This window comes from Leucopleurus acutus (genome assembly GCF_964270905.1).
Source record: "Leucopleurus acutus genome assembly, chromosome: 3".
NCBI classification, from domain to species: domain Eukaryota; kingdom Metazoa; phylum Chordata; class Mammalia; order Artiodactyla; family Delphinidae; genus Leucopleurus; species Leucopleurus acutus.
In genome coordinates, this window is record NC_139145.1 from 2,053,768 (window position 1) to 2,181,484 (window position 127,717).

The following is a 127,717-nucleotide window of genomic DNA, read 5'->3' on the forward strand; positions in this document are numbered from 1 at the left end:
GGGGCCCTGCCAAGGCCACACAGCCCAGTGGCCTCAGACTCTGCTCTAGGAGGGGCGGGGGCGTCCGTGGAGCTTCTCAAGTCTTCGCGGCCCTGAGCTCCTGGGCCAGCCTCTCCCGCCTCCCCCACAAGGCTCTTGATGGCTGGGGGCTCAGGGCTGGGGCACCCAGCAAGGCCATGGCCAGTGGCTTCTGGGAGGGGGTGAGCCAGAGCTAAGAGGTGGGGAGACATGTGACTGCAGCAGAGCCCAGAGACAGAGATGGAGAGAGAGGGGTGGAGAGAGACAGCGAGATAGGGAGAGACAGAGGGTCACAGAGACAGAGGGACAGGGAGACAAAGGGACAGGGAGAGACAGAGGGATGTAGAGAGATGGAGGGCTATAAAAGGGCACACGGCGGGCCCCTGGGGGAGCCCTGTGCTGGGGTGTGCAGGGAAGACTCTGGGAGGACATGGGTGGATCCCTCCTCCCCAGCCCTCCCGTTGCCCAGCCCCCAGGCAGCCCCTCCCATGGTCCCCTCTGGGCCTTCACGGTGCATCTATTAAGCTCCCGTTGTGTGTAGGGCCCTTCTGGCTGGCTGGTCTGGGATCGCCTGTGGGCGTGCTCCCCTCCCGGGACCTCCCTCTACTCAGACCCCCCCTCCAACGGCCAGGCCCCTTCCCTGTGTGCCGTCCCTGGTGAAGCTCTCAAGGTCACACTGTGTGGTTTGGGCCCAAACCTGGCTGGTCCCCACTTTTGTCTAAACTGCCTCCCTGGCTCTGGGCCTCAGTTTCCCCACATTCAGAACCTCAGAAATACACGATCAAGCCCCTTTCCTCAGAGATCACCCGAGGGTCAGGCAGAGATGGATCTGGGTTTAGAACTCATCTTCTGGGCTCTGCAATAAAGCCCCACCACCTCCCTGACCCTGTTTCCTCCTTTGTAGATCAGATGGGTCATATTTCCTGCCTCACAGGGCTGTTGAGGGGACGAAGGCGGTAGCTGGAGCATACAGTCTGCACTCAATAGATGTTGGGAATGATTGGATGATAGAGGTTTGCGGGATGATGAGGCTGGGAGGGTAAGCAAGAGGCGACATCCAGCCTAAGCCTTTTGGATTTAATTTACTGCTATTACCATTACTGCTAAGCACTATTGTTTAGCCAATCGACAAACGTTCACTGTGGGAGCATTTGGAAGTGGGCCTCAGGGAGCCTCCGGGGTGAGCGTGGGTGGACGTAGGAATCAGCTCTCGCTGCGTATCCTGGCAGGTGTGCTCACGTGAGGGCCGGCAGGGTCCCGCATGCGCACACAGTAGGTGGTCAAGGAAGTCCGCATGTGCTCTGGCGTGCCCCTCCCACCCACTCCCCAACCTACAGAGGAGTGTATGAGCCAGGCAGGTCCTGCGCGCTGCCTGCGCGGCCCGGTCCACGCACGTGGGCAGGCCTCGGGTGAGTGTAGCTTTCTCCCCAAGCTTCAGAAGTTGGTGGTGGAGGGGGCGCCCCAGCCCCGCACAGGCGCGGAGGCCCGTTAGTCCTCCCCACGCTGTCCTCCCCACTGGCCGCCTCCTCCGCCCACAGTGGGGGGTAAGTCTGCTTTCAGTCCTGCCCACCACGCTCAAGCACTAACCAGAGGCCCTTGCAGGTGCAACACGGGGTAGGGTTGATGGAAGGGCTTGTCCCCCAAACCGGTCCCTTCCCGACCCTTTCCAAGTGACCCGCCAGGGAGGCGCCCCAGGAATGAGCCGCGGGCTGCGCGTTCTGGCTCAGCCCCTCGGGCTTGCGAGAGCTCAGGCCTCGGTTTCTCCGTCTGTAAAATGCGATCATGGGCTCCCCCAACCCACACCAATTGTTGCAGTGATGCGAGAGGACGCGTGTAAAGCCTTCGCAGGACAGCGGGACAGCACAAGCCGCAGTTATTTATTATTGATGGTAATAATACCAATTGATTATGTTTTTCTATATAGTGACTGTTGGATTCACGCTCCCCGCACATGAGGCGCTCAATATATGTGGCTGGACAACGGCACACCCCTCTGTGCGCCCCAGTTTCCAAACATACAAGATGGGGGCACCGGTCATCCACCCCTTCGTCCCTCCCGGGAACACAGGGCCTCCCGCACCCGGGAAGCCCCCAGCGTCCGGGCCCGAGACCCAGCCCCAGTGCCCTTCGGGGAGCCGTTTACAAGAAGCCTGCAGTCCCAGGGCGGCCCCTGCCAGGCGGCTGTTCCCAGCCCATATAATCTAATCGTGTTTCCAAGGTTGCGATCGATAACCCGAGGCCGCGCCAAAACGAGGCTCTTAAAGGGCCAGCGGCCCCGCCCGGCAGGCGGGGAGGGGGTCCCCAGCTGCCCCCCCCCCCCGTACCTGCGGTACCTGCCGCAGGGTGGGAAGGCCCTGGGTAAAGAAAGGCTTTTGCGTCAGCACAGCGCGTTGCGGGCCCCCACCCCCAGGCTGTGTGGTCCTGGGCCAGCAGCCTGACCTCTCTGAGCTGGAGGTGCATCCTCTGGAAAAGGGGGCCCGGGAGGCCCACTGCAAACTGCCTCCACATCTGCACCTCCCCGATGGGGAAAGTGAGGCTGAGGTATCTTCTGTGCTCTGCTGCGCCCCCAGCCACAGTGTCCCCACTCAGCCCCCCCAAGATCCCCCGAGGCTCCCTTGGCCCTGCCTCCCGTCCCCTCGGGCCAGGGCTACCTGTCTCAGGATCTATACAAACGCACTTAGCAATCAATGTCCTCACAGGCCAGGCTCATCGACCTGCCACCGGGCCCCCTGTGGCCCCAACCCCTCTGCCCTGCTCTGCGGAGCTGTGCCCCCCACAGCTGAAGAAGGGAGACAGCCAATTCCTCCTGGTGTGTTTGGGGACCTTCCCCTGCCCGGAAAGGGAAAAACCTAAAGGCCCCTGGGGGTAAACTCTTCAGAAGCAGTGATGGAAGAATATTCTAGAAGCAGTGATGGTGGAATAGTCTAGCAGCGGTGACAGTGGAATCTTCTAGAAGTGGTGATGGGGAATATTCTAGAAGCAGTAATGGTGGCCTGCAGTAGCAGTAATGGAATATTCTAGAAGCAGTGTGGTGGAATAATCTAGAAGCGCTGACAGTGGAATCTTCCAGAAGCGGTGATGGCAGCCGGCTCAGGAGCTGGAATGTGGACTTGCCTGGAGTGCTGTGGACACAGCCCTGGTTTCCAGGGCCAGCTCTGACCAGTGCCCGGCCAGGCGGCCTTGTTGTCAGCCGTAAATTGGGCTGTGGAGCGGGTCACATGTCGTGAGTGCTCGGAAGAACAGGCCTGGACCTGACTTGGAGTCACTGTGTGCCCAGGGCTTGCTTGATCTCTGACCCTGCTGACCCTACCCCCAGGAACCCTCTCTCCCCCTCCACACCTTGCCACCCCCACCCTGGCTGAGGGACCCCCGTCCTAACCCTGCAGCATCCCCCCACCCCACGCTCCAGGCCTGACCCCACTTCCTGGTCACTGTCCAGGTCCAGGGTCGGGGCTGCCGGGGTGAGAGGAGACTGATGGAGCCCCTGACCCTATGGCCACCGTTGCCAAGGAGATGCCCCCTGGGGACTGGGCGGGGGTGGCCAGGCCGGGGGTGACAGAGGGACAGAGAGAGGGAGGAGAGGGAGGTAGGGATAGAGGGAGGGGATGGACAGACAGAGGGAAGGACAGAGGCACGGAGGGAGGGGCGCACATCAGAGCCTCCTGGGCAGCATGTCAGCTCTACCAACAGCTGCGGGGTGGCCCGGGAACCGGCATTCGCCCTCCCTGTAGTCCACCTTTGATGCACCACTGATGGCCTTCTGTGTGCACACTGGGCTTGGACCACCCGGGGTCAGCCTGCCTCCATGGTGGCCTCTCATCCGTGCACGCCCAAGAGACCAGGCGAGGCATCCTAGAAGAGGGGCCAATGGCACAGGGCCCCACAGGATGAATAGGAGTTTGAGGGGTGGAGAGGGAACAGTAAGGAAGAGTGGTGTGAGTGGAGAGGAAGGGGTGGGAGGCTGGGGTATCAGGCAGGCTCCCTGATGGTGGCACTTCTCCGAGGCTGGCGGACTGTGGCTGGTTGTCAGAGCCGGGCATAGATTTCCCATAATCATGGGGACTGCTGGGCATGCCCTTCAGACAGTCGGGCCTCTGAGCTGTTTCTCAGGTAGGTGCCCATGGGGTGTTGGACATGAGGGGTGACTTCACAGAGCACAGGTCATCATGGGGGAGAGGCAACAGCCGACACCAAGACCTGGGCAACAAAGGAAAGAAATGGGGTGGGGGACCTTGTGGGGGCCAGTGCTGGCCAGAGGTGACGCCAAGCGGGGGACATGCCAGCAGAGTCCTGGGGAGGTCTGGGCCAAAAGCCACAGCAAAGGCTTAGATGTCAACTCGGCCAGAAGCTCCCTGTGCAGGAGCTGGGAGTTTGGAGCAGGTGACATGGAGCCTGTGGCCACCGATGGGAGGAGACTGAGGGTAGGCCATAGAGAGAGCAGGGAGGGAGCGGGATGGGCGTCAGGACCTCGGGGAGGACGAGGATGGCTTCACGGTAGTCAGGCAGCTGAATTGGTAGGAGGGGGTCCTGCTGGGACCAGGGTCTCCGAGGGGGGGGGCCGAGTGTGGGCTGTGGCTTTGAGTAAGCACAGGTGTGTACACAGATATACACATGAGCATGCCTGAGCACACGTTCATGTGCCCCATCACAGTGCACATGTGCGAACACGCAATAAACATGCCAGAATATGTGGACACGTGTTTGCCAGGACATGCGGATATGCCAGGCAGCACGTGGAGACTTACACGTGTGACCATGCCGGAGGGCAGACGGACAGATCAAGGCACAAAGGAAACGTGGACGTCTGGGAATGGCCAGCACGTGTGCACACGCATGAAAAAACATAAACACGCCTCACGGGTGCGAACACAAATGTGCGTGCATGTGCATGGACACGCCAGGGCACACGTACAGATGTGAACACAGCTGAGCACTCTATACCCAAACGAGCTGTTGCAGCCCATGTGGGCACCCACGTCAACGTAGACACGCCAGCGTGCAAGCAGGACCGAGCGCGTGAGCACAGCTGAGAGCTGCGTACACGCGAGCACAGCGTACTCGCACGTGCGAGGACCCGCCCGGGCATGCGTGGACTTACCTGCGCGAGTCGCAACGCCGCCAGCACTCAGAACCCACGGGCACAGGGCACGCTCGTGCGCAGATGGTGGCCGCTCACAGCAGGCGCCCCGCGGGTTTCTGGGCGGCGGGCGCCCCCTAGTGGAAAATGGCCGCGGCCCGGGCCCGGCAGCGCGTTTGTCCCGGGTAGCGCAGAGGAGGGTCCAGACCGGAAGACCCCAGACCCCAGCGCCACCGGGTCAGGCCGGGAGTCAGCGTGGGCGTAAAGTGGTCAGCTTAGGGTGAGAATGGGACGGGAAGGTTTGGAGAAGCAGGGCGGGAGGGGTCTGGACAGGGTCAGGACAGGGCAGCCGGGTCGGGCCCCCATTTCTTTTCTCACCATTGAAGCCTCTCCATCCCGCCCATTGGCGTCCGCGCGCCCGGGTCCGGGGAGTCTGGCCCGGCTCGGTATCCCCGCACCCTGGGGCTTCCCGGGGTCCCCCAGCGCGCGGTGGTCTCCATAGGGTGAGGGCTCCGATGCCGGAGGAAAACCGGCAGCCCCACCTCGGGGCGCCACCAGGTGGCAGCACGCGCCCAAGTGCTCACCTCGGGCCTGAACCCCAGGACCCCGAGTCCCCAGGGTCCAGCCCCCGCCCCCGCGGCCCCTGGGAGGGGAGAGGTCTTGGGAAGACCCTGTGTGACCCCGAGCACGCGGCCTTGTCGCTCTGTGCCTCGGTTTCCCAGCTTCGTGATGGGGACCTGGAGGTGACAGGGCTGGACACATGCGTGGGCAGGGTGGCTCAGAAGCCCGCTCAAGAGGTGACCTTGTAGGGAAAGGAGGAGCACACCCGGCGCGGGGAGGGAGGGGACTGCATGTGCTAAGAACCCGAGGTGGGCAAGTGGGAGCTGGAAGGCGTCCTGAGCCTGGGTTGAGGGAGCCTGGGGCCAACTGTGGGGCGCACCGCACCCACCACGGGGGCTGCAGGGAGTGGGGGTGGGGGCGGGGCTTCTGGCCTGAACGCAGGAAGTGGGGATGACTGCTGCATCCAGGGTCTATGAGAGAATCCGCAGGTTTTAAGGCAGTCTGATCCTAAATTCTCAACTTTCCCATTATGGGATGCTCAGGATGGAGCCGCCTGCAGAAAATTCCAGAATCCCCATTCCCGCCAGGGTTGATGCCGCAGTTTCAGGAGCAGAGACCCGGAGACACCTCGGGGACATGGTCCCTGTGACCCGAGGGTCAGGGATCCTGTCCCCAGAGACCCAGCCCGCCGCCCCCCCCCCACCCCCACCCCCCACCCCCGCCCAGTGAGGAATGCCCCTTCCTCACCCCTCAGCAGTTCCAGAGTTTCTGCACCTTTAACATAATGCGGCAAAATTAGCAGCTCTGCCTGCATTAATATGCAAAAATGCAAATCAGGGGGTGATTAAGCCACAGCCCCCAGAGGATATTTCTGCCTGGATGGATTCTATTGTCAGGGAGGTGCTGGCAGAGGTGGGGGGATGTGGCCGGGGTGGTAAGGGTCCTGGGGGGGAGGGTCACCCAGCTCCCTGCCTCTGCAGTGTCCTCCTTGCTGCTTGCACACCCTGGGGGGCCGGGGGGGTGGGTACGGACACAGTGGGCAGGGTCAGCCAGCTCAGCTTGCTGTGAGACCTGGGGGTGGGGACCCAGGAACTTGGCTGAGGGTGGCCCCAGGCCTCAGGGCTTTTGCATAGGCTGGGGCCCCCACCAGGATCGCTCCTGGCCTCTGTATCCTCTCCCCGGGGCCCTCTCGGGCCACCCAGCTCGGACCCCCGACAGGTTTAGATGCCTATAACGTGGCTCCTTGGTGACTGTTTCTTCCCAGGCTGGCTGTGACCCACCCCCACCCCCACCCCCGTGCCCTGGCCCAGAGAGGGTGCCCACAAACACTCTACAGGTGGGAGACTTTCTCGGGGTCCCCCAGCCCATGAGAGGTGTGTCCCAGGCTCCCCATCTGGGGAGGGATAGAGACCACAGTGAGGGTACAGAGGCCCGGGTGTCCTTCAGTTCATGGAGTCATGCAGGCGGGTCTAAGTGAAGGGGGGATTCTAATGCTCTGAAATGGGGCCAGCCCCGCCCCCAGCCCCGACGGAGGAGGCAGAGAGCGAGAGAGGGGAGACAGAGACAGAGACAAAGAAACAGAGACCCAGAGAGACAGAGGGGGACGGGCAGAGAGAGAGATAAAAAGAAACAGAGACCGAAAGAGAGAGAGAGAGAGACACAGTCCCCGTGCAGCCCCTCCCCGCAGAGCCCCAAGCTGGCGCAGGGCCAGCCACCAGCTGCTGCCTTCCCCTCCCCCCCTCCCGCCCTCCCTCCTGCACTCCGGGTGGGGGTTGGGCCCCAAGAGCCCCAGCTGCTGCTGCCACACAAGCAGGCCCGTTAGGCGCCCCACCAGCTGCCCCAGGACCCCGCAGCCCCCTGAGAGGGAGGAAATGCCTTTGCCTGTGCGGGGGCTTCTAAGTGCCTCTCTCTGCCTGACCTCAGGCCTCTCCCTCTGAGCCTTGGTTTTGTCACCTGTGAAATGGGGACCACCATCCTCCCCAGCCTCTCCACCCAGTGGGTGCCCACCGTGTGCCAGGCGCAGGCCTGGGGGCTGCCCTGCAGGAACTGGGATGGGGGCACTGGGCAAGCAAATCAGACAGTCCTGGGCATTGGTGGGGCGAGGGGCGAGGTGAAAAGCCAGCATAATAGGCTGGAGAGTGAGGGAGAGAGGTGCTCCCGGCCAAGGGCCCAGCCTTGCAAGGGCCCAGCCGTGCAAGGGCCCTGAGGTCAGAATGAGGCGTGGTGTCCAAGGAGCAGGGAAGAGGAAGCCAGTGTTGCTGCAGGGGCTGGAGGGAGGCCGGGTCAGAGGGCACAGTCGGTGCTTCTGCCCCCAGTTTGCTCCTTCTCCGGATCGCCCCCCACTGAGGCCTGCCGGGACCCCAGCCCTGGCTGGGAGGTGTCATTGTCCAGCCTGACACAGCCAGGCCCCAGCCAGGGAAGGAATTAGGAGCTGGTTGGTCTGGTGGGTGAATTTCTCGTTCTTCTCTGTGCCCATTCTGCAGACCTTATAAGTGAGGCACAGAGAAGTCATGGGCCGCCTGGGGCCAGCTGGCGGTGGGAGGAAGCCAAGGAGCAGTGAGGGGCCAGGCCCCACCCAGACAGCAGGGTGATGGGGAGGTCAAGCCAGAGAAACCAAGAGCTGGGTGGTTCCGAGGGTCTGAGGTAGGACCTCCACTCTCCAGGCTCCATGCAAAGGGGGAAACTGAGACAGGGACCTTCAGAGGGGATGCTCCGTCACCCCGCATTACCCAGTTCCTCTGGGCAGTGCTTGGGGCCGTCCCTGCCCTCGGGGAAGGGGGCCCTCCCTCCGCGCTCCCCTAGCACCTGCCCGGAGACCAGGCAGCCCAGCCTCTCCCCTGGTGGGTGGCGTGCTCACCAGTCCGCTTTACCTGGTGAGAACTTGGGCCCCGAGTAGGGAAGTACCCCACGCTGGACTCTCTCCTCAGTGCTCCCTGTACTTGGCGTAGTCTCAAGGTCGCCCTTTGTGGGGGGGCCTCCCTGGGGCACCTCCCTGGCTTTACCCCCCAAGGACCCCGGGGCAGCTGGAAGCCTGCTCCTTCCAGGGAATGCCCAATGAGCCTGGTCCCCGAGGGGGTCAGGGATCCCCCAAGTGGAAACCCACCCCACCCCATCCCATGGCTCTTCAGAGACCCAACTTCAGCCATGAGTTGAAAATGAAACTTTCTTTTAAGTTAAAAAATACCAGAACACACACACTCACACAGAAATACAATCCAACCTCTCAGCTCATCCCACCTCTTGAATATAAATATAAAGTAAGAACTGAAAGTTCCCCCTCCACCCCGCACCCAGAGGAACCGCGGAACCCTTGGGGCATTTCCTCCGCCTGTATTTCTTCAATACACACTTTTTTGCGTCGCAAAAACTTTACTCTCAAAATGGCACCATGGGTCTTGAACTTGTATTTTGTCTGAACAGTCCACCTCGGATGTCCTTCTGGCTCAGGACAGGTGTGCAAACTCCCTCTGCTGTCAGGCAGGATGGTTTTCCTTGTTCAGCCACATTGGAATTTTCTCACGCATCCCCGGTTGCCCGCACGGGTTGTTGGGTTGCTTCTGAGTGTTAGCTGCCACAAACCTTGTTCTAATGAACACCCTCATTTTTATTAGATTCCTGAGTGTTAGGGCTGGAATTGGAGGGAGTTCAAAGGGATTCAGAGCTTCTGGGTTTTTTTTTTTTTTTTTTTTTTTTTTTTTGCGGTACGCGGGCGGGTCTCTCACTGTTGTGGCCTCTCCCGTTGCGGAGCGCAGGCTCAGCGGCCATGGCTCACAGGCCCAGCCACTCCACGGCATGTGGGATCTTCCCGGACCGGGGCACGAACCCGCGTCCCCTGCATCGGCAGGCGGACTCTCAACCACTGCGCCACCAGGGAAGCCCAAAGTGGTTTCTTATTTGCGTATTTGTTTACACTTTTTTCAGTCATGAGTGACTAAGCTTCTTTTTCTCTGTCTCTCCAGTGGCCATTTGTGTGTCTTCATGTGTGAATGAATTGTTCCTTTCTTTGCACAGTTTTCAGTTTGGTTGTTTTCTTATTGATTTGTAGGAACTCTTTGTATACGAAGGACCCAAATCCTTATTCTCTTACCGTGTGGAAAATATTTTCTCCCCAGATGTCCCACCTCATCTAACCTCACCTGTCGGTTTGTTACAACTCAGAAGCATATTTATGGAGTCACATTTGAAGATGTTTGTCCCTTTATACCTCTGGCTTGTCTGCCTTTTCCACCCCCAAAGAAGGTAAGGAGGTGGGGGGAGATGGGAGGCCAGCCTTTTCAGAGTTTCCTCCAATCCTGGGAGCACAGGGAGCTCAGCTGAGTCAACAGATCTCACCCCACACACGCTCCCTGCTGGCTGCACAGGACAAGTAGGGGCCAGGTGGAAAGATTGCAGGAGATGCTGGGCAGAAAACCTGCATCATGTTGATGGGTGACCCCATTGACTTGCCCCTTGTAAGCACCTACCCAGGGACCCTGCCCTCGGATGGTCCTGAGCATGGAGCCCTGGATGGTCCTGAGCATGGAGCCCTGCTGAGTTCGCCGCCTGGTCAGGTGGCTTTGGTCATGTGGCTGCATTCCTCTGGGCTTCGGTTTTACCATGAACAACACGGGCGCCGTATGGTCACCGCCTCACAGGGCTGAGGTGAGATTCAGTGAGATGATACCTGCAGGGAAAGTGCCACTGAGCAGTTCCTGGGGCCCGGAGATGACCCCGTCCAGCCCTGCCCAGGGTCATACAGCCAAGACTCGGGGTGGGGTGGGGGTGGGACTTGAACTCAAACCTGTTGGGGAGCAGGGCTGAGGGGCTGGGAGGAGTCCTCACGCTCCGGGTCCTCCCCTGGACACCCACCTGTCTGGCCCCAAACCTGTCCCTAGGAACCAGGAGCCCTGCTGGACCTCGGCTGCCTCACTGCCACCCTCCAGGCCTCCACAGCACCTGGGATGCCCCATGCCTCGTGGCGTGACAGTGAGCAAGGAAGCTTGGGCCCCCACCCGGGGGCCCTTAATCTGGCGCGAGTGACGGGGTGACAGAAACGGCAAAAAGACGGATGAATGGTGACAGGAGTTATAAGACAGGCAGGGGGCCTGGCCTGCCCTGCGGGCTGGGAAGGCTTTCTGGAGGAGGTGGCACCCAAGCTGAGGGCCGAAGGATGAGGAGGAGAGAGCCAGGCACAGCGAGAGGAAGGGTGACCCGGGAGGAGGGCACAGCCAGGACAAAGGCCTGGAAACTCACGGGGGGCTGGGGAGGGGCAGGCAAGGGGTCCCAGCTCCAGACAGGGTGGCCGGGACCAGGGTCGGTGCCAGGGCTCTCCAGGGCCCTCAGTGCACACCAGGGAACAACTTTGATCCCCCAGGCCACACCCGGCCCTGGCCCCAGCTGTGCCCTCTTCCTGATCACCCTCCCTCAGCCTTTCAGTCTCAGCTCCTGTGTCCCCAAGGAAACCACGTTGCCCTCCTGGCTTTCCCCAGCACCCTTGAGTAAAACCCACACCCCTTAGTGTGGCAAGGTGCTGGCAGCCAGGATGTCCCCCTGTTCCTGGAAGGCACCAGGGAACAGGTGAAGGAGCTTGGGCGGACAGGTGAACCAGGTATAGGAGGCTGGCCTGCCTTAGGCAGGGGCCAGAGCCTTAGTTTGCCCATCTGAGCAATGGGTGGTTCCCACCGCATGAAGCTCAGGGGAGCTGCAGGGCACTGGGGAGAAGGGTGTCTCCCCAGTGTGCCCTGGGTAGCTAGGAGCACCCCCATGCCGCCGCAGGCAGAAGTCAGTGGGGACACCCTGTGGGTGGGGCCATGGGCAGCAGCAGGTCCCCTGCCCTGCCCCCCTCGCCCACCCCCACCCCCGCCCCAGAACTGGGCCGAACAATGCCTGGGGGCCAGTCCAGGGGGAGGCGCCCAGTGTTGACACAGGCCGCCCCGGAATGTGGTGGGACAGGCCCCCAGGGCCCCTGAGTCAGGAGCTGTGGGCACTGGGCCAGGAGGAGGAAGGGCAGCCCTCGACAGGTGGCACCAGCCCCCCGGGGCGGATGGGCACAGGGCAGGGGGAGGGGGCAGGTGGGGGGCCCGGGTGGGAGAGGCTCAGTGCGGTCGGGCTTGGGCCAGGGCCAGGGGCTCAGCTTGGTCTCAGGGTTTGATCCAGGGTAGGGGCTCAGAGCAGAATTGGGGCTCAGAGCAGAATTGGGGCGGCACTCATTCATTCATTCGTGCAGCCCCTCGTGGCCAAGCCCTGGCTCTGTCCCCTGGGGCTCTGTCCCCTGGGGCCTTGGCAGGGCTGGGACTGGGACGTGGGCTTCCTGTGCCCCATTCATCCCTGTCACTGGCCCTGAGATGGCCCTGCTCAGAGGAGGGCACCACTACTGAGGCAATGAGGTCCCAGGCCTCACACCCAGTGCCCATAGGTGGCTGCCTCCTCACCCCCACCCCAGGCAAGCCTTCTGTTACCCCTCAAACGTACCCCCAGCCCACCCAGCTCACCACCCCACGGCCAGCCCCTCTCTCCCCTAAAGATCATCCTTCCTCCTCCCCTTCGAACTTGCAGCCTCCAAATGGCACCACTGGGACCACTTCTCTCTCCTGCTCAGATCCCCACGAGGCTCCATAGTGACCCCACCATGGAGACCCAGTGCCCCTGACCTTCGCTCATCTTCCCTCCAATTGTCTGGGCTCCAGCCTCATGGCTTCCTGAAGTAACCTGTGCAGTGCCCCCACTCCCAGTGCTTCCTATTCTTCACCCACTGATATCATTCATCTTTCTGGCCACATCCAAGTGTCGCTGCCCCAGGGAACCCACTGCAGAGAAGGGCAAGTTTAGAGCCCCTCCTTGTGCCCCGGCAATGGGGAGGACGAGGCTGGGGCTCCAGGCACCCACCCCGCCCAGCCCTCCTGGCCCTCTGGCTCCCTAGGACAAGCTCAGGTGGAGGGACGGGGTCCCCTCCTTATGCCCACGGCTGTGAGCGCCAGGGAAGGCAGGCTTGGGAGTGGCCAGCAGTGGTGCTTCATCGTCCACTTTATGCCCGCCATGGCCAGCACCTCCTCCCTCCTCTGCAGAGGGTAAGAAGCCCGCCACCCTGTATCCAGCGAGAGCCCTTGGCCCCAGACCCGAGCAACAGGCCCTGCAGAGACCTCTCTCCCAGAATCCAGGGAGAATGAATGAATGAATGAATGAATGAGCCCCGATGATGTCTGGGGTGGGGGTCATGGTGAGCGTGGACAAATCGGGGCCAGGCCCCTCCACGGGGGTGGCTTACCAAGCCCCCAGCTCCAGAGGCAGTGCGGCCCCCTGCTTCCCTCGGGACCATGAACCTAGGTTTGTGTGTGGGGTCTGGCTTGACTGATAAGGGCCCCTCCCTTCCTCCCGGGCTTCAGAAAAGCAGGGAGGGGCTGGGTGGGGGTGGGAGAGTGTTGGGGGTGGGCTTGTTCACAGCCCAGGAGAAGGTGCCCACTCTGGAGACAAATGAGCACGATGTCAGCAGGGTGGCCCCCAAGTCCTAAGTCCAACTGCTTTCTCTCCGTGCTCAACCGTGACCTGCACAACTACTGTCTTCTGGAAGTTTCCACCACCATCCCCATGTTCTGTCCCCAGCTGCCCCACTCACTGGTGGGAATCTGTCCTTGGCATGAGTTTGCTCAACCAGGAATGGGGTCCTCCTCCTCCTCTGGGTCCCCAACCCCGGCAGCGCACAGTAGGTTTGGCTTGGGGGGAGGGAAGGCAGCCCCAGGTGGGGAGGCAGGTCCCTGGCTCCAGCCTGCCTGCCCGGCTGGCACCCAAAGGAGAACAAAGGCCGCAGTCAGGAGGGGGGGGGGGCGGGCTGTGGCTGGCCTCGAGGGGCCCCTGGCACCAGCTGCTGGCTGCCTGTCCCCATGCCAGGGCCCTGTAGGGCGCACCCGGGCCTCGGGGCTGGGCAGAGCTTGTGGCCGAGTGGGGCCCCCACGGGCTGCTCCTCCCGGTGACTCAGCCCCAAGCTGGGTCTCCCCAGGGAAGACAACGGTGGCCTGTGGGTGCCGCCGGGAGGGCCTTCTGGCAGGTGTGAGCACCAGGGTGGACTGGGTCCCAGGGAGGAGATTTCTAAACCTCATTTTCCTCATCTGTACAATGGGTTTAATCACTCAGGCGTGAGGACCTGACAGCCAAACATATGGATGGAAAGAGCACATTTGGGACTAAAGGGAGGAGCCTTTTTAAAAAATTAATTAATTTATTTATTTTTGGCTGTGCTAGGAATTTGTTGCTGCGCATGGGCTTTCTCTAATTGCAGTGAGCGGGGGCTACTCTTTGTTGCGGTGCACGGGCTCTAGGTGCGTGGGCTTCAGTAGTTGTGGCACGCGGGCTCAGTAGTTGCGGCTCTTGGGGTCTAGAGTGCAGGCTCGGTAGTTGTGGTGCACAGGCTTAGTTGCTCCGCGGTATGTGGGATCTTCCTGGCCCAGGGATCGAACCTGTGTCCCCTGCATTGGCAGGCGGATTCTTAACCACTGCACCACCAGGGAAGCCCTGGGGGGAGAAGCCCTGGGGGGGAAAGCCCTGGGGGGATGCCCTGGGGGGGAAGCCTTTGATGGCTCATCTTGCCTTGGAGGATGGGGACTGGACAGGTCACAGTCACCAATGTGCGCCAGTGTCCAGCACCAAGCTTGGCACACTATCTGTGCTCAGTATTTGCATGGCCCATGAATGGATCATTCCCCTGCTTCAGTGGGTGTGTCAACTCCAGGAACACTGGCCCCATGCAAGTTAGAACCTTAGCATTGTCGGGGGAGAGGGTGCTGGCCCGACCTGAGTGAGGCTGGGGTCCCGGAGGGGCCTCAGCCTCAGCCTGGTCCTTGAGAAACCCCTCAGGCTAGGAGGAAGCCAGAGCAGACCATGGACTTGTGCGGTCATGGTTGGTCCAGGGGAAGACTGTGGGCTGAGGGGACCCTCACTTCGGACACCTAGGTCTTACAGTGGGGAGAGGCCGCAGGATGAACACACATGTCCTCAGCACCTACTCTGTGCCCATCAGCACCTACTCTGTGCCCATCACCCTTCCATTCTCCTGATGGGGAAACTGAGGCCAAGAGAGTGGCAAGAACTTGGCCGAGGTCACAGTGATGCTGGGAGGGATGAGGGATTTGAACCCCGACCCCAAGACCCTCAGTCCTCTCCCCAGACCTGTGGCACATGGAGGCGCTCTGGCCCAGACGGGGTCAGGGTGAAGGTCAGCCCAGTTTGGACGTAGCAGGAAGAGGCTTTATTAGGAGCCCCATGAGCTCCCCACCTGCCCCTGGGGTCCTCTCCACACCCCTCCCCCCAGGACCCCCACTTTTCTTCCTTCCTTTCAGCCCTGCTCCCTGGACCGAGGGCTGCCCTGAACTGTGGGAACTCAGGGCTGCAGATGGGGTGGAAGAGCCTTCCAGGCAGAGGGCACAGCCAGGGCAATGGCCCAGAGATGAGAATGAGCATGGCAGGTTCTGGAATAGTGAGGAGGAGGAGGAGGCCGCTGAGGCCGGAGCCCAGTGGGCCAGGGGTACCCGTGGCCTCTTCCCAGCCTGGAAGGGAGTGTAGCTTTCTCTCTGAGGACACAGGGGGCCACGAAAGATTGTGTTATTTTAATTTATACTAATTATTATTTTTATTCTGTAGGATCTATGGTTCCCAAAAGCTGAAGAGCCCCTGGCTGTGTGTGTGGGGCCTTGGGATCTAAGTGGACTCTCAGACCACTGAGAGTCAGAAGCCCTGGTCCGGCCTTAGTACTGCCCAAACTCAGGTCCAAATCCCATTTTATGGATCAATAAACTGAGTCTCAGGCAGGCAAAGGCAACCAGCAAGTCAGAAGCACAGAGCGGGTTACACGTGGGGCTGTCTGACCCTAAAACAGAGCTGGCATCGGTGGCCTGGCAGGTAAGATTAGTCTGAATCGTTCCCGGGGGGTCTGAAACACTCGCCACACCCAGCACCGGGGTCCAGCATTAGGAACTCAGATACGACCGAGCCAAAACGGCCGTGCGGGCGGCCACGCAAACCTGAAAATAAAACTGCAAGCCCCACCCCCTACCGCTTCTCGCGGCCTCTAGCTCAGAGAGTCCTGCCTCTTCCTTCATTGGGACGAGCGAAGGGGGCGGGGTGGAGGCGGGGCCTAGTTACGAAAGGCCGAGGGCCCCGCCAATCAGGCTTTCGCACTCTCCGATTGGCCCCGGTCGCTCTGCCTTATCTTTCCATCTCACTGCCCTACCCGCTTGCGTCAGGCAGTGCACTGAGACCACGTGCGCCTCCGCGCTGGAAGATAGTCCCTGCCCTCGACCCCGGCCGTTGGCCGACGGAACCCCAGCGCGCCCGCTCCAGGCTCCTGACTCCGCGGGACCTCAGCCGCGTTCAGCGGAAGCGTGGGGCGGGCGGCGGCGGCCGGGCGAGCGGGCAACGGCGGAGGGATCCGCGGACGGCGGCGGGGCGGGGCGCGCGCGGGGCGGGGCCTGGCAGGAGCGGGAGGCGGGGCGCGGCGCGGGGTGGGGGGCGGAACATGTCTCCCGCCGCAGGAAGATGAGGCAGCGGCGGCGGCCGCGGGCGTAGCGGGCCGGACCGAGCCCAACGACGCGGCCGGCGGGCACCGCGGGCTCCTCGCACGCCGCCTCCGCCAGCGCCTTGGCCGCGTAGGGCCCGCGGGGCGGACACGCGGGGAGCCGGGCCACGCGCCGCCGCCCACGCGCGCCCTTCGGGGCCGCGACGCCCCTTTGTCCGGGGGGGCCGTTCATGCCGCCGCCCCCCGTGCGCTGCGGGCCGGGCCACGCCGAGCAGGTGAGCGCGCCGGGACCGTCCGCCGCTTGGTGTCCGGCGGGCCGGGCCTTCCCGCACGGCGGCGGGACGCGGGGACCCGGGGACGCGGGGCGGGGGCGGGCGGGGGGCGGGGGGCGGCGCGGCCGGAGTCATTGTTCTCCAACTTTGCGCGCTGGAGGGGGCCGGCGACGTGGAGTGCGCGCTCGTGCCCGCGCGCCCCCGCCGGCCGGCACTTCGGGAAAGTTTGCGGAGCCGGGCGGGGGCGCGGGGGGCGCCGCGGGGCCGCCCAACTTCGCGGCGGGGCAGCGGCGCGGAGGCCGCGAGCGCCCCTTCCCCCGGGGGCCCGGCCGGCGGCGGAGTTTGGAGGGGAGCGAGTGAGGGAGAGGGAGCGTCCTTTTGTCTGCGGGGAAGGTGCGCCGCGCGCCTGCGGGCTCGGGCCGGGGGCCCCATCTGTTCCGCGCTCCGCGGGCACGGGCGGCAGCTTCGGGGCGAGCAGCGCGGTGGCAGCCGCTGCGCCCCGAGCTTCAAAGGGTTCCCGGGCTGCGCCGCCCGCACCGGCTGCGGGGGGTGGGGTGGGGATTGGTTTCCCGGGCCTCCTCCCACCCCTCCCCCCCAAAGGAAGACGTTTCTGCTTCTCTGCTCCCAGGGTGGCTTCACACGTCCTTCGAGTCCCCTTCGAGCCCCCAAAAGTTCTCGTGACACCCCAGAAGTGTTTCAGCTCTTCTAGAGAAGCCTGTTTAGCCCCCCCAGATCTGCCTTAAAATCGGTTTCAGCCACCCCACAAAAAAGTGCGGTTTCGTACTCTTCAAAAAAAGTCAGTTTCACACGCTTTCCAAAAAAGAAAAAGCTTCGCGGGGGAGGGGGTGCGCTGGGGCATCCGTTTCACACTCGTCTCCAGTTGGCAAACAAAGCGGGGGTTTCTCCGCTTCTGAGGTCGGGTCTCCCTCGATCTCGGAACCCCCTTTCGCTCGCGACCCCCGCCCGCACCTGGGGCTCGGGGAAGAGAAGCTGGAGGGACTTCACTGTCTGACTGTGGGACGGAGACCCTGTCTTCCTGTCTTTTCAGGGTGTGGGATGGGGCCCGGCAGGTGGATCCCCCCCATGCTAGAATGGAGCCCCTAGGGACCATGCGGGGTGGGGGGAAACCCTGGTCTTGGGACCCCCCACCCCCGCAAGGGATGTTTTCAAAGTTGCTTAAGAATAATTCCCGGATACATCGTGACAATAAAACAATCTAGGGTGTTGTTTTTTTTTTTTTCCAGAATTTGGTTGTTTTTTATGGGGGGGGAGGAGGTTAAGTGTAGTGGGAAGCTTTGCGGGTAGGTCTCTGCGCGGGGCGTCCCCCCTATTTAGTTGTGGAGCAGGAAGGGAGTTTCGCCGTCTTGTGGATTTCTTTTGCTTTGAATTTGGGGGTGACCGGGCCTTCAACGTGCTCTGACAGCTGCTGGGGGGGTGTCACCAAATTTCCCTTGGGGCGGGGCCGGGTCGCCCCTCCCCCTTCCTGGGGTGGGGCCAGTGGAAAGCCTGAGGGTGGGTGGAAATGGGAGAGGTGGCGGGGAGAGGGGCGGGTTCTGGCTAAGCTGGGAAGGGACCACTCCACCCCGCATCCAGTTTAAAATTTGCAACTTGATTCCTTGGTGGTCGCAGAGGGAGTTCAGGGAATGTACTCTGCGCTCCCCCCACATTGTTCAAACTCCCTGAGGGCTCTGGGGAGGGGTCTCTAGGGGCCCCAGTCCCTGAATTCTGGCTGCCCCACCCCCATGTCTCAGAGTCTGGGAGGGACGCAGCCTTGGAAGACCCAGATCCAGAGCAGTTAGAGGGGCTCTTAAAGAGCTCTCCCCCATCTGCTCACCTCGGCCACTGTCACTCATAGCTCTTCTTTTCTCCACCCCTCACCTCTCCTTGCATCCGTTGCGGGCACCCTGCAGGGCTGTCTCTAGGCCTGAGGAGCCCACCCCCGGCCCCTGGCTCCCCGTTGCCGCTGGAGAATGAACCAGCCACAGAGGATGGCGCCCGTGGGCACGGACAAGGAGCTCAGTGATCTCCTAGACTTCAGCATGGTGAGCGGCCCTCTCCGTCCCCCCCCCCCCGTCGTCTCCCCCCTGCCCCCCGCATGCCCAGCTGTCCACACTCCTGCGCCCCCCAGACATTGGGAAAGAAGCTTGTGCCAAAAACACTGCCAGCATCTGGACCTCAAGCTCCTATGGGTTAAAGAGCCCCAGGTGGGGCTAGGGGAATTGGGGCGCCCTCGGATGGATGGGTTGACGCCCCCGCGGTGGGGTGCAGCTTTGGGGCCCTTGTCGGCTTCCAGAGGCACCCGTCGTCACCCAGCTGTTTGCCCAGGCACAGAGTGGGTCCAACCCACCACTTTGCAGTTGGGGAAACTGAGGTCCAGAGCAAGGGAGGGACTGCCCATGGCCTTTAGCTTTTCTCTGGGGAGGCTCGGCTGTGAGGCCCCAGCTTGGCTCTGGGCATGCAGTGACCTTGCCTTGTGACCTGTAAATCTGTGTGATCGGAGTTATTCATGCTCTCGTGGGTGCCAAAGATGGTGGGAGCCCATAGTCTAGGTGTCCTCTGTGGAGACCTTCTGTAAATGAGGAGAGGTCACAGGCAGTGGACGTGTGATTCCTCAGTTTATTGACACGAGAGCCAGTGCCGTGGGTCTGCGGGGTGGGGGGGCCAGGGGGATGTCCTCACACTTCCCAGGCGGTGTGCTCCATTTGACACAGCCCGTTCCCCAGCCAGGCCGATGGAGGTTCAGAGAGGGTACTGCCTTCCAGAGGTCACACAGCTCAGACGGGCCCAGGGAGGCTGGGAGCTGGACCGTCCCGTGGAGGGCTGGGGGCCTTGGTTTGCCTGTCTGTGCAGTGGGCCACCTGTGTCGGGGGGAGGGGGGTGGTCTGCGTTTCCTCACAAACCCAGGAGCTGTGTGTGGGCTCCCTAAATCCTGCCCCCACCCCTCCCCCAGCGAGCACTGTTTTGGTTTGAAATGGGTTCAGGGAGGGCGCTTTCGGTCTCAATTTAATTCTCTGCCGGTATGAGGCCCAGGCCACTGAGGTCTGTCGAAACAAGTCCCCCAACTGAAACGACATCATCCGCCCTGCGGAAAAACACAGCCCACGGGACGGAGCGGCCGCGGCTCCGGAAGGGCCATGCCGGTATTTTTAAGCCTCGTTTTATTTTTGCGTCCCAGCTGAGGAATCAGGGGTGCTGCTCAGTTGTTTTTTTGTTAAACTGACAAGTCACAGACCACTGGGCCAGAACAGACCGGCTTGGGGGTCAGGGGAGGGGGTGGTACAGGTTCTGATCTCGCCCCCCCACACCCACAGCCTCAACCACTTGCCCACCCCCCCCTGCTGTCCAGGGGGTCCAAACTCCCCCGCCCCCCAGCTCAGACCCATTTCACAGATGAGGAAGGTGAAGCTGAGCGTGCGAGGTGCCCAGTGTGTGTCCTCTGGGAAGACCCAGAACTGGATTTTTGTTCGACCTCCTTGTTCCCGTGAGGAGAGAGGCAGCCCCCCATCACAGGAGGCTCACACCCTTTTCTTCCCACCTGCCCCAGAGACACTGAGTTAATTTGTTTTTTTGAAACAAATTTTCGACTGAAAAGATTTTGAAGGGAAAGCGCTTCCTTGGGGTAGGTCCCTCTAAAGTCAACGAGGCAACTGCCAGTTCAGTGCCAGGAAAAGTGGCTCCTCCTAGCTGGTAAAACTGCACCTCTGCCCCAGCCCTGAGCTTCGCCTGCTAAGCTGGTGGCTCCGAGGGGGTGTGGGCCTCAGGTGGTCCCTGGGTCTGACGACAGCCGTGAAGGGCGAGGGGCCGGGGAGGGTGCTGTGGGCTTGCCTGGTGGCCCGACCATGCTCCTCTGAGCTTTGCACGTGCAGAGGCCCTTACGTGCCCACGATGCCCACGTGCGTTTGGGTTTCATAACAGCCCGCACGGTGCGAACGCTGCGTCCGTTTCACAGAAGGGAATACTGAGGCTCCGAGGGGGGTGTAGGGGCCTGGCTGGGCTGATCACAGACCTTCAGTGCCCGCAGGACACAGACCAGTTCCCTCCACCCACCCCACCCACCCCGCGGCAAGTGCCACGTCAGCGGCCCCTGGCACCCTGGAGGGCGAAACAGAAACAGAATTGAGCACCACCCCCCTCAGACTCCTGATCCCCAGGCCTGCCCCTCCCCCAGCGCAAGCCTCAGTGTCCCCAGCAGGAAAGGGGCCCGCCTTGAGGCCAAGGCCCTGGGTGCGGTGAGCACAGCCCTGCCCCCAGAGAGGACTACAGACCCCGTGAGAACCCGAGTCCTGGGTGTGCCTGGGTGCACACCTGCCCCGAGTCTGCACTCGCCCTGCCAGCTCAGCCTGTGGCCTCAGTTTCCCCTTCTGGAGAACAGGGTGTGGGGGCAGGACCCCCTTTCCTGGGTCACTCCCAGGGCTTGTGATGCTGCCCCAAGTCATGCCCACAGAACGCACACCCCCATGTCCTGCTTGTCAGCCGCTCCCCACAGAGCCTTAATGCTGATTGCGGCCACTCTAAATTGCTTGGTCCCCAAAAGAACCTCTGAAACTCAGGCCGTTGGGGCAGGGCAGGGTCATGGTTTGTTTCTTCTGCAGCACGAGGGTTTGTTGATGTTGGGTTTTCCCAGTTAATGCTGCTAAGCTGTTTAATCTTGAGGGACTTAACACTGGGTTTGGGTGAGCGAGTTGGGGGGGTCGTGGCCATGCACTCACACTTGGTGCCCGCCCACCCGGGAGAACTGCACTGTCGTTGGCCGGGAAGGGTGCAGCTCTGAGCCCGGAGCCCGGCTCGTGGGGCCCTCCCCACTCACCATCCCGGTGGTGGGGCCTGGCTGTCTTCCCTGCACTCCCACCGCTCGGGGTCAGGGGCTCGTGGGGAGGTGGATGCCGGGCTCCTAGGGTAAAGGTCGGGGTCCGCGGCTGGGACACGGGTGGGACAAGTGATCCATCTGGGAGTGTAAATGATTTCATTTTTTATAAAGCGAAAACTTTGGATCACTTTTAAGCAGATACATTGTATCAAATGCCTTCATGTTATTTCATTCCCGTAAAACAAATACAGAGGTAAACGGGAGTTTTCCCTGCTCCGGAGGGGCACCGGGGAGCCTCTTCCCACCAGGGCCCTCGGGGCACCTCGGGCCTCCTGGGGGACAGGACCCCGGCAGAGCTGTGGCCCTGGGCTGTGCACCCCCCACTCACCCCCTCTTTCTCCCCGCAGATGTTCCCCCTGCCGGTGGCCAATGGGAAGAGCCGGCCCACCTCCCTGGCCGGGGCCCAGTTTGGAAGCTCAGGTAGGACCCCGCTGGCTGCCTGGGGGCTTCTTGTTTCCTTGAGGAGATCACCGCGTGTGAAGGGTGGGCCCATGGAGGGTGAGGGGGGGCGACCGTGGGGTGGGGCTGGCTGCCGGGCGCAGCCTTGTGGACTAGGCACTAAGGGGAGAGGTGTTTGGGGGGCAGCGCTCAGGCCCGCCAGGTGGAGTGGGGGTGAGGGGCCCGGGGCGGAGGTCCAGGTGCCCATGTGGGCGTGCGGTGGGGGGATGGTGAGCCTAAGGGAACCCCAGGAGGCGGCTGCCGCTGTGCTTGTGTGACTTGCCTTGGGGCTAAGGGAGGGAGCCCCGTGGTCAGCATGGTGTCACCGTCCACCCTGCCCCGAGAGCCTGGCCCCTGGTCCGGGTGTGGGGGACTCTGTGACTCACGAGGGCCTGGGTGAGCTGGGCACTTGAGCCTCCAGGGTCTCCTTGGCCCCAGTGGGGTTCTGGGTGTCCAGTCCATCCCCAGGGAGGGAACCTGAGGCCCAGGAGGAGTGTGATATGGAACCCCAGCTTTCTCCAAATCTTGCTCTGCCCCTGGCTGTTTTCATTCAAGTATGTATTAGGTGCTGATCGTTGACGAGACCTGGCACTAGCGTGATCACCTGGCCTGGTTTGTTCGAGGTCTGGGGGGGGGTGTTCCTGGGATCTGGGACTTTGAACGTTCCAACTGGGGTCATCCCAGGCACACCTGGATGAGCTGGTCACCCTGCCTGGTACTGAGTGCAGAGGACATGGCCCAGGGAGGACAGATGGCATGGCCTCAAGGAGCATAGAGCAGGGGTCAGGTTGCAGAGTGGTGGGGAGGGCAGTAGGGGCTGTCTCCACAGAGGTGTTTGGATGTTTGAGCAGAGGCGTGGGGGCTCAAAGGCCCTGGGGCAGCACCATGCCTGGCGAGTTGGAGGAACAGTGAGGAGGCCTGTGTGGATGGAGCAGAGTGAGGGAGGGGGAGAGGGAGGAGGGGTGGGGAGAGGAGGTGGGAGGGCAGGCCGTGCAGGGCCTTGTGAACTCTGGCTTTTGAGAGGAGCCACGTGCATGGGGAGGAGCCCACTCTGGCTGTCGGGAGGATATGGGGGACCCCTTGGGCAGGCCAGAGCTCTGCACGGACTTCAGTATCTTTTTGGGGTCTTGGGATGGGGGCCGTGTCCCCCCACGTCTCTGGGGTCCAAGATGGAAGGGTCTGTCTTTTCCAGAGTCTATCAGGGTGTCTAGTGGGCTCTGGCTGGAGGAGGAGGGGGTTTCAAGGGTGGTTTGTACTCCCCCCACCCCCCCTGCAAAAGGAGGGACATCGTGTTGCTGACCCCACTGCCCCACGCTGGCCTTCCTGTCCGCCTGAGGAAGTGGCCTCAGGGCTGGCCAGAGTCCTCCCTGAAGTGTGGAAATCCCCACAGGCCACCCTGCCTCCCCATTCCCAAAACAGCCCTGGGGAGCTGGGGTGCTGCTGCTCCCCTGCCTCAGGCAGAGGGTCAGGCCCTGGCAGGCTTCCTGGAGGTGGTGGCACAGTCCCTCCCTCATCTTCCCCCAGGTCATCCCCCTGCTCTCTCCTGTTGCCCAGTGTCCACTTGGGGCCAGTAGCCCCCAAGGAAGGGGCCCCTCCAGGACACCCCATGCCTGGCCCAGCCTGAGTGGGACCCCTGTGAATTTTGCAGGTTGATTTTGTGTGGTTTCTGCAGCCGCAGCCCGCTCAAGGGCCCTGCCCTGGCCACTTCAGGTGGGGAGGGTCCAGCCTTGTCCCGCTGCACATCGGGCTGAGTTTTCTTCTTCCCCACGAGGGTTGTGGTGTGGTTGGTCCAGCCCAGGAGGTCTCCAGTTCTGGACACACAGCTGGGGACCCCTTTCCCCAATTCATTTGAGCAGTTAGTGCTGTCTGGGGTGGGGGAGGGGGCACAGGACCGGGAGCCCTAAGACCTGAGCTTAGAGGTTCCCTCCTTGCTGCCACTTCAGGCACAAGGCAGGCCGTGTCACCTGACACAGGTGGTGTGACTGCAAGCCTCAGTTTCCTAGTCTGTAAAATGGGAGTCTCCCCATCGGCAGAGGGTTCAGCGAGTCCTTGGGCGTGAAAGTGCCTTATAAACTGAGGCGTGGGGCGCATCTCGGTGTCTGCCTTGAGGGGGTGCAGGGGTTCGCAGCTCCAGACCCGGAGCCACAGGAACTGAGACTGGTCCCTTTGGGGGGCTCTCCCAGCTCTGAGCTCATTTCCCTACTCCCTCGTTGGTGGAGCTGGAGACTCCAGGGGAAGGTGGGGGGGTGTGGAAAGGTTGGTGGTCCAACAGCGGGATAGGGCTTGGGGAAGTCACCCCTTTCTGAGCCTCAGCTTTTTTCATCTGTAAGATGGGTCACCGCCCTGCAGACGGGCAGTGTCGCTTTAAGGGGACAAGAGTTTCTGAATGCTAGTAGGTCACGCTCAGCCACATTCTCCCCTTCACCCTCCTTGCACGTCTTGGCCTAGTGTCTCTCTACTTAGAATTCCTTTGAGTCAACTTGCTTCTTTTAGATTCACTTCGAAAGGGCACTTCATGTTAGGAGAGGAGCAGCCCAGGCCAGCGGGGCCAGGTCTCTGAGCAGGGGTCCCCGAAGGTCTCGGGGAGAGGAGCTGAGCGCGTGGGGTGTGCGGGCTGCTTGCGCCGTCCCTGAGGCCAGAGGATTTCTCCTCAGCATCTAGAGCAGAAGACTGCAGAACGGGGATAATTTTTCCACTCCCTCCCTTTTGGGAAACCCCAAGGCACAGATCTCTCAGTGGCAGCACGTCCTCTGCCGCAACCTACAGGGTCCGAGGCCCCACGAGATATGGGGAAACACCTGCTGACACCGGAGGAGACGACGTCTTCCCTGTTTTCCTGTCTCACAGCTTTCCTGGTCTGTGTGACTCTAAAGGTAACGTGCCCTTGGGTACAAACCTAACAGGTAGGCAAGGCGGCATCTACCCTGGTTCAGCACAGCTGTGCGGTTATGGCCTCAGAGTAAGTTCCCGGCTAGAACTGCCAGCCGTGGACTTGCTTCCACAGTAAGAATGTCTCTCTGGCGTCCCAGTGCTGGCTGTTTCCAACCTCCTCCAAATGTGCCGTTTCAGTGGGCATTTACATGTTAATCATGGGCGATTGTCTTTCCAAAAGCAGATTGGCCAGATGAGTTATTTTTTGATGAATTTCTGATCACTACCCCCTTTTTTTCTTGGATTTAGTGAACTTTTTATTTTGAAATAGTGATATATTCACAGGAAGTTGCAAAGAAATGTGCGGGGCGGCCCCACACGCCCCTCCCCAGCCTCCCCAGCTGTCAATCCTGCAAGTTCCTCACATGACACCAACTCGGGAGGCTGACCTTGGTACGATCTACAAGAGTTTATTTGGATACTGTAGTTTATTCACAAGATCTGCGTGCCCACGTTTGTGTGTGTGTAGTTCTGCTTGGTTTTATCCCGTGTGTAGTGCCATGAAGCCACCACCGTGGTCTGTTCAGAATTGTTCTATCGCCTCATGACCTCCCACCTGCTGTCACCCACCACCCACCACCCCTCACCCTGACGACCCCTGATTTACTCTTTTCCATCTTCCCAACTTTGTTGTGTCGAGAATGTTACATACAGGGAACCATACAGCATGGGACCTTCTGAGATTGGCTTTTTCTGCTGAGCACAGTTCCTTGGAAATCCCTCCAAGTTGTTGGCTGGATCAACAGCTTGTTCCTTTTTATTGGTATCTGGTGAACTTTTTAAAACAACAGCAACAGTAACACTTATCAACAGCAACTTAAGTCAACATTTGTTGAGCGCTGTATGCCAGGCACTGAGCCTGGATAGTTTATTCTGAGTCCTCACTCCTCACAGGTTGGTGAAATAAGGGCGATTGTCATCCCCATTTTACTTACGATGAAGCTGAAATTCAGAGTTTATTAACCATCTCAGCTAGCCAACCCAGTGTTGTTTCCCTGTAGTGTCTTGTACTGCTGCACTGTGCTGCACTTACTGATTTGTAAGAGCTTTTTATAGAGGAAGGATGTTAGTCTTTTGTGATCTGCAGCCTTTTCCGTAAGTTTTCACTTATAACCGTTGTTGATGATGGAGACTTTTAATTTTCCTCAGTGCTTTACAGGTTTCAGTTTTATGTTGTCAAGTCTTCCATGTTGTTCTAGCTTTGGTGCCATTTCTGCAAAATCCTTGAGAATTAGATGACACAGTCCATTCTGCATTGCAGATGTGACAGTCATGAATGTGCCTGTACCTCATTCCATCAAGTTGAGGAATATACGGGAAAAGATGCTGGAGGGCAGAAAAGCATGCCTTTGCAGTTCTTGGCAGAGCAAAAAAGTGAAAAATAAGTGGGAGGTAGAGAACCTCAACAGTGAAGTGATCAAGGTTGAGCTTATGCAGCAGTTCCTGGCCAAGGGCACGCATCCAGCTCACCCGTGGGAGTGCTCAGAACACACACCCCTGGGCCCTGGACCCAGAGACACTGATAAAAAGCCTGGGATGGGGCCTGTAAGAGCTTCCAGGCAATTCTGAGGGGCACCTCCAGTTAGAAGCCCTTACCTTTAAAGGCCATGCCTTGTAAAAGAGATCATACCGTTCTTATAAAAATTGGTCACATACTGTGCACAGAAAAAAACCTGTAACATAAAGAAAGTGACCAAAAAAAAAAAGTGACCAAAGTATAAGCCATATTCTTTGAGAACAATGTGGTAAAACTGGAAGTGAAAGACCAAAAAGCATAGAAATAAGTAAAAAGCTTAATGAACTGGAAATAACAAAATTCTTTTCTGTTTACCTCTTGGGTTAAAGAGGAAATTAAAACAGGCTAGACGGAAATCAGCAATAATCTAAACACACTGAAGCTACAAGGTGCAGCTAAAGCTGTATTTAGGGAAGAATCATAGCCTTTGACAGTCTTCAGATGCAATGAAAAGAAATGGAGTAAGCATTTAATTTAGGAAGTTCTAGGACAACAGAATAAACTCAAGAAAACCTTTCTTGGTGGTTCGAAATACCTTAAAGCATTTCCTAAATTGCCATTTACTCATGAATTTTTGTCTCATCTTTTTACCTTCCTGTTACTTTAGTACTACCTGGTGTCAGTTACCGTAGCTTTTTAGAATTATTACTAAATTTTTCTTTTTTCTTTTTTCTTTTTCTTTTCTTTTCTTTTCTTTGGCTGTGCGGGGTCTTAGTTGCAGCGTGTGGGATCTTCGTTGCCACATGTGGGATCTTTAGTTGTGGCGTGTGGGATCTTCATTTGTGGCATGTGGGGTCTTTAGTTGCAGCATGCAGAATCTTTAGTTGTGGCATGTGGGGTCTTTAGTTGTGGCATGTAGGATATAGTCCCCTCTCCAGGGATCAAACCCCAGGCCCCCTGAATTGGGAGTGTGGAGTCTTAGCCACTGGACCACCAGGGAAGTCCCCTAGTTACTTTAGCTTTGTGGTGTTTTTATAGTCTTCAATTGTTGTTTTTCAGGGTCCCCCACCCCCACCCCATATTCAGACATGCTGATTCTTCTTCATGATCTTTAGAATAACTGTTATGTCTCCTCCCACATCCCTCCAAAACAAACAAGCCTACCTGTTGGGATTTTGATGTTATGTTAAATTCATAGGTAAATTTCGGAAGAACTGTTTGTGTTTATAGTAGTGCATTTTCATATTTTAAGAACTTGGTGTTTTCTTCCGTAAGTTTTGACCCTTAATATTAAGTTTTTAAGATAAACTTTGAAAATGAAAGCATAAGGTACTTAGCCATTTTATAGTTTTCTTCCTTAATTTGCTTACATACTTTTGCAGTGAGGGTTGTTTCTAGGTGTTTTAGGATTTTCCATGCTGTGGTTTGGGGATCTTTTTTACCATATATTCTACCTGGTTGCCTCCTGACATCCCCTAATTATTTGCATTCTTCCCTTGGCTTGGTTTTCCAGGTAAATCATCCTCAGGTCTCTTCCATCCTGGTGCGGAGGCCATGTGCCTTTTCACATCAGCAAGTGTTCGTAGAACCACATTGGGTGTGTGCTGTTTGGCTTCTTGTCAGCAGGACCGGGCCTGATCCTGGCTGTTGATTCAAGATAGATCTCTCTGACTGTCTGTGTTTATCATGTTCAGGGCGTTTCCTTCTGGTCCTATGTGACCATCCACGCGAGTGATTGGCATCACGGTGGTGTGTTGGGTGCCTCAGGACAGCCCCTGGTTTCCTCCTTCCCCACGTCCTGACGCTGTCCATTAATGGTTTTTCTCACCCAGCTATTCCCTGAATTTTGGGTTTGGTCCATATCCTTGTTTAGCTGCCAGACCAGATCTGCCAGCATCCGTTTTGCATTTTGCCTGCGTTCCCATGTCGTGTGGCACTGAGGCTTCTTGTGGCTCCCTGCCATGTTTCTGCACCAGTTTCTCTGGAACAGTCTCCAGCAAGTGGGGCCCCCCATTCTCTGGGCACTGGGGAGCAGACTGCCACCCTGTTTGCATGTGACACTTTCCCCAACTGCTTTATTTCTGCTGCGGCGATTGGCCTGTTGCGATTTTGTCCACTCCTCTTGTAAATTCTAGCATTTTGTTAGGGGGGAAAGAAAATCATCCGTTTCAGGCACATTTAAAAATGGTTCATGTTGCATTCTTTAATAATATAGGAATCCGGGCTTCCCTGGTGGTGCAGTGGTTGAGAGTCTGCCTGCCGAGGCAGGGGACACGGGTTCGTGCCCCGGTCCGGGAAGATCCCACATGCCGCGGAGCGGCTGGGCCCGTGAGCCATGGCCGCTGAGCCTGCGTGTCCGGAGCCTATGAATCCATGTCTCAGTCCTGAATCTACTTATTCTTTTTGTTCCCTTGTCCTGGACCCAGCTGTCTCGTGTCTGTATTGACTTTTTTCCCAAGGAATCTGCTTCATTGACGAATCGATCTTTATCAATTAACTGCTTTTCTCTTCACTACTTCTATTTAATTTAGTTAATTTATCCTTTTTTTTGCTGTGCCATGTGGCTTGTGGTATCCTAGTTCTCCAACCAGGGATCGAACCCGGGCCCTGGCAGTGAAAGCGTGGAGTCCTAACCACTGGACCACCAGGGAATTCCCCACTACTTCTGTTTTAATTCCTCCTGTTTTTTTAGTTTTTCTTTTCTTTTTTCTCTTTTGACTTTTGAATAGAAGACCCATTTGTTTATCACTGTTCTCTTGCCCAGTAATCATGTTGAGGGTTATAGATTTCCCTCTGAGGACCACTTTGGCCATATCCTGTTGGTTTCAATAATGCGTATTTTCGTTATTTATTTTTTTATAGATTCTTGGTAATTTTTTTTTTTTTTTTTTTTTTTTTTGCGGTACGCGGGCCTCTCACTGCTGTGGCCTCTCCCGTTGCGGAGCACAGGCTTGGTATATCTATGTGCGTCGGATTGTCTTCCTGAGTCACTCGTTCCAGAACTGTTTTCTGTAGGTGCTGTGTTCTTAGCTCTCAAAACAATTGAGTCTGCATTTGTCTTATACTTTCCATGCTTTTATTTTAGGTTTTCCCGTCTTTATACTTTTTCCTTGCAGTCGTGCCTGGTGTCTTTTCTTGGGTTGGGTTTGGAAGGCTGTGCTGCTGGTGGTTCTAATGGTTTTAGGGAATGTGCTGAAGCCTCCCGAGTCTGGCTCCTTCCGCCTCAGAAGTGAAGTCACATCTTGTTGTCCTGCAGGAAAGCGTTCCTCCCCAACCCTCCTGTTTGGTATAAACACGTTGCCACTCTTTAGAAATGTTGTTTTTCTTTGTTCGCAATGTTTGTGTCCGGCTGAGAAACACGTGTCCTTACTGTGTTCATTCTGCCACTTACAAGGCTTCAGTCTCCTCATCTGGGAAGTGAGGTTGATGGCGGCCACTTAAGGGTTCAGTGGAATAAACCACAGGAAGTGCCTGAAGCAGCACGACACCTGCGGGCTCTGGTGCCCGTTCTTGGGATGGCGTCGAAATTCCACTTAGTTTAACTTAACGCGTGGCCCAGATGTGCTCAGCATCCCTGCACCATTGCAGGGTCTGTGCTGGGACTCCCCTCCCTTGGGGTTGTTCTCCAGGGAGGGGTGCGGCTCTGGATGTGCACCTGGCTCCTGCCTCTTGTGAGGGGCAGTGGGTTGGGGGTGGAATTCCTGGGCCCTCGCCTTCCTTCCCTCAGCTCCAGCCCCATGGGTGTGTCATTGTGCGCGCGCAGCCTCCAGGGAGCGTGCGCGGGTTTTTCTCTAACTCCAGGTTTGGGTGTTTTCCTGTTCCTCCCGGGATGCCGGCTCCGGTGTCTGGGCTCGTGTTAGGCCCTCGTGTCTGTTGTCTCAGAATTCCCCCTTCCCTGGTGTTTGGGGGCGTCTCCAGAACCCACCCTTCCGTTGGATCACCTCTTCTGCATTGTCACTTCTGCCTCGCCGCCTCTGACGCTCCTTTTTTTTTTTTTTTTTTGCAGTATGCAGGCCTCTCACTGCCGCGGCCTCTCCCGTCGCGGAGCACAGGCTCCGGACGTGCAGGCTCAGCGGCCATGGCTCATGGGCCCAGCCGCTCCGCGGCATGTGGGATCCTCCCGGACCGGGGCACGAACCCGCGTCCCCTGCATCGGCAGGCGGACTCTCAACCACTGCGCCACCAGGGAAGCCCCTGACGCTGCTTTTAAAATCTCTTCTGAATTGGCAGCAGAAACTTCTTAGTTTTTCCTGCTCTCCCTGAAGCCTTATCTTCCTTCTATTCTACGGCACCCACAAGCTCTGCAGTTGCCTTGAGGGCGCGTGGTGGTGGTCTTAGATATGCTTCTGGGATAAATCCTAAATCTGTGAATGTCCATCTTCTGTGTTCCGCGCTTGTTTCGCCCTGGGCCTGTTTCTTGCAGGGAGGTCCCAGCTGGGATTCTGAGCTCATACTTGGCTGAGCGGTGGGGTGGGCGAGATCCTCCCAACCTCGCCGTTGGACAGAGGGGTCCCCCTTGAGACTGAAGCAGGATGGGGTCTTTCTGCTGTTGCTTTGGTCACGAATCTGAAATTCACAGGAGGGAGGGGGCAGGGCAGTTTCTGCAGCTGGGGGACCCCGTTCCTCTGAATTACCACACATCTGTGGGCCCCCCACCTGAGGACCAGCTCTGCCCATTGGGGAAGCCTCTGGGGTTGGGGGGTTGCAGCTCCGGGGGTTCAGGAGAGGTTGGGTTGGACCCAAGCCCTGGTTTGGGGGACCATCTGCTCTTGGAAATGGTGGGCTGCGCCCTCCACTCACTTCCTCTCCAGCCTCAGATCCGCTTGCTTGGGCGCAGCTCCAGGTCCCCTGTCTCCCCACCCCCACTTTCAGGGGCAGGAACGGCAAGGGCTGTGAGCCGCTCCGGCACTTTTCCTCCAGCCACTTGGAACCTGCTCCCTCTGGCGGGAGCTCCCTGGCGCCCTGGAATTCCTAGCAACTTTTGAAACTCTGAAGGCCAGAGACAAGCGTAGCTGCTTGTGAACACGGAGGGGGCGTGAAAAAGGGGGCGCATATAAGGCATGAGAGGGTCTGGGGCATGTCGTGCATCTCCCCACAGCTTTCCTTCAAGTCTGAAGTGATGTAAGAGTTCAGAAGTTGCCCCAAACATCACAGGAAGAGAGGTGAGGACCCCACTGGCCCGTGCAGGGAGGCCCCGGCCCACTTGAGGAAGGACTTTCTCCTGACTCACACCTGTGTTGGGCTTGCCCCTCATGAGACCCCAGGTGCTGCTGAACAGGCCACCATCCCGTTTCTCGGGGATTTTAATTCTAAGGGGAAAAAGCCAGAGGGGGAGCTGACAGCCTTGGGGAGCTGATAGTGGCAGGAAGGAAACACTCACGTGAGGACCAGCAGACGGCTGCCCTCAGGTGCTGTTAATTTTCTCAGATGTGATCATGGTGCATGGTGGTTATTTTTATTGCTGTTGCTACTTTAGTCTTTACCTGGGGGGCCACACGTCCAGCACAGCAGCCGCTTAGCCACACAGGGTCATCTACTCGTGCGTTAATTAACATCTCGTCGAGTGGGGAGCTCTTTCCGCCAGTCCCGTGGTAGCTGCCTGTGACCGCAGGAGGATGGCACTGCCGGAGGACATTGTGATTGGTTAGATAGTTATCAGAGCAATGAAGAGGCCAAAAACAGATATTTGTCGAGGTTGTTTGGGGGCCAGCCCTGTTCAGGCAATGCTGGGGACAGGGGGCCAGCAAGGCAACCTCCCTGACAGGCGATGAAGGTGTGGGGACCACTGGGGCAGAGCTTGGGTCGGGGTTGGGGATCTGCTCACTTGTTGGGCAGGGAGGAGTGAGCTGGGGGCGAAGGGCAGTCAGGGAGGGGTCTAGTCTTTACCCTGAGAGCAGTGGGGAGCCATGGGAGAGTCTAGAGGGAGGGAGGAGAGGCAGGTTTTGCTTCCAGAAGCTCCCATCAGGCTGCTTGGCGTGGAGTGTGGGCAGGGAACCTGGGGTGGGGGGGACACTGCTGTACGGATGGGGCTTGACCCAGGGGACACAAGGCCGAGCCAGGCTCTGATCCGAGACCACGGGTAGGGGGCAGTGGAGTGAGGGAAGGGGAGAGCACGGCTCCTGGGATTTAGCCCGGGCACCGGGGTGGGGGTTGCTGACAGAGCTGGGGCTGCAGCACGAAGCCCCTGATGACCATGGCTACGTGACAGGTTTGTGGTGGGGACGGTGCAGGGCCATGCCTAGGCCCTGTGACCACGTCTTCTCGACACTCCAGGTGCTGAAGTCTGGTAGTCTGGCTACTTCATACGGAGGGACTTGCTCCTGGAATCTTCTCCGAGCCTGGGTCAGCAGACCTTCCCTGTGAAGGGCCAGACAGCTTCTATCGCAACTGATTTCTGCGTTGTAACCAACACCGCTGTATACAGGGAACAAACGTCCGTGGTCATGCGCCAATAAAACTTTACTGACAAAAGTAGGCAAGGGCCATACTTGGTCCAGTCACAGTTGGCACACCTGCCCTGGAGGAATCAGCCGGGACGGAGGCTCCTCAGAGGGGCCTGGCCCCCCATGTCATCCAGCCAAGGGGGTGTCCGGCTGGAGCCCGGGCTGGGCGCGTCCAGCTGTGCCACACTGGTCATCCTGGCGGCAGCCCTCACGGTGGGCAGTTCTGTCACCCAGGCTGTCTCGGATCAGATCTGAAACTCAGAGGGGCGGGTGGTGCCCTTGGGCACACCCAGCCCTCTGCTCCTCCATCTCCCACCTCTTCCTGGGGGCAGGGCTGGGTCTGAGCAGAGAGATGACCTTTCCGGGGGCTGCCCTGCCACCACTTCACCTCCAGCACTTCAAAAAGAAGAAATTATATTGCGACAGCAACGTTTCATTCTATTAGTACATTTTAATTAGAACGTGAATAAGAGATGTTATGAATATTCATGATTGGGTTATTTAAAATGCATAATTAACCAGTGGGGGGTTAATAACTATTAATGGTAGCGGTGGGGGAGGGCCCATCCCTCTTTCTGTCGTCTGGTCTCCAGCAGCGGGGAGGCTGGGGCTGGGTGAGGGGGGTTTTACCAGAAAGGGCAGAGCAGGGCCTGGTTGCCTCTACCTGAAGCTCGTGGGGCCCAAGTTGGAGGGGTCCCTGGGTGTCGGCCTCGGGAGCGCCCGTCACCCTGCCAGCCCTCGGTGGTGGGGTAGGGGGGTGGGAAGGCCTGGCTTTGGCCTTGGACCTGGCCTCCTGCTCTCTTGCTCAAGGGTCCTGGCGACTCTGGGGCCCGTGGTGGATGCCCATGGGGGTGGGGGACCCAGAGCGGAACGAGCTCGTGGGCGGGCACCGGAGAGCGAGGGGATGACAAGTAAGTGGCCGTGGAGGGAAACGGGGGCTCGGGTGCTGGGCCTTCTACCAGGGTCACCCCCCTTCACCAGCTGCTCTCGTCCCCAAAGCCCAAGTGGGGACTCAGGACCTTGGGGTGCAGACACCCCAAACATGGCAGCACGTTAGCTGGATTTGTGGAGACCATGGGAGCTCCGTCTGACCCCCTGCCCGCCAAGGCAGCCCCCAGCTCCGCATTGTAATCACATTGGAAATTTTTGATTAGAAAACAGAATCTGAGGTATATGAATATTTATCAGACTGGGAGATTAATATGCATAGTTATGCAAATCAGACAGCAATTAAACACCAACTCCCCAGGGGAATGATTAACTCAGAGGCACCAAAAGAGAAGGATGCAATTTGAAAGAAATTTCTGGTACAGATGCGCAGAGGAGGGCGGGGTGAAGGATTCCGGCTGGGGTGTTCGGGATGTCCACCATGTGGGGTCGAGGGTGGGGTGGGGCACGTCCCCTGGCACAGATGGCAGGGCTGGGCACGGCCTCTCTGGCTCAGCCTGGCCTGGGCAGCTTTGACTCAGACTCGTACGTGGACACCCCCAGCCCTGCAAAGTAGGGCGTGTTTGTGACCCCATCTGAAGAGCAGGGAAACTGAGGCACAGGTGGGAGGGGCCCGGGGACTGCTCCCGTTCTGCTTGTGCAGGCCCTGAGCCCCGTGGCCCTTGATGGACAGTGTTGGAGCCCACGCAACCGGGAAGGGTGCAGGCCTGTGTGCCTGCCTGCTGGGAAGATCCGGGTCCTGGGCTGGGCCCCTGGGCTAGTGTTCAGGGAGATAAGGGCCCTGCCCTGCCCTGCCCACCCTCCATCGAAGGTCCTTGTCCCCACGGTGGCTAACCCTGCCACACCTGGGCCTCCCGGGCCCCGCCTATCTTACCGGATTGGATTTCTCCTTCCCTGCCGCCAGCCTGTGCCTGGCGGGTAGTCCGCGGCAGCTGCCGCTGTTACTTCAACAAAGGGACAGCCCCGCCTCTCGAATTGCCAGAGATGGGAAGGGGGAGGCTCCCACTCTCGAGATGAGAGATATCCTTCATTCCCATTCCCTGACGCCTTCATGAGCCTGGGCCAGAGGGAGGGACTTGGGCCTGGGGAGGGAAGCCCAGAGTGCAAGTGAGGGCTCCGTCCAGGGTGGGCTGGGAGCTGCACGGGTGGGTAGAAGTGTGCCAGCAGCAATGGCAAGTTTGCCAGCAGCTGGTGGAATTGTTTCTTGGGCCGTGGACCCAGAGGTCTGCTTAGTGCCGGTGTGTCCGGGGTGCTTGCCGCTGGCAGTGGTGTCACCATGGGTAGTGCTAGGGTGGGTGCATCTGGACGGGCTCCAGCACCAGGCTGGGTCGGGAGGGGCCTGGGAAGCTTCCCAGGTCTAGTGAGGGCTCCCCGAGGCAATGCGGCTGGTGTGGAGCGGCCAGGGGCCGGGCCCCTAACCCTGCCTTCCTGCCCTACAGGTCTCGAGGACCGGCCCAGTTCGGGCTCGTGGGGCACCGGCGAGCAGAACAGTTCCTCCTTCGACCCCAGCCGGGTGAGGAGCCCCTGGAGGCCTGAGACCCTGGGGTGGGGGTGGGCGAGCGCGAGGAGAACCCCGGCCTGGCCTGCAGGTGCTTTGGGCTCTGTGGCGCGGTCACATCCTGACCCAGAGGCGTCCCTGAGCCTCCCTCATCCCTGCCCGTCCCCTCTGCAGACCTACGGTGATGGCGCCCACTTCAGTGAGTCCCACGGCACCCTCGCTTCGTCCACATTCCTGGGACCTGGGCTCGGAGGTGAGTGTCCACGTGGTCCCTGCCCCCACCCCCGTGCCCGCTCGGTCCTCGAGCACCGGGGCTTCCGGGATGGCCACCCAGAGCAGAGGACACAGGTGGGGACCAGCCAGGTGCCTGCCGGGAAGTGGACTCCGGAGTCCCGACAACCTGGGGAGGCCGAGTCTGAGGCTGGCCCCCTCGCCTGCTCTCCCCAGAGCACCGGCATCCTGACCGTGAGAATCAGCATCGGGACCTGAGTGAGGGTCCCCTCTCTAGCCCCAGTTTCCCGACCTGCGGGGATGGGGATTCTCAGAGCCTTCTGCGTAGCCAGTGGTAAGGACTCACCTGGCTCCCTAGGCCCGAAGGCCCACCCCCATCTCGCAGATGAGCAGACTGAGGCTCAGCGAGAAGGGACCGGCCTCGGACCCTCAGGCCCTGGTTGGGTGTCAGAGCGCTGGCCCTGCTGAGCCTGGGCCCTCCCTGTTCTGAGGGAGTGTCGGGGTGACTGCCAAGCTGGCATCTCTGGAGGTTGAAAGGGGCGGGGGGGTGAGTCAGCTCCCACCTCAGGGCCTGGGCTGCGCACTCCTGGTGCTCCTGAGACACGAGATCCTTGCACATGACAGCCAGGTGAGGTAGGCTCCTTTGGCACCGTCCCCAGCGGTTCCCAGGCCGAGGTGCATGGCGGCGGGGTTGGTGGCTGCTGGGGGAGGTGGGTGAACTCTCGTTGCTGGGCCCAACCAACCAGTGGGGCAGCCAAGGCCGGAGGGCCTGGGGTCCAGCCCTTGTGGACTGGCGCATGGAAGGAGCCAGACGGGTGAGCGTGGCCTGGGTGCAGTCCCAGGCAGGAAGGGGGAGCACAGTGTCCGGCACCCACTGTGTCTAGCGGGAGTCTGTGTGCATCTCCCAGACCGGGATGTGAGGGCTGGCCGGGTGGCCTCTGCACCTGCCACGACACCGGTTCCCCTCTGCTGTTCCTCCCTCCGGCTTCTTCCTGGCACGGGCAGTTCCCACGGCCGGGCCTGGTCAGCAGGGCCCAGAGCCCAGCTGTGCCACACACCCGCCACACGCCCCAGTGGCCGAGGAGCTCAGAGGGTGCAGCAGGGAGCCCAGGCCAGGCCCAGCGAGACAGTGGGGAGGTGGGCGCAGTTTCGGCCTCCCTGGGCCCTGGTTTTCTTGCCTGTGGACTGGGGCTGGCGATAGCCATGGTGGGGCAGCGGGCGGTGAGTGCCAGGCCCAGGGGGCGAGGGTCGCTCTGTTTCTGTGGGGCCCCCAACCTGGTCCAGCTCCTCGATGAGACCTGGTGGGTCTGCTCTTGGTGTCTGTCTTCCTTCCCCCTCTCATACTCTGATGCCCGGGCCCGGTGCATGGCTTGGGCACCCGCTGTGTACCCACATGGCTTGTGGATCTCGCAGGTCCCCTCCCAGAACCTCTGTTTTCTCTCCTTGCCTCCCTCAGCCTTCCTTTCAGGATGTCCCTGCTTGGTGCCTGCTGTACGCAGGGTCAAACCACAGCAGCCCCACCCTGCAGTGGGGAGCCCAGAGCCCTGGCTGGGCCGGCCAGCTTTGCTTCCCACGTCCACCCTGGGAAGGGAGGGAGGAGTGCACCCTCTGGACTGGGGGCGAGTCCCTCTGGCCTCCAGGCTGTGGTTTGTTCATCCCTAAATGGGCCCCGTGTCGCCTGCCCTGAGCTTGAGCTGGTGGGCGTGGCCTGTGGGGCATCTGCTGTGTTGGTAGGAGCGTGGTCCTTCTCCCTGTCCCCTAAACAGCATTTGCTCCAAGAGTCCACTTGAAATTGTCCTTTTAAAATCAAGGGGAGAGGGAATTTCCTGGTGGTCCAGTGGTTAGGACTCGGCACTTTCACAGCCGAGGGGCACAGGTTTGATCCCTGGTCGAGGAACTGAGGTCCCACAAGCTGCGCAGCGTAGCCAAAAAATGAGTAAAAATATTCAAAAAATAAATGGATAAAGGGGAGAATTCCCCCACACCCCCTGCCCAGTTTGAGAATAAACCAAGTTAGTCAAGCATTCTGATTTCTTGCTCACGGTAAGGCTGGTTAAGGTCCGCCCTCAGTCAGGACAGGTGCCCAGCTGAAGCCAGAAACAAACTGAAATTGTTCAGGTGCTGATGGATCCAGGGACCTGCTTCAGGTGAGGCTGGATCCAGGTGTTTGTGTAGCTGCAGGAGTCTGTTCATACCAGCTGCTCTCTCGGGCAGGCTGTCCCCCCACAGCTCGGTCTTGCCCACCCACACAGAGGAAGGGCTCCTTCGCACTGAGTGGCTTGAATCAGCATCCCCAGCGACGCCACATGCTTGTTCGTGAGCTGACCCTGTCCAGGAGCTGGGGAAGGAGCCCAGGGCCTGGGTGCTGAAACTTGCAAGATACCAGGGACCTCGACCTGTCCCCTGGGAACCCAGCACCCTGGGGAGTTGACACCTCATGACCTTGAACAGAGGAAACCAAAGCTCGAGAAGGGCAGGGGTGGGGAGCCGAGTCGGTGCTGTCCCGCTCTGGGGATGGGGCACGTGGGGGCCCTGGCGGGTTTGCAGAATCCTCTGCGGGTCATCTGGGGATAGCGTCTGGCTGGAGCCCCACTTGTCCCTCAGCCCCTCGCCACTTGATGGGGAGACCAGTGTCCCACCGCGGTTTTCAGTGTCGTGAACTTGTGGAGAGCCTGCTGTATGCGGGCATGTGCCGGCCGCTGGGTCAGCTCTGGGTGACCCTCCTTCCTCTTCCACAGGCAAGGGCGGCGAGCGGGGCGCGTACACCCCCTTTGGGAGAGACGCAGGGGTCGGCAGCCTGACTCAGGTGAGGCTGCGTCTGCAGGGTGGGCCGGGGAGGGCGTGGGTCCCGTCGGCCCCCAGTGGCCCTTGGAGCCTGGAGAGCCCCCGTCTCCAGACTAGGGGGCAGCGCAGGTGGTTAGGGATGGGAGGTTCCCAGTGGGGGCCACAGTCACCGCTTGACTTCTCACCCCACCTTGTATTCCCTAGTTTTAATTTGAAACGAATTCATCCCAAATTGCCTCCTGATCTGGGAAGGCTCAGCCAAGTGCTGGTCACTCTCCAGCAGCCGCTGAAACAGGCCCGGTCCCTGGGTCAGGCCGGGTGGGTTGTCGATGGGGAAAGGGGAGGCTGGGGTCCAGCCTGTGGGGCCCTGTGCACAGCTGAAGGGGTTCCAGGAGACACCTGCCCGCCTGCCTGCCCCCAAGTGGCAGACAGGGAAACCGAGGCCAGCCAGGCAGACGAGGCCTGACCCTCGCTCCGTGCTCCCAGCCTTGTGGTCCAACCTCGGCACAGTCCCCGGCCTGGGCGAGATTGTCACCCGTGGCCACCCCACTGGGATGCTGACGGGCCAGTTGCCTGGCACAGTGGTCCCTTGTGGCCTCCTGTTCTGCCCCACCTGGTCTCTCTCCCACCCCACGCCCGAGGGCTTTATTCTCTGCCTGCAGTCCTGGAACCTCAGGGTGCAGCTAGGCCCTGCTGCAGGCAGCACCGCCTGTGTGCACACTGGGCCTCAGCCAGGTCACAGCCACTGAGTGCCCGTGGGGCCCCAGGTCATCGGCCAGGGGCAGAACGTGCATGGCTCCATCTGTCCCCACGACACCCCTGAGCTGTCGAACGTCTGACATGCCCATTGCACAGACAGGAGAGCCAAGGCTGCAGCACTGCGCCTCGAACCCCAGTCATTGTTGCTTTCCTGGGAACAGAGTCTATTTCAAATGCATGTCTGCGAGATTAAACCGTTTACCTTAAAAAAAAAAAAGGGGGCAGGGGGATACGTACGAAGTAAAACACACAGATTCCCTTGACACCTGAAGCATAGTTGTGCCCGTTTAGCGCCCAGACAGCAACACATCTTCAGGCTTGACGGTGTTTCTCTCCTCGTCTTTTTCCTTCATGAAAATGAATCGGTGGTATCTTAGATAAGAGAAACGCCAGCGGTGTCAGCAGGGAGGGACCTATGCCCCACGTCACTGTCACCCCAGGACCCTGCCATTGGCCTGGGCCCTTGCTCTTGCCTTTGTTGTTTTAAACCAGAATGGCCTGGGGGCTGGGCAGGGGACCAGCTGCTAACCCTACCCCTCCCTCAGGCCAGCTTCCTGCCCAGCGAGCTGGCCCTCAGCAGCCCGGGGCCGCTGTCCCCCTCGGTCGTCAAAGGCGGGTCCCACTATTACTCCTACTCCGGTCACCCTCGGCGGAGAGCTGCGGATGGCGGCCTGGGTGAGTGGGGCGGTGGCGGGGACGGCGGTCCCTGTGGGTCCTGGCGGTCGCGTCCTGTGAGGTCGGGCAGTGCTGAATTGGCGCAGCGAGGGTTCCACAGCCCTTGGTCGCTTCCCCAGCCATACACACCCTGCGCACTGTGCGGTTCTGTCGAAAGACGCTTCGTTTAGCGAGGTTGCTTTGATTTAGTGATGCTAAAGTCACCCACCCAGAAGTACACAGGTGCCAACGCAGGCCCACAGCGAGTGGGACTGGGATCCCAGCTTCCCGTCCGGGCCGCACTGGAGCTGGAAGGCCAGCGGCACCTGGCAACCGTGGAGGCGCCCAAGCCAGGGTTGGGGCTTAGCAGTTTCGGCGAGGGGGAGCTTGCAGGTCCGGGACTCGGCGACCGGGCGACTGCCAGGAGCTGGGGCTCGCGGAGCAGGCACCGGCTCGCGTGTCCACGAACCCTGTGACCCGGCTCCCGGCACACACCCGCCCCCTGAGTTCGCCACGTGGGCCTGAGCCTGGTTTAAGTCATTCTCTTAGTAGGGGAGCTTGGGGGTCTCTTCTCCGAGCTGCAGGGTGGGACTGTCTCCCACCCCCTAGTGACAGGAGTGTCCAAGCGGGAAGGGCCCCAGTGGTGAGGGCGGGAACCTGGCCAGGGGTGCTCACTCCTCTTGTCCCAACAGACACGCAGCCCAAGAAAGTCCGGAAAGTGCCGCCGGGTCTCCCATCCTCGGTGAGTTGTGGGACGAACGGGCCCCACAGGCCGAGTGCCTCTCGTGACCCCCTCCTGAGGGTGGGCTGGCCCTGCGTGGGGTCTGACAAAAGCCCCATGGGCTCAGCTGGACTTCTTCCCTGAGGCCCCAGCCCTGAGGTAGTCGGGAAGTCCTTCCTTGGGTCTAGCCTGGGTCCCTCCTGCTTTAAGAGAAGGTGGTTTCCTCTGGCCGAGGCGCCTCAGAAAGGGTGTGAATGGGGTCCTGGAAGCGGGAGCGGGTGGGCATCCTGGCAGCCAGTTAGAGGGTTTCCCGCCCCATCCGCCCTGCTTGGAGCTGCCCTCTGTCCTCACCCCATGCCTGGTGGCTGGCGGGCTGCCAGGCCCAGCAGATGGTGCTGAGCCGTCAGCGGCTCCCAGCCCCGTGCTCCCGGGACTTAATCACGTTGGGAGAAAAGGCAATTTGCTGGACTCCCCGGCTCGGCCACCACCCTCTCTGCTTGCCTTCTGTGCTGAGCCCCGGAGGCTGATGTGGCCCGTACCAGGCCGTAGGCCCAGAGGCTGTTTTAAGACTCAGCTCGTGATGTCACGTCCTGGAACATGAGAGCTGAGAGGCCCCTGAGCCCACTTTGTCCTACCATCTCTCGGCCCTTGAACCCCGCTTTCTGCTCCAGTGCCGGGGCAGACGTGGCCAGTTGACCCCAGCACTTTCCTGCAGTGCCCAGCCGATCAGGGTCGGCGCTGATCCTTGAAAGCCTTTGCTGTCTTACTGCTCTGGGGCAGCTGGGGCAGAATATTCACCCAGGGCCCTGCCTCTGAGGCCCCCAGGTCTTGTGTGATCAGGGCTGGGGTTAAGGCAGGTTCCAGTGCTGGGGGCGGCACAGCTGGGCTCTGCTGGATCAATAGGAGTTTACTGGATTAAGGAGGGAAAAGGCAGTCTGGGCTGGGGGTCCAGTCTACAGAGGCCTCAGGCGCAAGGCTGGGACTGTGGGGAGGGCAGCAGGTGGGGGTGAAGGAGGAACAGCAGAGAGAGGTGGTAACGCGAGCAGAGCCTCAGACGCGGGGCTGAGGTGCGGTTTTAGAGGGAAGGTTTGGAGAAGCACAGGGAAGTGGGTGGTGGGGTGGACAGCCCTCCAGGTGGAGGGGGAGACCCAGCAGGGGGAGCTGCGAGGCAGGGGCTGGCCGGTCCCAACCCCGCCCGGCCCCTCCTGCCTCACCATGCCCGCTGGCCCAGCACAGGTGTACCCACCCAGCTCAGGTGATGATTACAGCAGGGACACCACCGCCTACCCACCCACCAAGACCCCCAGCGGCACCTACCCTGCCTCCTTCTACGTGGCAGGTACTTGAGGGCTCGCCTGGGTTGCCTGGGGCGGGGCCCGGGCTCCCTCTGCCCGCCCACCTCACCATTCCCCTCTCCGCAGACGGCAGCCTGCACCCCTCGGCCGAGCTCTGGAGCCCCCCAGGCCAGGTGGGCTTCGGGCCCATGCTGGGCGGGGGCTCATCCCCCCTGCCCCTCCCGGCAGGTGGCGGCAGCTCCGTGGGCGGCAGTGGCAGCGGTGGGTTTGGCGGCCTGCACCAGCACGAGCGCATGGTAGGCCCCGTGGGGTGGCCGTGGCCGGGGCGGGCGAGGTGGGTGGGCAGTGCCCCGTCTGACCCCTCCTACCCCGTCCCCTGCACACAGGGCTACCAGCTGCACGGAGCAGAGGTGAACGGCGGGCTCCCGGCTGTGTCCACCTTTTCCTCGGCCCCCACGGGCGCCTACAGCAGCGTCTCCAGCCACACACCCCCTGTCAGCGGTGCCGACAGCCTCCTGGGTACGGCCCCCTCACCCCACACCTCCGGTGGGCTCAGGATCCAGCCCTGGGTATCATCATTAACCGCATCCCCCTTGCCTGGCTCGGGCTCCTCGGGCCCCCTCAGACGTTTCAAAGTGGTTCCTCGATGAGTAGGTCCCACTGTTCATTTGGGGAAACTGAGGCGCAGTGAGGGGGCTGCTCACCCCGAGCCCCGCAGCCTGCCTGTCCCCAGAGCACTGTGGAGGTACGTGGTGAGGCGTCAGGAGACACCCGACTGAGACCGGGGCTGCCCAGGGCCAGGCTGCGGCATCCGTGCAGGCAGCTGCGTGCAGAAGGGAGCTCCCCGTCAGCCGGGGCAAGCAAGCCCAGCCCAGGTGCTGGGGCTGCTGCATCCCAGAGGCTGGGCCTCACCTCTCTCCACCCACAGGCTCCCGTGGAACCACGGCCGGCAGCTCTGGGGACGCCCTTGGGAAGGCGCTGGCCTCGGTGAGACTCGGCACGTGGTGGGTGGCTGGGTCGGTGACCCAGGAGGCTGACTCCTGACCAGCCACGTGGTGGCCCTTTCTCTCTCCCTGTCCCCGTCACAGATCTACTCCCCAGACCAGTCAAGCAATAACTTCTCATCCAGCCCCTCCACCCCCGTGGGCTCCCCACAGGGCCTAGCAGGTCTGTGCAGCATGCTGGGGGAAGGGACTGGGTCTGCTGACTAGCCCCAGGTGGGCGGGGAGCTGGACAGACCACATGCCTCAGAGCTCACGTTCCCTTGGCCGTCGAGGAGGGCTCCCTAGAGGATGGGGGGCTTCTAAGTCAATGCTCCTAGGTCACAGCAGAGGCAAAGGTCAGGAGGTGCGACGTGGCAGGCCATGCGTTGTGAGCGTGAGGGGCACGTGGGATCCAGCGGGGGGCGGGCCTGGGATGCCCAAGAAGCAGAGCAGCCGGCCCGAGGCTCCCGCCTGGACTCCAGGACATGGGCATGTTGGCATTAATTCACCCCAGAAGCTATTAGGCACCTACTGTATGCCCCATGTTTGGCTTTGCCAAGGGGGCCGGGTCCCCTGTCCCTAAGAGGTTGCACCCGGGGCTCAGCGAGGGGCCGTGGAGAAGTGAGGGCCACGGTCTCCAGAGGGCACACAGGCCTGCACGGTGCCTCTGGGGCTCCGGTGGGGCGGGACTGGGAGGGGCCGCCTGCCCCGTGGGTTTTGCAGTTGGAGAAACTGAGGCTCAAAGATGTGACCTGCCCACTGGGTTCACACCCCAGCCTGGCAGAGCTGTCGGGCCAGCTGGGCTGAGATTTAGACGTGGGTCCCTTAGACTGCTCTGTGGGCGTGGGAGCCCCTGTGTGGCCAGTCTGGGCATCACAGCCGCAGACTCCCAGCCCAGCCTTTCTCCTTCCCTGGGTCAGGCTGCACCGACCACCCCCCCCCCCCCCCCCACTCACGCGCATCTGCCCCCTTCCAGGGACGTCACAGTGGCCTCGAGCAGGAGCCCCCGGTGCCTTATCGCCCAGCTACGATGGGGGTCTCCACGGCCTGGTGAGTGTCCTGGGGGCTAGGGAGGGTGCACCCTCGTGGGAGCGCAGGGAGCAGAGGTGCTTGTGAACACACAGGGACACCCGTTTGGGGTGGGGGGTGGCATCGCATGTCTGCCATGGCCACAGAGCCACATCCTGTAAGAGGTCTCAGGTGTCGTGGAAACAGCAGAATGTGCGACAGGACAGGTGCCCCTCGACCAGGTTAAACTTCTCAGCTAATTTGTTGGGAATAGGGTCCAAAGCTGGTGGTGGGTGGCCAAAGCTGTGGCCGTAGCCTGTGGCTCGCGACGGGCAGCTATGCTGTTGGCAGCTGTATGGGGTCCCGGCGGCCCAGGCCCCTCACCCCTGTCCACCCCACAGCAGAGCAAGATGGAGGACCACCTGGACGAGGCCATCCACGTCCTCCGCAGCCACGCCGTGGGCACAGCGGGGGACGTGCACGGACTGCTGCCCGGCCACGGGCCGCTGGCCTCAGGCTTTGCTGGCGCTGTCATGCCACTGGGCGGGCGGCATGCTGGCCTGGTGAGTGCTGGGTGAGGGCAGGCCGGGGGGTCGGCTGGGGCCAGGCCAGCACTGATAACCCCCCTCGTCCACAGGTGGGAGGCAGCCACTCGGAGGACGGCCTCTCCAGCAGTGGCGGCCTCGTGCACAACCACGTGGCCCTCCCCGACCTCTCCCGGCCGCCTGACTCCTACAGCGGTAAGTCCCTGTTACGTCCCCTGTGCAGAGGTGGCTGCACCCCAGGGTGGCCCATGCCGTGGGCCCGCCAGTAGGTGTCACTCCTCCTTGGAGCCACATTCCTCCTCTGGAAAATGGGGACTGAGAGCCACCCGCCAACCTTCCCGGTGGCCTGTGGGCCCGGGACTGTCCACCCGCATCTCCAGTTGAGGAAACTGAGGTCCAGGGTAACTAACTGGGCACTGGTGCGGAGAGGGGGAGATGCCCCCTGCCACATCACCAAAGCCCTACATGGCTTGGTGCCAGGATCCCACAGGGGTTGGGAGGGGCCCTGCTGCTTCCGGGGTGGGTTGCTACCTCTCTCTCTGTTCACCCGGTCAATCGGGAGAGTCCCAAAAGGCATATGTTTAGTGTCCATCGTGTGTCTGACACTTTTCTCGGCACCAGGGAACAAAACAGATCAGGCAGAGAAAGGGGGTGACTTGTGCGGAAACTGGAAGGTGAAGGAAGCGTGTCAGGATGAGTGCTGGGGAGAGAGGTGTGTGTGTGTGTGTGTGGGTGCACGCGTGCAAAGGCCCTGGGGCAGAGCTGTGCCTTGTGTGTTGGAGGAACAGCAAGGAGGCCCGTGTGTCTGGAGCAGAGTGAGCGAGGGGGAGAGAGGGAGGAGGGCAGGGACGGGAAGGGACGGGGTAGGGGATGGGGCAGGTCGTGCAGGGCCTTCGGCTTTTACCCCAGGGAGGTGAGGGCCCTGGAGGGCTGTGGGTAGAAGAGGGGCAGGGCCTTGCTCAGGTGCTCATAGACGTCCTCTGGTGGCTGCTGCTGGAAGGAAAGACTGGGTGGGGGGGGCTTGGGTTGGAAGTGGGAAACAGGGCAGAGGGGGACTGCTGGTCCAGGAGGAATGGTGTGGGTGGATGCTGTGGACTGGCCTGTGAGGGGCCGAAGAGGGGGCAGTGGTGGGCGATTTCCAGGTGCTTTGAAGGATTTGCAGATGTGGAGGAGGAGGTACGGTTCCAGTCTGTAGGTGGGGTCTCGGGGTCCTTGGCACACAGTGGAGTTGATGGTGGGGAGCCTGGGCAGGTCCCAGGTGGGGCAGGTCTTAGGCGGGGCCAGGGTCCCGGGCAGATCGGGGGGGCGGGCACTGAGGGGCCTGGAGGAGGGTGCACTATGTTGGATGCTGAGTTGAGGGCCTCGTCAGGGCAAGTGGGGCGGCGTTGGTGGAGTTCTGGGTTGTTAACTGTCTGGGGAAGCAGAGAAATCAGCAGTAGCGAGAGGGGCAAAGTCACTTGGCACGAGGTTAGCCATAGAATGGGGTAACGGGCAGGCTTGCGCATGCCCACTGGGGTTTGGGGCCCTGGGTGTCACAGGGTCCCTTCCCAGGGTCGGTTAATGCTGATCCTGCAACAGCCGGTGAAACCCAGGCCTGGGGAGGATCCAGGACTCCACCCACCCTGCCCCCATCGACCTGGTGAAAAATGCGCTGTGCCACATGGTGCGCGCGCATTTGACCGCAAGGCCCCCCTGAACCCACCACACAACCCTCAGGCCTGCCTGAGGACCCTGCAGCCCCAGAACCAGCCTGACTCTTGACTGGGTGTCCAGATTTTGTCACTGCACACCTGGGTGGCGTCTGGGGACATCTTTGGCTGTTACAGGGGCAGGGATGACGCTCAGCCCCCACAGGGCCCAGGATGCCCCGGCCTGGTGGCAGCAGTTCTGAGGGAGCCCCCGAGCTGGTCTTTTAAGCGCTGCCCGCGTCGTGCGGTTCAGCTGCGGGAGAGCCCAGGCCAGTCCCGCGGCCACGTGGTGGTTTCAAGCAGCTGTGTGCCCTCGGCCGCGGGTCTCTTTATGTGGCCTGGGCCTGGGGTTTTGTGGGTCACTGTCCTACTGGGTGGCTTTCCCACCCGACTGCTTGCTCAGCTGCCATGCAAGGACCAGCCCTGGCCTCACGGGACACTAGGTCCCGCCCCAACCTGGGCCCACGCGTGGGCATTCTTCCGAACCTTCCGAGCGTGTCTCCTGGTGGCGGGTGTGATTCTGGGTTGGAGGGTTGCTGGGCACACACGTGCCCGCCTTTTCCAGATAAGGCGGAAAAAGTGTTTTCCAAAGCGGTCACACCCATAAGCGATACTCAGACCCGCAGCATTTCAGCATTTCCTGAAGCGATGACGCAGATTGCAGGCTCCCGGGGGCCCTCCCTGCTCCCCTCGGGCTTCTCCATCACGTCCGCACTGACTTGTAGCAGTTCTTTGGGATCGTGGGGACCTGCCCTTTGTTGGCTTGTACGTCACGGCGTCTTCTGTCCAGTGGCGCAGCCGCTTATTTTCTTGGTGATGAGAAGTTCTCAATTTTGATATATTCAAGTTTATCGATTTCTGTTTCTTTTGAGGACAGCTCCTTAGCGTTTTAGGAAACAGTTTTCCGCCCCTGAGTGGCCACGACATTTCGGCGCACTTTCTTCTGAAGGCCTTTCGGTCCGTGGGGTCTGGAACGGGTGCCCGCGTGTGGCGTGAGGCCGGTGTCCCGCTCTCGGTGGGCTTCTGGGTGGCTTGCCGTTGCGCACGGAGGCCCCTGACTCCGGCCCGTTGCAGATCTCGGGCGCGGCGCCGCCCCAGGGCCCGGTGACATCAAGCGGGAGGAGCAGGAGGACGGAGAGAACGTGGTGGCCGACACCGCCGAGGACGAGAAGAAGGACCTCAAGGCCCCGCGCACCAGGACCAGGTGCCGCCCCCCCCACCCCCACAGGCCGGCTGCGCACGCGCGCCCCGTTAGGGCGCCGGCTGCGCATGCGCACGGGGGCCTCTCAGGGCGCCCGTGCACACGCACGGGGCGCCAGCTCCCGAGGCCGCGGCAGGCCCTTGCCCGGCCCTGCCTCACTGTCTCCCTCTGGCCCCTGGCCCCGTAGCCCGGACGAGGACGAGGACGACCTTCTCCCCCCAGAGCAGAAGGCTGAGCGGGAGAAGGAGCGCCGGGTGGCCAATAACGCGCGGGAGCGGCTGCGGGTCCGAGACATCAATGAGGCTTTTAAGGAGCTGGGGCGCATGTGCCAGCTGCACCTCAACAGTGAGAAGCCCCAGACCAAACTGCTCATCCTGCACCAGGCCGTGTCGGTCATCCTGAACCTGGAGCAGCAGGTGCGAGGTCAGTGGGGGCGCCGCTCCCCTCCCCCACTGCTGCCCTCGCTCTCCCCTCCTCCCTTCCTGGAGCCCATCTCCCCTGCGTGACATCCCCCGCTGTGACCTTTCTCCCTTGCCCTGTGACCTTTTCCCTGCAGTGACATCACCCCTGCAGTGACTTCCTCCTGCTGACTTTCCGCCTCCTACAGTGACCAGTCCCCCTTCAGCGACCGTTTTCCATTTCCCTGCTGTGACTATCCCCCCAGTGACCATCCTCCTCTGCAGTGGCCGTTCCCTCCTCAGTGACCATCTCCCTCCTGACCGTGGGCCTTCTGCCTAGCCAGGCCCCATTGCTGTCTCCAGTGGGTTTTTTTGGCCGTGCTGCGTTGGCAGGCGGGATCCTAGTTCCCCAACCAGGGATTGAACCCGCACCCCCTGCAGTAGAAGCGGGGGAAGTGTTAACCACTGGATCGCCAGGGAAGTCCCATCCCATTGTCCCCTCAAGTGAGAGGAACAGACTCTCGACCCCTAGCCCTGTAGCCCTGGGCACTTTAGCACAGAACTGTCTCCTCAGACCCCAAAGACTCCACCTGCCCAGCCCTTCTTTCTGAGGAAGCCCAGAGTCTGGCTGGCAGGGACTCGTGTCCCCTGGCTCCCAGAGAATGTCACTGTCGCTCTAGCTCTGAGCAGACACTTCGTGGGGCGCCTGAGCCCATCGGTCCCCACTTGCAGGTGGGGTTCACCCCCCATCCCCAAGGCTGAGTGAGGGTCAGGGAGGCTGTGTGACTCTCTCCAGCTGATTCCTTAACGACCCCCACCCCACCCCCGCTGCCCCATTAACCCTTTCTCTCCTGCAGCGCTGTCGCTTGGACCGGAGCTAGGGCCCTGGCCTGCCGCCCACTGTCCCCTGAGCTCTGGGGTTTCCGCGTCCCCACGGCGGCATGGGCGTCACGCCGCGTCCGCCCGCCCGCCTCTCTGCTCTCTGCCCCCCGTGCTCCCCCACCCTGGCCGCCCACCTCCTCATTCCCACCGGCTGCCCTCCTTACCTCGCACTTGCGCCCGAGCGCTGAAACGGCAGGGCTGCGACCCGGGCCTTTCCTCCCCCACGGCCCCCATCGGGACTTGAGGGAAGAAAGGGGCCCCGAGGCCTGTCTGTCAGTTTGGTCTGCACGCTTGTCCTGAGCTCCGGCCGCCGCCGCCACCCGCGGGGGTCGCTCAGGCCCGAGGGCAGGGTGGGCGGGCAGGACGGGCTCCCAGGGAAACAGGCAGATGGAGAGGTTGTTCGTGCAGAGCCCCACGCTGCGCCCCTGGGGGGCCTGAGCTGGGGTGTGGACCCCGTGGTCAGCTCTCTGAGCCCCTGTTCCAGACTCATTGGGGGGACTCAACACTGTGCCCGCCACCCAGCGGTTAGAGCACAAGTGCCAGGCCTCAGGGTCCTCCAGGCAGGGCTCAGGGCGGCCACTCCAGGCCCAGCTCTCAGGCAGCCAGGGTCCAACGTGGGGCAGGTGCAGTCCTGTGGCGCCCAGGCATGAGGGGTCTCCAGGCTGTGAGCTGGTTTGCTTCTGTGGACTCAGTGTCCTGAGCTCTGGGAGTCCCAGGCCTAGCTCTCCTTCACCCAGCAAGCAGCTGCTCTGAACGGGGAAGGTCGTCATCCTGGGGGTGGGGGGCATGGGGCCTCCCTGTTTCCTGGCCAGTCCTGGGCACGGCGAGCGGGCGGGGGCAAGGGCTGCGCCCAGCTCCATGCACATGCGCGGGTGGGGGTCAAGGCCCCACCTCCTGCCAGGCACACGGCATGCGCACTCGCAGCCAGCGGGTGCCCTCCCCACGACCCCCGCTCGGGACTAACGGGGCCCCGGTGCTGTGACCCAGCAGTACGGAGGAGGTGCTGTCCCTGGAGGAGAAAGACCTGAGGGACCGGGAGAGGCGCATGGCCAATAACGCGCGGGAGCGGGTGCGCGTGCGGGACATTAACGAGGCCTTCCGGGAGCTGGGGCGCATGTGCCAGCTGCACCTCAAGTCGGACAAGGCGCAGACCAAGCTGCTCATCCTGCAGCAGGCCGTGCAGGTCATCCTGGGCCTGGAGCAGCAGGTGCGAGGTAGGCGCCCGGGCCGGCCCCGCCCCGCCCTCCCGCCCACCGGGGACCTTAGCCGCCGGCGCCCCCCGACGCTCATCCTGCTCTGTAGACCCCCGGCCCGTATGGCCTTCTCGGGGACGGGGACAGGTCGAGAGATGGAGCAGCCGTGCGGGCCCCCCCCAGTTCTTCCTCCCCCCGGGGACCCTCTCCCACAGTGCTCTCCCCCTCCCCCCAGAGCGTAACCTGAATCCCAAAGCGGCCTGCTTGAAGCGCCGAGAAGAGGAGAAGGTGTCCGGCGTGGTCGGAGATGCCCAGATGGTGCTGTCGGCCGCCCACCCAGGCCTGGGCGAGGCCCACAACCCTGCCGGGCACATGTGACAGGAACGCTGCCCAGACAAGTGACCCCACCTTGGTCTAACCTGGGACAGTCAACGCCAGGCGCCTGGTCCCCACCCCACGCAGCCCGTGGTCAGCCTTGAGCCAACACCGCCCTGGGCGCTCCGGAGGCAACACCACCGCCAGGCCTCTGGCTTGATGGATCCTGAAACTGCGTCTCGGCCCTGCTGCCCAGGCCTGGGCGGCAAGGAGCATTGTTTTTGTTTTTGGTATATACATGTTGTCAGACAAGAAAATGAATGCCTTAAGTATAAAACGTGAAGACTCAAACATACCGTTCACAGGAGGGAAATGCTGTGCGGAGCCAGCTTGGTCGGCAGCCACCAACCAGCAACTTGTGCCTACGCCTGAGAGGTTTTTTTTTTTTTTTTTTTTTTTTTTAAGGAAAATAAAAGGAAACTTAGTTATGAGAGTTTTTTTTTTTTAATGTAGAAGAAAATTAGTAAGAATGATGCCTTTGGTCTCTTTTTTTTTTTAGCTTTTTTTGCGTATGTTTTCTAAGCAACAAATTTTTTTGTATAAAAGTCTCGTGTGTCTTGCTATTTTTGCTGCTGTTTCTAGAAATGAGCATTGCATTTCATGATCAACAAGGTTATTAAAAGTTGTATTAAAAAGACCCCAGGACTTTCCTGGTGGTCCAGTGGTTAAGACTCCATGCTCCCAATGCAGGGGGTACGGGTTCAATCCCTGGTCGGGGAGCTAAGATCCCTCGTGCCACGTGGCGTGGCCAAAAAACTTCAAAAAGATCCCGTGTAAACTTGAGGTGCCCCCGCCCCGGGAGCCACTGGACCAGGGGTGGCAGGTGCCGTCCAGTTCAGGTTCTAGTGTGGGGGGCTTGCTCTTGTGGTTTTGCTCCCTGCGAAGTAGCAGGTGGGCCCTTGCTTGGTGGGGGCCTCCCCTGCCAGATCTGCTCCCCTCCCTCAGGAAGGGGGACACCCTGCTGGGGCACCTCCAAGGAGGCAGGGACGCTCCCCTGTCACACAGCCGAGGTTCCTGCCCGCAAGCAGCTCGGGTCCCCCAGGCCCCTGCCTGCGGCCTGCCAGCCCCACATCCCTCCTCAAGTCCTGGGATCTCTCTCAGACGGGACTTTGTGAGGAGCAGCATTCCTGGGCCCGGGGCCTGCGTTGCTGAGCGTGGTGCTGGGGGGCCTCCCTAAACACCCCGTTCTTCATTCTCTGAACTCTGGCACAGAAACCCCCTGCTCCCCGAGTGGCCTTCCTGGTGTGCACTGGGGAAGTTACAGGATCCCCCTGCCCAGAAAGGCCCCCAGGCTGTGTGTCTGTCAGGGTTGATGCCCCACTGCAAACCAGGAGGCTGAGCCGCTCTCAGGCCCTGGGTGCCAGCTCCCAGGCCTCCCCAAGTAGCCCTCCCTCCCGTGTGTTCAGGGGAACCCACTCGGCCTGGGCTCTCCCAGGTTTAAACAAAGTCCAGGGCGGTTGGTCACCTTACGTGTCACCTGGGTGTGGGGTCAGGCCTGCTGGGGTCTCACCTGCCCTCCCTCTACCCCCTGCAGAGAGGCCTTACGTACCCCCAGGCTGGCTGCGTGCACCCCACCCTACCAGCATCCCAGGTGTCTCCCCCCAAACCCCCTCACTCCCTGAGCACTGGGGCGGCCTGACTCCTCAAGACTGGAACTCCCCACGGCTGGGGGCCGGGTGCCCCACGGGAAGCTTGAGAGAACCCCAAGGCCAGCACGAGCGGGACATCCCAGCTTGGGGCCGGGGCCACCTCCAGGTCCCTGGGATCCCCTGGGGTCTGCCCCTAAGACCGATCAGGGGACTCTCCTTGGTGACTCCCCTGGTCTGTGGGTCTTGTCTCTCTTTGGGGAACCTGCCTCAGTTTCCCTCTGCCTCGGGCCTAACCCACAGACCCAGATGGGCAGGGGCTGAGGAGCCTCTGCGGCCCCCCCGAGGCCCACAAACTTTTGAACTGTGTATTACATATATAATTTAAGTTTTATATATTTTATATATATATAATGAGATTAACCCAGCACGGGAAAAAGTAGCCTTGGGGGAGGGGAAGAACTACAATTACAGGGAAAATTGTGCTCTGAGTGCCTCAGGATAACTGATTTTTTTAAAAACAACAAAAAAAAGTTTTTTAAGTAGAATAATTTTATATAAGTGTCAACACAGCTGGCTGAATTCTTTGGGATTTTTAATAACGATCCTCTAAAGTCGATTTGGAGACCTGTACATAACAGCACTGTAGCAATAAATGTGACATTTTATGACAATACTCTGCTGTCCCTGGATCTTTCAGCTGCTGTGTGCTTACAGATGAAAAGAGGGGTTGGGAAGGTGGTGCCCCCGGTGTCGGTGTTGGCGTAGGCGCCCTGAGTACATCCCACCAAGGATGGCCCGGGGTGTTGTGGACTTATCCGCACTGCACATCTGGACAGCTAAAACAGCTCGGCGGGCGGGCAGGGGGCTTGGAAACCACAGGAATCTGTTCTTACACATTCTGCAGGCCAAATGTCCCAGGTCCAGGTGTGGTAGGGCCGCGTTCCCTCCTGACCACCACCACCCCCCCAGGAGAGTCCTTCCTGCCTGCCTCTTCCAGCTTCTGGGGGCCTCAGGTGTGCCTCGGTTTGCAGCCGCATCACCCTGATCTCCACCTCCATCTTCAGGTGGCCTCTCCCTGTGTGTCTTGTGTCCAGGTGTCCCTCCTACACACACACCTGTCATTGCCTTAGGGCCGCAAAATCTCTAGCATGACCTCATCTTAACCAATCACATCTGCAAAGACCTTATTTCCAAATAAGGTCCCGTTCACAGGTAGCAGAGGTGGGGGGTGGTCAAGACTTGAACATGTCCTCTTGGGAGGACACAGTTCAGCCCTCAACCGGGGTTTGATGGGGTGGTGGTGAGCAAGGCCGCAGACACTGGGAAAGGTGGCCACGGTGATTCCTTGTTCTAGAAGCAAAGTTCCTCGGGCAAAGCCAGGGAACTGCACTTGGAATAAGGGCTCCCGGGATGTGGAAGCTGACTGGCTCCTGGCAGAAGGCCACTCCCTGAGTTAGTATGTATGTGTGTATGTATTTATTTTAACATCTTTATTGGATCCCAATGCAGAGGGCCCAGGTTCTATCCCTGGTTAGCGAACTAGATCCCACATGCCTCAACTAAGATCTGGCGCGGCCAAATAAATAAATTAAAATAAATAAAAAAATAAATATTTTAAAATAAATAATGTAATACACCAAAACCCACTGAATGATTGATGCACACTGAATGGGTGAATTGTATGGTGTGTGGATTATATCTCAATACAGGTGTCTAAAAATATCTTAAAGGTGCCAAAATCCTTATCCGGGGAGGCGTCGCCTCTCTGTCCCAGCAGGGGTTGGCTCCATGAAAATTTCTTGAAGGAGCATCTGCTTGACTCAGGTCAGAGAAATCTGGTGGCAGGGGGTTGGGCACAGGGAAACTGGGGCGGTGGATGCGTGTGTGGCTTGACAGTGCCAGTGGTGTCGCAGGTGTGTTCCTGAGGCCAAGCCTTTCAAAGCCTGCGGCTCCCCATCTGCTGGATGCCCACCGGGCCCTCCAGGGTTGACAGAGAACGCGCAGAGCCCGGTCCTGGAACAGCCCTGACACCCACAGGCCAGGGAGGGAAGGGACATGCCTGACTGAGACAGATGGTGCCGGGCTGCAGCAGGGTGATGGGAACCACAAAAGAAAGGCCCACGTCCTGACCTGTGAAGGGCACCCTATTTTGAAAAGAGTCTTTGCAGATGTAATCAAGTTAAGGATCTCAAGGTCATCCTGGATTAGGGTGACCCCCAAATCAATGACAAGTGTCCTTATAAGAGACAGAAGACAAGAGACACAGACGAGAAGCCACGTGACAACAGGCTGGAGAGATGCAGCCACAAGCCAAGGGATGCCGAGGTGGGGTGGGGGCGGGGTGGCAGGGGCCAGAAGCTGGAAGAGGCAGAAAGGACCCTCCCTTGGAGCCTCCGGAGGGACCACAGCCCTGTGACACCTTGATCTCAGACATATGGTCTCCAGAACTGGAAGAGGATAAACCCCTGTTGCTTTAAGCCACCCAGCTTGTGGTCATTTGTCACGCAGCCATGGGAAATTAACAGCATCTGTGCCCTTTTTTAAAACGGCAAAACATCCAAACGCAACAGGGACTCTTCATACCTCGCTGGTCGGAACACAAACGGATACAAGGACTTTGGAAAAGACTTTGGCGGTGCACCTGAAACTAACATGTTACACATCAATTACACCTCAACAATAATAAAAGCATGTGGCAGTTTCTTCTACAGTTAAACATAAGCCTCCCCTACAAGTCAGCCAGCAGCCAGTCCACCCCAGTCATCCACCCAAGAGACACAAAGACACACGTCCACACAAAGACCTGGATGCAACTGCTCATTGCAGATTCCTTTCCCATCGCCAAAACGTGGAAACCACCCAAATGTCCTTCAACAGGTCAGTGGGTAAACACAAGGGTCCACCCACTCCATGGTCCACGACTCAGCAGTAGAAAGAATGAAACTCTGACGGAAACAATGGCTTGGATGATTCAAAATAGCTACGCTGCGTGGACAAAGCCAGACACCAAACAGAACATACTCTATGATTCTCGGTAGAAAAGTCTAGAAAATGCAGACTAATTCACAGTAGCGTGGTTGTAGGGGCTGGAGGGGGGAGTGGGTGGGGTCCCAAAGGGGCAGGAGGAAACTTCCAGGGGACGAGGGGGAGGTGTTCATTATCTCCACACTGTGATGGTTTCATGGGTGTGCACATATGTCGAAATACCAAGTTGTATGTTTTAAATACGTGCATTTTTGTAGGTCAAGTATACATCAGTAAAGTTGTAAAAATTGTAAAAGAAAAGAATCCAACAGATGAACGGATAAACACCATGTGGTCCCTCCACACAGGGGAACATCACTCAGCCATGAAAAGGGGTGAAGCCCTGACACTCGCTACAGTGTGGATGGACCTTGAGAACAGGACGCTCAGTGAGAGAAGCCAGACACAGAAGGACACACAGGGTGTGATTCCATTGATGGGAAACGTCCAGAACAAGCAGATGCATAGACAGAGAGTGAATTCCTGGTTGTCAAGGGCTGGGAAGGGGGTGGGGGGTGGGGTGACTGCTGATGAGGACGGGGCTTCTATTGGGGTGATGGAATGTTCTGGAATTAGATGGAGGTGGTGGTCGCACAACCTTGTGAATGTACTAAAGACCACTGAATTCTACACTTTACAATGGTTAATTGTATGTTATGTGAATTTCACATTGATGAAGACAAGAAAAGTCGTTCTGTTTCCTGAGGGCCAGATAGGGATCCTGCATGGAACCCAGGAGGCCAGGGCAGAGGGCCAGCAGGGTGCGAGGGGGGCCAACCGTTCTTGCTTATCCACCATCTCTTCTGGTCACAGAATCCTGGTATTTTCTTTTGGGGATTCTCCTCCAATTTCAGCCCACATCCTCAAATGAGAGGGGCCAACTCTGCCCTGTTTCCACAGCACTCGAATGAGAAGCAGCTTGGGGGCATTTTCTGTGATTATTGGGAAAGAGGTGCCATCTTCCTGCAAGGGTTGCTGTAATGTCAACCAAGAGTTTCTGGGTGCCTCTGCTCAGAGTTCACCACAGAGTAAGGGCAACACAGAGGAAAGAAGAGCTGAGAGATAGAGAGAAGATTCATAATCATATTGCTAGACTCCTGGATGCAGCTGTGCCTGAAGCCATCTAACATGCCACAGAACTTCCTTCTGTTCTCTTAAGCCAGTTTTTGTTCTTCGTTTATCACTTGAAATGAAAAGCATTCTGCCTAGTGAGCTGAAGTGCATTAAGCAGAAGGAACAATGCAGCAGAGCTTCAGAAACTGCTGGATCCAGGACCTGCAGCCCCAAGGCCTCTATGCCCACCTCTGCTCATCTTTTCACGCAGGTCTAGTCTCTGTCTCATGATTTCTAATCTCTGTCTCAGATTCTACAATCTCCAGGGTGGCCCCTACATCCCACTTTTTAAGTTTCCATCGAGGACAGAGACTTAATTCAGGTCCTCTCTGATCCCAAGCTCAAAAATCCCAGGGCAACTGGAAAGGCGGAGAAACAATGTCCAACTCAATAGCAACGAGCACCCCTCCTGCCCAGACCATGGTCTCCAACCAACCCCATGGTCAGAGGCCAGGGCTAGGTGAGAACCTGCAGCCCTCTGGGAACCGCAGTCTTGGAGGGTGCCGAGGGGCCGATCCCAGCAGGATGGGCTGGGCTGGGCAGACAAACCCCACGGTGTCCAGTCCGCATCTCCAAGCCTGCATTCGACGCTGGGACCCCGGAGGCGGTGAAAGAAGGCGAGCCCGAGCGAGCCTGGGGCGGCGGAAAGCCGAGGGAGGAGGACCCACCTGTCCTGGGTCCATCAGCTAACAGGTGGCATCCTGAATGTTGACAGCGCGAGGAACCAGGCCTCCCTCTGCTGCCGGAATGAGGAATCACTCCCAATCGAAACGTGCAAACAATTTGCCACCGAGCCTCTGAGCAACAGACAACAAAATGCCAGCAAACCGAGGCTCGGGGAAGCGCTGTCATCTGGCCAAGGTCCCACACACAGCGAGTCCAGTGACAACGCCTAATTCCTCCAAAAGGGAGTTCAAATCCCACCCTTCCCCTCTGTGCGACTCTGGGCTTAACCCTTCCTTGTTTGGCCTGTTTCTTTAACTGTAAATAAAGTTCTGGCACGTAATAAGGACACAAACTCACCAGTCAAATGTCGCGGGCCACACTTAGTCGCTGGACGTTGCGCAGCTTGGGGCCACTCTGACCGCCGGAGCGGAGAGGCAGACCCCGCGTACTCACGTCACGTGGTCAGAAAGCCCCGCCTCCCTGGCCCGCCCACTCTAGTCTGCGTTCTTCAGACCCTCCCCGGAAGTGAGTGCAAATGTTTTCCGAGTCTGCGCGCGCAGCGGCGGCGGTCCCCGGATCTCGAGCGGTCAGCCCGCCTGGGCTGGGCTGAGCCGGGCAGGGCGAGGCGGGGCCTCCCTGCGGGCCTGCGCACTGCTGGGGCCGCGCCTGCGCAGTACGCCCGAGCCGGCGGGGCCAGGGTCACCCTGAGCTGAGACGGCGCCGCTATGTTGGAACGGTTCGTGGGCCCGCGCTACCGCCAGCTGGCCAGAAACTGGTGAGGATGCGGCTACCGCCCCCGGACCCCTTGTCCTCCCAGGTCCCAAATGGGGAAACTGAGGCACAGAGCGGCGGCGCGGTCTGCCCCGCGAGTGGCTGGCCCCCGACCCTGAGGCGCTTTGCCTGGGGGCCGCGATGGTGCCCACCCAGTCCGCGCCCAGCACCCTCGGCTCAGCTCCTGGGGCTGGAAACTGACCCTATGCGCTCCTGGCTTTGCTTTTGTTTGACGTTGTTGTGAAGCCGAGGGCTGCGCCTGTCCTTGACTGACCTCCGTGGGAGGCGAGTGGGATGGGGGTGACCCCACGTGGCAGCCGGGATTGGGGAGCACACGACGTGAGGCGCTGAGAAACATCGGGCCTGTACTCCGCAGTCGTGTCCCTGAGCCCCGGCAAGGACCTTCGGGTGGACAGTGACAGTGGCGCTTTACAGCTGGGGCGACCCAGGCTCAGGACGAAAGTCCGTCCCTGGCGTCGGGTGGGACCGCCAGCGGCCCCTGCAGCCCCTACCGCGGGCGGCTCGAGCCTCCGGGCGCTGTCGGTCCGTCCCCATCTGCGCGTGGTCAGAGCAGCGACCCCTTCATCCAGGGTTTCGTTCAGTCGGCAGCAGCACCCACTGAGCAACTGATGTGTGCTCGCACCTACCACTGAGTCGGGTGCCGGAGACACAGCGATAAACGGAACTTTCCTGGCTGACGCTCTAGGTCGTGGACCAGAAAAAAATTAAACCGATGTGATCCACGGCATGAGGTTGATGTAAAGTAATAAAGGGGGTGGGTGCAGTCCTGTCTCACCCACACTGGCTTCCTGAGGCCAGGAAGCGGGACTCACCCCCAGGAGACACTATGGAGTTGTGGGGTCTCAGTCTCGGAGCATCCGCGCTCACCAGCGGGGTACTCTGCACTCCGCTCCTCCGGGCGTCTTCCTGTGAGGAGGGGGAGGAGAGGTGGTGAGGGTGTAACGAAGTCCCACGAGGGACTGTCAGCAGCATCATCACCTTCGGTGCCCCGTGGAGGTCAGGCGTGTGGCCACCTCCCTCTTTGTGAGCTCCACCGGGCCCCAAGGGGAGTGGCCAGGATGATTGCGGGGCGGGGCGGGGCGGGGCGGGGCGGGCGGTGGAGGCCTCCCTGAGGGCAGGCTTCTCTGACCTCAGCACCCCTCAAAGCTGTTGGGCAGTGAGAGGAAAGATTCCCTCTCTGTTCGTGACACCTGCCCCAGAGCCTGTTCCAAAAGCAGCAATAACCCGGGACCCCACCAAGGCGCAAAGTTGAGTTGTACGGGCCTCTCCCCAGGGTCTCCCCAGAGAGCAGGGGGTGTCGTTGGTGAGGCAGGTTGGGGAGGGGGTGTCGCTGCTTCCATCTCTCCACCCCAACACCCCAGGCCCATGGGTTATGGCGATCCGGTGAAGTGGGCACCCATGCACAAATTCTGCCCCTGCACAGACCAGCGATGGAGCCTGTGAGAGTTCTCTGTCGCTGCATAACAGAGCCCACCAAATGCAGCAGCTTTGCAGACATTCATTATCAGTTACTGTGGGTCAGGAATTGGAACACAGCTGAGTCCCCTGCTCAGTGTCTCATCTGAAGGCTTTACTGGAGGATGTGTTTCCAGGTCACACCTGTGGTTGCAGCAGGGGGCCACCCTCAATCCTCTGCCACAGGGGCCCCTCTACAGGGCAGCTCACAAACTAGCAGCTGGCTCCCCGCAGAGAGGGTAAGAGCAAACGAGCACGCCCTGACGGAGCCAGTCTCTAAAAGTCCATCTCAAAAGTGACATTCCCTCGCGGTCCAGTGGTTAGGACTCGGCGCCTTCACTGCCAGGGCCTGGGTTCAATCCCTGGTCGGGTAACTAAGATCCCGTAAGCCGTGTGGTGCGGCCAAAGAAAACCAAACCAAAACGAAAGAAGTGACAGCCCATCATCCCTCATATTTGATTTATCAGAGGCGAGTGACTGGATCCTGCCGACCTCAAGGGGAGGGGCTGTACAGGGGTGTGAACACCAGGAGGTGGGACTATTGGGGCCGTCCTGGACCCTGCCCATCAATGGACGTAAATGTGGAGTGTGGTGGTCTTGGAGTCCCTGCCTCGGCTCTGCACCCGGTGGGCTGTGTGTCTCGGGGGCATGGCTTGCCCTCTCTGTGCCTTGGTCTCATCTGTGAGACAGGGACCCTGATAACTCACACCTCCCTCAGTCCATCGGCTGTCTCAGGGATCGAGCTGCTGCAAACCACATTAACGTGCCTACCTGCAAAGTTTAGATATCCTTATGCTTTACAAGCTTGGGCTTTTTTTTTTTTAGTGGAATTCCTCAAATAAAACCTTAATCAGGGACTTCCCTGGTGGCGCAGTGGTTAAGAGTCTGCCTCCCAGTGCAGGGGACCACGGGTTGGAGCCCTGGTCTGGGAAGATCCCACATGCCACGGAGCAACGAAGCCCGTGTGCCACAACTACTGGGCCTGTGCTCTAGAGCCCGCGAGCCACAACTACCGAGCCCACGTGATACAACTACTGAAGCCCGCACGCTCACAGCCCATGCTCCGCAACGAGAAGCCACCGCAATGAGAAGCCCGTGCACCGCAACTAGAGGAAGCCCGTGTGCAGCAACGAAGGCCCAGTGCAGCCAAAAATAAATGAATAAATTTACTAAAAAAACAACAACAAAAACCCTCATGCATATCCTAATATGAAAGCAGATGGGAATGGAGTTGCCTTAGGGTCACTTGCCTGGTGCCTGCCCTCGGGGTCATCAGCAGGATGTGTCCACAAAGCTGGGCAGGGCCCGGTGCGTGGGGGTGGTGTGGGCACCTGAAAAATGGCAGCTTGGGATGGGGGGGATCCGGCCACGCTACCGGGAGGGTGAGGCCTGACCCCCGTTCTTGCAGGTTACCCACAGTGGGCATGTGGGGCACCGTGGGAGCCCTGGGGCTGGTGTGGGCCACTGACTGGCGGCTGATTCTGGACTGGGTGCCCTACATCAACGGCAAGTTCAAGAAGGACGATTAATTAAACCCATCCCCCTCGGACCCCTCCGGTAAGTTTCAGCAGCTGTCGGCTGGTATAGCCCGGGATTCCTGAGCAGCAGAGGAGCAGTGTTCCCCGCAGGTCCAGGGCTGGGCCGGCAGGTGTTAGGGGCACACCTGGAGAACCCTGCCTGAGGGCGGAGCTCTGCACTAGCCTCCTGCCTGGTGGCGCAGAGCTGCCAGCCAGCAGCCTCGGTTTGTGGGGCTGGGGAGTGGGCGCTGCCCCTCGGGGCTCAGTCCTGGAGGCTGAGCCTGCACCCTGGGTGGGGCGGAGGGATGCCCCGTTTTACAGACAGGAAAGTGGAGGCTGGCCTCCCTGGGCGGGCTGCTGTGAGCACTGACGAGCCCGGCGCTGTGCTGCCCACCTGACAGCCCAGAGTGCACGCGCATCCCCATTTCACAGACTCCTAAGTGGCACAGCCAGATCTGGTGTTAGAGCCTGTCGGCGGCGTCTGTGCTCTTACTGGGCGCTCAGCATCTGCTGCTCACCCTGCTTCATTCCCCCTCCAGGTGTCTGGTGGTGCTGGCCCCTTCCATCTGCATCTGGAACGGCCCAGGCTCTTGGGATTGACCTTGAGGAAATACACGGCGCGAGTTAGGTTTCCTACGTTGGTGGAAATAACTTTGGTGTGTGAACACACATGGCATTAAACCTCACCCTGAAACCTGCTGGCCTGCACGTGCTCATGCTGGGGCTTGGTTATGTTGACTTTAGGCCCAGGGGCCCAGATGACCCGGGGAGCCTTTCAACTCCAAAACTGCAAATCTGCAGTTTCCCAGCGGCTGGCAGACATGGTTTGATTACTTCAGATGTTTAGTGGATAATACCTGCACGGGGTTTTTATCGATTGCTGCCTTAAAAAGTTACCCTTGACCTAGTGGCTCCAGACGAACATTCATTATCTCTCAGCGAGAATTTGGGAGTGATCTGTCTGGGGGGGTCTTGGCTGAGGGTCCCTCATGAGGTTGCAGTGGTGGCATCGGCTGCATGATGAAGGGTGGCACCGGGATGGGATGGGGAGTCGGGGCTTCCCGGAGGCCCCCTCACGTGGCTCCTCCCCACGTGGGCCTCCCAGACGCTGCTTGAGCCTCTCTACTACACAGTGGCCCGAGAGCAGGCAGGGAAGAGCCTCTGTGCCTTTTATGACCTACTCAGGGCGCTCAGGCCATCTCCTGCTCCACACCTGATTCGGGAGGAGAATTAGGCTCTGTGCCTTGAAGGAGGAACATCAGAACCTGTAGACGTGTTAAACCATCACCGGGGATACAAAAATGAGCGGGTACACGAGGATTACTGCATACAGGCAGTTCCCTCCAACTCCTGCCAAGTTCTGGAAAATTCTAGAAACGTTCTATTTGTGAAGAAGAGCTATTTTATTAGTCTGTTTGGGCTGCCACAACAAAACACAGGCCAGGCAGCTTAAGCTACAGAATGAATGTCTCACAGTTCTGGAGGCTGGAAGTCTGAGCTCAGTTCTGGCAGGGTTGGTTCCTGGCGAGGGCCCACCTCCTGGCCTGCAGACAGCCCCCTTCTCACTGCATCCTCACGTGGCCTCTCCTTGACGTGAATAAGTGAGCTCTCCAGGGACTCTGAGGACATGCTAATTCTAGGGGACCAGGGCCACACCCTTCTGACCTCATTTAACCGTAATTGTTTCGGGGGGGGCATCTCCACATACAGCCACACTGGGGGTTAGGGTGTCAGCATATACATTTCAGGGAGACACTTTCAGTCCACAGCAGCTTTGTATATTTTAACACAAGTAGTGGCATGTTCTACACACTTTTCTGCACAAACATTTTACACCTATCGCTTATTTCCTGGAAGCCATGCCACTTTGGAAAGCACAAAGCGTCATGAAAAAGTCTACAAATTAGGGATTTCCCTGGTGGTCCAGTGGTTAAGAATCCACCTTGCAGTGCAGGGGTTGCAGGTTCGATCTTAGTTCGGGGAACTGAGATCCCACATGCTGTGGGACAACTAAGCCTGTGTGCCCCAAACAGAAGCCTGCAACGAAAGATCCTGCGTGCCACAACTAAGACCCAAAGCAGCCAAATAAATATTTTTTAAAAGTCTGCAAACAAATGCTGGAGAGGGTGTGGAGAAACGGGAACCCTCCTAACACTATTGGTAGGAACGTAAACTGGTGCAGACACTATGGAGAACAGTTTGGAGGTTCCTTTAAAAACTAAAAATAGAATTACCATATGATACAGTGATTCCACTCTTAGGCATATATCTGGAAAAGATGAAAACTCTAATTCAAAAAGATACATGGAGGGCTTCCCTGGTGACACAGTGGTTAAGAATCCGCCTGCCAATGCAGGGGACACGGGTTTGAGCTCTGGTCCGGGAAGATCCCACATGTCGCGAAGCAACTAAGCCCGTGCACCACGACTACTGAGCCTGCGCTCTAGAGCCCGCGAGCCACAACTACTGAGCCTGCGCTCTAGAGCCCGTGCTCCGCAACAAGAGAAGCCACCGCAATGAGAAGCCCGCGCATCGCAACAGAGGAGCCCCCACTTCCTGCAACTAGAGAAAGCCCGCGCGCAGCAACAAAGACCCGATGCAGCCAAAAATAAATAAATACATTTATTAAAAGAAAAAAAAAGATACATGGACCCCAATGTTCATAGCAGCACTAGTTACAATAGCCAAGGCATGGAAGCAACCTAAATGTCCATTGACAGAGGAATGGATAATGTGGTGCATGTACACAGTGGACTATTACTCAGCCATAAAAAAGGATGAAGTATTGCCATTTGCAGCAACATGGATGGACCTAGAGATTATCATACTAAGTGATGTAAGCCAGACAAAGACAAATATCATATGATATCACTTATATGTGGAATCTAAAAAGATGATACAAATGAACTTATTTACAAAACAAATAGGCTCACAGACAGAAAACAAACTTATGGTTACCAAAGGGGAAAGGGGGAAAGGGAGGCATAAATTAGGAGTTTGGGATTAACATACATTGCTATAAATGAAATAGATAAACAACAAGAACCTACTCTATAGCACAGGGAACTATAGTCAATATAATAAACCATAATGAAAAAATATGAAAAAAATATACATACATGTGTATAACTGAATCACTTTGCTGTACACCTGAAACTAACACATTATAAATCTGCAATTCAATTTTAAAAAAAACACATCATCCTCAGTTTCTAAACGGCTGCCTGGTACCAACATTTACTAACCAGTCTATTAGCAAAGGACATTCATTTCCTGTCATTTGCCACTTTAACAATATCTGTGGAGTGAGGTTATTTCAGACATAAATGAGTAGATGCCACTTAAATACCTATAAGTGACGGATTCTAAGATAAGTTACTCGATTTTTTTAAAAAAAATTTCTAACTCATGCAGATGTGGAGAGTCCCACAGCCCCCCATCAAAGCCTGAAACAAAAGGAAATATGAGCCCCTATACACGAGTTTTTATGTATTTTTGTAATGGCTAATGGTTTTAATGAAAATATCTCAGTTTGCTTCTGTGAAAGCCAAAAGTAAAATTTTAATAACTTCAGGTTCAGATTAAGTACAATATTTAGGCTTAAACTTCTGTGAGTTTTCATACAACTCCTTTTCAACATTTCAATACTTTTCCAACCACTTCAGTGTTCAGGGAGGGGAAAGTTAACCATCAAAAACTACACAAAGGACTTCCCTGGTGGCGCAGTGCTTAAGAATCCACCTGCCAATGCAGGGGACACGGGTTCGAGCCCTGGCCCGGGAAGATCCCACATGCCGCGGAGCAGCTAAGCCCATGCGCCACAACTACTGAGCCTGTGCTCTAGAGCCCGCGAGCCACAACTACTGAAGCCTGCGTGCCTAGAGCCCGTGCTCTGCAACAAGAGAAGCCACCGCAATGAGAAGCCCACGCACCACAACAGAGTAGCCCCTGCTCACTGCAACTAGAGAAGCCCGCACGAAGCAACAAAGACCCAACGCAGCCAAAAATAAATAAATAAATAAACTTATTTTTAAAAAAACTACATAAAAACATATTGTATAAAGGGGGACTTCCCTGGTGGTCCAGTGGTTAAGACTCTGTGCTTCCAATGCAGGGGGTGTGGGTTCGATCCCTGGTCGGGGAACTAAGATCCCACATGCTACGCTGAGCGGCCAAAAAATAAAATAAATTAAAATTAAATTAAATTAAATTAAAAAATAACTAAATAAATAAAATAAAAATATCTTCCAAAAAAAAATCTTCCTACAATGTCTTGTACTAGGTTGGTGTTCAGTAAATATTGCGTTAAAAATGTATAAAGGGCATATCTTCCTCATTTTGTCTCACTTTAAAATGGCACAGTACTGTTCAATCTGTATTTAAATTTTTTACATTTTGTATACAAATAGCTCCTACAATTCAATAACAAAAAAAAAAATCCAATCGAAAAATGGGCAGAAGATCTAAATAGATATTTCTCCAAAGATGGCCAATAGGCACACGAAAAGATGCTTAACATCGCTAATTATTAGAGAAATGAAAAATCAAAAACCACAGTGAGTTACCACCTCATACCAGTCAGAATGGCCATCATTAAAAAGTCTACAAATAGGGCTTCCCTGGTGGCACAGCGGTTGAGAATCTGCCTGCCAATGCAGGGGACATGGGTTCGAGCCCTGGTCTGGGAAGATCCCACATGCCGCGGAGCAGCTAGGCCCGTGAGCCACAATTACTGAGCCTGCACGTCTGGAGCCTGTGCTCCACAACAAGAGAGGCCACGATAGTGAGAGACCCGTGCACCGCGATGAAGAGTGGCCCCCACTTGCCGCAACTAGAGAAAGCCCTCACACAGAAACGAAGACCCAATACAGCCATAAATAAATAAATAAATAAAATTTTAAAAAAATAAAAATTAAAAAATAAAAAAAAGTCTACAAATAATAAATGCTGGAGAGGGTGTGGAGAAAAGGGAACCCTCCTACACTGTTGGTGTGAATATAAATTGGTGCAGCCACTATGGAGAACAGTATGGAGGTTCCTTTAAAAACTAAAAATAGGGACCTTCCTGGCAGTCCAGTGGTTAGGACTCCGTGCTTTTACTGCCGAGGACCCCGGTTCAATCCCTGGTCGGGGACCTAAGATCCCACAAGCCGCATGATGTGGCCAAACAAAAACAAAAAATAGAACTGTCATATGATCCAGCAATCCCACTCCTGGGCATATACCAGACAAAACTATCATTTGAAAAGTTACAGGCACCCCAATGTTCATAGCAGCATTATATACAATTGCCAAGACATGGAAGCAACATAAATGTCCATCGACAGATGAATGGGTAAAGAAATTGTGGTACATATACAATGGAATACTACTCAGCCATCAAAAAGAATAATGCCATTTGCAGCCAACAGGGATGCAACTAGAGACTGTCATACTACGTAAGTCAGAAAGAGAAAGAAAAATACCATATGATACCACTTATATGTGGAATCTAAAATACAACACAAATGAACGTATCTACAAAAGAAAAACAGACACAGAGGAAAAAACTTGTGATTGCCAAGGGTGGGGAGGGATGGAGTGGGAGTTTGGGATTAGCAGATGCAAACTATTATATGTAGAATGGATAAATAGCAAGTTCCTACTATATAGCACAGGGAAATACATTCAATATCCTGTGATAAACCATAATGGAAAAGAATATGAAAAAAATATGAATGTATGACTGAGTCACTTTGCTGTATAGCGGAAATTAAACACAACATTGTAAATCAACTATACTTAAACAAAATTTAAAATTTTTTTGACATTTTGTTCATCATGGATTGTTTGCATTCATTTCGGATTGTTAAAATATTGCATTAACTGCCATTAATCTTGAAGTTTTTGGCGCCCACTAAATTTTCTGCCCAAGGTAAGTGCCATGAATGCCTCATATTAGCTTGCAGGAATGCTTGGCTGGGGACATCTGTGGTTGTCACGACTGGGGGGGGGTCTCCTGGCATGAGTGGGCAGGGCCAGGGATGCTGCTCCACACCCCGCAGTGCCCAGGATGACCCCACAGAGAATGCACTGGCCCCGATAGCAGCAGTTGCAGGGCAGAGAGACCCTGCCTCCGAAAGTCTTTTCAAGGTCCTCACATGGCCCCTCCTGGTTTAATTTCTATCTTTCACCTTGTGGAGACAGGCAGGAGAAGGCGTCTGCTTGGGGACTGGGCCAGCAGGCCTGGGCAAAGAGTTTATTTCAAAGGAGCAGCGCCCAGCCCAACGGGAGAGGAGCTGGGCAGCCCTCGTCCCTCCCATCCAGGCCTCCTGGCCTCTCGTCTCTGCGTCTGCCGCCAGCACCCTGGGTCACGGCCACCCTCCCGGTCAGGCCTCTGGACCAGTCCCTTGAGGACAGTCCTTGGCTCGGGCCAAGTAACTCCCAGAGACCCACTGTCTATGCTCTGGGGTCAGCCTGGACCCGAAGGGTTCAGATTCCCTGAGAAGCAAGTGAGACCGGCGGGGCTGGTTCTTGAGGTGGAGGCGTTGCTTTTCCATCATCCAACCATGAGGTCAAATCCAACACCACACGTCCATGGGTATACGACTGTCAAAACCCAGGAAATAACAATGGAGGATGTGGAGAAATCAGAGCCTTTGTTCGCTTCTACTGGGAATGGGAAATGGGGCAGCCACAGTGGACAACAGTCTGGCAGTTCCTCAAAAAATTAAACACAGGGCAACAGGCATATGAAAAGATGCTCAGCATCACTAATCACCAGAAAAATGCCAATCAGAATCACAATAAGGTATCACCTCACATCTGTCAGAATGACTATTATCTAAAAGTCTACAAATAAAAAATGTTGGTGAGAATGTTGTGGAGAAAAGGGAACCCTCCTACACTGTTGGTGGGACTGTAAATTGGTGCAGCCACTATGGAGAACAATAAGGACGTTTCTGCAAAAACTAAAAATAGAAGTACCATATGACCCAGCAATTCCACTCCTGGGTATATATCCAAAAGAAACAAGAACACTAATTCAAAAAGATACATGCACCCCAGTGTTCAGAGCAGCACTATTTACAATAGCAAAGACACGGAAGCAACCTAAGTGTCCAGTAACAGATGAATGGATAAAGATGTGGTACATATATATAAGAGAATATTACCTATAAAAAAGGAAACTTTTCCATTTGCATCAACATGGAGGGATTTGGAAGGTATCACACTAAGTGAAATAAGTCAGACAAAGATAAATACTGTATGATCCTGGTCATCTATGGAATCTAAAAAATACAGCAACAAAAAAGAAGCAGACTCACAGATATAGAGAACAAACTACTGGTTACCAGTGGAGGGGGAGAGGGGCAAGATAGGGGTTGGGGGTGGGAGGTACAAACTGTTGGGTGTAAGATTGGCTCAGGGACGTACTGTAGGACATGAGCAATATTGCCAATATTTGGTAATAACTGTAAATGGAAATCACACTTTGAAAACTGTATAAAAGTTACAAAAAATATATTAATGTTTTGCCCTTCTCAAAAAATGAACAAAAACAAAAAATTAAAATGTAGGATCACCACGTGATCCAGTGATTCCAGCTCTGGGTGTGCACCCAAGAGAAGTAAAAGCAGGGCTGGAGTGGTGCTGGGGTCTCCTGTCACAGGAAGGCTGACAACTTTTTCCTTTAAGAGTCTTCAGGTGCTTTCACTGATTACAATGCACGCGTCTATCTTTGCAACTTTGATTTTTAAATTAAAACGAAGTCGCACACACTGGGAGAAAACACAACAGCGACCAGTACTGCTCTCTGTGGAAGGCCAGGTCCTGGAGCACTGGGTTTGGGCCTGACCTGCACACAGGCATACAGTGCCCCGAACCAGCTTTGTAATGGGGTGACCGCTCGCCGATCAGGGTGCCTCCCGGCCACTATGCCCTTTGTCTGTGGGAGAGCAGCCCAGCTACCCCTTGGGGAACGCAGGAGCGAAACGGACGTTAAGGAATTGAGAAGTTACACTTACCCGGGGACTTAATATAAATAAACAAGTGACACCTGCGGGCCATGGTCTTCGGCGTCCCGCCCAAGCCCCGCCTCCAACTAGAGCAGGGACCTGGGGGGCCCCAAGGCTGCGAAGACACCTGCAGGGAGCTCCAGGTGCGCGGCCCAGGCCTGCTGCCCTCGGGGGAGCCCAGGGCCTTCCCATCCGCAGCCTCCCCCTCCCCCAGGGACCTGACGCCGGGACAGGCCCGTCGGGAGGCCCAGCCCGCACCTGGCACTGCCCACAGCTAAGGCCACTCACTCAGCAGTCTTTTCTCAAGTACTTGACCTGGGCCGGCCAGGCTCTGCCCTGGGGGAGCAGGGCAGGCAGGAGAGGGCCTGGGGGAGGAAGAGGGGACACAAGGTGGGGCGGGAGATTCCCAAGTAAGGGCCTGGAGCCCCAGGAGACAGAAAGCGGCTGGACTAAGGAGGAGGCAGGAAGAGGGGGCCGATTCTGAGATGTCATTAAAGCGTCGGGTGGGCCTTGGGGTGTGGAGGTGGGTGGTCACCGACAATGACCCTAAACGCGGATGCCAGTGACGAGACCAGGGAGGCGGCGGGATGGCGGTCCGGCACTGAACGGGCATCCCGGGACACAGGCCTCGGAGGAGACGCGGGAGAGACCAAGGCGGACAGCGCAGCGGCAAGCAGGGGCCACCAGCCACTTGCGGGCGGGCCAGGGCGCAGGCGCGGAGCGGACGAGCCGCGCGCCGCCGCAGGCCCCACCTTCAGGCCGCGCGCTGATTGGCGCCGCCGCCGAGGGGCGGGGCCGGAGGCCACGGGCGGGGCGGGACCTGTGCGGCGCCTGCGCAGCACGGGGCCCCCGCGCGCGGGCGGGTGGGCGGAGCGGGCCCCCCGAGCGGGGGCTGGCGAGCGCGGGGAGGGGGCCGAAAGGGCGGCAAAGCCGGCGCGCGCCCGGCTTGGGGCGGAGGGCGGAGGCCCACGGGCCGGAACAGCCGCGGCAAGTGGCGGCGGCAGCGGCGGAGGCAGCAGAGGCGGCGGCGGCGAGCGGGGGTCCGGGCGGCAGCGGCGGCGGCGGGTCGAGGAGCCGGGCGCGATGGAGCGGAAGAGGTGGGAGTGCCCGGCGCTCCCGCAGGGCTGGGAGAGGGAAGAAGTGCCCAGAAGGTCGGGGCTGTCGGCCGGCCACAGGGATGTCTTTTACTATAGGTGAATGAACGTGCCGGCCGGGCAGGGCCCCAACGGGCGTCTCCCAGCGGCCTCTGCGGCGGCCTGGGCGCCCCGACCCGGGCCGCGGCCTGGGCCCCGCGCGTGCGTTGTGCGTGCATGCGTGCGTGCGTGCCGGCGCGCGGCGGGCGCTTGGCCCAGTGCGCGTGCGTGCCCGGCGGGCCCGAGCCCAGTGCGCGTGCGTGCCCGGCGAAGCCTTCGCTCAGTGTGCTTGCGCTCCCCCCGCTGCCGCATGGTCCTGGGACCGGCCCCGGGTTGGCGGCGGCCTTTGTTCGGCGGCCGCGGCGAAGCGGCCGGCTGGGCAAGGGGCACCCCGGCACGGGCCAGATGCCGCTGGGAGGCGGGGGTGGGGGCTGGGCTGTCCCTTTGGTACTCGTGGGGCGCTCCTGGGGCCGCGCGCAGTCTGGGTCGGGTGGGGATCCCGGGTTTCAGGGAGCAGGGTTCCCTCTGGGGGACCAGGGAGGGCTGCCTAGAGATACAGGTTTCTGGGCCCTTCACAGGGTGGCCTGGTCCTGGAGCTGCGTGTCTTTTAAGAGCCGCCCCTCCCCCATCCTTGGGCACCGTGGGTAGTGGCCTCTCCAATCGCCAGACCGGGGACGCGGCCTTTGTGAGCTTCCCTCACCCAAACTGGAGGGAGGGCTGCCCTTGGCCCGAGAAGGGTGGCAGGGACCCCCCCACCCCCAGTGAAACAGAATCAGTAGGCGGCTGGAAGCCCAGCCTTAGACCGTCAACCACCTGCTGTTTGCCTTTTCCTTCCCCCTTTTTTTTTTTTTTTTTCCTCTTGATTGGTGGAAGATGCTTTTGTTTCTGAGCCAGGCTTGATGGCTCCCTCCCCTTTGCTTGAGGACCCTGACAAAAGAAAAGCAGGCGGGACACGTGCCACGTGTTGAATGCCTGCCAGGTGTTGGGGGGTGTGCAGCAGGTCCTGGGCCTTTGCTGTCCTCGTTTTGGGAGGAGTGAAGGAAGTGAGCAGGGTAAGGATGGCAGCTCATCCAGGACAAGCTCAGGTTCTAGTGTCCAAAGAGTGCTGGTGGCCCTCCAGTGTGTACTGTAATTGGCTGCCCCTCTCGTAATGTCAAGCATGAAATAGTGGGGTTACGATCATCTTTTAGGGAAACGTGTGTATTCCCCCTCACTGCGGCTGTCTGTGACGTCACTCCCTCGCTGGCTGTTTAGAGAAGCTTCCTTCTGGGTGCGTGAAGAGGCCTCTCACCACCTCCCCTCATTTAATTCTGAGCGCACTTGTGTTCTCACTTCTTCCTTTTAGGTCTGAAGAATGAGGCAGGTCTCTGTTCCTCTAGTCCTTTGTTAATTTAACAGATGCCTCTGCAGCACATGCTGGGTGTCCTGGCCATTCAGCTGGGAGTGAGACCTGGGCCCTCCCCTCGTGGGTGACAGCTGGTGCCCCAGCCATCACCCCGTTGCTTTCATAGTTAACAGGTGATGACATGTGCAGAGAGATGTGGGGGTCTGTGAGGGGCAGATTGATGGGAGTGCCTGGTCGAGCTGGGTGCGGGTCAGTGAGGGCTTGTCTGAGGAGGCAGCACAGAGGTGAGCCCTGGCAGTGGGGCCAGGAGGAGGGTCCAGGCAGCGCCAGCAGCCTGTGAGGAGGCTCAGGAGCTGAACCGGGGCCAGCGTGGCTAGAGGGCCGCAGCCTGTCATCGCCTCACCTCTTGTCCCCACCTGCCTGGGAACCTCTCCGGGCTTCCATCAAGTGGGACCCCGCTCCAAGGCCCCGCCCCCGAGCATAGGGGTCTGGTGGTAGGGAACAGCTCCAAACTGGGGCTGGACAGATGGAATTTCAGTTTTCCCACGGCTCCAATGAGAGGTGAGGGCCTGAGACAGGATGCGGGGTGCGGGGTCCAGTGCCACTCCCAGGGCTCTGGTGTGGATGACCTACCCTGTCCCAGCAGGTCGGAGGTCTGGGGGGGATGTGATATCTTTTCTGGAATGTGGGCCCTTGGCCTTCTCACCACCTGATGCCGAGCCAGGTGTCTAGGCAGGGAGCACAGATGGATTTCCCTGGTTCTCTCTCTCTTTTTTTTTTTTTTTAATATTTATTTATTTGGCTGCGCCAGGTCTTAGTTGCGGCACATGGAATCTTCGTTGCTGCTTGCGCGATCTGTAGTTGTGGCATGTGGGATCTTTTACTTGAGGGATAAGTATCTAGTTCCCTGAGCAGGGATTGAACCTGGACCCCCTGCATTGGGAGCGCGGAGTTTTGTTTTTTTTTTTCCCCGGTGCGCGGGACTCTCACTGTTGTGGCCTCTCCCGTTGCGGAGCACAGGCTCCGGACGCACAGGCTCAGCGGCCATGGCTCACGGGCCTAGCCGCTCCGCGGCATGTGGGATCTTCCCGGACCGGGGCACGAACCTGCATCCCCTGCATCGTCAGGCGGACTCTCAACCACTGCGCCACCAGGGAAGCCCGGAGCGCGGAGTCTTAACCGCTGGACCACTAGGGAAGTCCCTTCCTGGTTCCTTAATGCAGAGGGAAAGCAGATCTCCGGTGCTGTTGAGTCGGACAGACCTATCCTTGGATCTTAGCCCTGCCCCTAGGGATGTGGAACCTTGGTTTGCTAGTCCAGAGAGTGGGAGAGAGCCAGTGTGTTCTTTGCAGGAGAGGTGGAGCGACCTCACAGACAGTTCTGTAGGACTCACCCACACACCCCTCCAGCTTGGTGACCTGGCCCTCAGGACTGGGAGATGGTGGTGGAGCATCTGGTTACAGCCGAGCATTTTCTTTGGAAAAATCATCTCCCTGCCTGACATTTACAATCCAGGCAAGAAGTTGAGGACTTGGAAGTTAGCGTCATTCTTTGGGGTGTGTGGAATAGAGAGGACTTTCCAGAGCTTTTTTTTTTTTTTTTGGCTGCACCATTGCAGCATGCAGGATCCTAGTTCCCTGACAAGTGATAGAACTCACACCTCCTGCCTTGGGAGCGTGGAGGCTTAAACCACTGGACCACCAGGGAAGTCCCAGAGCTCTTTTTTTTTTTTTTAAATAAATAAATTTATTTATTTATTTATTTATGGCTGCATTGGGTCTTCGTTGCTGCACGCGGGGTTTCTTTAGTTGCGTCGAGCGGGGCTACTCTTCGTTGCTGTGTGTGGGCTTCTCATTGCATTGGCTTCTCGTTGTGGAGCATGGGCTGTAGGTGTGTGGGCTTCAGTAGTTGTGGCACGCGGGCCCAGTAGTTGTGGCTCGTGGGCTCTACAGCGCAGGCTCTGTAGTTGTGGCGCATGGGCTTAGTTGCTCCGCGGCATGTGGGATCTTCCCGGACCAGGGCTCAAGCCCGTGTCCCCTGCATTGGCAGGCAGACTCTTAATCACTGCGCCACCAGGGAAGACCCCAGAGGTCATTTTAAAGGTGCAAATACTCAGGAAAGCAGGAAGTGCTCGGCAGGTTGACCCCCCTTCCTTGGGCAGCGGGCTCAGCTTGGCCAGAACCAGCTTCATCTTGCTGTTTGGGCCTCACTGGGCATCTCGGGTTACAAGCCTCCTTATAGGCCTGGGGTCAACACTCACTCATCACGCCTCGTACAGCCCTGCATCCGGCCCAGGCCCTGGGCTCCGCGCTTGGTGCTGGCTCCATCCCCATGACGGCCCCAATGCTTCAGGGTCCTACCGACTCAGCCGAGGGCCACCAGGCTTCTGGCTACCTGTCTACTCCACCGGGTAGGCCTGTTTCCCTAGAAAGACCGCAGTGCTCATTTTTGTTCTACACCTGTGGTTTTACTGCAGAAGTTTTTTTCTTTTATTGGATAAAACAGCTCAGACATTTTTCTGTCCCAATACAGATCTGCAAAACCTGTTTTTAAAATTGAGATATAGTTCACATTCCATACGATTCAGTCTTTGAAAGTGTCCAGTTCAGCAGTTTTCATGCACCCATCACCACTCTCTAGTTCCGGAACGTTCTCATCACCCAAAAATGAGCCCTGTGTCCATTAGCTCCCCAGCTCCTCGTAGCCCCCATCCACTCTCTGTCTTGCGTTCACTTTTGTGACAGCTTCATTGAGGTAGGAGTCACATGCCATACTGTTCACCCGTGTAAAGCGTACAATTCACAGGTAGCAGCACCCACCACCACGGTCAAAGTTAGAGCCTTTTCCTCCCCCCAGAAGAGCCCTAGACCTTTAACTATCTCTGCCCTTAGCCCTGCTCCCCAGCCCCTAGTCTACAGTTCTGCGTTTCTGTTTCCCTGTCCTCATGCATTTTTTAAAGCAGAACAGCAGCAGGTGGGGTGACTGGAGGCCAAGAAGTGCTGGCGAGTGCTTGTCAGGGTCCTGGCCCTCTTTGTGGCCATAGTTGGAGCCAGAGTCGGGACTCAGGGTCCTTTCCGCTGCTCCAGGCACGTGGACCCTGTTCACGTCAGCCAGCACAGAGCATAACGGAAAAATGGATCTTCCAGAAGAGTCCACGGGGGTCTCAGAACCCAAGGTGGTGGGGCTGGCCCTGACCCAGGTGAGGCCCTGGTGGGGCTGGAAGGGGTTCCACTCTTCACACTTTTGCCACTTGTCCGCAGTGCCCAGGGACACCTGGAGGGGGCGGGCGTGTGCTGGCTTGAATTCAGGCTCAGCCTAGAGGCTCTCAGGGGATATCAGCAAAGTGCAGGCCCTCGTTAGCCTCAGATGGAGAGTGACAGGGACGTCCTAGACGGGTGCCAGGCCTGCTGGAGGATCATGTGTGCCGCTCACTGGTTTCTAGTACATTCAGGGCTGTGCAACCATCACCACTAATTTCAGAACATTCCATAACCCCAAAGAGAAGCCCCAGTCCCTGACAGCCAGGAACCCACTCTCTGTCTCTGGATTTGCCTGTTCTGGACGTTTCCAATCAGTGGAATCACACCCTGTGTGTCCTTCTGTGTCTGGCTTCTCTCACTGAGCATCGTGTTCTCAAGGTCTGTCCACGTTGTAGCGAGGGTCAGGGCTTCACCCCTTTTCACGGCTGAGTGACGTTCCCGTGTGTGGAGGGACATCTGGGCTGTTTTCACTCTGCCCAGTGAGTCATGCTGCTGTGAGTAATTAGGTGTAAGTTATTATGTCGACATGTGTTTTGATTTCTCTTGGATACTTAGGGGTGGAATTGCTGTTTAACCATTAGAGGAGCTACCAGACTGTTTCCCAAAGTGGCTGCAGGAGTCCCCATGCCCAGGGACGTGTCATTATTAATGCTCACTGGGTCCCGTTCTGGTCACCTGTAGCATGAGCTCTGAGTCTGCACCGCAGCTAGAGGTTGGCGTTAGCTTTTCCTAGAAAGGTGAGTCCCCTGCGCTGGTCCGTGGGGTGAGCAGGATGGCAGAGCTTCACAGCCAGGTTTCAGGCTTTCCCAGCAGGTCTCGCCTGGGCAGCTCTTTGGTGCCCAAAGAGCCCCAAAACTGAGGTTTTACAGCCCAGCCCCCCCAGGACAGGTCCATAATGCTGTAATGGACCTGCTATCCTTGGGTCTTTTCTCGAGAACATGGCCAGATTCTGCTTCTGGAATGTTCCAGAAACTCCAGCCAGGCTCCCAGGGCTGGGCCCCATCCTTCCGAAGGTTGGGGCGTCCATCCCTGCTCTCGGCCTCAGCATCTGCTGCGCTGGGGAGAGGGTGGACCGGCTTGGCCTGGCGCCCCCCTCCCGGCTCCCCCCTCCGCTGACCGCGCTGTGTCTGCAGCCCGAGCGGGAAGAAGTTCCGGAGCAAGCCCCAGCTGGCGCGCTACCTGGGCGGCTCCATGGACCTGAGCACCTTCGACTTCCGCACGGGCAAGATGCTGATGGGCAAGATGAACAAGAGCCGGCAGCGGGTGCGCTATGACTCCCCGAGCCAGGTCAAGGTGAGCCCACGCTGACCGCTGCTGGGTAGGGCTCACCCACCGTCCTGGAGTTAGAGGCCTAGCTACTCACTGTGGGGAGCTCAGCAGCTGTGGAAAAGCAGAAAGAAGACAGGAAACCGCCCATCATCTGTCCCCAGGAGAGGCTCGGGCACGGGGCCTGGGAGGCGGCTCAACTCTGGTCCACACTTGGGCGCCTGGTGACCAGTGTGTCTGTGGGTCTTTGATGGACGCATGTTCGGGGGACTTTGTTCCCTGCCCCAACTGCAGAACAGAGGTGGCCAGGGCGCCCCCAGTTCCGTTCTCTGCGGAGAACGAGGCGCGGGAGGTGAGAAGGGCGGGGTGGGGGGATGAGAGAGAGCAGGTGTGTGTACGGAGTCCCCGCTGCGGCCGCACCGAGGGCAGCGAAGCGGCTGGGCCTGGGCTTGGCGTTGCCTCTGGATCCGTGGGTGCCACGGGGTGTGTTGGTGACTGGGGCCTGTTCCCCGAAGCCCCTTGTGGGGCACGGCTTTCTCGCTGACGGGGAAAGCCCGCTGAGGACCCTGCCCGACCCTGCAGGGCAAGCCCGACCTGAACACGGCCCTCCCGGTCAGGCAGACGGCGTCCATCTTCAAGCAGCCAGTGACCAAGATCACCAACCACCCCAGCAACAAGGTGAAGAGCGACCCCCAGAAGGCCGTGGAGCAGCCCCGGCAGGTGAGCTCCAGCACTTGGTCCACTCTTTAGAGCTGAGTCCGCGGGCCCAGGGCCCCAGCGCCACGGTCAGGAGCCGTCACCCCGGGGCATGGTCCTGCGGGCACCAGCACCCGACACGCGTATGCGGGGCCTCCTCGGGCCGGCTGCTGTCTTGAACAGATTGAAAAGATCCCACAAATGCAGTTTTGTGATCTGTTTTCCAAAAACTGAGCCTTAGCCGCGTTTTCACGCATCTTTACAAACGCCCGGTAGATAGCGGGGTGTGGAGGTGCTAGACCAGAGCAGGGGGCCATGGCCGTCAGAGGGGGAGACGCTCAGGGACCCTGCAGGGCATGGGCCCCGCCATGGGCAGCCACCCTGGGTGCTGTTCCATTTGGGTTGGAGCCCTCTAGGTAAGAGGTCAGAAACCTGTGGGGCTGCCTGTCGCCCCCCTCCCCAGAGTCTGGAGGTGCAGTTGAGGGTGTGAGCTTGTTGCCCGTCCGGGGGCTCCTGGGTCCCCTGTCTGCACCAGGCGGTGCCCACGGACAGTGCTTGTTCGGGCTGTGACAGGGGTCGGCCGGGGCTGTTGCCCTGGGCCCGTGGCTCAGCCCGGGGTGGAGGTTGGACCTCCCAACCCTCAACTCCCGGGTGAAGGGGAGCCACAGACTGTCCGATGGCGCATCTGACGTCCTGGGTCTTCGTCCTGCCGGAAGCAGGGCTTGGGGTTTCTCTGCCCTGTGAGGACCCCGGGGCACGAGCAGCCCCAGCAAGTGTGGGGGTCAGAGGTCACACTGAGACCCCCATCCTGGCCGCCTAGGGTCGCCTGCTGTGGGAGCAGGTGGCCTGGCCGTCCCGTCGGCCTGACGTCTGTCTGTGTGGCGGCAGCTCTTCTGGGAGAAGAAGCTGAGCGGCCTGAATGCCTTTGACATCGCGGAGGAGCTCGTGAAGACCATGGACCTCCCCAAGGGCTTGCAAGGTGACCCCCTGCAGGGGGCAAGGGGGAGATGGAGGAGGGATGAGGCCCGTGCTCCCCCAACCTGGGGCCAGCCGGGCTGCACCTGACGCTGGGGCCGCGTCTGGTCACAGGGTCCTGAAAACACTCGGGGGTCTGGTTTCCCTGCCGCGCCATAAAAGCATCCTTGCTGTCCCTGAGAGGGTAGTTGTCTCCCTGTATGTCGTGGAGTGACCGCCCCCTTCCAGCGTCCGGGTGTGACATGGAAATGGCCAGGGAGGGCTCGATTCAGACAGGAAGACGCCTGGGGGACAGGGCTCCTGGCCCTGCGACGGCTCCCCTGAGTGGGACTGCCCGTGGGCTGTGAGGCCCTGGCACACGCAGGACCGGGCAGGGCCTGCTGTAAAGGGAGGTTCAGAATGAAATCGGGGCTGAGGGGGCAAGGCTGGTGCCCGCAGCGACCACCCTCCCTTGCCCGGCAGGCGTGGGTCCCGGCTGCACGGATGAGACGCTGCTCTCGGCCATTGCCAGCGCCCTGCACACCAGCACCATGCCCATCACCGGGCAGCTCTCAGCCGCCGTGGAGAAGAACCCCGGGGTGTGGCTCAACACAGCCCAGCCGCTCTGCAAGGCCTTCATGGTGACCGATGAGGACATCAGGTAGCGTCCCCACCCCCCCACGCCAGTATCCAGGTGTGATGAAGTGGCTGGGGGAGGGCTCGGTTCAGACAGGCGGGCGCCTGGGGGGTGGGGCAGCCTGCAGGGGCGGGAGAGGACAGGGCTCTTGGCCCTGCGATGGCTCCCCTGAGCAGGACTGCACGTGGACTGTGAGGCCCTGGGTCAGGGGGCGCTGGCACATGCAGGACCGGGCAGGGTGGGCTGAGGGGAAGCAGAGTGCGTCCCGGGCCCTGGATGCTGGGCCTGTGCTTGGCCAGGACCCTGTGGGTGGTGTCCAGGTGCGGATAGAGCTGTCTGGGAGGGCCTCCTGGAAGGTGGTTGGAAGTGGCTCCTGGGCAGGAAACATCTAGAGGTGCTGAGAGGGTAGAACATGCGTGGTGTTCAGCTTTGAAACATCAGTGCACAGCTGAGGTTGGGAGAAGGCGGAGGGGCTGGAAGGCAGAGCAGCTGCACCTGGAGTGCTGTGGGGGGCAGTCTAGGCACTGCAGGTAAAAGCCAGGTGGGTGCGAGAGGGCAGCCCTGTGCCCCGAGAGAGGCGAGGACACGGCGGTGAGACCACACACGTGTACACACACACACACACACACAGAGGTACACACGTGTGTACATACACTGCACGTATGCACAAACACGTACACATATGCATGTACACATACATGCACACATACACGTGTGCATGTTCACATACGTGTATGCACAGGGCTCATCCCTAGGGAAAGAGCAGGAAAAGAGCACGACTGTCTGAAAAGTCCAAGCAGATCTTTAAAGCACAACTTGCAGAAATAGAAAGTCAGTGAGGTGGGAACCGTAGGTGTCAGGTCCAGCAGTGGCAGTGGCTGTGGTCCTGCTGGGAGGAGGGACTCGTGGCCGGTGGAGGGGAGCGACAGGCACAGAGTCAGGTCCACGTGCTGAGGGGGGCACCTTAGAGGTGGCAGGGAGGGGACAGGGGTCCTTGGCCCGGGCTGGCAGCTGCCCTCTCAGCGGCGCTGATTTGGGGAGGGCCTGGGGGCTGTGCTGGGGCCGGGGGCGGGAGCGGGGGCGTCTGTCTGGATGGGGCGCTTGCAGCGCCCCCATCTCCCCAGAGATGGACGTGCCCTGGCCAGCAGGTCTTCCTGTGTCCGCAGGAGGCAGGAGGAACTGGTGCAGCAGGTCCGCAAGCGGCTGGAGGAGGCGCTGATGGCCGACATGCTGGCTCACGTGGAGGAGCTGGCCCGGGACGGCGAGGCGCCGCTGGGCAGGGCGGGCGCTGACGGGGATGAGGACGACGGGGACCAGGAGGAGGGGCCCGACCAGGACCAGGAGATGGAGCATGTGTAGAGCAGGCACTGGCCGGGTCCCAGCTCCAGCTCGCGCGGGCAGCGACCATGGGTGAGGGGTGGTCCGGGTCCCTGGGGCCTGCCTTGTGCCAGTGGCAGCAGTGCTGGGCCGGGCGCCTCCCGAGAGCACCTGTCTTCAAGGAGGACAGCCTGCCAGGCACGGATGGTGCCCTCTCTGTCCCTGCACGGGCCCCACCTGCCTGCTCTCCCGCACGGGGCCACCTGCAGACTCGGCCCTCACCCTGCCCAGGCGTGTCCCCTCCCCTGGGCCACGGGGACATGGCTGAAGCACGGCCTCTCGCCTGATGGACCCCCCATGTCTGCCCCTCCTCGGGGTCATGGCTCCACACTGAACTCGGGCCAGCCTGGTCCCCGTGGCTGCTGCCCTGGACCTCTCGCACAGGACAGCTGCCACTGGGCCGCCTGCGAGGCTCCCCGCGGGGCTGGAGAAACATTTGTGGAACTGTCTCCCCTCCCGACCTGCACACATGAGGGACGGTATCCCGGACCGCCCATCAGCCCTTCCAGAAGGGGATGCAGGATGGCTCCCCAGGGCCCACCCGGCAGGCACAGCGCTCCCAAGAGCAAATGGCACAACCCGGACATTTTCCTTCAGTAAAACTCATGGTAGAGGTGAGGCCGATGTCCACGTAGCTGCTTAACCTTCTGTCTGTTGCACACGGATGGGAACTCAGGCCTCAGCGCCTGAAGACCTCACTGTCTGCAGCCCCGGCCCAGCCTGATGGTCAGCGCCGCGGACAGAGAACTAACTGCTCACGGCCGGACTCGGGCCAGGCTCCAGGCCAGCGCCGCCATCGGCTGACCTCCAGGCCTCGGCCTCACCTCATAGAACAGGGACAGTGGCGCTGATCTGGCAGGTGTGGGGCCTCCCACCACCTGGGGCTTCTGCATCCCCATCCCAGGCACGTTTCCTGGCCAGTCCTAGGCAGCGGCCTCTGTGGAGCATGGGGTTTGGAGGCGGTCAGAGTCACGCTGTCCCCCCCTGCAGCAAGTGCCCCTGGCCAGGGGAGCTTCTGCCACCCTGAGTGGACCCCGGGCCAGCCCCCTTCCCTCAGCCCCAGGAATGCCCTTGAGGTGGCCCCCAGCCCCTCCATCGCCTGGAGACACGAACCCCGGGCCGGTGCAGCCCCAGGGCCCGCCAGTCCTGTCCCAGCCCTGCCACACGCGCGGCCGTTACTGTCGGGGGGGCGGGGGAGCCTGGGTCGCTGCCTCATCGGGCCAGACACCGTGGGCTGCCGTGGCCTGTCCGGCGGGGTGACAGTGGCAGTGGGAGCCGCTCGGGGCTGGGACTCGCTGCCCACTCCCTCCAAGGACTCTGGCCCAGGAGGTTGGGCTGACTGCATCCTTCCTAGTCCAGTCAAAGCACAAAGCCCTGAGGACTGCGGCCGCTGCACTGCGGAGGCTGCAGTGACACTGCCGGGGGCCAGGCCATCACGGGCCCCAGGAAGGCCCCTCCACAGAGGCTGCGGCCCCGAGGGAGGCTCCTGTGGGTGGTGTTGAATAAAGCGTGTCGGGCCAGCGTGGTCTGGGGCCTTGGTTTATCAGAATCCCAGGTTTTGTGTCGCAGCGCTGGGAGCCTGCCTGTGCTGAAGTTCATCATCCTGCCCTGGGTTGGGGGATGGGAGGGGATGGCAGACCCCTGGCCTCTCCCAGGCAGGGTGGGCTTCCCATGGCCCCAAGTGGGGCCTCCTGACACTTGGGCCCCAGCAGTGTTGGCGTGAGAGCTGGGTGTGGAGGCTCCCTGAAAGCCAGCACACTTGGGTACCTTCAGCACAGTCCCCGCAGCTCCCTTGGAGGCCCCTGCCGACTCTGCGGGTGGGGGCGGGACTGATGCCAGGTGCGCCCACGTCCTTCCTGGGAGAGATGAGGACCTGTCAGTGGGGTCCACGCCGGGAGCTCAGCAGGGGCTCCTCGCGGCCCAGCGCAGGGGCAAGGGAGAGGGTGTGGCTGAGCTGACCCTGTAGGCCCGGGCCAGTGCTGACAGGTGGCTGGGGAGGGCGGTGCTAGGACATCGGCCCCACCACCCCTGGTCGGGTGGTCATTGCTGGCTTTTCTTCCGACCCAAAGCCAGGGCACGGGAGCTGGGAGAACCCTGGCCCCTCACCTGCCCAGGCACCCCAGACTGTTTTTTGCAGGCAGCAGAGGGTCTGCCTTGCCCAGGGGGAGCAGGGTCCCTCCCCAGCTGCCTGGACCCCCTCCTCACCCCTACCGTGTGGGTCTCACAGGTGTGGGCAGGGCAGGTCCTTCCGAGCCTCCAGGGGAGCATTGGTTCCCGCCTTCAGCTTCTAGAGGCGCCGCATCCCTGGCTCGGGGCCCCTCCTGCATCCTCACAGCCAGCAGCGCATCATCTCCCGTCTCTATCTGTGACCCTCCCGCCTCCCTCTTATAAGGACCCTGTGATGACACTGGGCCCCTCGGGGAATCCAGGGTCATCCCTGTCTCAGGGGCCTTAACCCCACCTGCAAAGTCTCCTCTGCCCCGTGAGGTGACACTTCCACAGGTCCCAGGGTGACTTTGGGGTACATTAGCCTGAAGACAAGTTTTCCTGTCTTGCCGAGGCCGCCCCTGGCCACATGGCCTCAGCTTCCACCATCTCTTCTTTCATCCCCAGCTCATTCCAGCCGCTTGGGCTTTGTCCCCACTGTCCCCTCAAGGGGAATGAACAGCTGCTACAGAAGCCCTAGGACTGGCCAAGCTCGGGATGTATCGGGTTTGCAGAGCAAGGGAGCTAGAGGTGACCGGAGGCAACGATGCCTGGTGACAAGTTGGGAGTTTCCCGGTCAGAGAAGAGGCAGCGAGACCGGCTGGAGCAGAGGGGCCAGCTCGGATTTCTGGAACAGTCCACTGGGACCCCCCACCAGCCACATGTGGCTCGGAAGTTCAAACTGGTGACAACAAATTACATGTTGCGCTCCTCAGCTGTCCTGGCCACATGGGGCTGGGGGCCATGACTGCACAGAGCAACAGGTAACATCTCCATCCACACCATCTAGAACACGGGTTCTGAGCCTTGGCGGGGGCGGGGTGGGTGAGACCTGTAAGATCAGGTAAGTCTTGTCAAAAACTGACCACACAGGGCTTCCCTGGTGGCGCAGTGGTTAAGAATCCGCCTGCCGTTGCAGGGGACACGGGTGCTGTCAAGCCCACGACTTTTTGTTGAAACCATTTGGGAAAAGAAATTCTGTTTCTCCCAGGACTTGGAACTGGGAGAGTACGAGCCGCTGGGCAAACGGATCTGCTCAGAAGAGTGAGGCTGCTCAGCACAGAGGAACCCAAGCCGCAAGGGGGGCCTCCCCAGGACCCCATCCCCACCCACACTTTGCACTTTGAGCCAGTGGATTCCCTCTTCTGCTTAAGTCAGTTTGAGCAGACATTTGTCACCTGCAGCCCAGAGTCTGTCCTTGACCACGTCCCTGCTGACCCCACCTGAGATGCGCCACAGCCGAGGCCTGACTTGGTGGAAAACACCGCCCCCTGGGAGCCTCCAAGGACCGTCCTGGGGCCCCACCTGCTCGGATGGGGGGGTGTTGGTCCTGCTCACGAAGGCATCACGGCCACCCTTCCCAGGGCTGAGCTGCACTCCAGGTTGGGGGGAGGGGGGAGCTGGCAAGGAATGGGATGTCACTGCTGCCTGGGGCTGGCCCAGTGCCCACATGACAGGGCACCTCCTTATGGGATGGGGCAGCCAGGGTCAGAACAGGAGAGTGCCGTGTTCTGGTCGGGGGCAGCACCCGAGTCGCTCCAGGCTCTGTCCAGGAAGCTACCACAGGTACCAGGACATTCCAGGAATTTCACTTCTAGGTCCTCACACCCAGATCGCCTGCCCACTGGGGCTCTCAGCTGGCCTGCTCACCTCCAACCTCCAACCTCCAACCTCAGGTGAACCCGATGGCCTGTGTGCTGTCTACACTGCAGCAGCCAGGCCAGCCATCCATCCAGTCATCCGTTCACCCATCCAACTTACGATAAGGACACGACTGAACAAAGCAGAGAAAGGCCTCTGCCCTAGTGGAGCTGCCACTCCAGTGGGAGAGAGACAAGAACTACGATTTTAAAAATAAGTAGAACATGAAACACCTGCTGGTGGTAAGTGCTTGGGAGAAAAATAAAACCAGGAAGGGCGATCAGGAATGTGTGGCAGGGTTGCAATTTAATAGGGTAGTCAGGGGAGGCGTCAATGAGAAGGCAACATCAGAGCAAAGGCCTGGAGGTGAAAGAGGGAGCCTTGAGAACATCCGGGGGAAGAGCGGCGCAGGCAGAGGGCCCAGGGGCAGCACCATGCTTGGCACGTTGGATGAACAGTGAGGAGGCCCGTGGCCATTACAACTTCTGTTTTTACCAAGAGCCATGGGGAACCATGGGAGGGTTGGGACGATCCGCCTGCCCAGAACAGGCCACCAGCGAGGGCAGGTGTGGGGTAATCCGCCTGGCAGAGTCCTCCTAAGAGGATGAGGGCCCTCATTTTCCTGGGACCAGACAGAATTAGCCTCGGGGACCCTGCCCTGCCCTACCTGTCCAGCTCTGGAGGAGCCTGGAGGGCGAGAGGGCCCTGTTCCAGCCCCCCAGGCAGTGTGGTCCTGGCACTGTGTGTGTCCTCCAGCTTCCTTCAATCTGGTGGGCACCAGTGGTGGTGGATGGAAAGGAGAATGATGAGTAGGCCCAGGTCCCTCAGCTCAAGTGACTGGCAAATGAAGATAACCCCTGTGACCCTGGCAGAAAGGAATGAGAAGTGCCTTCCTTCTGGCTGGGCTTGCTGAACTGGATAGGGGGTGTCAGCTAGAAGCCCTGGAGCCACTCCTGCCCGAGGGAACTACCCACTGGAGTTAAAAGGACCCAGAGATGGAGAGCCACATAGCTGAATACTGAAGCACCTGGATCCAGCCGTGCCTGAAGTCAGACCGTACCCCTGGACATTTCAGTTCCTGAAGCTCACAAAGACTCTCTTCTGCTCCGGATGACTTGATTCAGGTGTGAGTCCAGTGCAACCCAGAGCGGCTTGGCTAGAAAACCCTCCGCCTTGAGGATGGAGGCTGGGGCCTCTTGGGCAACACTAGGAATTCCAGGAATGAGGGTGAGCAGCTCAGTGAGGCCGGGAGGGGAAGATGGACCTGCAGATGCCCAGCAATCATTGAGGGTGGAGGCTGGGCCATGGGACCACTGGGTCTGAAGTGCCCACCTCCCCACTGCCTCCCCCAAGTCCCTCCGGGCCCTGACATACGACAACACCCAGAGGCATCTGGAGCCTGCCAACAAGTGCCCCAAGAAGTCTTTATTGGCCCCCAGGGCCCTGATTCAGCTTCAATGCAGGGGCCACCCAGTAACCCCAGTGAGGGTGGTAGTCTCCTCTGTTCTCGGAGAAGTCTGTGTTTCCAGAAAATAAAAAGTCCAGGGGGTGGGCTGGGGGAGGTACCCCCCCACCGACCCACCGCATCTCCTCCAGGTCACTGGAGGGTCAGGGTGCTCTGGTCCCTCTCCCGCTAGAACTTCTGGTTCTTGCTCAGCCGGTTGTGGCGCCAGATGTTGTGTTTCCGCAGCAGCCGCCAGTACTCCCGGGTCTCAGGGTCCAGCTCCTCCAGATTCTTGGGGGGACCCACGTTCATCTGGAACAGCCTGACGGGGAGTGGGCAGAGTCGGGGTTGCAGAGCAGCCCCCTTCCCCGCGGCTCCCCCACCCCAGACCCCCTGACCTCAGGGCAGTCCCTCCCCACCCTGAGGACATGGAACAAGGGAGCGCCCCTATCCCAAGGGTGCTGGGATCTGAGGTGGGCGCACGCCAAACCTTCTGCCTCCTGGCCTTTGTCCGTGCCGCCTGCCCACCTGTAAGGCCTCCCCACCCACTCGCTCAACCTTTCTAAACCTTCCCCAGCTTGAAGGATTGGCACGTGGCAACAGCTTCTGCATCCTGCCACTGCTCTCAGGGCCAAGAGCAAAATTCCCCCTGCAGCCCCCTGAAAGCTGGGCTCCATCAAGTTCCTGCCCTGTCTCCCCCTACTCTCCATCTTGCCTCCCGGAGTCCACTAAGAAACCAGGTGCAGTTCTGCCTGGAGCCTGTGCACTGGCTGTTCCTGCCCACCTCTAACGCTCTGTCCACCCACGCAGGTCGACTCACACACCACCTCCCCAGGGAAGCCCTCCCAGATCCTCGGATTTGGTTAGCCAGGCCCTCCTTACCCAGTCCTGGCACACTCACCACTCTGGGTACTCGGAATCCGGCTTCAGGACCACATCCTGGCCCTCCTTGTAGATGTTGACACCCATGGCGTGCGTGGTGAGCCGGATGGGGTCTGTACACACCTCTGGGTCCTTCAGGGCCTCACCGACCACAGCACCTTTGCCCCCCTTAATGACTACGGTGGGGGAGAATCATTTCAGCCCAGCTCCACCCTCGGGAGGCCAGCCGTCCCTTTCTGCCCTGGCTGGACCCTGTCTGCTGCATTCAAAACGATTTTAACTGGGACACGGATAGTGCATGAAATGACACTGATATTCAGAGTAACCAAGTCATTCCTCTTCAATCCCATTTTCATTCCTTCTGTTTATCTCACGAAAAAAGAGCCTCCGCTGGCTGCTCTGTGTCTGTAAAACCTCACGTCTGCCAAATCCCTCCTTACAACAAAGGAAATCGGGCAAGGCTGTATCCAGAGAAAATTTAAATAACCTTGTTTTGGTTTTAATACTTAGATGGGCCCCAATTTCTGGTGATAACCTGCTAAAGGTGACTAATTTGGAAGCAGAAACGTCACAGGGACCCAAGTCCATGACCTACTCCTACCCCCGCCCCGACATTAAAAAAAAAAAAAAAAAACAAACCTTGGGCCTGCGCACTGAGTCCAATCGCGCCCTAGGTACCTCAAACTGCGCCTGCGCAAACAGCTTAGCCTCTACGCTTGCGCGCTCACTCTAGGACGTGCCTCCCCAACCAGCGCTTGCGCACTACCAACTCCCCAATATCCCTACCATTCTCATCTTGGTTCCTCCTAACCCAGCTCACCCGGTCTCTTGGCATAATCTCGTACATGGAGTCTTACAGAAGCGGCGGGGTCCGGGAGCTCCCGAACCCGCCAGCCGGCCGAGTTCCACGTAGCACCTAAGAGGCGCCTGGCCGCCATGACGTATCCCGGCCGCCTGCACGTTCACGTTTCCGGAGGACGTCTGCGGCCGAGGGGTGCTTGGGAGTTGTAGGCTCCTAGAGATTTATGGGAAATGTATTATTCCGGCCGTAAGCGTACGTTAATTGTGATTTCTTTAAACTTTTGTAGATATCCCCAGGTACTGCACGAGGCGACTTCCAAAGGATGTCTGACTTCTTGCCCTTCAGTTACTTATCACTTACTTTAAGTATGACAACTTATACATCCTTGATTCTAGTCAATGAGCAATTACTGAAAACCTAAAACTAATAAAAGTTAACACCATTATTAGGCTCATTATTTTCTAAATCTATTGCTAAATCTGTAACCAGCTCGATTTCGTTTAATTAGGAGGTAGGTGCTATTATTATACCCAGTTTACAACTGAGGAAGCCGGAAGTTTAGGGAGGTAAAGTTAAGCCAGGCGAGCCATTCGGCCGCCCTACTGAGTGCCACACCGGAGGTCTGTCTGTCTACAATATGGTCCCCGCGTCGCTTCCGGTGTCCCTGGAGTCGAAAGAGTCCGCCTTTCACGCTCCTTTAGTATTTTCCAGTCCTGTTTCTTCCCATCTGCCATCCCTTGGAATAATGAGCAAAGCCGTAGCAGTCAAGCAGTGGCTTTAAACCGCACTTTGCAGTTCAGGAAACAGGCTCAGAAGCCAGCCCGAGCTTTCACTGTGCGTAAATGAAGGTTCCGGACTCGAACTCACGGTCCCAACATCTAACGCCCCCGCGCGGCCAGGCTGGCTGAGAGAACTACATTTCCCAGCAAGCCCCGCGGGCGTGCGCATGCCCAGTGGTCCAGGAGTGCTGCGCGGACAGATCTGCCAGCGCCCAGTCCGGGAATTGGCGAGCGGCGGCGACTGGCAGGACCGGACAAGCCAGGGAGCGGGGTTCTGGGGGCCGCGCGGGTTGAGGCCACCTCGGTTTGGGAAGTGAGTGTGACGGCGGAGCAGAGCGAGGTCTGGAGCCAGCGCCTGAGGTCACGGGTCTGAAGTCTTGAGTCTGGGGTCCGCTAGAGGACTGGGGTCTTAACTCAGCTTTAGGCTCGAGTTGTGTCTTCAGGCTGCGTCTGAGTGGACCTCAGTCTGGGGTCTGAGTCTGGGGTCGATCTTGAGGGTGGCATTGGAGGTTTTGAGATGAGAGTCCGCTTTCTGGCATCTTGGAACTGTAGTATTAAGTCTGAAATTCTGGGTCTCAAGTCTTGGACTGAGGTCTTGAGTCATGGGTCTCGGCGACCTACACCGGTCGGGTCTATATAGTCAGAGTATGTCTCCAGCCTCCACATCTCCGGGGAGGAAGACTTGGAAGAACCAGGACTGGGGTGAACAGGGTCCACGGATGGGGAGAGGTCTGGAGCAACGGGTACAGGGGAATCCCCCGGGGTTTGGAGCTGGGAAGCCACAGCCTTGCAGCTGCTCATTCTGCACCTCAGTTTCCTCGTCTGTAAAATGAGGATCATAGCAGAACCTTCCTTGTGGGGTATGATGGGGATTAAATTATGTGTTCTGTATGAACACATACCAGGTGAGAGCCTGGTACCAAGTTGGAAGCTAGGAAATCTCATCTTTGATTCTCTCTTTCAGATGCTGGCTTGAGCCCAGGGTCCAGGCATGGAATTCCTGACAACCTCCCAACCCCCTCCAGGACCTCCAGCCATGGACTTGGAGGAGCCCAGGGACACACTTTCACCCTCTCAGGACCTCACCCCTGATTGCCCGTGGGACCCGGCACCAGGAGGCCCAGGCAGCCTGAGTCAGATGGAACTTGACGGGCTAAATATTCAGGACCTGCTGCAACAGTTTGAAGCTCTGCCAGGTGATCTGGTGGGCCTGTCCCCAGACGGACCCCCGTGCCCCTTGCACATTGCCACTGGCCATGGCCTGGCCTCTCAGGACATCACCGATGCCCATGGGCTCTTGTCCGCCGAGGCTGGCCGGGAAGACTTGCTGAGCCTCTTGCAGCAAGACGAACGCCCTCCTTCCCAGTCAGGTCCCCAGGAACCTCCGGACCCTGCTCCTCGCCTGTTGCAGCCCCCTGATGACCCAGAGGGGGATATGGCCCCCCAGGAGTGGGCAGAAGGAGCCTCTGTCGAGCAGGACGAGGGCAGGAGCTCAAGCAGCTCCCCAGAACTCTGGCTGGAGACAGTACCTCTGGTCACTTCTGAAGAGCCACCTGCCAGTGCCCAGGTAGAACCCGCCCCGCCCCCCCAGACCGCTCCACTGCTGGGAGCCAAACAGGAGGACTCAGGCCTACCCCCTTATGTCTTCTTCCAGAGCCCCGAGACCCTGGCTTCCTACCCTGCCCTCCAGGAGGGTGAGTGTCCCGCCCACCCTGGCCCCAGGGACTTCGGGGTTTCAGAACAGCCCGACTCAAGCTCCCAGAACCTGGCACAAAGTTTGCCAGTAACGAGTTGCTTCTAGAGAGACTCTGAGGTTGGGTTCGAGTAGATTCCAGACAACTGAAAGAAGAGAGACAGTCCTGAGAATGTTCTAGAATGAATAGGGAGCATTAGGGCAGACTTGGCAAATTGTAGCACTTGATTCTAGAGCAAGGGTTGGTAAATTACCATCCGTGGACTTTCTGGTATGTTTTGTGAGCTAAGATGGCTTCTGCATTTTTATTTATTTATTTTTTAATTAATTTATTTATTTTTTGCCATGCCGTGCAGCATGTGGGATCTTAGTTCCCCAACCAGGGATCGAACCTGCGCCCCCCTGCAGTGGAAGTGCGAGTCCTAACCACTGGACCGCCAGGGAAGTCCTATGCATTTTTATTTTTATTTTATTTTATTATTATTTTTAAATTTATTTTTGGTTGCGTTGGGTGTTCATTGCTGCTCATGGGCTTCCTCTAGTTGCGGTGAGCAGGGGCTGCTCTTCATTGCGGTGCGCGGGCTCCTCATTGCAGTGGCTTCTCTTGTTGCAGAGCACGGGCTCTAGGCGCGCAGGCTTCAGTAGTTGTGGCATGCGGGCTCAGTAGTTGTGGCTCGCGGGCTCGAGAGCACAGGCTCAGTAGTTGTGGTGCACGCGCTTAGTTGCTTCATGGCATGTGGGATCTTCCCAGACCAGGGCTCGAACCTGTGTCCCCTGTATTGCCAGGCAGATTCTTAACCACTGGGCCACCAGGGAAGCCCCCATGCATTTTTAAATGGTTGAAAAAACTTGAAAGAAGATTTCTTGACAGGTGAGAACGATAGGCAATTCAAATTTCAGTGTCCGCAAATAAAGTTTTATCGGGACAGACTCATGCCCATTCATTAGCGTGTTGTCTGTGGTAGCTTTCATATTACAACGGCCAGACTGAGTAGTTGCAATGGAGACCATCTGGCCCACAAAATAAAAAATATTTACTGTTCGGGCCTTTGCAGAAAAGTTTGCCAGTCTGCTCTCAAGGCATGAGAAGTACCTGTTCTGGCCACCTGGAATGTTCTAGAACATTCTCCCCCACATTGTCTGAGGCTCTAGGTCAAAGAACAAGTTCTGTGGTTGTGGGAAAGGAAGCTGGTTTGAACTTGTAGTTCCAAGAAGGTTCTAGAGTCATGGGTGGAGCTGTGATTCACCTAGAGAGCTCCAGACCTAGCATTTTGCCTGTGGTTCTAGACTAAAGTGACCTCAGCTGATGAGGGTGTTCTGGAATGATGAACAGAGCTGTCAGGTTCTACTTAGACTGGGGAGTTCTAGAACCATGGAGTGAATAGAATTTATCTCTGGTTCTAGACCTTTAGGAGCTGTACTAGAACTGGGCAGAACTGTCCAATTCAAGAAAGTTCTACAGCTATACAACAGAAATAGAATTTGAGGCACATGTCACTTGAAATTTTTTAGTTATCCACATTAAAAAAGCAAACACTTAAAATTATCTTTAATAATTTAAATTAAGCCCATATATTTAAAATTAAAATTAAATTAAAAAATTAAATTATTTTATTATTAAATTAAATTTATTTATTTATTATTAAATTAAATTATTATTTAATTATTTAATTATTTAAATTATTATTTAATTATAAATTAAATTATATTATTAAATTAAATCAAATTAAAAATTATTAAATTAAATTAAATTAAAATTAATAAAAATTAATAAAAAATTAAAATATAAATATATATTATATATTTATAATATTATATATATTATATATATAATATAATATATATTTATAATATTATATATATTATATATATAATATAATATATATTTATAATATTATATATTATATATATAATATATATATAATATATATTATATATAATATAATATATATAATATATATAATATATATTATATATATAATATATATATAATATTATATATATATAAAAATATATATATAAAAATATATATTATATATAATATATAAAAAATATAAATATATAAAATAAAATAAAAAAATTAATATTAAATTATATATATTATATTATATATATTATATATATAATATTATATATATATATAAAAATATATATATATATATATTATATATAAAAAATATAAATATATAAAATAAAAAATGAAAAAAAAATAATAAAAATTAATATTAAATTAAATTAAAAATTAAATTAAAAATTAAATTAAAAATTATTAAATTAAATTAAATTAAAAATTAAATTAAAATTAATTTAATTTAAAATTAAATTAAGCCCATATATTTAAAATGTTATTTCAACATACAATCAACAGTTTATAATTTTACATTTTTTTAATGAGAGCTTCTAAATCCGGCGTGCATTTTACACTTACAGCACATCTAAGTCCAGACCAGCCACATTTCAAGTGCACAATACCCACATGTGCCTGGTGGCTACCATATTGGATGGTGCAGTTCTAGAACCCAGAGCAGAGTTATCTGTTGTTCTGGAATGCTTAGATCATGAAGGACAGTGGGCAGAACTGGCTATCCTTTAAGTTCACTGGAATGTGGTTTCATTCCCTGTGGCCTGTGGTTCTCCAAAAAGCAATAGCTATTGATTAGAATATTCTAGAATCACTGGCACTGCTGTCTGGCTCTAGGTTGCTCAGGGAATTCTAGAGCCATGGGGGCACAGCTTTTTGTGGTTCTGGGCTGGGTTGGGGGGATTCTAGAACCATGAGCAGAGTTGGATTGTTCAGATCATTCTTAGAATTGCCCAGTGCATCTGCAGTTGTGAGTTATTGAGGGGATTCTGGAACCACAGGAGGAGCTTCCCAATGCTACATTGATCAAGACGTTCTGGAATCACGTAGTGGAAAAGTGTGATTCTGGAGCAGTGTTGGTTTCTAAAATCCCAGGCAGAATTCTGTGGTTTGAGACGTGTCAGGGAGTTCTAGAATCACAGATCAGGAACCACCTGGGTTTCTGGACAGTATGAGAGTCTGAGGTATGTGGACAGTTGCCCCTTTCTACTCTGTCTGGGCAGAATATGGTCATAGAATATGGTCATAGAATATGACCACGGGGTAGAGTTGTCTGTGGTCCTGGGCCGATAGAGAATTCTAGAGCAGTGGGCAGAGCTGACTGGCTCTAGATTGATTGGGCTTCCAGAACCATCCAGCAGAGTTGACTATGGTTCTATAATGTCAAGGGTTTTAGAAATAGGAGTGGGACTGTCTGGTTCTAGCCTGACTCCTGGAATTCTAGCCACACAGGGCAGCGCTGGGTGTGGGCACAAGAGCTGCTTCTGGCTCTGGTTCTGGATACAGAGCCTGCTCCTGAAACCGCGTCCTCTGCCCGGGAGTCCTTGAGCTGTGGGCAGAGCCAGCTCTAGACTGACGGAGGGCTCTACATCCATGAGGGCCGAGCCACTGACCTGTGGCTCCGGCTGATGGGGTGGCTCTGGGACCGTGGGCAGACGTGTGTGGCTCCGAGTGCCAAGCCGCGGGGCAGAACTCTCTGTGCTTCCAGACCATTCAGGGCTCTGGGCAGAGCCCACAGGGGTGGACGAGCCTGGCAGAGGTTCTAGGGGGCTGACCCATCTCTGCTGTCGCCCTCAGCGTCCGGCCCCTGTGACCACGAAGACCTCCTAGATGGTGTCATATTCGGGGCCAAATACCTGGGCTCCACCCAGCTGGTGTCTGAGCGAAACCCGCCCCCCAGCACGCGCATGGCGCAGGCCCAGGAGGCCATGGACCGCGTCAAGGTGAAGCCAGGGGCCGGCAGGTGGGTGGGCGGGTAGGTGGGCTGCAGGCTGGGTCCCCCGAGGCCCTCTGAGCCTGGCGGGTCAGAGTCTGGGTCTTTGGGGGCCTCCACGTCCCACCCCGCCCCCCACAGGCCCCCGATGGGGAGACCCAGCCGATGACAGAGGTAGACCTCTTCGTCTCCACCAAGAGGGTCAAGGTTCTGACGGCTGACTCCCAGGTACGGGGCCCAGGCCTGGCCTCTGGGGCGTGGGCGCCTCCGCTGCCGAGCGAGGCCCCCGCAGCCCACCCAGCCTGGTTTCCCCACCCCCTCCAGGAGGCCCTGATGGACCACGCCCTGCAGACCATCTCCTACATTGCTGACATCGGCAGCATCCTGGTGCTCATGGCCCGGCGGCGGCTGGCCCGGCGGCCGGCACCCCAGCCCCACAGCCGCCGGCTCTACAAGATGATCTGCCACGTTTTCCACTCAGAGGACGTGAGCAGCGGGCTCCGGGTGTCCTGAGGGCGAGGGGGAACTCACAGTGGCCCCTGCTCTCCACCAAAGCCCCACCTGGTCGCACTGTCACCCCAGCGTCCTTCCGTCCTCACCCTCCTGAAGGCCCTGAGCCATGTATTCCAGGCCTTCCTGTAAGAGCCTGAGACTGGCAGCTGTCTCCCCAAACCCTCCCTGCCCCAGGCCTGTCTCCCTTCCCCTCCCCCTAGATGCTTGGCCAGCGGCTGGCAGGCCAGTCCCACTTGGGGGTGGATGGGCTGGTAGTAGGGATGTCAGTGGCTGGGGGGGACCTGAAGGAGGTGGGTGGGACCCCCAGAGAGGTGCCGCCCACCCCACAGGCCCAGCTCATCGCCCAGGCCATCGGCCAGGCCTTCGCCGTGGCCTACAGCCAGTTCCTGCGGGAAAGTGGGATCAACCCCAGCCAGGTGGGCTCCCAGCAGAGCCAGGGTGCCACGGGCCCCGGCCACCTCCACAACGGGGACCTCGACCACTTCTCCAATAGCGAGAACTGCAGGGAGGTGAGCAAGTGGGTCCCCCACCCCGGCCCACCAAGTGGCCCTGAAGCCCTCCCGCGCCCCCCACCCACCTCCTCCTGCCTCCTCCAAGCAGCCCTCAAGCGCCACCTGTGACCCCCCAGGTGTGCATCGAGAAACGCCGGGGTGAGGGTCTGGGCGTAGCCCTGGTGGAGTCGGGCTGGGGTTCCTTGCTGCCCACGGCCGTCATCGCCAACCTGCTGCACGGGGGCCCCGCCGAGCGCTCAGGGGCCCTCAGCATTGGAGACCGCATCACCGCCATCAACGGGACCAGCCTGGTGGGGCTGCCCCTGGCCGCCTGCCAGGCTGCCGTCCGCGTGAGTCCTCCGGGGTGGCCGGGGCAGAGGGCCTGCGAGGGCCCCCCAGATGGCAGGCCCCCCCTCCCCACACGGCCAGGAGAGTGAGCCCGAGGCCAGGTCTGTGTCTCAGTCCAGAAGGGGCACGTAGGGCGTCAAGCCCTGCCCACACCCGTGCACTCTGGGAAGCCGAGGCTCGGAGGGGCAAGTCCAGGGACACCACTCTGGTGCGGGAGCAGGGTTGGAACACAAGGCCGGTCCTCTGTGCCATGAGGCAGCAAGCGTATTCTTGAGTCTTGACCCTCGTTGCCCAGACGGGGAGACTGAGGTCCAGAGATGGGGAGGGGCCTGGCCAGGCCAGAAGGGCAAGTCTGACGCGGTTCACGCAGTGTGTTACTGAGTGCTTGTAACCCTGCCTTGTGGGCACTGCTAGAACCTTGCTTTTGACCTTGAGGAAACTGAGGCCCAGGGAGGTGAGAGGTGGCGCAGCTCTGACTCCAAGGCCACCCAGCTCTGGCCTGCATTCTTAACCACTTCTCCAGGGGTCTCGTAGAAGCTATAGGTTCCATTTTATGAGTGGGTAAACAGGCCCAGGAGGGGCTGCAGCCCAGCAGGAAGTTTGGCAGCCCCCCCGGAGGCCCAGCCAGGCCAACAGCCCCCATCCTGTACAGGAGGTGAAGCCTCAGACGCTGGTGACCCTGAGCATCGTCCACTGCCCGCCGGTCACCACGGCCATCATCCGCCGGCCCCACGTCCGCGAGCAGCTGGGCTTCTGCGTGGAGGACGGCATAGTGAGTCCCCAGCCTGCGGACCCGGTGGGGGGTGGGCGGCCCCAGGCGTGGCCCCCTGGGCAGCGTGGCCCTTCCTGTCCCCCCAGATCTGCAGCCTCCTCCGGGGTGGCATTGCTGAGCGCGGGGGCGTCCGCGTGGGGCACCGCATCATTGAGATCAACGGGCAGAGTGTGGTGGCCACGCCCCACGCCCGCATCATTGAGCTGCTCACGGAGGCCCACATTGAGGTGCGCTGCGCGGGGGTGGGGTGGGGGTGGTGGGGTGGGGGTGGGCGGGGTCTGAGTGGGAGGAGGCGGCCTCCAGCTGCCGCCTCCTCTCCGCCCCCAGGTCCACATCAAGACGATGCCTGCTGCCACCTACCGCCTGCTCACAGGCCAGGAGCAGCCGGTGTACCTGTGACCGGCCACCTTCCCCCCCCCACTGTGCCTTAGCCCCCGCCGGCCCCGGAACTCCGTCCACGGACCCTCCTCGGCTGGCCAGGGCCCCAAAAGTTTCTTGGTTCTATATTATTTTCTTATGTAAAAAATTAAAAGCTTATCGAATGGGCAAAGTCTCAGATCTGGGTCTGTGGGGTTGAGGGAGGAAAGACAGCACCCTACTCTGGCCCCTTGTCCCTGGAAGTCACTAGAAGCCAGTGCTGTGAAAATACTCCATTTATTAAAGACCGGGCAGAGGGAGGCAGGTTTCCAGGTTCTGTGTGGGAAGCTGAGTCTCAGCTCCAGGGAGAAAAAGGGAGGACAGGCCAGCTGGCCACCTGGGAGGGGTCACAGGTCAGTGGCCGGTCCCCAGTCATAGCCATCTTCGTCAGAGGACTCCACATCTCGGGCTCGTGTAAACTTTTTCCTCAGAGCATCCCGCTCATATGTCCTGGGGATCAGAAAATAGAACAGAGGCTGTGGGTGGGGAGGGTGTGGACTTACCTACCATTATCTGAGTTGACTCTGGGCTAGGCACAGTGGGTGCAGTCAGAGATGAGCAAGACTTGACAAACTCCTACACATCCTTCAAAGCCTGCTCCAAATTCCCCTCTTTCAGGGAGCCCTCCCAATCCTCCCAGGAAGAGGATTCCTACTCCCATGGCCCTGACTATATGGGACTTGGAATAGCTCTGTCTGGCTCTGTCTCACTCAGTAGGCTCCCAACACCACGAAGGCATAGCTTGGTTCTAGGTCTCTTCTCCACCCCACACCCTGAGTCCCAGGGGGAGGGTTGAGGTCCCCCAATGTGGAGTACAGGGGCTCTTACCGCATGCTGTCCTGTCGCCGTTGACCCTGTGGGTGGTGGCCATCCACCTTGCAGAGAGAGAAAGGAGGTTAACACTTATCCCCCAAGTATGATAAACTGGGATGAGTAACCACTCCATCCCACCTCCCCACCTTTGCCCCCGACAGTGCTACCCACAGGCTTTCTCCTTGCCCCCACAGAAGTCTGGAGCTCATCCCCAATTTTAAATGAGAAAACAGCCTGGGACAGGGGAAGGCCTTGGCTGTGATCTCCCAGCCTGTCAGCAAAGGGGGAGTGGGGTTTCCCATCTGTGACTTTCCTCAGAGGGTTGTTGTCAGGAGTTCATAAATGAATTCGTATATGTCAAGTGCTTAGAGGAGAGCCTGCCCCATAATCAGGATGCCATGGACAGCTGAGCAGGTCGGGTCCTGCACAACCCCACGGAGCACCATTCTACCAGAGACATCATAGACTCGTACATTTTTACATTTCCCTAGAGAGGGTCTGGAGGAATTTGTCAAATTCACAGAAAGGCACCTTGGAGGCTGAGGCAGCCGCACAGAGAATAAGTGCTAAGTCAATATTTGTTATTGTTAAACACCCGACTCCCATGGGCCGGGACTTGGACTAAGTGTATTCTGTTTAAACAACAAGCTTGTGGGAATTCCCTGGCGGTCCAGTGGTTAGGACTCTGAGCTTCCACTTCAGGGGGCCCAGGTTCGATCCCTGGTCAGGAAACTAAGATCCCACAAGCTGCGTGGCCAAAAAACAACAACAACAACAAAATAACAAGCTTGTCAAGACTTTACCATCAATCCCTGTATCTCAGATAAGGAAACTCATGCAGAGGTTAAATATTTGCTTTAAGTGACTCAGTGGTTCAAGTACCCTAGATCAAGGTCCAAGCTACTGATCTGGTCGGGGAAGTATCTGTTCCTCGACATCCTGGCAGAAAATAGGCTCCCTAGGTGTCCCAGCCCCATCCCAAGACCCTTGCTGGGGCCAGCCTGGTGCTCTGCTCACCTGGGTCCCCTGGTGACCCGAGGATCTCCCGTGATCTTGCAGGATCCGAGGCTCATCCTCCAGCACGGGCTCCGAGGACCGGGCCAGGGCTGGCGCCGGGGGCCCCTCGTCCACGTCCATGTGGGGCCCACCCTCGCCATCCGTGTAGCCCTCGCCGTCCGTGTAGACGCCGCCCTCGCCGTCTGTCTCATAGTCGCTGTTGAGCCGGCTGTCGCAGCTCAGATCCGCGGAGCTGTCAGCCAGGCTGCGGTAAGGGAGGTCCAGGTTGTCCTCTGAGGAACTGTCCAGCTGCGGGTGCACATGGCCTGGCTGAGCCGAGCCCCGGCCCTCCCTGATCTTAAGAGAAAACCCAGGACCCGGGACACCACCTTCCAAACTCCAGTCCTCAACCTCAAATTGAGCCTTAACCCTTGACCCCAAGGTGAGTTCTGACCATTGACCTTGGTCCAGACTGAGACCCCAAATCTGAGCTGAGCCCCAACCCTGACTCCAGCGTCAGGAGAAGACCCCAATCCCATCTCACCCCAGGAACCAGGTCCAGCTCCTAGCCTCAGGTCAAATCTGGGCCTTGGCCATGGCCCCTAAGCCAGCCCTAACTGTGACTGTTCCCAAACCCTCACAGGTACCTGGTCCTCGGCCGTCCAGATGGGCCGCGTCTGCTGCTCGCGGATGACAGCCTTGAGCTCTTTGTACCAGGAGTCGCTTGTGCCCTGCAGGGGGATGGTGGCTGCGGGTGGTGGGGAGGGGCATCAGCATGGCTGGAGACTCAGGCCAGGACCCACCGCCCACCCCAGACCCTAAGCTCCCACCCCACCTGTGAAGAGGTGGTCACTGTGCTTCCTCAGCTTCTGGGCCTGAGCATAGAGGCGGCGGGAGCTGCGGCGGGAGGCGGGGGCCAGCCACTGGCGCAGTGCCTTGAGGGCTGTCCGGCTCTCGGGGACACAGAAGACCACGATTGGGTAGTACTGCACGTAGTTAAGGCGCTCAATGGCTGAGGGTGTCACGTCCAGGAGTGCGTGTTTGTCCTGGGCCGGGCCAATGTTGGGGGCCGTGGGGGAGGGAGACAGAGAGACAGTGGAGGGAAAAACACCCAGAGACAGAGCATCAGAGACAGGTGAAGAATCAGAGAGACAGAGATGAAGAGTCTGAGGTCAGAGTGGACCCCAGCCTCTCACATCTGCAGGCCATCATGTTGGGGTGGGGCTTGGTGATAGCCCAGGCCACAGTGTCTTGAGCACCAGAGCCCCAGTTTGAGTCTCTGCCTCTTCCCAGGACTTGCTGCTGTGTGACTCTGGGCAGGCTCTGTCTCCCTCAAGTCCCCCGCATCACAAAGCCTCCAAGAGGGGGAAAACCACACTTGCGGGGTGTGGGGCCAGAACAGGTTGGAGACCTGGGCCTCGGTTTCCCCATCCGTGAAATGGGACCCACAGCAGAGCCTTGCTTACTTTCTCTGCAATCACCCGCACGGTGTCCAGTTTGATGATCTTGGAGGGGCTGTCGGTCCTTGACATGCTCTCTGTGGAGGGGAGAGGCGACTGGCAGCTTCGGGAGGGCAGTCCACTGGCCCTTAAAATTCATGTCTCCCTGCCCCTCCCCTGCTCAAGAACCCACCACGGCTACCCATGGCCCTTGAGAGAAATCCTAACGCCAGCAGCAGCAGCAGCAGTTCCTGCTGGCCCCGCTCCTGACACCACACTGGGTCCCCTCCTGACCACGACCCTCGCCTCCTCCTCCTGAACAGGAGTGGCTGTTACTGGCAGATGGGGAAACTGAGCCAGGGACATACGGTCACCAGCTCAGAGTCACTGAGCCAACGACTGGCATGATGGGGAGACAGATGCATGGTCTGTGCTCCACACACTCACTTTCCCAGGCTCGGTCCCGACTCTGGGCCTTTGCTTGGGCTGTGACCCGAAAGAAGCTACTCTCCCATCCCCTATGTGTCCTCTAGGACATGAGATGGAGTACTGCTTCCTCTAGGAAGCCCTCCTAGATAGCATGGCAGCTGAGGGAGAAGGCACGCTGGGGCCTAAAAGGAGGGGGACGCATACTTGCCTTTTTTCTCTTTGTTGTGGTAAAATGTGTGTAACATAACATGTACCACCTTAACCATTTTTAAGCGCACGGATCAGTGGCATTAAGTGCATTCACACTGTGGTGCAACCATCCCCACCATCCGTCTCCAGAACTTTCTCATCTGCCCAAACTGAAACTCTGTCCCCATGAAACACTGACTCCCCCTCCCCCTCCCCCAGCCCCTGGCCCCCACCATCTACTTCCTGTCTCTGTGGATGTGACCCCTCTAGGGACCTCCTGTGAGTGGAATCAGACAGTGTTTGTCTTTTTGTATCTGACTTATTTCACTGAGCATCATGTCTTCAATGTTCATCCATGTTGTAGTGAGTGTCAGAATTTCCTTCCTTTCTTAAGGCTGAATAATATTCCACGGTGTGCATGGAGCACGTTTTATTTATCCATCACCTGTCGATGGACACTTGGGTTGTGTCCATCTTTTGGCTGCCGTGAATCATGATGAATCTTCATGTACAAGTATCTGTTCTAGTTGCAGCTTTCAGTTCTTTTCACATGTCACAAAAAAAATGTTTTAACTTCTTTTTAACCATTTAAAATATATCAATACCATTCTTGGGCTTCCCTGCTGGCGCAGTGGTTAAGAATCCGCCTGCCAATGCAGGAGACACGGGTTCGAGCCCTGGTCCAGGAAGATCCCACACGCCACGAAGCAACTAAGCCCGCGCACCACAACTACTGAGCCCGTGTGCCACAACTACTGAAGCCCATGCGCCTAGAGCCCATGCTCCACAACAAGAGAAGCCACTGGACTGAGAAGCCCACGCACCTCAACAAAGAGTAGCCCCCACTCACCGCAACTAGAGAAAAGCCCATGCGCAGCAACGAAGACCCAATGCAGCCAACAATAAATAAATAAAAGAGCCACACCTATTTCAAAAATAAAATAAAATAAAAATATATATCAATGCCATTCTTTTTTTTCTTAATTTATTTATTGTTGGCTGCCATTGGGTCTTCGTTGTGGCACATGGGCTTTCTCTAGTTGCGGTGAGCGGGGGGCTACTCTCCATTGCGGTGCATATGCTTCTCTCATTGTGGTGGCTTCTCTTGTTGCAGAGCACAGGCTCTAGGCGCACGGGCTTCAGTAGTTGCAGCACGTGGGCTCAGTAGCTGTGGCTCGCGGGCACTAGAGCTCAGGCTCAGTAGTTGTGGTGCACAGGCTTAGTTGCTCCGTGGCATGTGGGACTTCCCAGACCAGGGCTCGAACCCGTGTCCCCTGCATTGGCAGGTGGATTCTTAACCACTGCACCACCAGGGAGTCTCTGAATACCATTCTTAATTAGCAGGCTGAATAAAAACAGCCATATTTGGCCCAGGAGCTGTAATTTGTTGATTCCCTACTCTAGCCTAACTGTTCCTGCAGTTGTTCATTTTTAGTCTCCTCAGGAGACCCTGTGTATTTGTTCGATGCTGTGTCTATAGCTCAATAGACAAATTTCTTGAACAAACAGACAACTGGCAATTGTCCAATTGGCTCCATTGGCAATGGCTGCTTGGTGAACTGTGTTAAGAAGGATTCTGAGGCTCTATCCAGGTAAAGGGTGGCAAGATTGTTTGAGGATGTCTGGCCCAGGGGTTGGAGGGGCTGCTGGCGGCTGATCTGCCTCATGTTTGGCATGGTTGTTCTTACTCTTTCCCCCAAACAGCATCATTAGCAGCCCCCTTATCAAGCTGCCTCAACCTGGGAAAGGGTTATGAAATGATTCACCAATGAGGTTGCTATGGGACCTGGTTTCTCACCTGCAATTTCAAACTCATCAGGCATCTCAGCAGTCAACTTCTGCATAGCAATGTCAGCCACAGGTCCCAGGATCACCACCGGGCGCTTGAAACTGGCTGCGGGGCAGAGAATCAATGACAAGAATCAGGATCCCATGTGGGGCAAAGGCTGCTAGCTTCTTGTGCAACTGCCTCTCCACTTTCTCCATAGTAGATCTAGCCAGGCCCATAGCTGCCCAGCTAAAGACTACAACTCCCAGCCTCCCTTGAAGCTAAGGATGGCCATGTGACTACATCCCGGCCAATGGGATGCAAGCAGAATGATGTGTGAAATCTGGGTTGTATCCTTCAAGGGAAGGTGTGAGACCTCTTGACCTTCTTATACTGGGACTGTTACTTGAAAAGGAAACTTCTTGTTTATACAGTTTGGGGTCTGTCAGAGCAGCTGAACCCAGCTAACTCAGTGATTGGCAACCACCATTACAACCCTCAGGCCACATCTGATCCACTGCCTGTTTTTGTAAATAAAGTTTTATTGGCACAAAGCCACATCCAGCATGTCCCCTCTCTCCTGCCTTCCTGCAGAGTTGAGTCATTCGGACAGAAACCATCTGGCCTGTAAAGCCTAAAATACTGTCTCGCCCTTTGCAGGAAGAGCTTGTTTGACCCCTGGCCTCACCAATACTCCCTTTTACCAGTGAGGAAGTGGGTGCAGAAGGCATCTTGGCCGGAGAAAAGCGAGTAAGCAGACCACTCTTTACACCTGACCCTTCTCTTTTTCTCCTCTCCTTCTCTCTTGCTCTTAAAAACTTGATATGTTCAGATTTCTAAACTTTCGTTGGCTGGGGGTAGAAATTAAGTACGTAGCCTTTTATGTTTGAGTCTTTTTCGTCTGGACGATGGACCAGCAGCTGGGAAGCAGCTGCTCAGCCCTTTCCCGTCCTGGCTCACCTGCTATTCCCACCCTCCCGCCATTTTCTTTAAAAAGCCTCAGCACCTGTTTTTTTTTTTTTTTTTTTAGCACCTGGTTTTAATCCTTCTGCCCTGAGGCTGTGGGCAACAGCTTAAGCTCTTCCCTTCCTGAAATCTGAATGAGGTGTATTTTTACCCCTAGTTCTCGGGTAGGGAAAGGATCTATGTGCTGGTTTTGTGCGTGTGTATTTTCATCCTAAAGTAACCAAAAGGGGGTATTTTGGGTGGAAGGAGAGAGGTAAGGATTGTGGCTTCTGAACACTCTTACTCGAGGGCCCCCCTCGGCCCCTCCCACCCTGGCCCACCTTCTCGCAGCACCACGCGTTCATATGGCGGGTAATGACCCTGTCTGGTCAGAGCCGACAGATCCTCACGACTCCGATGGGTGGTCTTCTTGGCTCCCCGACGAAGACCCCTCAGCCGCCAGAACTCGGCCCGTGTGCTGGAGCCCGCCGAGGCTCCAGGCCCGACCCCCACGGCCCTCTGGGCAGCCTCCAGACTGGCCAGCTGCTCTGCCCTGGAGAGAAGAGAGGAGATGAGTGAGCACCGGGGCCCGGGGTCCAGGATCACAGCCCCAAAGATGTCCGAGGCCGAATCCCGGGACCTGTGAATATGTCACCTCTCACGGCAAAGGGGACTTTGCAGGTGGGGTTAAGGCCCCTGAGATGGGGATGACCCTGGATTCCCCGGGGGTCCTAGTGTCATCCCAGGGTCCTTATAAGAGGGAGGCGGGAGGGTCAGAGGCAGAGAGAGACGGGAGATGCTGCACTGCTGGCTGTGAGGATGCAGAAGGCGACGCAAGCCAGGGATGCAGCGCCTCTAGAAGCTGGAAAAGACGGGAACCGATGCTGCCCTGGAGCCTCTGGAGGAACCAGCCCTGCCCACGCCTGAATGTAGCCCCATCAGACTCATTTCTCACCCTAGAACATGAGAGGATAAAAGTGTGTTGTTCAAAGCCCCTAGGTTTGTGGTAATTTGTTGCAGCACCTGCAGGAAACTCATACAAGCACTGACTGGTCAGCCCTGAGCCTTCTGCATGGCTCCCCAGAGGGAATCACCAAGGATGCTAAGTAGTGATGCTGTGCCCTGTCCCAGTGGGCGGTCCGCACCTGCTCTGGCTGGGGATGATGCCCCGCTCTTTTTCCCGGAGGTCACGCCCCATGCGCACCGCCAGCCAGTGGCCTCCGCGGGCGTGGCTCTGTCCAGGGCCGGGGTACAGTGTGTCCAGCACGTGGAAGACGTCTCCGCGGGTGAAGCCCAGGCCAGACGGCGGGCTGGGCTCCATCTCAAAGTGCATGCGGATGTAGAAGGAGTCGCCCACGCCGGACTGCACCATCTTCCGGAAGACTGTGGACAGGGAGGCTTCCTGAGCTAGCAGGGCCACAGCCCAGACCCGACCCCTCCCCAGGGCCTGGCCGTGGATCCCAGCTCCACTCTCACATACACACGCGCTCTCACACACTCACGCACATACACTCACACACACTCACTGTCCTGCTTCCTCTGCGTCACCAGTTCCACCTCCTCGCCCGGGGGCAGCTCCAGCAGGAACTGCACAGCCTCCTCCCGGGTCAGGTTCCGGAATGGAGTATCATTCACCTGCCGGGAAGTGGGTGCAGGGGTGGGACAAGGGCACAAGATCCCAGCTCTTCCTCCAGACAAAGCCCTCCACCCAGCTCCTTCCAGAGCTGCTGTCAAGAGCCCCAGAGATTGGGGGACGGCTTTCCGAAAGGGGCACTGCCCTGTGGCAGCCTGGGCACCACACACACACACACACACGTGAAGGTCTGGCCCAGAAACCAGGATACAGGGAATGCAATCGGTACAGGCATAACCGAGGCTCTGTGGGTTGCCAACATCGAGACATGGGAACGAGGGGCCACAGCTGTGACAGGACCAGGACACCGGTGAGAATTTTGGGATACTTGAAAGAGTCAAGACAGACATGCGGTCGTGACAGGGACACAATATACAGACCCGGACAGCAGGTCACAGACGCTGATTATCATGGAGGTAAAGACACACCATGAAGGCGCGACCTGGATAAGGCCACGACCCGGACACGGGAGACTGGAGGTGGCACAGAAAGGGACTGTGGATGGACGCAGGGATCAAGGGTGTGGCCCAGGCAACATGGTCAGGACACGGTCAACTCAGTGACACAAACAAGGAGACTGTGACATCGATAACGAGGCAGTGACCTGGGAAAGGTCGTGAGCTGGACATCGAGGTCATGACATCGACAACAAGGATGTGACATGCACAAGGTCATGACCCAATCATCAAGGTCATGCCCCAGGCTGGGAAGCCCTTAAAATGTTTGAATGTCTCTGGGGGGTCTTGCTGGTCCCCAGGGGGTCCCCGGGGGTGGACACACAAGCAGTAACAGACTCGGGTACCACCCAGCAGGCCCACCACCAGCCTCCCCCGCTCACCTGCAGAATCTCATCTCCCTCCTGGATGCCCTGTCTGTCTGCCGGGCTGCCCGCCTGCACCCCGGACACGAAGATGCCCACGTCATTGCCTCCGGCGAGCCGCAGCCCAATGTTTGCGCCCTTGAGGAAGCGGACCACCCGCGAGGCGGGGCTGTACCTGAGCAGTGAGGCAGAGACAGTCGGCATCAGGCCGAGGATGGGAGAGCCCCACCCCCATGCTGGTGCGAGAAGGCAGGTGATGGGAAGCAGGAGGCAGCCCGGGTGTGCGGGTTCTCAGCTGGGGGGCTCTGTCCTGGAGCACATACCCATGGTCCTCCACGCTCTGACCACTAGGCATGCTGTGCATGTCACAGCTCCTTTGCCTCGGGGAGTCTGAAAGGGAACAGCCAGTTTTTCCCGAGCACACTGATTGGTCCAGCCGCCAAACCTTTGCTGGGGGGTGTCCCTGCCCCTTGAAATGCACCCCCCAGCCCCGCGCTTCTTCCCAGGGAACTGTCCCTGGCCTCTTAGGTCTGTGCCCGCCTTCCCCACTCTGCTCGGTAGAGCCTCATTGGCTGTGATCAGAAAAATCAGAGGAGGGGTGCTCAGAGTCACCACCCTCTGCTCACCTGGTTCTGACGGAGTCCTGGAATCCACTGAACCTTCCTGCCGAAGCTGGGGGCTCTCCCTGGTGGGGAACAGATTTGGGGTGAGGTGGGGGTAGGGGGATGTTGAGCAGCAATTTTTAGAAGAATTTTGATTTATTGGCACTCAGGTTCTAATCCTGGTCCTGCCCCTCTGCAGCTGTGTGACCTCCGGCCCTCTGCTTCCCCTCTCTGAGCCCCAGTTTCCTCCTCCGAACCCTGGGATGGCTGAGTCGAGTCAAAGCCTCAAAATGACGTGAGCCTGTGACAAACAGTCATGTTTACTGTTTTAATATTAGTGAAAAGTTATAGAAGGTGCTCTTGACCCAATGTCTGTGTCCCCCCAAATTCATATGCTGAAGTCCTAACCCCCAGTGGGATGGTCTTAGGAGGCGGGCCTTTGGAAGTGACCAGGTTTAAATGAGGTCATGAGGGTGGGGCCCCCATGACTGGATTAGTGTCCTTATAAAAGACACCAGAGATCACTCTCTCCACCATGGGAACACACAGCAGGAAGGAGGCCGTCCATGGGCCAGGAAGAAGCGTTCACTAGGAACCAGCCATGCCAGCACCCTGGCCATGGACTTCCGGCTTCCTGCCTATGGTGTTTTGTTAACAGCCTGAGCATACTAACACAGAGTTAAACCACAGGACGGAAAGAAAGTTCCCTGAAAAATCAACCCACTGTTAGCACAGAAGAGTTACTTTCCAGATCTTTCAGATGCTTTCAAAGAAACGGTGAGGAAATATATACTTCTGAAAGAAAATCAAGATCAGGCCATATGTTGGCATTTCCGACATACAGCCTGTGAACCCCCAGTGCTGAGTGACTGGGGGTGGGGAAAGACACTTGAGAATGATGTACCCCCAGCCCAGGTCTCATGGGGCAGGTTCAAAGAGTACAGGGTCTGCATCGGAGAAACACATCGAGCTACTTGGAGCCGTCTGTCCACAGATCCTTCTGTGTGCCCATGGAATCCCTGGGAAGATCACACAGGAGTCCCCCAAACGCTTTGAGATGCTGCCCTGTGTCACTCTGCAATCCGGTTCATTCACCATACACAATGCCAAGTGCGTTTTCCCAAGGCCTTTTCAATATACTCTCAGAGACATCCTGTTTCATGGCTGTCTAATATTCCCAAGCAAGGATTATATTATAACGATCGTCATAAAGAGCATTCACTACGGGCCAAGCACACACACACCATCTCCTTGTGTCACCGCTAGTTAGTGCCCTAATTAGTGGTGGAGTAAGATCTGGGGCCTTGGCGTGGGCCCTCCTCTGGCCTCTAAAATGGACCACAATGACCCCCACTCCTGGTCCTCCCGCTAACAGCCATGTGAGGGAGCTTAGAAGGGGACCATCCACTCCCAAAAGCCCACAGCCCTAGACTACGTCTTGACTGTAACCTCATGAGACCATGAACCAGAACCACCCAGCTAAGCCGTCCCCAATTCCTGACTCTCAGCAACAGTGAGGTAAGACATGTTTACCATTGTCTCAAGCTGCCAGGTTTGGGGGTCATTTGTTATGCGGCTGTAGATAACAGATACAACCCCCTACTTCACAGGGGACTGCAGGCTTAAATGAGGTGCCTGTTACCTAATCCCCAAGTGTTGTGCAATCATGTTTTTTAAGGCGTTGAATTGTGTACCCTCAAAATTCACCTGTTGTAGTCCTAACCCCCAGGATCTCAGAATGGGACCTCATTTGGGAACAGGGTCATCATGATGTGATTAGTGAACTTGAGGTTATACTGGGGTGGGGGCGGTGGCTAATCCAGTCTGACTGGTGTCCTTATAAAAAGGGGACATCTGGACACAGAGACACATACATGGGGGAAGATGACATGAAGACACACAGCGGGGAGACGGCCACCTGGAAGCCAAGGAATGCCGGAGGCTACCAGAAGCTAGGAGAAAGGCCTGGAACAGATTTCCCCCTAAGAGCTTTGAGAGGCAGTGTGGCCCTGACACCGTGACTTGAGTCTTCAGTCTCCAGGGCTTTGAGACCATAAATTTCTGTGGTTCTAAGCCGACCAGTTTGTGGCACTTGGTTACTGCAGCCCCAGGAGACTAACAAAGTAACTGCCACTCTGTCCCTTTTATAAACATCATCATAACGAATAAGCATCCTCTAATCCCTGCACACAGCTGTGGCTATTTCACTCCCAAGAGAACTCTCTAAAAGCCTTGCTCGGTGACAGGGCTTACGCATTTTGAAGTCTTCTAGGGCTTGTTGTAAAATTCTGTTATCCCTTCTGCTTTAAGTCCATCCATATCTGGTTCTCCCAGGACCGAGAACCCTGAGCCACAATAAGGACGCAAGAAGGACTGTGTGTGGAAGGAGAGGCCTCTTCCAGGCAGGCCGCCATGACTGCACCCTCAAGGCTACCCCATGTTGGAAAAGATAGGCCCATGTTCCCATCCCACTTGGCCATTCTAGCCGATGAGGTTACATACATGGGGGAGCTGGTTCGGCTGGCGTCCGGACTCCGCTGCCCATGCTGGGGTGGCGGTGGTACATGGGATGGTGGCGCCTGAGACAGTTCTGACCCGAGGTCTGAGATGTCTGTGGGGGAAAGCGTGTCTCAGCCACGGGCACGCCTTCCAGGCTGCCATTTCACAGAGGGGCACATCAGGCCCCTCTAAGCAAAGGGGCCCAGACCAGAGTCAGGCTCAGCTGAGGGCCTCCAGCCCTAACTTGCTGTGTAGCCTTGGGCAAGTTTCTGTCCCTCTCTGAGCCTCTCAGGGCCAGGCTTCCCAACTCCTGCTTGGTCCTGCCTGGCACAGCCTGCCTCCCTGACCCTCCATTTGAACCTCCCAGGGCTGGCCTCTTGGCCCCTCACCCTCCAGAAGGGAGCTGTCGCTGTCGCTGACGGCCGGAGGGATATTCACCAGGAACTGGCCTCGGTCCCTGAGCACCAGCAGAGTCAGTTTCCCTTCCGACTTCTCGATCAGTTGCCGTGTGTCACTCAGTGACAGATTCTCACTGGACACCCCGTTGATCTAAAAGGGATCAGGAAGGAGGAAGCAAGTTCATGAGAGATAGGGGATACTAGAAACAGATACCTTGGTGAGGGGGACTAGAAACACACAACCCTCAGGGGTTACTAAAAACAGACATTCTCAACAGAAAATGATAGAATTGCATTCCTGCTGTGAGAGGAGACTATGCCAATAACTGACCTCCAGAAGAATTCTAGAAACAGACAATTTTCTAAGAGGGGTGGGGGGGCGCTAGGGAAAAATTAAAAATGGATTGACTCTCATTTCCCCAGAGGGGGAAATTTCTCAGGAGACACTGGGAACAGATATTAGAAACAACTCTAATTGGGGGAGAGGGAGTAAATATGTAGATAGTAGAAACAGACAATCTCTGGGAGGTCTGGAAACAGACATCTAGAAGTTGATTAGAAACATACAATTCCTAGGAGGGATTTAGTGTCACCTCCGCTCACCAGGAATCCATTGCTAACATTTTCTCTTGGGAATGTCTGTTTTCAGTAACCCTTCTAGCCCCCAGCTCCACCTCCAAGCTCTGTTTCAAGTGTCAGCCCCAAACTACTAGAAACAGACAATTCTTCGGGGTCACTAGAAACAGATGACTCTGAGGAAGCTCTAGAAACAATCAACCAGAAATGATTTGTATATCAAACACTAGGAATCACTAGAAACAGATTTTCAGGGGAGGAGTCTAGAAGGAAACCAAGCTCTTAAGGCAGAGCTGCTCCTCAAAGCCTGGTCTCTGGACCATTAGCATCCAGGCACCTAAGGCAGGCCCATGAATCAGTGCTGTAGCCAGCACATCATGTGATTCTGGGGATACTAGAAACAGACAACCCAAAGGGGGTGCTAGAAACCGACATTTGGCAATGGATTTGCAGCAGATGCGGGGAAGGGGGGAAAATCCTGCGTAGCCATCTCCAACCTTTGTGAAACAGGCCACAATGCAGGAGGCAAGTGGTTCAGAACCAGCTTTGCTGACTGCCATATGCCTCGGTAACACTGTTACCCTCTGGCCCCGGTCTCCCTGCCCCCTGACAGGAGGAAGGGGCTCACCTGTAGGATGAGGTCTCCTTCCTGGAGCCTGCTGTTCTGGGCAGCCAGGCCCGATTCTGTGATGTGCTTGATGAAGATCTGACTGCCCAGTTTGACCCCGAAATCTGTGGGTGGAAGAGGAGGGAAACTGAGGCAGGGCCTGGGTTCTGGGCTGCCAGGGGCTCTCAGACCTCAGCCTTCTCGCCTGCCCTCAACCATCCCACCTTCCAGGCTGCTGTCGTGCAGGGAGGGGGCAGGCTTCAGCCTGCTGCCCCTTTCCAGTGGGCACTCTCCCCCTGAAGGTGCCTGTCGGCGGGTGACAAAGCAGACCTGGTCCCCTGTAGTTGGGGGAGGTGGAACACACAAGCACCCGGTGATGCTGAGCGCTGGGAAGAGAGAAAGCTGGGGGACTTCCCTGGTGGTGCAGTGGTTAAGAATCTACCTGCCAATGCAGGGGACACAAGTTCGAACCCTGGTCCGGGAAGATCCCACATGCTGCGGGGCAACTAAGCCCGTGTGCCACAACTACTGAGCCTGCGCTCTAGAGCCCGCGAGCCACAACTACTGAAGCCCACGCACCTAGAGCCTGTGCTCTGCAACAAGAGAAGCCACTGCAATGAGAAGCCCGTGCACCGCACTGAAGAGTAGCCCCCACTCGCCTCAACTAGAGAAAGCCCACGCGCAGCAATGAAGACCCAACGCAGCCAAAAATAAATAAATAAAAATTTTAAATAAATAATTAATTAATTAAAAAATAAAAAGTATTAAAAGAAAAAGAGAGAGAGAGCGTAAGCCAGGAGGTGGGGAGAGTGGCCAGGAGGGGCAGTTTTGGGACAGGTGTTGGGGGATGGCCTCTCTCAGGGGGTGACGTCTGAGCTGGGTCTTGGATGAAGCAAGGTGTCTTGGGAAGGTCATTTCAGGTGGTGGGAACAGCCCGTGCAAAGGCCCTGGGGCAGGGATTCTGATATCATTGCGCAGCAGTCAGCAGCAGGCACCTGAGAAGGAGCAGAGCCCAGGTTGTCCCTTCCCAACACCCTGATGACATCACCAAAGCGGCTTAGGGGTCACAACCCCAATACTCAGTGACATCACGATGAGCGTTTTCAGGATTATTAAAATTACAATGTGGGGTAGATATCCCAGTGTCATTTGTCACGTCATGACCAGAATTCCAAGGTCACAATACTGCCATTGACTCAAGACAGGAATGAGAGATCACGTCCCTACTGTTCTATACCTACTAATCCCTCGACAGTCTACTGATGTCATGATGTGTGAGTTTCCCGTTGCTGTACCAAACCGCCACAAACGTAATGGCTATAATAGAACACAAATTCATCGAATAGTCTGAAATGGGCCTCACGGGGCTAAAATCCAGGTGTGGGCAGGGCTGATCCTTCCGGAGGCTCCAGGGCAGCATCGGTTCCTGCCTTTTCCAGCTTCTAGAGATGCCGCATCCCTGCTCGCGGCCCCTCCTGCATCCTCACAGCCAGCAGCGCAGCATCTCCTATCTCTCTCTGCCTCTGACCCTGCCGCCTCCCTCTTATAAGGACCCTGTGATGACACTAGGAGCCCCGGGGGAATCCAGGGTCATCCCCATCTCAGGGGCCTTAATTTAACCCCACCTGCAAAGTCCCCTCTGCCCTATGAGGTGACACGTCCACAGGTCCTGGGACCAGGATGTGGGTATCTTTGGAGGCCATTATTCTGCTGACCACACACCACATGTGATCAGATTTTGGGGCAGCAGTGCTGCCTGTTCCCGGGGATGCCAAGCCCCACTGCCGACAACGTGGCCCCCACGCTCACCGTCGCTGTCTCTCCTCCGCACCAGCACGGACTTCACGGGCCGCATGCGCATGTCCTGCCGCGGCAGCCGCTTGAAGCCAGACACCAGGGCCAGCCCGTTGGCCTCGGAGCCGCCGCTCGGGCTCCTGCGCCCATGGCTGCTGGCCTGGCTCCGGCGACCTGTCCTTGGCCGGCGGGAGCGCTCGCCCCAGGAGTGGCCAGAGCCGCTGGACGTGTCACCCTCATAGCCCTGGCCGTGGTCAGCCTCGTCCAGGCGCCGCGGCCCGTCTTCCTCATCTGAGTCCTGGTGTCCCAGGCCAGAGGTGGCCTTGGTGGCGGGCAGCTGGACTTTCCGGGGACGCTTCACTGTCTGTTAGGGCAGGCAGAAATGGTCGGGGTGGCAGGGGGCAGCTCAAGGCTTTGCCCCATCCCATGGCGGACCCTGGGGGACTCTGGTCTCTCTGGGCCTTAAATCCAAGCTGTGAATGGAAACAAGATTCCACTTGCTTGGGGAAGCTTATACTCATACTGCCCATGGGCAACAAGACCAGGAGAAGTGGGGTTCAGCCAGGGGCTGCCTCTCCCACCGAGCCCCCACTCACAATGTTGGCCACTTTTGTGCAGGTCTTGAGTATCTGAATGGCGAAGGTGGAGGTGACACTCTCCATGGAGACCCCATTCACCATGACGATGTGGTCCCCTGTCCTGAGGGAGGAGGCCGGATCTCAGGGAGGAGACATCACCCAGGAGCCCCTCTCCCCAGGCCTGCCCTGAGGGCCCCTGGAAGGTACCCCCATGTGTACAAAGCCTGGTTCTGATTTACTGGTGTCCCCAGACTCATGAAGACATTTATCCTTCTGGGCCTCAGTTTCCTCATCTGTAAAATGGGGCTGATCGCAGAACCCACATAGTGAAATGCAATCATAGAACATAAGCTGCAATTACACCTGGTGTCCCTGTACCCCCTCGCTTCTTTCTCTCGGGCCCTCTCTTCCTGCTTTTCTCCCCTTCTCTCCCTGTCCGTTTTGTACTCTCTCTGAAGCTGGTCGCTGATTCTGAGCTGAGCCATATCACCCGTCAGCCTCTTGGGTCCCAGAACCATTTTCCCAACATAACTCCCAGGAGCCTTCTATCCCCAAGAGCTCAGGACACTGGGTCTCTCTCCCTCCAGCCAAAAAGAGGTTTCCAGGATATTTGCTCTGGGAGCATCCTGGGGCCACTATGACCCCCAGAACTCATCAGAGGACCAGTGCCTTGAGGAGAGTGGGGGCTAGTCACTGTCTGTCCTTCTGCCAGCCCCAAGCCCTGTACTGACAGAGCTGGAAGGCGCCAGGCACTTTCCAGCCTCCTGGTTTGGGCCCACACAGTTCCCTCCTCTTGATGTGTCCCCCCCACCCCCACCCCCGCCGGAACCCAGCTGCCTTGACACTCACTGTAGCCGGCCCTCAGCTGGTCCTCCGGGCACCACATCGGACACAACCACTGATCCACCGGGCCGGTCTCGGCCACCAGATATTGCAATGCCGAAGCCTCGGCGGGGGTCCTGAGGGGGGGATGAGAGACAGAACGTGATTTTGCTTCTCACTGGGACAAAGGCTGTCCTGCAGGAACCAACCCACCATTCCCATCAGCACCCACGCGGAGGGAGGGAGGCCTCACCTTGCTGATCGTGACTGTGTGCTGTTCCCAGATGGTCAGCTCCTCCATGTCCAGCACCTGGTGGGAGGTGACAGGGAAGGTGGACATGAGGTCTATCAGAGCAATCAGGGCTCCCCATACCTGGGTGGGTGTGGAGCCTAGCTCTGACACTCTCATGGCCCAAGTCTGTGAGTTAGTTGCTACCTCTCCTGAGATCTCAGTTTTCTCATCTGCAAAATGGACTTAAATCAGTGGTTCTCAATCCAGGACCATTCTACCCCCTCTCCCAGAGGGCACTGGGTGGTATCTGGGGACATCTGTGGTTGTTATGATTGGGGGGTGCTCCTGGCATCGAGGGGGTGGGAGCCAGGGGTGCTGCTCAAACCCCTACATGTAGTGCACAGTCAGACCCCACCACAAACAATGACCCATCTCCAAATGTTAATAGTGCCATACTGTGGTGGGAGCAGAGGAAATGTTAGTCCTTGTCACTGTCCCTCGGGAAGGTCTGGCTCAGTCCCTATGGTGGTGGTGGTGGGGATCTAGCAAGGCCTGCAGACACAAGGGTCTCACTCTGCTCCAGACACTCAGGGCTCCTCGATGTTCCTCCCACACACCAAGCCCAGTTCTGCCCCAGGACCTTCGCACGAGCCATCTCCTCTGCCTGGATCTCTCTTCCCCCAGATCTGCACCTGGCCCGCTCCCTCACCTACTTCTCCCAACCACCCTGTCTGGAACTGGAATGCTTGCCATCCCACAACAGACCAGTTTATCCTCCTTTCCCTGATTCCTCGTTCACAGAACTTGTGATCCCTTGACACTCTCTAGGTTTTTAAAATCTGGTCACTGCCCTTCTCCCTCTAGAATATTGGCTTCAGAGGTCAGAGATTTTTATCTGCCTCATTCAAAGTTGATCCTGAGTGCCTGGATCATAGGAGAGATTCTAACTATCTAAGAAATGAATGAATGAATGAAGTGCTTCCTTTGCGCCAAGCACTTCACAGGTAAGATCTCATTTAATCTGCTCACTAAGGGGCATTCTATTATGCCCCGTCACAGAAGAGGAAAGCCAGGCACAGAGAGGGGAAGTCACTTGCCAAGACAACAGAGCAGTTGAGGGTGGGGCTGTGGGGCGTGAATTCTGTTATTTTCAAGCCCAAGGTACAGATGAGATCACAGGCTCCGGGAGTAGAGGTCACTCAGCCGGGAGATGCTGGCAGAAGCGGGGGATGTGGAGCCCTCCGGGAAGCCAGCCCCCACCCATTCCTTACCTTCTGCAGGGCTGTCCCACTACCCTGGGGGCCTTGTAGAAATGACGCTCCCTCCCCAGCCTGGTTGCCCAGCTCAGCACTGCAAGGGCGGGGGACTCCCTGTGAGCCCTCCGCTGGTGTGATGTGTTCTGGTGCCTTTTCTTAGAGGTTCCCGGGAGAGCAGCATTCCAGGCTCCCCCAAGGTAGGAAGGGGGCAGAGAAGAGGGAAACAAAGCCAAGGGCAGGGCCTCACGGACACCCCTGGGAGCCAGGTCTGCTCTCTCAACTGAGCCTCAAATCCTGCAGTCTGCCCTTTGCTGGCTGTGGTGGTGCCTCTCCCAGCCTCATCTTCCCCATCTGTGAAATGGGTACCTCCCTCACCCCCACCGCCCCATCTTTCAGCGCTGAGGTGTGGGAAGCGGGCGTGGAGTCATGCACGAATAGCAGAAGGAGCCTCTAGGAGAGATGACAGTGCTGTTGTGAGAAGTAATAATAATGACCTTCTTCCTCTGCATAATATTACTAAGCAACACTATTCCGTGCGCTGCCAGCGAGCGCATTGCACGTACCCATTCATTTACTCCTGAGTGACCTCAGAAATGGCACTTCTCCTATTCCTGCCTTCCTGCCTTACAGGGAAGGAAAGGGAAGCCCAGAGAGGTTCAGTAACTTGCTGGAGCTCACACAGCGCGCCGCAAACCTTGGCAGCCCATTCCATACCTTTAATCTTAACCACCGGGCTACAGTATCCTTCTGCTTTTTTTTTTTCTTTCTGAACTTATTTTTCAGAACAGAATCTTTTCACTTGCTTTGATTTTATGCTTAGTGTCATTAAACGGCCTCCCAGAATTTTGATTTCTTGGCCTTATTTTAAGAAACAGCCCACAGGGAGTCAGGGCCCCTAAGGGGGCAGGCACAGGTGGCTGGGGCTTGTCCCAGCTTGTGTAGGTTTGCCTCCATGGATACTGCAGGACTCTCCATGACCCATGGGGTCACGCCTAACACCACATCCCACCTCAACTTAGTTCCAAACATTTCCCTGGCAGTGCCCTGTGCCTGGTTACCCTCCCAGGATGCACACAGCTGCCCCGGACACTCAGGTCTCAGCTCAAACACAACCTCCCCAGGGGACCCTACTAGACTAGCCAATCTTCCCTGGCACCCTACCACCCCTCCCTACTTAATTTATGAGGTTTTATTCATGACATCCAAAACCATCTTAAATTATCCTGTTTAATCATCAGTTAGTGAGTTTCTGGTCTTTCCTCTTGGTCTGTGAAGGTTGGGCAGGGCTGTCTCTCTAGGTACGTTGGTGATGGGCCCTCCAATCAGCTCCTTTCCAGGCTTTTGCACATGCTGCGCTCCCTGGCAAACTCTTATTCATCCTTCACAGCCCCAGTGCCACTGTCTCTTCCTCCAGGAAATGAGTCCTCAAAGCCCCCCCGCCCCCCCCCGCCCCCCCCCCGACACACACATTTTACGTCTCTGATTACTGGGGCCTGGGATGTCCCAGTCCACCTGTCTCCCCTACATCCCTCTAGTCCAGGGATTCCTAGTGGGCAGGGCTGGGGGCCCTGGGACCCCAGCATTGTCCCCACAAGACCAGGCACGCGGGAGTTTGAGGAATGCGTGAATGGTGGAATAAAAGGCTGATTCCGCCAGGAACTCAACCAGGTACGTCCTGAGTTCCTAGCCTCCTCAGCCCCGCCTCCGTCGAGGTGCGCTCCGAGGGGGCGGGGCCCGGGCCTTCGTCCTCGCCCCCCGCCACGCGCGGGACAGAAACACCGGAGAGGAGACGCCTCCAGAGGGACAGGTCTTACCAAGGCACACCGCCCCGGGCACTTGGCTACCAGGCTGCTGTCCGCTCTCCCCCTCCCCACTCCAACCTCTGGGAACAACGGCGGGGGTGGGGAGGGGGAGGGGAAGGGGGGTCACAAATACTCGAGCTGGGGACTGGATTCTGGGAGCGGTTCCTTGCTGCCGGGAAGGAGGCGGCGGGAACCAGAACTGCCCGGCCCTAGAGCCTCGGGCGGTCCGGCCTGGGGCGAGCCAGGTAAACAGCCTAGGCCTGTTTACCCCTCTGGGGCCCGACCTGAGACCCAGCGGGGTGGGTGTGACAAAGTCGATTCAAGTTTCAGCCCTGGAGAGCGAAGTCCCCCCAGACAGAGCCACAGGGATTCCCTCTCGCAGCCCCGGTCGGCTTGCTCGGTGCAAAACGGGGCTCTCGACGCCCATGTCTACCAGGTCGCCCAAGTGAACGGCTCTGTATACAGTAGGCACCCAGTAAATGGGGATCCCCTCGTCCGCAGCCTAGCCGCATTCGCCAAAGCCGCTCCCGCCCACATATGAAGTCCCTGCCCACGGTTCCGCCCTTAGTGCTCAAGCTTAACTCCGCTGATCTCCCGGGAAACCGGGCACCTACTACGTGCCAGGCGCTTTGCAACACACTTTTGTCCTGGAATCCTTCCTACACCCTTCTATAAAGTGACCACCGTCCACTTTATAGATGAGGTTCGGAGACGCATGGATTCAGCGGCCCAAAGTTACGGAGAAAAAAATGGGATTTGAACTCAGGTCTACCTGCGAAGGCAGACCCAGGACAGAGGAAGCTCTCGGAGGCCGCTCTGGAGGCCAGTGGGCGCGGACGCCTCTGCCCGTGCAGCCTCGGGCTAGCCACCACATTCCTCTGGGCCTCAGTTTCCCCATCTGTTACCTAGGCAGAGGGTGATCTGGGGTCCTGGATCCAGGTCCCAGCCCTGACCCCAGCTCGGTCCCCTCTCCCTCCCGCCCTCGGCGGGCTACTCGCCTGGAATCTCACCGCCATAGTCCACCCGGGGGCCGTCCAGTGCCTCTGCCCCAGGGGGGTCTAGAAACAATTGGCCCCCACCCTGGCGTGAGGGAGGAGGCTGGGGAGGGTCGCGGCGAAGCAGGTCCCCGGCTCTCGCCCTCCTCCAGCCCGCTCCGCCGCTGGGGCTGCACCTGCACCTCTTCCTCCTCCGTGGCCCCTACCGGCTCCGCCCCCGCCCCGACACGCCTTCGGGACGGCGCCGAGGCAGCCTTCGTCCCCCTTCCCCTCCCAACACAGGATCCAGGCCCAGGGGTGGGAATTCCAGGCCGGGTTTTCCGCCCAGCTGAGCACTAGCCAGCGGCGGGGCTGGAGACCAGCCAGGCAAGGCTGCAAGGAAGACCGGGAAGGGATTACAGCCGCGTTCGGAACGGAGCCGCGCTTCGGAAAGTTTAACATCCGAGAAAAACTACATGTTGAAATTCAGTAGGGAGATCTCTTGGATTAGGAGCTAGTCAAGGGTCAGAGACCTCAGGAGCATAGGGCTGGTCTTTCTCGGGTCACTCCCATCTTCGGGAGGTTTACCCTATTTTAGAGAGAGAAAACGGAGGCCCAGGGAGGCCAGGGGCATGGACTCTCTGAAGGCGCACAGCGGCCGCCTCTGGGCCTGCCCCGAATCCAGTGGTACCCGCCTGTCTTCACACCTAGCGCCTGGCTGGGTCCCCAGCTGGGGAGGGCGGGGCGGCGAGGGCGGAGGAAATTCTTTAGGTTCCTCTGAGTTAAGGTCAGGCTTCTTTCTCCTCACCCAGCCTCACCCTCAGGAGCCATCTAGGAACTACAGGACGAGAGCTGGAAACCCTCTACCTGGGGGTGAGGGAGGGAGGAAGTCACCTGGATGGGTGGAGCCACCATCGGCCCCACCCGCACATTCCTTTGTGCTTAAAAAAATTAGACCTTGAGGCCCAGCTGTTCCTGTGCCCCATCTCAGGCCAAGGTTGAAGGGGCAAATCTGGGCATAGACACCCCTTCCCAGCCTCATCCAGTCAAGACTGGGCAGAGAGGAACTCCAGACTGTGGGAAGGGGGGAGGCAGAGGGGAAAATGGAGGATCAGGGAAGTGCTCCTGGAGGAGGGGGTATTGCCACTAGGGTTTTTAGGGTTGGATAAGAGTTTGCCAAGTGTACAAGACAGAGAATATAATCAAAATCTTTGAGGCCCCCAAAGTTGATTTCTCACCACTCCCCACTGCAGTTATCCCCCAAAACCTAGTCTGGAGACCCCAGTTAGCCAGAATCAACCCCTCAAGGGTCCCCAAAGGCCCCCAAGGCAATAAATATTTGCAGAAGCCCCCTTCTAAGGACCTGCTTGGAACCTCATGGCTAAAGGGGAAAGCTCAGTCTTTCCCGACATGACCTTGGGTCACCAGCAGGTGGCACACAACATGATTTTAGGTAGAAGAAAGTCAAATATTTTCTAAATAGATGTGTATTTGCTTTACTGACTCATAGGACAAAACATAAATAGGTTCCCCCCTGCCACGTGCATGCAGGGGTTCGTGGCTGCGATTACTGGGGAGGACTGGGGAGGAGTTACTGATTGGATGTAGGTCTGGCAAAATAAGCTGGCTCATGCTTATGGAGTGTTTGCTTTGCTCCAGCCACTGTTACACGGATATCCACGTGACCATTTTGCAGCTGAGAAAACTGAGGCCAGATGGGTCGAGTGGCAAGCCCAACTAGGAGAGCTGGATTTGGCCCTGGACTTGGCTCTCTTTGACCCCACCCTGCTCAGTCTATACCCGTGCTTCTCACTGTAGGGTAATTTGCCCCCCATCCCCCAGCCTGACACCCCAGGGAACGGTTGGGCCCCAAAAGCCAATAGTGCTGAGGTAGAGAAACCCCACTTTAAACCCCTCTAAGAAGGGGGGCAACCACCACAAGACACATGGTCTTCCTCCAGCCACCTCACATATTCATGCCCTGCTCAGGAACACTCACTGGGACTTCCCTGGTGTCGCAGTGGTTAAGAATCCTCCTGCTAATGCAGGGGACATGGGTTTGATCTCTGGACCAGGAAGATCCCATATGCCTCGGAGCAACTAAGCCGGAGTGCCACAACTACTGAGCCTGCCCTCTAGAGCCAGGGAGCCACAACTACTGAAGCCTGCGTGCTTCAACTACTGAAGCCTGCACGCCTAGAGCACGTGCTCCACAGCAAGAGAAGCCCCCGTTCACCGCAACTAGAGAAAGCCCCCGGGCAGCAACAAAGACCCAACGCGGCCAAAAATAAGTAAAAAAATAAATTTCAAAAAAAGAACACTCAATGTCTCCCTAGTACCCATTGGATGACGCTGTGCTCAAATGCAGGGCTTTGGAGAAGGGTGCGTCCACTGCTGCCTCACAGGCCAGAGGCGGTGTCATTCATGCATTCATTTTCCCACCTATTCAGTCATTCACTCAACAAAAATATTGCAAGCCCCTGCTATGCGCCAAGTACAGAAAGGAGAAGTGATGGGGGACGGAATTCCCGTCTGAAATTGCAGTGCCAACTACAACCAGGAGGGAGCAGTGTGCGCATGGCCGGAAGGGGTGGGGGAAGGGAGGATTCAGAGAAACCTGTGGGATGCTCCTCCTCTGCCCCACTGAGCACCTACAGGGAAACTGAGGCCCAAAGGGGGTAGGGACTGGGTTGAGGTCTCCCAGTGGGTCGTGGCCGCCAGGAGGGGTGGGAGCCTGGGGGGTTCGTTCACGCTGGGAGCTTGGGGTCTCCCTGGTGTAGGCTGCTTTGCGGGGCTGCAGGTGGCTGAGGTCTTATCTGTGGCCTAACAGGTCTGACCAGAGCCCAAGAATGAAGTAGCTCTGCAGCCTGGCTGGGCGCTGGCTCATTCACTCGAGGTTTACTGATCGCCTACTGTGTATACCCAGCACTGATGCAGACCCAGTCCCTGCCCTAAAGGAAGCCAAGGGTCCTCAGGGGAGATAGACAATAATCAGATCATCACGTAACAGAAATAACAAGTCCGACCTAGATTTCTGAGAGCATAGGTACAGAGGCACAACCTGGGCTGGGGGCTCTGGGAGGGCTTCTCTGAGGAGGTGGTACTGAGATTAATAGCAGTGACCTAAGTGAGAGGTATCTGGGCAGAAGTAACAGCTAGACCTGAAGGAGGTAAGGGAGGCGCCATGGGAGAGCTGGTGCAAAGGTCCTGGGGCAGGACCATGCCTGGCGTGTAGGAGGAACAGCGAGGAGGCCCGTGTGTCTGGAGCAGAGTGAGCGAGGGGGAGAGAGGGAGGAGGGGAGGGCAGCGAGGGGACGGGGCAGGTCGTGCAGGTCCCTGTGGGCTGCGGGGAGGACTTGGGTTTTTACCTCCAGGGAGGCCGGACCCTGGAGGGCTGTGGGCAGAGGAGGGGCGGGGCCTGACTCGGTGCTCACAGGCGCACTCTGGTGGCCACTGTCGAGAGGACAGACTGGGGGCTGTAGGCGGGAGCTGGAGGAGCAGTGACTCCAAACCCAGAGGCCCTGAAAAAAAAAATGTTTTAAATAAACATTTTATTTTGAGGACTTCCCTGGCGGTCCAGTGGCTAGGACTCTGAGCTTCCACTGCAGGGGGCCCAGGTTCAATTCGTGGTCGGGGAACTTAGATCCCACAAGCCACACAGCATGGCCCCAAAACAAAAGAAACATTTTATTTTGGACTAGTTTTAAATTGACAGAAAAGTTGTAGGCATAATTCAGAGAGTCCGCCTATGTTTCTCACACAGTTTCTCTCAACATTAACGTCTTACGTGACCACCACGGTATATTTGCCAAAACTAAGAAGCCACACCCTCGCTATTAACTAAACATCCTCACTATTAACTAAACTCCACGCTGTATTCAGGTTTTACTAGTGTGAAATCTGCGCCAGGAGCCCATCCAGTATCCCACAGTGTGTTCACGTCTGTGTGATCACGTCTTCTCGGGCTCCGCTCCCCCCGTTCCCTGACCTTTTCCGTCTGGAGGAGACGGGTCAGGGATTCTCTACGATGCCCCTCGTTTGGGGTTTGTCTGATGCTTTCCTCATGCCTGGACTGGAGTTATGGGTTCAGCCAGAGGGCGCAGGAGGAAGGGCAGTTTCTGGATGGGGTGGGCTTGCTGATGAGCACAGCACTGAGGAATGGCCCAGCGGTAGGCACCATGCGGGTCCCGGGGCACCTTAGGGCGAGTACTTTGATGTTGGAGGGAGGGGAAAGCGAGGAGGGGTGAAGACCCTTCTGGGGGCGGCTGGAGGGGGCTCACAGAGGGTGTCACCCACCCCCCCCACCCCCTAGGTGGGAGGAAGCCCTAGAAGGAAGCTCCACGGCAGGGGGCAGAGCAGTGCCTGGTGAGAATCCCAGCCCCTCTGTTTCCTGCCTCAGTTTCCTCATCTGTATAATGGGACCTAGTTCCGACTCTGAGCGCTATGATCGCGAAGGTTCACAAATTAAAGCAGCTGGCACGTAGCAGGTGCACAGAAAGGTTTGCCTGGGTGCCTTGAAGTTCCTCCACTCAGGCCAGAAGGAGGGAGACAAGCCCCCACTGGGAAAAAATGAAAGGGAGTTATGGTGTTCTCCAGAGCTGGATGGGGACCGCCTGCAAAACTGTCTATTTCGAGCTTCCATCGTTGTGTGCAATGGCTGGGGGAAGAACCCAGGCCCCTGACGCCTTCCTCACCATCCCTGGTTTCAGTCTGGCCTCTGCACCTGTACCCACACCAGCTCCCCCCACCACACCCCATGAAAGGTCCCCTGAGACCCCACCCTTATCTGCCTTGAGGCTGGGCCTGCCACAGCGGGAATCTGTCCTGCTAAAGCACACAGCACTGGTCTTTCTTTTCTGTTCAGAATCTTAGGTGGTTCCCCATGAGCTATTAATTCATTTATGGAGTGCCTGCTGCATACCAGGCACTGTTCCGGGAGCCTAGGTCACTGGAGAGGTAGAGCTCACAGACCAGCATGGAGAGCAGACATTCAACAAATAAGTCGGGACTTTCCTGGCGACCCAGTGGTCAAGACTCCGTGCTTCCACGGCAGGGGGCATGGGTTCCATTCCTGGTCAGGGAACTAAGATCCCCAAACCAAAAAGTGAACAAACAGTCTCAGCAATGAGCGCGTAGTTAACAAGCTGTGGCTTTAGCTCAAGAACACTCCATAGCTCCCTAGCATTCGGTCAAGGATCTTTATTGAGCATCTGATCAATGCCAGGCTCTGGGTATCCTCTTTAGTTATCCGTGCTTCTTATGGTCTTCGAACTATTTTACAACTCTGTAAATGATAAGAAACTGGTGGTATCTCAAAGGATTCTTGTCCATAGAAATACAAATGAATTTTGTCCCGTGGAGACCACTGATTATTTCCCTGTGGCTATTGACCATCTTTACAACTATTTGTAAATTCATTTCAGCATTGATTGCCTGTGTGTGTGTTCTTTCTTAATATTCTCTCCTTTTTTAAAAAAATTATTTATTTATTTTTCGCTGCGTTGGGTCCTCGTTGCTGAGCGTGGGCTTTCTCGTTGCGGCGAGCGGGGGCTACTCTTTGCTGCGGTGTGAGGGCTTCTCATTGCGGTGGCTTCTCTTGCTGCGGAGCACGGGCTCTAGGCGCGCGTGCTTCAGTAGTTGTGGCACGTGGGCTCAGTAGTTGTGGCGCACGGGCTTAGTTGCTCCGCGGCATGTGGGATCTTCCCGGGCCAGGGACCAGGGCTCGAACCTGTGTCCCCTGCATTGGCAGGCGGATTCTTAACTGCTGCGCCACCAGGGAAGTCCCAATATTCTCTCCTTTAAACAATCTGTAAAATCTTGCTGGTTCTCATATTAATTAATGAGTTAAGTAAACTCATAAAGCACCTGTTTGTTTTATATTAGTATAGAGTCATGCTTTACATTTTTGGAAAAAAAAAAAAGATCCCTTAACTCCATTACACCTAAAGCCTTCACTCTAGCATCCAAGGCTCCTCCCTGAGGAGATTCCCAACTACTCCATCTTACCTGTTACCATCTTCAAGTCCCAGAGCATCCTTTCCACTTTTCTTCCTAATCATCCTGAACTCTGTCTTTCGTAGTCAGCAAATGCTGTTGGTTCTCCCCAAATCTGTCCAGAATCCGCCCACTTCTCCTCACTTCTGAGCCCCCACCTGGTCCACCGCATCTTCTCCCACCTGGACCAGCTCAGTCCCCTCCATCCAGGTCCCTGGTTACGCCATCGCCCACAGTCTGTCCTCCCCGAAGCAGCCACCAGAGGGCACCTGTGAGCACCTGAGTCAGGCCCCTCTGCCCACAGCCCTCCAGACTGCACGACCTGCCCCGTCCCCTCCCTGCCCTCGCCTCCTCCCTCTCTCCCCCGCACTCACTCTGCTCCAGACACACAGGCCTCTTAGCGGTTCCTCCAGCTCGCCAGGCATGGTACTGCCCCAGGGCCTTTGCACGGTCTGTGTGCTCTGCCTGCAATGCCCCTCCCCCAACTACTCACTTCTTTCAAGTCTTTGTTCAGATGTCGCCTTCTCAATGAATTCTCCCCTAATCTTTCTACTTAAGACTGTAAAACACCCCCCTGCCTGTTTTACTCCTATCCCTGTACGTCTTTCACTTTTTTTTTTCCTGTAAGGCTGACCATCCTCTAACCCAGGATACAATTTAGGATACAATTTACTTCCTTATTGTGTCTCTTGTTTCTTGCCTGCCTTCCTCCACCAAACCACAAGCCCCACAAGAGCAGGGATCTTTGTTTCTCTTGATCGCCCCTGAATCCTCAAGCCCCAGAACAGCACTCGGCACACAGTAGGTGCTTCATAAATGCAGGTTCATTCCCTGGGCACCCCCACCTCCCCAGTCATGTTGCCCGCTAACCTCAGCCCATTCCAAAAGGTGTCAGGCTCCACCCTGAGCAAACACAGCTCCCCTGGCGCCAGGCCAGACCCGAGGTGGAAGAACAGGAACCCAGGCTCCCGAGGTGGACTTTCCCCAGAACTGGGGCCACACAGAAGCCCTGAGCCGGGGAGGCAGGACTCTTACAGGTGCTGAAACTGGGGTATTGGCTGGGGGCATAGGCAGCCCCCAGACCTCCCCCACTCTCTGCAGTTTGACTCCTATCAGGCTGACAGCCCTACTTTACTCTGCAGCCCAGGGCAAGTGGCTACCCCTCTCTGAGCCCGGGTTCACCCTCCGCAAAACAGGAAGGCGATGGGACATTGCCACTGGCTTGGCATTCTGAGTTCTGATTTGGGGTGGGACAGTTTACCTTGACCCCTGCATGACTGGGAATCTATTATTTGCTCTATCATATGCTGTTCTCAGCAGTCCTGCGACGTGGTGACTCATTATACCCAGTTTACAGAGTGGAAAACTGAAGCCAGCTCTATTTGACTCCATGGGTCTTTCTCTCCAAACCCAGGCAGGGTGGGATCTGACAGTCGAGATGTCCCCCCTCCCAACCCCACAGAACCCAGATCTTAAGCAGCTCTGCTTCCCGGGAGTGACCCCAAATGCCAGGCCGGCTCTATACCCTGCAACTGGGACGCTCATGCCTCCGGAGCCCCAGAGGGCCCTCTTGGGCTCAGACAAAGAGCCTTGAGGCCTTGAGGTGCAATCAGACACTTGGCTGGCTGGGAAGTTCTCTTTGTCCTGCACTTTTTGGGAGCAAATGACCCAGAAAAAGCTCTTGCCACTGGATCCCTGTCTTCTCCTGGGTCTAAGCTTCCTTTGCCCGGAGACCATCCTGGCTCCTTGCCCGCAGTCAGCTCTGCAGACTGTTGTGACAACCATCCATCCGCCCCTTCCTGCGCTTCTCCGCTGGGAGATTTCACCCAGAGAAGAAATCAAGATAAGCAAGATAAGCCTCCCCAGAACCCCCCGTGCCTCCCGCTCCAGCACCTGGAGAGGGGACGGAGATGAGATGCAATTGTCTGAAAACTTGGGGGCCTCTTAAGAAGTACCAGGAGGCCCAGGTACCAAGCAGGTGCCAGGCTGCCTCACCTGCCATCTCCCCGCCAGCCTCCCCTCCTCAGTTTGGGGGATCAGAGGCCAGTCTGCGCCCCCTCAGCCCCCCTGCAACCACCGGGGCCAACAATGACCCTCTGAAGTCTGTGGCTATGGCATCCTGGGCAGGCTGCCAGGGGCAGTAACTGCCGGCCAGATAATCCCTTAGAAACTATGTCAAATGCCCACACAGCAGTGTCAGTTTCCTGCTTTCCGGGGAGCCTGGTGGTGTGTGGGGGGAGGTGACAGAGGGCCCAGGACCCCACAGTGGGGAACCCAGTCTGGACAGTTGCTTCGGGACGGTGGGCAGATCGGGGTGGGGGACTCACCTGTCTAGGAGGCTGGGTGGCCTCTGGGCAGGCGACAGGAGCTAGGGCCTGGGCTTCCGCCTGGCATCAGGGGCGGGGAGGGGACCCGAGGCTTGAGCTCTGGTCTCCCCACCTGTTTGCCCAACTTTGCCTCCCTGTGGTGGCCACAGGCTAGCCGGTCCCGTGCCAGGTGGAACCAGCAGGGCGACAGGCGCAGGCAAACCAGCGAGAGTGAGAGAGACCTGGTTGGGTGTGTGGCTCTGTTGCAAGGTGCTCTCACGTGGGAGCAGCTGACCTTAACCCCTGCCGGCCCAGAGGCCAGGGACACCCAGTCCCGCCCTGCTTGCACTGGCCACCGCTGAGCCCTTGGCATCAGCAAGGGACTGGCTCATGTGGCAGGTCCTTGGGAGACTTTTGTGGAAAAATTCGAGGATGAATGAATGAATGGCGCATCCCTGCCCCCCCATCCCTTCACTGCTCCCCTTGCCTTCCAGCTGGCACAGCATCCCACCGCTTGTAGCAGGGCTGCTCCTTCCATCCCCACAGATCTGAGCTCAAATTCTGCTTCTGTGCCACCAAGTGACCGGCCGGATTCCTACACTGAGAATTTTCTATCACTTCCCAGCTGGGCAGCTTTGGGCAAGTCACCGGCCCCCCAGTGTCCTTACCTAAAAAAATGGGAACAACGGGGATGTCCCTGGCGGTCCGGTGGTTAAGACTCCTCGCTTCCAGTATTGGGGTCACAGGTTCGATCCCTGGTTGGGGAACTAAGATTCCACATGCTGTGCGGCGTGGCTCAAAAAATATCTGAAAATAATAATAATAATAAAATGAAAACTAAAATGAAATTTAAAAATGGGAACAACACTGGCGTCTGCTCCATGAAGTGCTGAGAGCTCTGCTGGGCACACAGTAGAGTTGCACCTTCCAGCCGCGACCCACAGGTGGCTGGTCTGAATGAATGACATGCAGGTAAAATACACATCGGATCTGGAGGAGCAGCTGTGCAGAAAAGCATGTAAATAGCTCATTGGTTTAACCTATCGATTCCCTGTAGAAATGATAATAGTTTTGAATGTATTGCATTCAGTGAAATATAGTGTTAAAAGTTATCTCGCCTGCTTTTGCTTTTCTAATTTTTTCAAATGTGGTTGCTAGAAAATTTTAAATGACATTTAAAAAGTTAAACTGAAATGGGCTTGCCTTGTAGTTCTAACAGAAAACACTGGAATAGGAGCCTAATACGTATTAGCTGTGGAGCCTTTTGCAGTCACATTCTGTTGCCATTGTATCACATCTGTATTAGTTTCAAAGTATTTGTTAGCAGCTGAAACGCCTTGTGTCTTGTTTGCTTGTTTGTCTTCTAGATGTCTCTCTCTCTCTCTTTTTTTTTGGCCACGCCATGCAGCTTGTGGGATTTTATTTTATTTTATTTATTTATTTATTTTGCGGTACGCGGGCCTCTCACTGGTGTGGCCTCTCCCGTTGCGGAGCACAGGCTCCGGACGCGCAGGCTCAGCGGCCGTGGCTCACGGGCCCAGCCGCTCCGCGGCACGTGGGATCTTCCCAGACCGGGGCACGAACCCGCGTCCCCTGCATCGGCAGGCGGACTCTCAACTACTGCGCCACCAGGGAAGCCCAGCTTGTGGGATTTTAGTTCCCAACCAGGGATCGGGCCCTTGGCAGTGAGAACGTGGAGTCCTAACCACGGGATCACCAGGGAATTCCCTAGATGTCTGTTCACTGAGGTCGGGGATTTGGTCCTGCTTATTCGTGTATCCTCCTGGCCTAGAACAGTGCCTGGTATACAGTAGGTGCCCAATAAATATTTGTGGAATGAATTAATGGAATATGGGGAGGGGGTGGAAGACTCATAAAGTCCCTCTTACCTGCAGGACCCAGTGCTGACAGCAATAACCACGAGGGGGCGCCCGAAACCAGGCAACCAGCCCCAGCTGGGCAGCCTCAGTTTTCCATCCTGCAAAATGGGAATATCGAGCAGGCACTTGGGGGAATGAAGCAAGAGGAGCAAAAGCCGCTGCCCCACGGCATCCCGGCCCCTCCTCTCCATTCCCAGTTGTCTGAGCCAGTGGTTCTCAAACTCTATCAGGCATCCGAATTGCCTCGGGAGGCTCATTGAAAGACAGACTGTGGGTCCCCGCCCCCAGAGTTTCTGATGCAGGAGGGCTGGGCTGGGGCCCGAGAACCTGCATTTCTAACAAGCTCCTGGTTGATGCTGATGGGGGCAAGTCCAGGCACCTCGCTTTGAGGATCACTGATGTAGATCTCCTCTGGAGACAGATTCAAAATGAATCAGGAGTTCTATCCATGGCGCGTGTCCAGAGAACTTCTGGAGCCTTTTTAAAAACTGGTGGCAAAATACACATAACATAAAATTTACCGTCTTAACCGTATTTAAGTGCACAGCTCAGTGGCATTAAGCACATTCTCATTGTCGTGCATCTATCCTCTCCACCCATCTCCAGAACTTTCTCATCTTCCCAAACTGAAGCTCCGTCCCCAGGAAACACTGACTCCCCAGCCCCTCCCCCACCCCGTGGTCCCCACCATCTACTTCCTGTCTCTATGGATTTGAGTCCTCTAGGGACCTCATGTGAGTGGGATCAGACTGTACTTGTCCTTCTGTGTCTGGATTCTCTCACCGAGCATCACGTCCTCCAGGTTCACGTACGTTGCAGCGTGTGTCAGAATTCCCTTCTTTTTAAGGCGAGATCATATCCCATTGTATGAATGGACCACATTGTGTTTATCCATCATCTGTTGATTCCCTGGAGCTGTTTGACTCCTCCTCTCTGGGTAGGCTCAATTCTAACAGGACACAGTTAACCTAGGGGATCCCTCCACCTCATCCTGGGTCCTGTTCTCTGTGTCTTCCTTTTTCTTGATTTGTCTCCTTGTTTTGATGGAGAACATTTCAGGACCATCTTTCTAAGCCCTGGGTCGGACCGAGGCCTGCTCCATCTTGCTGATTCCCCCTTATCCCATCACCAAGCACCCCTAAGCCCAACCTTGTCGGCCTCCCGCTGACCTCACCAGCACCCTGACAATTAAGAGGGATCACGTGTCTGGAGTCGGACAGGCCTGGGTGAAAACAGCCCAGCTTCACCCACACCAGCAGAGTGTCTGGACTCCCCCACCTGCCTCCCAGCAGAAATCATTAATAATGAATAAAACTACTAATAGCAACATTTATTACTCCCCAAACCATGACCTCAGAATGAATGACTGCCTAACCATATCGTTGGTGAGTTCACCATTAGACTTAAATAATATTATTATTCTTAATACAATAAGTAAAGGGATGCTTCACAACACGGTCCTTTGTGTGATTCCAAATATGTGGCTTCAGCTCTCTGGGCTCCTGTTTTGTCATGTGTAAAATGGGGATGATAATAGTTCTCATCTGGTTGATCAAATTGTCTTCTAGGTGTAATGTTCTGTGTTAGGTATTGGGAATATGGTAGTAGTTAAAAAAAAAGGAAACAAAAAGCAGGTCCCTAACTTATGGAGATATTGCATATAAAGGCTTTAGCACTAAGCTTGGCATTTAAGGATGTTATTGTTTCATATAACTAAATTTTACTACGTTATATACCATAAATAATATTTTTACGTTACATATTAACATTACTTATTATAATACCATATTACTGTTTGTTTAATAGTCACGTTAATGTATCATGACAATATCACATACAATTTGTATATTGTGCATAATGATAAAAATTTGTTTCTTAGTATTACGTAACTATTACTTATATCAAACATAAGCATATGTAATATAAATTTTATTTTTAATATGGTGATAATTTTTAACTGTAATTATTATTTATGCTCGTTATGTATAATAACGCTCTTACGTACTACAGTAATATTGACAGGAATGGCGCTGCCCTTCCACCCCTGGGCACGT

The 127,717-nt window shown here is 57.3% G+C and overlaps 6 protein-coding genes across 15 annotated transcripts; 4 read left to right on the forward strand and 2 right to left on the reverse strand.

Moving 5' to 3' along the window:
* The first annotated feature begins 16,172 nt into the window (after positions 1 to 16,172).
* On the forward strand, positions 16,173 to 49,803 carry TCF3 (transcription factor 3). Of its 3 annotated transcripts, none has more exons than XM_082835265.1 (19): positions 16,173 to 16,414; positions 18,322 to 18,453; positions 21,626 to 21,698; positions 34,934 to 35,007; positions 35,167 to 35,245; positions 37,962 to 38,029; positions 39,312 to 39,441; positions 40,113 to 40,162; positions 41,378 to 41,480; positions 41,563 to 41,732; positions 41,823 to 41,955; positions 42,365 to 42,423; positions 42,525 to 42,603; positions 43,396 to 43,469; positions 43,829 to 43,990; positions 44,065 to 44,167; positions 46,735 to 46,864; positions 47,049 to 47,284; positions 49,570 to 49,803. In XM_082835265.1, exons 2-19 carry the CDS (start codon positions 18,382 to 18,384, stop codon positions 49,710 to 49,712), a joined length of 1,938 nt encoding a protein of 645 aa, XP_082691391.1. In that variant the 5' UTR covers positions 16,173 to 16,414; positions 18,322 to 18,381; the 3' UTR covers positions 49,713 to 49,803. The 3 variants fall into 3 exon arrangements, with proteins under 3 accessions (XP_082691391.1, XP_082691392.1, XP_082691393.1); XM_082835266.1 differs by lacking the exon at positions 49,570 to 49,803 and adding an exon at positions 49,132 to 49,294; XM_082835267.1 differs by lacking the exon at positions 47,049 to 47,284 and having other exon boundaries at positions 49,570 to 49,665.
* A 6,974-nt stretch (positions 49,804 to 56,777) lies between these two features.
* UQCR11 (ubiquinol-cytochrome c reductase, complex III subunit XI) lies at positions 56,778 to 60,563 on the forward strand. Its single transcript, XM_082835372.1, has 3 exons — positions 56,778 to 56,876; positions 59,757 to 59,905; positions 60,405 to 60,563. The coding sequence occupies exons 1-2, from the start codon at positions 56,827 to 56,829 to the stop codon at positions 59,875 to 59,877; spliced, it is 171 nt and encodes a 56-aa protein (XP_082691498.1). The 5' UTR covers positions 56,778 to 56,826; the 3' UTR covers positions 59,878 to 59,905; positions 60,405 to 60,563.
* Positions 60,564 to 68,858: 8,295 nt separating this feature from the next.
* Positions 68,859 to 80,040, forward strand: MBD3 (methyl-CpG binding domain protein 3; the record flags this gene model as incomplete). 5 transcript variants are annotated; one of them, XM_082835203.1, is made up of 6 exons in its annotated part: positions 68,859 to 68,959; positions 74,734 to 74,893; positions 75,449 to 75,586; positions 76,451 to 76,541; positions 77,000 to 77,177; positions 78,320 to 80,040. In XM_082835203.1, 6 exons carry the CDS (start codon positions 68,946 to 68,948, stop codon positions 78,510 to 78,512), a joined length of 774 nt encoding a protein of 257 aa, XP_082691329.1. In that variant the 3' UTR covers positions 78,513 to 80,040. The 5 variants fall into 5 exon arrangements, with proteins under 5 accessions (XP_082691329.1, XP_082691327.1, XP_082691328.1 ...); XM_082835201.1 differs by having other exon boundaries at positions 68,946 to 69,055; XM_082835202.1 differs by having other exon boundaries at positions 68,946 to 69,055; positions 75,488 to 75,586.
* A 2,716-nt stretch (positions 80,041 to 82,756) lies between these two features.
* Positions 82,757 to 85,655, reverse strand: MRPL54 (mitochondrial ribosomal protein L54). Of its 2 annotated transcripts, none has more exons than XM_082837455.1 (3): positions 85,523 to 85,655; positions 84,722 to 84,878; positions 82,757 to 84,142 (listed from the first exon to the last, which is right to left on the reverse strand). In XM_082837455.1, the coding sequence occupies exons 1-3, from the start codon at positions 85,638 to 85,640 to the stop codon at positions 84,010 to 84,012; spliced, it is 408 nt and encodes a 135-aa protein (XP_082693581.1). In that variant the 5' UTR covers positions 85,641 to 85,655; the 3' UTR covers positions 82,757 to 84,009. The 2 variants fall into 2 exon arrangements, with proteins under 2 accessions (XP_082693581.1, XP_082693582.1); XM_082837456.1 differs by having other exon boundaries at positions 85,489 to 85,655.
* Positions 85,656 to 86,500: 845 nt separating this feature from the next.
* Positions 86,501 to 94,434, forward strand: APBA3 (amyloid beta precursor protein binding family A member 3). 3 transcript variants are annotated; one of them, XM_082835088.1, is made up of 12 exons: positions 86,501 to 86,596; positions 87,248 to 87,479; positions 87,654 to 87,850; positions 87,938 to 87,977; positions 91,635 to 91,780; positions 91,912 to 91,998; positions 92,095 to 92,256; positions 92,613 to 92,792; positions 92,912 to 93,124; positions 93,775 to 93,894; positions 93,981 to 94,121; positions 94,222 to 94,434. In XM_082835088.1, the coding sequence occupies exons 2-12, from the start codon at positions 87,275 to 87,277 to the stop codon at positions 94,291 to 94,293; spliced, it is 1,563 nt and encodes a 520-aa protein (XP_082691214.1). In that variant the 5' UTR covers positions 86,501 to 86,596; positions 87,248 to 87,274; the 3' UTR covers positions 94,294 to 94,434. The 3 variants fall into 3 exon arrangements, with proteins under 3 accessions (XP_082691214.1, XP_082691212.1, XP_082691213.1); XM_082835086.1 differs by having other exon boundaries at positions 87,248 to 87,850; XM_082835087.1 differs by having other exon boundaries at positions 86,560 to 86,623; positions 87,309 to 87,850.
* A 177-nt stretch (positions 94,435 to 94,611) lies between these two features.
* Positions 94,612 to 115,525, reverse strand: TJP3 (tight junction protein 3; the record flags this gene model as incomplete). Its single annotated transcript, XM_082836492.1, has 21 exons — positions 94,612 to 94,761; positions 95,140 to 95,186; positions 96,142 to 96,429; positions 96,768 to 96,868; positions 96,956 to 97,166; positions 97,587 to 97,657; positions 99,976 to 100,071; positions 101,232 to 101,443; positions 102,036 to 102,273; positions 102,417 to 102,525; positions 103,362 to 103,518; positions 103,667 to 103,733; positions 103,970 to 104,028; positions 106,448 to 106,556; positions 106,834 to 106,993; positions 108,047 to 108,150; positions 109,835 to 110,183; positions 110,416 to 110,518; positions 111,247 to 111,356; positions 111,473 to 111,592; positions 115,520 to 115,525. 21 exons carry the CDS (start codon positions 115,523 to 115,525, stop codon positions 94,659 to 94,661), a joined length of 2,820 nt encoding a protein of 939 aa, XP_082692618.1. The 3' UTR covers positions 94,612 to 94,658.
* Positions 115,526 to 127,717: the final 12,192 nt, after the last annotated feature.

Bases quoted from the DNA above. Each gene is read 5' to 3' on its own strand.
- TCF3 (XM_082835265.1), top strand. From the start codon at position 18,382: ATGAACCAGCCACAGAGGATGGCGCCCGTGGGCACGGACAAGGAGCTC. The intron at 41,956-42,364 runs GTACGGCCCCCT...CTCCACCCACAG, and splicing joins CGGTGCCGACAGCCTCCTGG to GCTCCCGTGGAACCACGGCC. The intron at 42,604-43,395 runs GTCTGTGCAGCA...GCCCCCTTCCAG, and splicing joins CTCCCCACAGGGCCTAGCAG to GGACGTCACAGTGGCCTCGA.
- UQCR11 (XM_082835372.1), top strand. From the start codon at position 56,827: ATGTTGGAACGGTTCGTGGGCCCGCGCTACCGCCAGCTGGCCAGAAAC. The intron at 56,877-59,756 runs GTGAGGATGCGG...CCGTTCTTGCAG, and splicing joins CGCCAGCTGGCCAGAAACTG to GTTACCCACAGTGGGCATGT.
- MRPL54 (XM_082837455.1), bottom strand. From the start codon at position 85,640: ATGGCGGCCAGGCGCCTCTTAGGTGCTACGTGGAACTCGGCCGGCTGG. The intron at 84,879-85,522 runs GTGAGCTGGGTT...CCCCCACCGTAG, and splicing joins AGATTATGCCAAGAGACCGG to TCATTAAGGGGGGCAAAGGT. The intron at 84,143-84,721 runs GTGAGTGTGCCA...ACTCCCCGTCAG, and splicing joins GATTCCGAGTACCCAGAGTG to GCTGTTCCAGATGAACGTGG.
- APBA3 (XM_082835086.1), top strand. From the start codon at position 87,275: ATGGAATTCCTGACAACCTCCCAACCCCCTCCAGGACCTCCAGCCATG. The intron at 91,781-91,911 runs GTGAAGCCAGGG...CGCCCCCCACAG, and splicing joins AGGCCATGGACCGCGTCAAG to GCCCCCGATGGGGAGACCCA. The intron at 92,793-92,911 runs GTGAGCAAGTGG...GTGACCCCCCAG, and splicing joins ATAGCGAGAACTGCAGGGAG to GTGTGCATCGAGAAACGCCG.